This window comes from Poecile atricapillus, chromosome Z (genome assembly GCF_030490865.1).
Source record: "Poecile atricapillus isolate bPoeAtr1 chromosome Z, bPoeAtr1.hap1, whole genome shotgun sequence".
Lineage (NCBI taxonomy): Eukaryota > Metazoa > Chordata > Aves > Passeriformes > Paridae > Poecile > Poecile atricapillus.
The window spans coordinates 45,761,684-45,905,862 of NC_081289.1; the positions used below are offsets into that span (position 1 = coordinate 45,761,684).

General features: G+C 40.0%; 1 protein-coding gene and 2 long non-coding RNA genes across 5 annotated transcripts; 1 reads left to right on the forward strand and 2 right to left on the reverse strand.

The window, feature by feature from the left end:
* Nucleotides 1-12,664: 12,664 nt before the first annotated feature.
* LOC131593005 (uncharacterized) lies at nt 12,665-21,640 on the reverse strand. Of its 3 annotated transcripts, XR_009280745.1 has the most exons (6): nt 21,388-21,640; nt 20,675-20,775; nt 18,067-18,213; nt 16,921-17,034; nt 16,058-16,145; nt 12,665-14,008 (listed from the first exon to the last, which is right to left on the reverse strand). It is a non-coding gene; the product is annotated as an uncharacterized LOC131593005 (long non-coding RNA). The 3 variants fall into 3 exon arrangements; XR_009280743.1 differs by having other exon boundaries at nt 12,665-16,145; XR_009280744.1 differs by having other exon boundaries at nt 12,665-16,145; nt 18,016-18,213.
* Nucleotides 21,641-33,392: 11,752 nt separating this feature from the next.
* LOC131593004 (sodium-coupled neutral amino acid transporter 4-like) lies at nt 33,393-53,814 on the forward strand. Its single transcript, XM_058865123.1, has 16 exons — nt 33,393-33,529; nt 37,262-37,492; nt 38,251-38,341; nt 39,695-39,810; nt 42,801-42,874; nt 43,021-43,113; nt 44,627-44,708; nt 44,800-44,882; nt 44,992-45,050; nt 45,417-45,695; nt 45,806-45,885; nt 46,972-47,072; nt 48,054-48,178; nt 50,800-50,944; nt 51,908-52,005; nt 53,433-53,814. Exons 2-16 carry the CDS (start codon nt 37,374-37,376, stop codon nt 53,532-53,534), a joined length of 1,647 nt encoding a protein of 548 aa, XP_058721106.1. The 5' UTR covers nt 33,393-33,529; nt 37,262-37,373; the 3' UTR covers nt 53,535-53,814.
* A 3,517-nt stretch (nt 53,815-57,331) lies between these two features.
* On the reverse strand, nt 57,332-107,040 carry LOC131593006 (uncharacterized). Its single transcript, XR_009280746.1, has 4 exons — nt 106,999-107,040; nt 100,110-100,214; nt 60,620-60,772; nt 57,332-57,528 (listed from the first exon to the last, which is right to left on the reverse strand). It is a non-coding gene; the product is annotated as an uncharacterized LOC131593006 (long non-coding RNA).
* Nucleotides 107,041-144,179: the final 37,139 nt, after the last annotated feature.

Below are 144,179 nucleotides of genomic sequence, written 5' to 3' on the forward strand. Positions count from 1 at the left end.
GCCATTTTCTTATTCTTCTACAGAGTGCATAGCCTCAGAAATGCTGTAAGAAAACTCAGCTGTTGTGTTACTCCTGATGTTACTTCTCATTGTTCTATCACAATCTGCTGAATTAGGCAAAACTATCCCACAGTAACAGATGCAACTGAAATCTAGTTCTTGGAAATAATATTAGTACTTTGGTGCTTAGTCATAGAGGAAACCAAACATTATGAAAAAAAAAATTAGATACCCAGATAAAGAAGACAAGAATGTTCAACATATCTACTTCTTCAGAAAAAAAGCAACATGTTTTTATAAATATAATCACCACATAAGCAAGAGGGGACTGTAACCAGCTATGCTCATACTTTGCATGATTGATAATTTCAATATTTTGATGCCTGATTGATGTTTTTAATATTTTCATGCTTCTAATTTTTACATCCCTTTTTATTTGATTGAGGATATTTGGGGCAGAGTGGGGGTTGTATGCTTTTAAAAACTATTTGAAAACAAGAATACTGGCCTAGAAATTCTTGGAAAGAAGGCAGCTGTGCCATGAAAGGAACAGCTTTGATGTATTCGAGGAAGAGTTCCTGCTGAGCTGGCATTTTATAGTTTGTTTCTGTCCAAACCGAACTGCTTGTGCTGATTCATTAGCAAAGGATCTGCTCTTTGCCAGATCACACTTCTCTATGCCAATCTGCTTTTGCCAGGCACCAGCAGTTCCTCTACATGGCATGTGCATAGCCTCTCCAACAGGGCCATGTATTAAAGTCAGGGGCAAAGGAATACCAGGATTGCTTTTTCCTTTAAAGCAGACTGCTTAAATGTAGGGAAATATTTGTTAGAGTTACACCAAATTCCAAAGATTTTCAAGACCTGCAGTTTGCATGACTAACGTGCCAAAACCTTTTTTTAATTAAGCAATGTAAACATGTCTATTTCTGCATCAAACCTGCAGAGTGTGTTTTGGTCAGATGCAAAACCATCTTTGTGCTAAATGAACGCTTTTTCTAATGTGAAACTCCTAACTCCTTTCCCATTGTTTTAAAACAATTCTGACTATCACCATCTTCATTTTGTTCACCAGCAGCACCTGCCCACCTTTACTAAAGCTTGTATTTCACTCTGGAGCGTCTACCTCTTATCCCATCTTTGGGGCCATCTTAACACAGATGAGATCTTTGTATTTTGTAAAATGTTATCCTTCTATTTTAGCTGAACCCTAAAAGGGAGAAACTGAAACTCCACCTAGCAACTTCAAAATTTACATCAGGGTCCAAGTTTCCTGCCATTTGCCCTGCTGGCTGAATGTAATATTTCCTTTATCTAAAATAACAGGTTATTTTCTAATTTTCTTAGCAATCCAATATACATAATATTTATATAAAATTATTATTAAATAATAATTTTTAAAAATATTATTTTGTAAATGTGTCCAAAAAGAAAAGGGAATCTATTATCTCTGATAATGTCACTGGTGTTACAGAAGTGTTTCAAAATGCCTTGGTCTTTAAAAGATGCATCTCACAGGAGTTAAAAGCACTAGTAGGATCACCAATTGCAGTGATGGAAACCTGCAGAGGTCCAAGACATGCCCTCCCAGAGAGGAGAGCCCAGAGTTGTGATGGCCAGCGCCGACTGGGAGCTGCCATCTGCAGCAAGGAGCTGCCTCCCCAGGCAGTAGCTGTGCCTGAATATGAGCCTGTCCCCTTTCTGCCTGCCTTTGAGCTTTTCAAACTAACACACTTTGCTTCACCATTGGAGTAGTATAACAGCATTCTGGAGGAAAAATAGGGAGTGCTGAATATTATTTGATACTATGAACTAGGAGGTGTTAGAATGGTTTCGGTATAGAAATGTGGTAGGAGCACCTGACACCCAGGCTGACTTACACTGTTTGCACCAAACTCACTGCATTATTAACATGGATTACCCAGAAAAGGCTTTCATTAAACAAACTGATTTCACTGGATGTCTATTTTGCATCTCTGGAAGTATAACTGTTCCTGTGTAAGCAAGCTGGATGAGACTGCATATGAGAAGGCACAGAAATCCACGTTCAGTGTCTTCCTAGATCAAGGAAACAAGCCATTGTGGAACAAACCAGGCACATCCGAAATTAATTTTCTACATGACCTCCCAAGATTAAAGAGCTTTTCTTGGTCTAGTGTTTGTTTGCAAAATTATGTTAAATTATCCTCTTAAATGTGTGCATAAGATAGATGCATGTTTCAGTATCTGGGTGATACAGGACTGCTTGACGTAGGGGCACGGTGATATTTAGCTAAGCATTAGAGACATGTGAGGAGCTGATGCCTGTCTCTAAAGCTGTGATTTACCATAGCAAACAAGGGGCCAAAGGACACATGTGTAGTTTAGCAGTTGATTATGATGGGAAAAGATTTTGAATTACTCTTCAAACTTCCAGCACCATTTCTGCATCCTGCATTAATCCATCATCAGTTAAAGTAAAAAAACAAGTCATGGGAAGGGAAGCTTGAGTCAAGGCAGGTTCTCGGTCCCCAACAGCACTGAAGTTCTCCTGTGCATCCTTTCTCTCCACCCTGCATTTTGGGAAGCCTATGAGTCTAACCAGCAATATGGGCTCCACTCAAGAAGATGAGTGAGACGCCAGGAAAAGCTCTAATGTTCAGCCCATGGTACTTTAAAGCCAAGTATGATGACACAGAGATCCTCTGAACTTGATTTCTTCTGCAAACTTATGGATAGCTGAGGTTTTCCAAAAATTGTCATTGAGTTTAGACATTTCTAAGTCAACTTCAAGGCAAAAGCAGATATCTTCCAGGGTGATCTAAACCTAACTCCTTCTCCTTCAACATCTAGGTAGAGAGACTGAAGTATTTCAAAACTGTTTGCAAATGGCAACACAAGACTGTACCATTTGTTCAATTAGTACTTAACACACAGGTAGACTCAAGATTATATGCTTGGCTATATTCCCAAGGTCTTCTGGAGGCAGGCCTCAGCTTACTCTTCATATGTTTCGAACAAAATGAAAGATGTGTGGGTGCAATTCATGGTCAATCTTGAATCTTGACAGTTTATTAGCTTGGGCCACACAGCCCCTGCTGGACTCACAGCATGAGCAAGGGGACAACAGCCTGAAAAATATAATTTAGACATCCACTTATATATTTCTCTGACAACAAAGAGCTACTGATTTCATAACATACAAATTCGAAAAATGTATCCTTTAAATAAAGAAAGGAGGACAAAACATACTTACTGATATATTATCTTCTCCACAGCAAATTCTGCAAATTTAAGAATATGTCTGAGCCACCGAAGATTTAAGTAGCTAAAGAATGAGACACAGTAAGTAAGTGTCTTTCTGAGGAATACAAATAGAAAATTTGAAATAGCTGTTATAATTTAAAACAAGATAGAACCTGGATCTTTAGAAATGTGTTTTATACTTTCTACTTCATGACTCCAAGGTGTTGCCAAATTGCATGAGTAGATGGCAGTCAAAGTAATAATGGGCATTTTCACTTGCTCTCTCCTCTGATACACATATTACACATACTTACAGATCAAGAGAGAGAGAAAGAGAGAGGGAGATGATTCATGGAGGTGGAATTTGAATGAAATAATTTCTCAGCATTTGCTTTGCTGTTTGGTTCTCTAAGGTCCTCCATTCTTCTAAGAAAGAGGACAGACCTTTTTTGTTCCTTGACACATTAAGAAACTTAGATTAACCTTGAATTGAATAGAAATTAAGGATGAATAATGGCATTTAAAAGATGACTAAAATAATATTTGTCTTTTAAATCCTAACTGATTGCAAAGCAGGATCAAGATGTTAAATAATTTCAAGCACTTAAATGCAAAAGAATGCCTAACCCCTCCGTGGCAATACATATCTCCATTTGCTAAACCTCCTTCTTCCTCTTCCACTTCATGTGGTCATCCTGATACCTACATACCTTACATCAAGGCACAGGGAGTCTAAGGGATGAAAGAAAACTAATGCTTGTCCATGTATATGCCAATTAACGTATGGGGAAATTTTAAAAGAACCGCTTTACATTTCTGCAGAAGAAAAGGTTTCAAACACTCAAACCTGGCACTTTGACACCTGAAAGTATTCATCAATTATTCAGGTACCAATATATGTAAATTTCTCTTTTATATAATTTTAAATAAATAGGTTTATAACGCGCACCAGCAATTTGCAGCAATTAAGTCAGTTATTCATTGAGGAAATGGGTTGCCAGCTCTCCGTCTTGATTTTCATGAGGCATTCATATTTGTATTTTTCTGGCACTTAAAAATATGCTGTCTTGGTTACCTTATCTACTGTGCAATTGATAGTTTTCATTTACTCACCCAGTTTTCTCTCCTTCTGCAACAAGATGATTTGGCTAAAAATTTAGGCTCCTCCAAAGGTCCCTTACAACCCAAACCACTTTCTGGGTCTGCAATTCTGTGATTCTGTGGTTCTATGATTTATTCAAAGCAACAGCTATATGCAGAAATTTTTGGACATATTTTCTGTTAAAGCCATTTTATTTTTAATTTAACAAAATTGAATTGCTTTATCTGAAAATATTTCCCAAGTTTCAATGCTTTAATCAACATTAGAAATGTGCTTATACATAGTTGAAATGTCTTGGAAGTTATTTCAATTGATCCACTTTTCTGTAATTTTGAGTTTCATCAAAATGCAGTTTTTCAAGTAATCACTGAAAAAATCAGAAATCAGTGATGGCAAAAATCAATATACAGTGGGTAAAATTTTGCATATGTAGACTCAGGTTTTAGATCATTTCCTTTTCTTATGCAGCTTCTAATGTAATGTTTTACTATAATGGAAATTGCAGCTTCCTTAGTCCCTTTGATGTCAGATTGTAATTAGTTTTAGTATATGTACTTAATGCTACTTCACTATATTTTCCAAGTTGATATTATTTGTACTCTTCCATGCCCATGATCCAAGAAAGTGTTAATAATTCATATGTTTACATGCTTTCCCAGATATTTTTGAACTGCAAACTAGAATCTGAACTCCACATATATATTGAATGTTTAATTTTTCTTTTCAAACTCAGTGTCTGAATCATCTCTTTCAACTTCAAAATCCAAAAGGTTTCTTTTTTTCAATAATTAGTAATAATTATGATTTAACTATGTTTTAAGTATTTTGTTTACTTCCCACCTAGGACATAAATGTTTCCACAGTGATGAGTAAAATATGTCATCTCATATTTCACAATAAATAAAACCCGAATAAACATGGGCAAGGTAACAGTTGCTGATTCATTTAACACATATGTCTCTGGTTTTGAAAATTCACTATCAGTCATTAATGGCAACAAAAGTTTTACGATCCCTTTGGTCAACAACTCTGAGTTAATGATAGCCACAAGGTAGGGCAGGTATTCAAGTTCATGAGGTCATCTCCTTTTCTTCTGAATCTGGTTGCATTTTGTTCTCTAGCAAGCCAAGGCAGATTGATTGCAATGAAGTATTGTACTAGTCTCAACTCAGAGAAATCATAACTAGGAACAGTTTTAAATTATCACTAGTTAAATTCCCTTTTTCCCTACATTGTAGATGGAGACTCCAGCATTTTAGTCCTTTCTGCATAATCACATGGTACAGTCTGTGGCAATTTAGCCAGACAGGATGTTTGACTTGTGTCAAATCATTTCATTCCAAGCTTATTTAACCCTTCCTTGACATTGCTGTAGCATTGTGATCAATTTTGAAACTATGTAATTGTTGAAAATAAAAAGTTGTATTTTTTTTTAATTTTTCTAAATAAATATTGAAATTTTCAAGGTACTTCTAGGCTCGAACTGGACCTCAACCCATGATTAGCTTCAGCCCATCTCATACAGGGTATTCTAACTATGCTGGATTTAAACAGTTTTGTCTGTGGGCTCAGAAAGGGTTATAACCTCCTTAAGAGCAATGGGCTACTTCAAAGAAGTGAAAACTAAAATGCCACTCAAGTGTCTGTATCCAATCTTTTCTTCTCCTGTGTTTTATCCTTTGTGTAGGTTTTCCAGAGCTGTCCCTGACAAGAGAGACTGTGGACCTTCCAGGCTATTGAAAATTGTGGTTTGAAAAAATAAATAAATAAAAGCCTACCAAACTAATGATGAATTTATGTTCCTTATACCCTTACATTCATCATGGACTGAAGCTCAAGCAGAACTCATTGGTCCCAGCCTGCACTAATATTAGACTGTCCAATACTCCCCATTACCAGCCTGTCACCTGTGATTTAAGTTCCTTATAACTTTCCAGCTTCATTTGGGTTTGATTTTTCTCATAGCAGATAACAAGCTAAGACTAACACTTTATATGCCTATGCATAATTTCCATGCTTCAACTGTGAATTAGTGATCAATATTAAGAAAAAACAATGACCCAGTCAATCTCCTCAATTTTTTAAACAAAATCTAGAACTTTAGCCGTGGGCTTGTTGACCTGGAGGAGCTACCTTCCATTGCCAGCCAAACAAAAACTTGTGGAAAAATTCTTTGTGGGAACAGCAACAGAGAACAGGGGAACATCGTTAAATATTATGCATATTTATAAAAGAGACATGACCTAGGAATTCACTGGCATTCGTGATTCTTACATTTCTAAATCCTTTGAGTTCTTGAACTCACAGCCATAGAATTCTGTTAAGAGAACGTTTGTGTGTATGTCAATGTGTCTATTTCAGGTTTAGTTATAAAATAATCTTTAAAGAGAGATCAGGAATATAAGGCTACATAAACACAAGAAATATCAGCCATAAATGGATTGTATAAAAGTTATATCAGCAAAACAAGCAAGACTGTTCTAGGCATTTAAACATCTTAGTTTCAGATGCTGGTGAAACAGGTTAGGTAAAATAAGATTCTCTCTTCATCTTGCAAATTTTTTCCCAATAATTTTATATAAAACATACATCAGATAATAGAGTTCATGTAAAATATGGTACACTGATTCCTTTCCTAGGAAACAGAACAATTATTCTGAGTCCAGCCACTAATTAGTCCAGTTAAATGCAAAGGAAGACAAATAATTTCACTTCTAACCATGAAATCCTGAGTAGACTCCATTTTACTTTACAAATAAATGCTTCTAACTTGAAATATTTAAAACTGCATTATTCTTAAATATATCCAAATTCAAATCTAGTTCTTACTGAGATTTTGCAGTACCCTGTTTAAATTAGAGCTAATATAATTTGCTTAATAAAAGGTAAAACATTAACTATGGCAATACTTCTATTGACATTGCAGTGTTTAGAATAACATTTGTGTGTGTATACATTTTTTATATTTTCTATTTTTATATTATATATTTATATATATATATAAATAAATAAAGTATTGTAGATGGCTAGATAAGTACCTGAGGCAGATAAGAAAAGTAGACAGTTCTTGTTTCTGTTTTTGGTACTAAATTTTTGCCAGAGCCTTTGCAATTTATTTGCAAAGTCTGCATAGATCTTTGGATGTTGGGGCAGTGTCTTGATGGCTGAGTTTGGGGTTCTGGACATATTATAATACTAGCCATCAGACATTTCTTTAGATAAAATAACCTAATTTTCCTCTTATATATTTTCCATGCTCAAACAGAAAGTAAGAACTTCTTCATTCTCTTCATATTGGTATTTTTTGGAATGTCACTATAGTTTTCTTCCCTTGACTTTGTAACACCAATAACCTTGTTATTATGGTTTTCCATCTTCTAAATCAGGCAGACATTAGTAGTTATGGCAGAGATTTTAACTTAGCTGCAGTGAAGCCTGCTCCCTGTACCTGGATCCACCCAGCAGCACTTGCTCACTGGCAAGCACATCTCCCACAAACGCACCAGTGCATTGCAAGCACCAAAAATCTGCCTTTAAATGGTAAGAAAACACCTCGGGCTGCAGCCCAGACCACATTGGGTGCTTGAGCCAGGCTTCTGGTAGCGTGTGAAGGAGATTTTGCTGGCTATGGACCTCTGGCTAGGGCTGCCTGAGACAATCAGGAGTCTGAGTGTTGACACAAGTGTGGAAGATAGATAGAATTTTTTTTTTATCCCATTAGCGTGTTTAATAACATTTTATATTACTTCTCAAGGAATCTCAAGTTCAGGACAGGTCACATTTTATTTAATATGCACTGAAACTTGAATAAATTAACACAGATACTTCTTATTCTATTCTAGACTAACATTAAGATCTCCTGCTTTTAAAATACAGTCATCAGTCTTTTGATATGACAGTGTTTAAGAACATTTAATATATGTAGTTCCTCTAGAAAACAATATTTCTCCATGCTTAACAAAACATTCCTGGAGGAAGAAGTCAGTCTGCATTTCATCCTTCCAGCCTAAGAAATCAACTGTGCTTGCTGCATGTGTGTTTTATTTTGTTTGGCTCCATCTTTCCCTTGGTTTCGAGATCAAAAAAGTGAAGACATTCTGTAAAAATAAGGCCTGTGTGAGTTGAAAGGCAAAAAAAAGGGGAGAGAATGGAGAACATTTCAGTCTGTATGAGCTGTACCTAACAGTTTTATTAACAATGTGCTTCAGATGTTTTGCATTAAAACTTAATATAGAGAACGCTGAATGAGTGCCAAAATCAAGGGCATTGTTGGATAAATGCTATCACTGTGCCCCAATTCTGATTTATCCCTACATAAAATTGCTTGCCTGCAATTAAAGGTTCATTATTCTACCCTAAGACATAAGTAAACACTGATAATAAGGATTTAAATTATCATAATGGTTTGTATGAATTGTATCAATTTTTATTTTCTTAGTTTTATGCTTTTAGCAGCCATTATATAGTGATATTAATATTGATAATTACTACAGGAATACATTAAATATTCTTTTTTAGTCTCATCCCAGTATCCGACTGTACTTAGAAGCAGCCTGACTGTCTTCCACAATCTGATCCAGCATTTTCTTATTGCACATTTTTATTTTTTGCCCTAGATATCCATCTCTCTTCCTGCCAAACCATGCTATCCTCTCACTTGTCCTGTGGCTAACATATATTTTTACACGGTAAAACACAAGAGGGCAGAAAGGAAGGACTGAGGAAGGAAAGGAGGGACCTAAGAGACTCCTGGAAAAAAAAGCATGCTGATTTGCCAAGTGGAGGGATATGACACAGCTGCTGGAACACACTGGCTTAGAACACTGTGACAGTTTCTTATCTATTTTTTGCTGTATTACCACATATCAGTAGCCTCGTAAGCTTTTCCTCTTTCAAAACATCTCCATTTCGGCTCTGAAGGTGAAATGTCCTGGAAGGTTTGAGCTAAAAGAGTGGTAGGTTTTTATGTAGACTCAGATTAATGAAGCCATGCTTTTTTAAAAAATAAACTAACTTGAAAGTGCCAAAAGACTTAAACTCTTGTTATTGACTTATTTTCCTTTGATTTTTTATTTCAAAAGAGAGGAATAACCACAACAGTAAACCTGTAAATACTATTTAATCAAATGAGCAAAGTCTAATAGCTATTTATCAATTAAGAAATCAAGAGGTAGAAAATACCAAAAGTTGCATGACCTTAATTCATTTTTTTAGACATGGCTATTGGTGATTTGTTGAAAATAAATGATGCTGTCCCTACCCCATGTTTACTGAGCTGCCTGCACAGCTCAAGCAGAAGCCACATGGAACAGCTCTTCCCCTCCCACTGCACTGCCTGGAGCAATAGCCCAGCTTTGTCCTTGGGACAGGCTAACATTTTGTGTCCTGACATGCCAATCTCCTACTGAGGCAACATTATATAGGATTTTATAGATTTTAATATATATAAAATTTGAAGCAGATTGTGTACTATAGGACTTTACCTGTTCTTTGTGAACTATTAATCATCACTGTGTGATTGTTTGTAGGGATTTGTGAAGCATTGATGCTCACAGGTACAATCCGTACTAAAAATGTTCTTCAGTGTGGAGACATCAACATTTGCTTGATGCAGTTTTCTTTATGCAATATGTGTTCCTACTGATTAAAAACACTTATCTCCTCTCAATTTTATATCTATAAAATAAAGAGCAGTAATTGAGTGTGTATTGCCTGTATTCCCTAAGTGCATTTCACCCATGTGATGGGCATAGTGTTTAATGGCCAGTTCTAGAGCTAAGAAGACAAGTGCCATGATCAGGGTGCCCATGTGCCCTTTCATCCACTGTTCTGCATATTTTCTGGTATGTCATAGCATGCATTATTTAATTAAATGAGAAACACATTTGTCCTCAGGAAAAGTGTACATTTGCAAGTAAAATGCAAAATATTTTTATGCAGAATCCAATTAATTTCTAAAGGCAATTTGTCTGCATATTTGGGTTTGGGGTTTTTTGAAAGTTGGCCTAGTTAATTATGGTAATCCAGAAGTATTACTCTGCCTTCACTTTCATATTAAGAGCATACTTCTGCTTAAAGAAACTTCCTTTTATTTTTCTCCTTGGGAATGTATGTGGTTTGCACTGGATCATAGCTGGATATTTGTGAGTCTTGGTTAATTTTTCTTGTCAGTAGGCTTGAGAGCAAAAAAGGGATTTAAATTATTTAACATTATCTAGGCAAGAATTAAGTAACTATGTTCATATTATTCTTATGAGAACTTCATTAACCCCAGTGAGAATACTCATCTGAATGGAATGAACAAGATTAAGCTTTCTGATTGCTAACTAATTTGTGTGATGTCAAAATGGATGTCCATGTAGTCTGCATATTAAAAATTGAGCTAAGGATAGAATTTTGATTCAAAGGATCATTCTTCTAATTTAAGTGACTGATAACTCATAAAATGCAAATGTTGTTTCTGATAATGCGATCCAGCAGCTCATCTAATTCAAAAATAAATTTGTCGGTTAATGTGTGAATTTTAGCACTTTTTCCCAAGGAATGTTCTTTGATTACATTTGTACATGCAGGGTTGCAGCCTCAAGGAGTGCAGTGACAGGAGTTTCTCCATTAACCAGAGAGAGACGTGATTTGCAGTTGAACCACCTGGAGCAGTGAGACCTAGGACAGGGTTACAGAAGAATTCACTAAACCCCAAAAATTCAAAACTAAACTGAGACTTTGTCCTGTATTCATCAGATGTCACAAGTTCTTGCAACAGGTCTTACATAACCTGCAGCAGATGCTGTAATACATAAACAAATTGTATTGAGCTAAGAGAAAAAAGAGTCAATGTCTTAACTTTGAATGTCTTTGGTTTCGTGAATTTGGGTTTACTCCTAAAAAGAGCTACTTTTTCAACAGTGGGAAAGATTTACAGAGGCTCAGAGTTAACAGATGCATTTTCTGCATTTAGATTTTTACCCCTTGGGCAGAAAAAAGTGAACATTCAGATTGTTGCAACTGTTAAAATTAGAACTCAACTACATATTTGCAGAAGTAACCTAAAAAAATTACATCAAAAATAGAACTTAAGTTTTATTAAGCCAAACCAAGCACAAAAAAATTTCTTCTAGAGGAAATTCTGTGTATGTAAATCTCTGGTTTGTGTGGAAGCTATTTTAATTAGCTTTTGTAATTATCTTCCTTTTCTCTTAGTCCACAGGTCAGTGCATATCCAGTGAGCCAAATTACATTTAAGATAAAAGATAAAGTTCCACTAAATATCTCTTTCATCAAACCCAAGGAGACAATGAAGACATTAACATTTCACACAGGATGTATCTGCAGAAGGAACTCTAAATTCCAGTGCACATTCCCCATGGCTCAGTGTTTCTTCTCCTGTTAAAGTTGTCCTGTTTTAAAGTAGAAATCATTTTTCAGCTTTGCTTCTCAGTGCTCATCAGGCTCTCTGGGAGGATTGCGGCATCACTGTGTGATGAGCTCAGTGCTCTCAGCACAGCTGGTGGCATGGGGTGGCAGGGGACAGCCAGTGGAAGAGGCAGGCAGTACTGGACAGCTGACAATCTAGACGTCAGCAGGTCACCATGAACTTTACTTGTCCCTAAGAACCAACAGTACTGTAGCTGATTATTTCTCAGAGAATTTTGGGATTTTGTGGTCCCCAGCCTGAAAGAGCTCCAGGGGCAGCAGTCTGTTATGCATTACCTTCTCTCTATTCTTTAATAAATGAGAAATAAAACACAGTGAATTATGGGATTGAGCAGCTGAACCTGTGTTCTGCCAACTGAAGACCCACTGCAGACAGGGCAGGGGGCTTTGTGTGTGCCTTTGGATACAATCTCTCTTTGCCTGACCTCACCTGTTATCATTTTCCTGGGAGTATTTCTCACCTATCATGTGCCTCTGTACTTCTGACTGGCAACAGGAGTAATTGCAGCTTCTGAGAAACCACTGGGGCACCTTTTATGACTGCTGTCAGGCCTTGTGCCCTCTCTGCTTTGCCCACATTTCTCTGCCCTGTGTAACTCCTGTCCTTGCAAGGAGTGAGTTGTTCTCCCATGACAGGCTTCATGGCAGCGGAGGGTGTTTGTGTTTGAGTGAAGTGGGTTCCTGACCTCTGCAGAGACACTCTCTTCCCAGTGGAGGCTGAACATCTCAAAGTTTTTGTGCTCTGTCCAAAAGGATTTTACACCTATCAGACTACTGCTGAGAACGTGTATTTGCTGACTATGATATGGAAGATTGACTTCAAAAGAATTTTAGAAGGTTTTGTAACTAATTGCAAAAAAACTGGCTGAGACTTCCTAGATTTCATCTGCTACCCCACAAATACAGAAGCAGAAGGGTGAGCATATATCCAAGACAGCCCAACTGTTTGCAGAGCTGTGTTGGGACCTGGCTTGAAAGAGATAAGCTTGGGACCTCCACAGGACACCCCTCCACCCAATGCACGCAAAAGTCTCAACATCAATACAAGCATCAGGGCACAAACAGCTCCAAGAGGGCAGAAACACAAGAGTCCAGCACTGCTGACAGGGAAAAAGGCTATGCAGCCACAGCCACAAACACCTCAGCTGGATTGATCTACAGGCTGAACTGGAAAGACCGAATGGGAAAAGGTTGTGCAGGAACAGCAAGCAATGAGATGTCCCACCCCAACCCTCCTATGAGCATTTGTTTCAAAGAACAGCTGTTTTCTATAAAGCTGACTTGAAAATTGGTATCTTCCTACTTTTGAGAGAATTCATTCACTTTATCTTTTTACTGGCAAAACTACTGTTGTTTCTTTACATTCTTCCCAGCCCTGCAGAGCCACCTCAGCACTCAGGAGGTGAACCAGAGTCTATTTTGGCATAAAGCAGAAACGACACAGCGTGATCTCAGATCCCAGGGTGGATTTTTCAGTGCTGGCAGTCAAGAAAGTCAAGGTTTTATTTGTAAATTAAAAGAGGGGTCAACAGGAAAGTCATTGGAGAAAAAAAAAAAGAAAAACCGATATGAAACCCTACCATGCCATTTATAGTCTCTTTATAGATGAGAACATAGTTTGTGGAATGTAATTTGAGTTATAAATAATATTATTGTTTGTTTCAGCCAAAAAGCTGTAGGTTGTTCAATTAAGAGAATGGATGTGTTTGTGTTGTGTTACTCATTTCTTCATTGTAAAATATATCTGTAATGATAATCTATGGAAATTTTCCTGCAGTGACAAGGAAAAGGATAGTAAAAGAACTTACACAGACTTCTTCCAGTAAGAAAAATACCTGAGGATTATTTGATCTCTTTGTTCCCTTAAATCAAATAGCTGCAAACAAACAAACAAGAAGCCAACCCTATAGCCAAAAAAAAGCCAAAAAACCCAAACCTGAAAAAATAAACAAAACAAAACAACAAAAGCCAAGCAAATTTTAAAGAAACATAAATAAGGGAAGAAATGTGAATTGGTAAATTTGATTATGGAGTTCAGTGTTAAAAAGGGACCATTTGTACAAATCTGGGAAAGAAGTTTAGTTATTTTTAGTTGTTTTCTAAATCTGTTCATCTCTCAGGGTATCCCATTCCCTTGGGTGGTGTGAGGAGCAGCAGTGAGCCACATATTATATCAATCCTTAATGCTCGCTTGTTTCAAGCACCATGGATGAGGAATTACTGTATGATGTCAAACAGAAATGTTCACTGCAAAAGAGAAAGAAACATTCTTTTTGAAATATTTCAGTTGAAAACACTATGCAAAAACACAGTTACAGCAAGTAATAAGTCATGCTGTCCAGAAATCTGAGATGGAAATAGCAATAGCAAAAGATTTATGGTACTTCTCTGAGCCATGTAATGCTGACTTTTCATTTTTACAAAGCTGATGATTTTTCTTCCCATTAAAAAGATTAAGAAATTCAGTTTTAAGAAAAATTAAACATGAAGCACTATAAAACAATAGTTTTAACACCAGGTTGTAATATGTGGAATAGATTACTTCCATCAGGAATGAGGCAGGTGGGAGAAAAGTCAAGATGAAATGCATTTTTGTGAGGGAAGGATAATGAGGGAAGGGGATGTGATTTTACTTTTAATGAATGAGTTCACCCAGTGAATATCTACAGGAAGTCATGAACCATTTCCACAGCTCCATAAGTGGCTGTTGTTTTGTACAGGGTAAAGGTAGAGTGTGGGAGACAGACAGGGCTCTCCCTAGTGGATCCAGAGACCAAAGACCAAGCTCTGGTTTGTCCTGGTGCCAAAGGCCATTTTCAATAAATAGGAATAGTTATAAATAGAAACTCTGTTGAATGCAGGGTCTCAAAGACAGCTGAATGTGATGCTGGCCACATCACATGGGTGACTGTCACTAGTTTCAGAAAATGGTACACATTGGTCATGTTGGTTTGGAGAGCCATGTAGGCAGACATTTCTCATTTTGATGCAGTTTGTGAGGGGTTTTAGTGATCTGGATTTACAATAGCAAGTGCAAGTGTGGTTATATCCTTGTGATAGTTAATCACAAGGGTCTCAATCTAATATTAGAAACTCAATGCCATGGTCACTAGGTTTTTCCATCAGTTAAACTGAAGTAAGAGTGTAAACCTGGATCATGAGAAGTAATCTAGAATGTGATTGTTTCATAATAAATATGTTTTGGCTGCATTATTATTAGCATTTCAGTCATCTGAGGACCACAACCAGCAACTCCCCATTTCAGGAGCTCATAAACTTGTGGTGGTGTATCTTGAATCAATCAGCCAGGCAAAAAAACAAACAAAAATCCAACCGCAAACAAGCCAAAAAACCTAGGAGGACTACAGACATAAAGAAGCCAAGGAAGAGCACAAATACCCTGTGGCAATCTCTGCCAGCACAGAGTCACAATTAACATTATCCCTAAGGTGAGCAAAGGGACAGTCAAAACTAAGCACAGTGATCAGCTTAAAGGGAGTTTTGAATGATAGCAAAGGTGGAAATTGTCAGGCAGCTTCTCAGGCAGGCATTTTGTGTCACCCATGCTGGCTGAACCACCCCTTCTCACCTCAGCAGCTGCACGTTTTGCACCACTAGGTAGCCATGGCGAGGGAATAAAAACCAGAGATTAAATACAACTCCTTGCACAGCTGGGAGGAGGCCAGCAGTCCTGGTGAGTGTATAAGCCAAACAGTTCTCCCAGGCTCTGGGGCAGTCAGCCTCAGCTCCCACCAAAATCAAGGCACCATCCCAGGAAACACAGCCAGGGCAGGAGCTCCACCAAGAAAGACTTGGAACCCAACTCATGGGAAAGGTGAACCCTTGAACCCCATCATAACCAGGGTTACCTGGGACCAGAGCATGTCCCCAGTGCACAGAAACACCAGGGACCAGCCATTCAGTCACTGTACATCAACCCTTACCCCAAGTATAAATAACCCTCTGAAAAAATACAGCAAACCAATGGAGAAGTGGTGTTGTAGTGAAAATAAGTTGCATGTAACGGGATGTGTTTTATCAGTAGATTTCTTAAACAGATTTTTTAACATCTTCAATGAACAAACTTGTTGGCTTGAAAGAATAAAAAACCTTTTCTTTCTGATAAAATGTAGATATGCAGATTGGCAATGAGGTTTTTGGGCCTAAAAAAACCTTTGAGGTTTTAATTAAACCTCTGCTACCAAAAATATTCAAAATTTATTTAGGGTTCCTGCATTTCTGTACCACAGAGACAAAACCTTGAACACTGATGAAAGAAAGTATGGAGACAACTACATGTGTCAGTCCAGAATACTTGCTGTCTTCTTCATCGGTCATCTCAGGCAGTGTGAGAAAATGGGTGCTCCTCCTCTACAAGTGAAATCTGGGAAGAGACAATAGGGTTGCTTAATATCAAGCAAAAATCCAAAGCAATATGATCACTTAGTTCTCCTTGCAGGAGTAAATTCTGCCATGATTTGTGAGGTAAAGTATAATAAAGATACAGGAGGTATAGCAACCCACTGGATATCATCAAGTTCTCACCTTAGGCATGGCCTAAGTGGTTTGAAGGTGAAAGTGAAAACACTTAAGGGAAAAAAAAAACCCAAAAAACAACAAGCAGTAAGTTTGTAAAATACAATGACAGATTTTTTTATGCAAAACAAGAAAAGCCAACCTGAATAAAGATAAATTGAAGGGACATACATTCACTGATAAAATTCAAGATGCAGAGGGATAATGAAGAGGAAACAACAAAGTGTCTAAAAGTGGGAAAAAATACTGTTTAGAAGAAAACCCACTTTCAACTTTAACTATATTCACAAAATTCTGCTGAATACCTTACGGTGAACATTAGTATTATTGCAAGATCTCAGAACATCAGCAGGAGGTGACTTGAATCAGACAGGTGAGTTTCCTGGATTCCTAAGGAGTGTAAGGATTCACAGCAATATTTACAAGGAGCTCAATAGTGTGTTTGTCACTATTTTTGCTATAGTGAATTGGGGAGTTATCTATATTCTGAGCCAAAAGTTGTAACACAATGAAAATACCATCCAGTAATACATTAACTTAGAGAGCATCAAGTTGTGCTGTTTTTTGTTATACTGTATAGCAAAGTGTTTTTGAAACACAATTTGGAATTGATAGATGTTTACCTCATATTCATGTGTATTTCTTCAGATACATTTGCCGTATCTTAGAAGCAGCATATCTGCAATGTGATGCAGGGGTTGCTATGGTGAGTTCACATCTCTTATTTAATCCTGTACCTGAGTAAATACACATTGTAACAACCTCTGTTAAAGGTGCTATTAGTAAAGTTATGTCAGCATTTCCACGAAAAATACTTGTTTTCCTGTTATGACTTGGCCAAAAAACAAAGAAGCTATTCCTAAATGAAATCACAGAAGCCCTTTGTACTCTTCCAGTGTATTTTTAGCACAGCATCAATACCTTTCTGAAGTCTTCAGTCATAAAAATCAAATATAAAAAATCAATGCAATTTTTCTATTCTTTAGTAGTTAGCAATTTTGATAACAGTTATGGGATTTCTCATTTAGAAAAATCTTTAGGAAAATTTGTGAGTTAGTTTCATTTCACTGTTCCAGTCAGTACCAGTGATCATTCAGTCAGGCATTAATTGCAGCGCTTGTTTTACAGCCCATCGGTACTGCCAGAGTCACATAAAGACACTTCTGTACAAAGGAGAACCAGGTCCTTACTTCTTGTATTTAATTATTCAATTTAACTAATCTGTAGACTCCAGTGCATTATTTTTGAGCCATTATTTGAGTGACTTTCCAGCCTAACACTTAAGAAATTACTGCTTAGTTGGAAGTAATTGAATACTTTTATTTTTGGCACTTATTTACTGTCCTAATCATTTGCTTTGAAAAAGAGTAAGTTTCTTAGACTATTTCTCTCCATGAGCTACCCTGTGTATGACAGGAGAATTCTTGTATACATTTTTAGGTTTACCTGATTAAATGTTTTCCTTTAGTGGGCATGTCTAACAAACTTTTACGGGTAATATCTATATTTTGAAAAAATCTCTTACAACAGATAATAGTATTTTTGAAGCAAAATTGTTTCAAAAATATTTCTAAATACATATGTGTTTAAGCTATCAAGCTTAGTTTATCAAGCTATAGGTCTTAAGGACCTGGGTGGAAAAGTCAAAATTTACCATAAAAAAGCAAATAAGTTTATCCAAATTGTCCATAAGGTCTGATTATTATCCTGGGACTTACATGTGTGTTTTCATGTTGACCTTGTAAAAGCTGTACTTTTAAATGAAATACCTTCTTCTGTGCTTCATGTCAGGCAGTAAGAGTGGATGGTCATTTCTGAAGTGGATAAACAGTGTGGCTGAACAGACACATCTTCCTCAAAAGTCAGGAAGAGCATGGTTGGATGGAGAAACTCAGATCATAAATGTGAATCATTAGCTGGTAATGAGAAGGGAAGGTTATTTTCTGAGAATTTAGTCCAACAGTCAGAAAGAGAGATGTGTGATAGATTTAAGATATTGCCCTGGCATAAACCATAGAAGCTGGGTCTTTTGCACAGCTTAAATTAGGGCCCTTCATCTTAAATGAAGTCATAGATATCATTGAAATAATGTTGATGGTGTTTTGGGGAGTGTCTCCAAGTTTTAAATGTTACGGTATTTGGATGTTACTGCCCAACTTGTTGCTCAGTTCCTGCATAGGATAGACCTCAAGCTCTATAAAAATCAAGTATTACAACACTAGAAGATGAGAAATGTCCTTTCAATCTTCTGCTGTAAGGCCTTCATTCCAAAGACAGGCCTATATCTGACACTGCAGTATTTGGATCAAAAGCAGCAACACCAAAAATTTTAGAAAATACTCTCCAATAACATAAACAAAGGAATAGTAGAACATAGTGAATTTTACTTTTCTTGTGGTATGTGCCTATGAGTTGAACAAAGGTACTAGCCTACCCACATTTCAAAATAATTATTACTAAGAAGACTAGTAATTAAGCTTTTTTTCTTTTATTGGGATGCTTTATTCATATTTTCCATACCATTTATCTCCATTTGTATTAATTAATGTACAAAGAAATCCTTCTAAGACAATAAGTCAGTGTTGTTTCTTTCTATTTCTCTTTCCTTCACTTGTGCATAAAAGAATTGTGGCAAAGGAGGACTGGAATGAATGAAATAAGTTCTACATTTAAGGATCTTCATCGGAAAATTTTCACACCCCAAAGAGTGAATACTCATGTAATAGCAAAGTCTGGTAGCTCTGTCCATCTCATGTATGATAAGACAAAAATGAGTTTTTCAAATAAATAGATCCCAGAAAACAGCATCTGAGCTCTCTGGAGAAAAGCAAGAGAAAACAACATGTTTCACCAGAGCCACCTCCCACCATCCCTCAGGTCATCAGCATGTGTACATGTTGAAAGAGTTGACACCTCTGGCTTCCTGATGTCCATTACCTTTAGAATACATTCAAGAATACATGGAAGAGATTAAAAAAAAATCTTGGTCCATGGTTAAAAATTTTTACCATCATGATAGCATTTGTTGTACGTATCACTTTGCTGAGTCACAATAAATTGTTTTGAAGTTATCAATACATATTCATTGCTTTTGCTTAGTGGTAAGTCCAGAACTTCTTTGTGGCAGCCATTGGTGGCTAAAATTTCTGGATGCTACCTTCTTTATTCTTATGACAGAAAATTTCAAGTATCCAATTAAAAGGTTCATGTTCATGCAGCATATTAGCTAATAAAAAAATTCTACAAACAGTAACTGATTTTCATAAAATCATTGTGAAAAGGAGAAAAAATTATTGTCACACTTTCCTTCTCATCAGAACTGAAAATTACATCTTAAAACATCTCTCACATCACTACAACTGATTGGTCTTATAAATAGTAGTAGTAATAGTCAAGATTACCATCTGGTCTTGATGATTCAATTTAGATTTCATAACCACCATGGACAGCTTCTCTATGCACTATCCACACTAAACTATCATTTCTCTTCAAGACGAAGTTTTCTTCAAAGTAAATAGAAAATTTAAAAACATTGCAACAACAGGTATAACACCTTGCTTCCTAGAAATCTAAAAATCATGTTCATTTACAAAGTACCTGTGATTCCTAATACGGATAATTTTCTGTTTTTTAATTTATACAGAAATTGGATCTGAAAATTTAAAAGCAATTTTTCAGGAATTCCTGTTAAAGTCATTGCAGGGGATGAGAAAAGATGGGGTAAGTTAGCCAGAACCAGAAAACTCCACCATGAAACCAAAGATTGACATCTAAGGAGTAAACCTGTGTTCCTCAAGCTCACCACAAGTCCTGTTAGAAAGCATGGTTTTACCCTTCTTCTTTCAAAGCAGATTAGCGGGTGATGTTCTGATTATTGAAACTGAGAGAAGCAAAATTGCTGGATGCTGCAGGAATATGATTTTTTAGTATATTTCTTTTTTATTTAATTTTTTTACAGTGAAAAAATTAGGGGATGACAAAGCTACTCAGACAGACCTTTGCCAGTAACAAGACTTCAGTCTGAATAGATATCTCAGGATTCAGCCCATGTTTCTACTTTATGATTTATTGCCTACAAACTCCAAAGCAAGTGAAACACAGAGCAAACAAAAAAGTGGCTGATAGACATTTTTGGTTCTGTTTGAAACAGGTGTCACAGGACTTCACACACCTTAAAAGCACAACTCATCTTGTACCTTTTCGTTTCTATTTTACTATGGAAAATATCATTCCTACTCTGAGAAAGTTTATTTTTGTATCACTTAGTGTACCCTCAGATCAGATCTTTCTCCATGCAAGAATGAAGTTTGTCACATGCATAAGTGCTGCCCACAGGAGTAGAAAGGATATTGAGTCAAGTCCTTTCCGATAATTTACATCATTGTCCAGTGGTGGAGGAGAAGATGAGTGACACCACCTCAGCTATGGTCATTCCCAATTCCTTTGGCTTTGGAGGTAGAATGATTGCAGAAACAGTTCTAAGAGAGAAGGAGCACTTTAGAAATTTCTTCTGCCAATTAAAGTTGTTCACTGGGTGAAGGGAATCCCATCCAGAAAATGACAGAGGAAAGGCGAAAACAGAGTCCAGAAAGAAAGTGTAAAATATAACTGGTTCAGGAGGCACAAATTTTCCCCTCTAGGTGAAAGCATCAAACTTAGCACAGAACTGGGGCATTTGAAAAATCTCTGTTATCACTCTTCCTATTCAGGATGCTGCATGAAACTTCAGTGATAACTAGTCCAGCTGCACACATCATAAAACCCATATTATAAATCTCAATTGTTTACAGCTTAACATAAATCAGAACCAGACTGAAACACATTGTATAGCTTGGAATTACAGTCTCGACACAAGGAATACTTGTTTCCTCTTGCCAGAGTGGTGAAGCTAGAGTAGCAGATCTTTAACATCAAGCCAAATATGGACAAGAAGAAGCTCTATATACAAACCCTTCTAGAAATAGAAGTATATTCATTTTCAAATAGAAATATCACTGAGCAGTACTCACAGACATTGCATCTGTACAGGAAATGGACATTTCCCACCCTCATAATTACATAGGACTATAGAAAGTAAATTTCTCACTTACCACATAGCACTACTTGCAATAGCAAAACAAATTTTATCTTCTGAGTCTCCTTATTTTACTGGAATGGAGGTGGGGGAAAATCCAGCTCAGTTCATCAGCATGTTTAAATAGTGTCTTTGAGAAAGGATTCAGAAGCAAATATGTACCGTTGCACTGGGCAGCTGCTCTTGTGGATTTCCAGTTAAACAAACATCTATTGCAAGGTATGTCTCGTAAAGAGGTTGTTTTCTCTAGGCTTTTTCTAGGGTCATGGTCATCACCTGGGAATTGTGGTTTTCAGATTTATGAAATTACTAGTCGATATTTGTGCACATTTGCCAAATAGTATAATGAACAATAGAGGTGTATGAGTATGCAGCACCTATAAGCAGAACATTAATTTCCTGTGAGAATTGTTGTTTTCCAGATTTTACTTCAAACCCTACTTAAGAGAGTCAAGCAGAGTAAGCAACAAAACTTCTACCATGTTAAACAAATTTTAACATTTGATGGGAAAAATCTAAATGGAAACTAATGGTGACAAAATAAATACATAATGCATCTCTGTTTTATCAATACCAGTATATTTAATTTCTGATTATTTTCAACAGACAAGAGCAGAGTAAAGAATGATGAGTCTTTGCAGGAATGGTGCCTGCTCATTACACTGGGCTCACAATCTTCCCTGCCATGTTCATTTAATCTGTTGAGCCAGGAAAAATTCTACTTACTAATAGAATTTGATTTTAAAAAATATTAATTCTGTACTGGAAGTCAAGAGCCACCTTTAGTACTTTGGGGATTTTCATTTTTTTAAAAAAAAAGCTAATATATGAAGAGATTTTTCTCATTAAGTACCATTTTGACCAGCAAGGTAAATACATTTGTTTTCAACTTCAGAAGGACAAAACTCTCCAATTTAGAGATTTTTTTTTTTTTAGTTCTTCTACAACTGTTCAGAAATACAAGGTCTCAGCTACTGCCAAGCCTCTGTACTCACTTCTGAGTGAGTGCTCAAAGTGGAGTGAAGTGTCTGGCTTCTTATCTCTGATTTTCAGCAGCTGTGTTTGAATTGCAAGTTTGATTGACAATTATCTCACTTTGACAGAAGCTTGATTACTTGGGCTATGAAAAGATTCTTTATGCTGTTTTGTAATAAACAGTTATTTTTTTTTATCACAGGTTTTTAGCATTAACTCTTACTTGCTCTTGAACAGCCACAACTAGTATTTTTTTAATTAAACCAAAAACATTAGGGAGCCTGTGCCTTAGTGTCTAGTTACTACTTGTTTTTTCCTTATTTTGATGAAGTTTTAGCACAGGTAAAATACAAAATCAAATATTCTCCAAGAGTTCTAGTGAGCAAGGACTTTGATAAACTCTGCTAATTTAGGATTAAAGAGAACTAAAAGCCTGAAGTTAAGGCCCTTTGATAGCAGTGGGGGATGAGTAATGGAAAATATCTTGCTGTGGACTAATCAGAGTGTAATTGCTAAAGGAACCAATCTTTCATTAATTGCAAAGGCAGTAAACTCAATCAGTCATAGTGTCAAAATATTGCAATTCAGTTGAAGAATTTTATTGAACAAATTGATTTAATTGTTTTAAGTAATGCCATTATAAGTGTCATTATTAAGAAACATTATTCTCAATATAATTTTCTGAAACATAAAAACTTTTTATGAGGCAACTGATTTTCATTTTAAAAAAAAAGATGAGGCAATGGTTTTGATTTAAAAGAGCATCTTGACTAGGCTATGTTTTATTAGAATCTAGCAGTACTTGATTTTGGATGTCACCACAGATAGTGTGAAGCTCTTTGCAATTAAGGGCTTCTTTAGGTACATTTAGACTAGCTTGAACAGGTCTGATGGCATTTTCTGAGTCAGAAAATTTGTTTCATCTAATCTTCCTAATCCAGATATAATGGACCAGGGATGTCTGCCTTGTGCTTTTGCACACCTTCCTTCCACTCTTGTTTAGCCATGAGGGGACATTGTACAAGTGCTGTAATTTTCTTGCTAGTTCCAGAATTCATTTAAACTGTAATAACCAGTCCTGGCTTACCTTCCACTCCTCTGCCTGCTTATTGCCATTTGCATGTCTCTCCTTCCCATCTGCCAGATGTTCATGCAGCCACACAGTGAGTGGGACCAGGACAGTGCTCTGGGTTAAAACCAACCCTTCTTTTTCCCCCCCTCCCATATGTATATATGACTATTTGCAGTCACTGGGGAAGCAAAGAGAGTGAAAACATTGATTGGGTCAGTAGGAAGTTGGCACTGCCTCTTTTAGCATCAGCATTTGCTTATGTTGACCTAAGGGAGTTATGGCACTACACAATTAGCATCACTCCTATGAGGTTCAAATCCAGCTGGGATCTGTGGAGCAAGAAACAGGAACACAGATACATCAGCCACTGGTTCCCTTCCTCTCACAACAGTGCCTGGGCTGAATGAAAAATTCATCTCACTGACACCATTTCTGATGCAATATCTCTTAAATTCAAAGCCAGAGGGAGAGTGCTGCATGAAACCCTATAAAAACTGCAAGTGCAGTATCCTGGCTGTATCTGTGTAATCTTTCTGTGTCTGTGACAGTGACAATAAATATTGACATCATTGCAAAGCCAAGAAAAGTGTTTGGGAGGTTCTCATGCAACCATGAACCTTTTGCATGTTTCTAGCAATATCCCTTTGGTTATTGAGTCACAGACAAACCTGATTATGTAAGTTTTTGAGGGGGAGGTAATGTAACTTATTAGATCCAATGGTAGAAATCAGGAGGAAACAATCACATTTCTAGATGTCCAAAGATAGAGCTTGCTAGTCTTTCAGAAGTGGTACAAATTCAAGGAGTGAACAGTGAGTGAGTTCTCATAAGATGACTTTCTTTGACTGTTATTTGTGTTCAGAATGTGATTTGACAGATTTCTTGCCATCAAGCTGTGGAGTCAGCATAGCTCAGGGGTTCAAAAGGCTTCAGTCAAAATGCCTTAAAAGCCTCTTGGTCCAAGATATGCAGAAACTCACTACAGCTGCAACATGAAAATAGGGTTGTCATTACTGTTACTTTACCACTGTTATTTTTAGCTATTGTATATATGTCTCCCGTGGCTTTTCCTCTCAATCAAATGCTATTATGCCATAACAACCATACAGGCAGGTAGTACATGACTCTTTCTAATTCACATTTTTTGAGTAATGAATAGAGCTTAAAACTCAGGAAATTTTAGGATTGGAAGTCACAAAGGCTCTTCCCCATGAAAGTCCTCTCAGGATTAGGTGTGGTACTGAGGGGGAGGACACTTCTGGGTCAGATACAGGCTACCACCACATGAGGCAGCTAAACTCGGCGGATCAGTGGCTTGATCAGAGAGAGCAGAGCCTTGCAGAATTTTCACAATTTGGTCAGTGCAAAAGTATGTTTTGCACAAGGTAGCAGGAGGGATATAAAAACATGACAGTGTAATAAACATGTTTCAGCTAGTATAATAAACAGAATTTGGAGCCTTCAGAGCTGAGCCAGATTTCTCTTTCAAAAGAGGAAAAGTGCATAGCCAGGCATTGTCTCATATGACAAATGATAATAATGAGCAATAACAATAACATGAATCATAGTTATAAATCATCTGATGATTTAAAAAAAAATTTTACAAACTATAAAGCATTATAGAAAGTCACTACCATGGGGTGTGGTATAATATCAATAGAAGTATGTGGAACTGATAGAAGTAAAGTTTTTCTAGCTATGAAGTTTCAAAAGAAAAAATTGTAGGAACAAGAATGTGTCACATAGCATATATTTTTAACCTTTTTGCATTGCCTTTTGTTTCCTGTGCCTTTTTTACATCATTAAATAGCTGATAAATGGCAGACAGCTTTTCCTGAGGACTTTGCATGCTCCTCTGCTGCTTAGCCTTGAACGTACTTATCCTTACGAAGTCCAAATGAAACAGAGACATACTACATTCCCAGTTCTGCAGACTGAGAACTGTGGAGCAGAGAGTGAATTAAACTCACCATGGACATTGCAACACTTGATTCTGAGCTGTTGTGAGTTTATGTGAAAGGTATGTTTTGGACAGACATGTACCGGCACTGCCCATGCTCAAAGTCAGTCCAGCGCATGGAACCCTTAGGAGTGCAACAGAGGAGAACTGAAGCTTTGTTAGGCTGTCACATCCCACACCAGTAGGTGTATGCTTGGCATCCTTTTAACAGATTGGGCAGATTGAACAGTGAAGAAACATTGACTTTAGGGAGCCTGAGTTACCCAGGAGCAAAGCTGCTTAGCCCTGCCCAGGCAGTGGCCATGCCAGACAAGACACTCTCTCCCCAGGGAAAATGTCAGTGCCTAGCACACTGGGGTGTGAGTGCTGGCTGCTGCTCTGGTGCCTAAGCTCTCTGTGAATGTTGCCTTAGAAGTGTGTTCAATAAGAAGGAAAAGTCTGCAGCAGAACCAGGAATTAAGTTTTTTTTTTTCCCTGCATAAACTGCAGGACCCCGGGGAGTACTCTGGGAGTACACCATATCCCTCTCACTGCCAGAAGAGTGTAATGGGCTCAGACTTTGCTGGGCCAGAAATGTGTTGGTTTCACCTCTCTTTCATAGATTTTAATAAATGGGAAATTGTTGTAAGGTGACAACACCCATGTGTCTCCAAAGGCTTGCTTTTGCCCTTGTATGAAGATCAACCTTTTTAATATCTCATTGTGACTGCTTCTAAAGATCTGACTCTGCTTTCAGGGTCTGACAAATGCTGTTAAGTGGTGCAAAGAATTATATACTGTTCAGACACCACAAAGAGCAATACTGGTCTCCAACAAAGTCTGCTAATGAAAGAGGAATCTGATTGCTGTTTCAGGCCGGTTTTAATTGCACCTAGTTTACCTTAACATCTTGTTACTCTTATAAAGAGAACTGTAGTATTACTAGTGAAACTTAGTTATCAGTAGCTTTCTTTGCAAGTTTTATAAAACTTATGCCTCTCTGCTTCCAAGGAGAACCTGTCTCTCTTCTCATATTTCCATTAGGTTGCTGTAGACAGCAGTCATATATATACTTATGCTTTTTTCTGCAGGCTAACTCCTTCAACCTTACCTTGTATGCCTTGCACTCCACCAGCATCTTGTACTCCTCCTTGGGGGAGAAAAACTCAGAGTTGCCTGATGGAGGAGTATAATCTCTTCCACACTTTTGACCTGCTGGCTGTACTCCAGCTAATAAAATCCAGATGGTTTTATGAGAAGTCTTCCAGGCCTTCACTCTGTGACCATGGGGTTAGGAGTCATGATGGCCAGGCCTTCCATCCCAGCACATCATGTTGGCACATACAGAGGCATTTGAGAACTGTACACTACTAAACAAATACAGGCTCCTCTAGCTCACTAAATGTGAACAAAAATGAATGTATATCTTCCATGTGTTTCCTATTAAATGATAAACAGTGAGTTCTTCCCAGTCTGTGTGACTGGGAGTGTGTTTATCTCACAGTAGCTAACTGCAGATACAGGCTATATTGGACACATCTGGTCATGCAATGGGACAGGCACTGGGCCCCAGCAAAGAGGGAGCTGTAAGCAGGCTAGCCTAGATTGTAATCCTGCTGGAAACCTTTCCTTACTCACTGGAGCTGAAGGGCCTCCATGAGAGGTGGCAGCGGAGGTGGTAACCACTCACATGAAATGTTCTGGCAGGTTGGATCTGAGCTGGGCCAGTTCTGATGAATTGTTTAGGATTTAGCAAGTCATTGCAGCTGCTGCAAAAATTAGCCTCCTAAAATAAGGCTGGAAATCAAAATATTAAACTGAGTTTAACTCCCTTTCTTTCTGGACATGCATGTTTTCCAAATCTTAAAAGAAGCAGATGTTCCAAAACCATGTCTAATATGATGCTCCTAGAGCTCCTGAGTCACACCAGCTCTTGCTGCCCCAGTCACAGCTATCAAACCAGTGGTGCATCTGAGAGCCTGAATCACTTGCTCTCATTTGGGCAGAACATGGCAGCAGCTGTGAGAAGCCCCAGGTGCTCTGGGGCATTTCAGCTGAAAATGCAGTTGTCTACCTTTAGTAAAAGGCGGAGTGAAAAGAGACTGAATAAATTGCAATAAGTCTTCTCATAGACATCAGTACAGAAAGGGATGTAATAGCTCAATATTACTCAGCTGTTATATTTAAAACCACATAAAATCATAGTTTTATACTCTGTAATATGCAGCAGCGCCAATCTACTACTTAGTGAATTCATCATTCTTTTGCCGTGCAGCTTTGTTTGCTCAGCTTCATTCCATGCAGAGCATGGACAATATGTTCTTTCTAGCATACATGGACACTTTCAGAGCAAACAATAGACACAGGCTTGTGGTGAAAATATTCAGGTAGCCCCTGCCTTTGCTCAGGCAATGCATGAAGCCAGGAATAATTGCCCTGACAGTGCAAGATGTTCCCAAATGTATTCTGAAAATAATGGAGGGGGGAAATGGCACGACTGAAGTAAACTTTTATAGGTGAAGACATAGAACAAGAGAAAGCATGGGGTAAAAATCTAGAGGATTTTTTTCCTCTGTTCCTGACATCATTAAAATAGAAAGAAGACAAAAAGAAAATTTTGTGGCAAGTTCTTCTTCAAAACAGTATGAGTAATACCTTATACCCTTCCCAAAGCCTAGACTCATAGTGCAAACCTTTAAGCAGCAGTTTGAAGTGCATTAAAGAATCTAGCTAGTGGCCATAAGCCCCTTCTAGGGGGTTTAAGTAATTTTCAGAGATATTCCTCTCTCCCTCTATTGAGATTATACAGACAGTGAGGTAAATTGCTACCATTCTTAGTCATTGCAGCGAATTGCCTTTTGTAAGGTGTTATGAACCTCCAGTATTCCTTTTTACTTAAAAATATTGGTCAGCAATAAATACACTTTGCAGTGGCAGGAACCATTGCAACAGGAAGAGGTAGTAATGTCACAAAGGAAATATCCTTTGCTGTCTGTAGTCATACTTAATATTATAAGCACACTAAGTCAAGAAGTACAGTAGAAAAGCAGTTAATATATAGTAAATTGTAGTCATGACTGAAACTTGTGTTTGTTATTAGGAATTCTATTTCATAAAATTAATCACATGAGCTTTATTTAATATTCTTCTTCTCCTCTTAGTTCACTGAAGCCAATTGCAAATGCAGCTTTTCATGCTTGCCCTGCAAAGATCATTATTGCAGAGAGACTGAAATAAACTTGGGGATAAGAAGAAATTCTGGTTTTGGAAAGGAAACATGGGATGTTGCAACCTTTTTCAGAACATGCCAGCTATTTTGCTACACATAACTTAATACATTTACCACCTATCCTCAGTTTTGTTTTGCAAAATTTGTGAATATTAATATTTTAAAAGAGCACTTTGAGTTCTTTTGTGGGTAGATATGTATTTGCAGTGTATGTGTGAAGACAAAAAACTACTTAAGCCAAAACCTGCCCACTTTCTTCAGCAAATCTCTTCAAGTCAATGGACTATTGAATTCCTCAGTAAGACCTTTTTATAACTTGTTTCTGGCACATGGAGTGTTGTTTGCCTAACGTCTGGCCATGTCTCACCTAATTGCATTCCTGCCATCAGTATTTTTGAGAGCATCTTTAATACCTTTGTGTCTATGGCACTAAGCAGCTTCACAGACCCATCCATACACTGGTTGTAAGAGACTTGTGGAGAGCAGCTGGTCCAGCTTCCTCCACAAGGAGCGACCGACATGAACCCCAGGTCATCTCACACATGACTTTGCCTTGAAAAGCCTCAAAAACATTCAAGGACAGTGACTCTGCAACCTCTGTTCCCTCAGTAACATGTTCCAAATTTTCACTACCATTCTCCTCGTGTCCAATCTGAACTTCCCACACTCTGGTGGCTTCTGCCCCACATCTGGGCTTCCTGGCCCAACTGAGAAGCATCTGCCTCTGTAATCTTTGTAATTACCCTTCAAATAGCTGTAGCTTGCTCTTGTGCCTCCCTTTATTTTCTCCCAGCTTAAACAAAAATCCCTTTCCCAAACTTTTCTCTTTTGAAAAATTCAAATGTTCCTGTCCAGGTGAAATCATGCAGCACCTTGAATCTGCAAGATCTAAGAGAGAAGTCAGGTGCTTGAGATGCAGAAGATATTATTGCTCCTCTTAGGCTTAAACTTTAGAAAACTGAGAAAAAAACACTAATCCTTAATGGGTGCTTCTAAGGGTAAAACATAGCAAGAGTCAAATAATACTGAATCCCGCAAAAAGATTCGTAACCTTTTTAAGGCGGGGTTTGTACCTGTGTATACATGGATATGTAGGGTCAGGTGATTTGAATGCAGCTGTTTTATCACCACTGGGATTACTTTTACTTGTAGTGTATTAGCATAGAGCAGACAGCCACAACAATATTGCAAAATACACTTCAGTTTGCCCTGCACACTGTCTCAGTGCCAATGACAATGAAAACAGAGTGAAAACTAAACACAGAGCTACAACAAAATCTTCAACTTCAGAAGACAGTATTTGAGCAAGAAGCAAACACAGACAGATAAAGGCTCTTGTGTCAAGAGGAATGTAGCATGAGTCAGAGAGAGGCAATTACTACAAAATAGGAAAATGTTAATGAAACATTTAACATGACCTCAAGCTCCATAAAAACAAGGCCAAAATACAGGGGGAAAAATGTCCTTAGTATTTTGGTAATAACATCTACATCATGTTCAATGTATTATTTTATGCTGTAAAGTCATTTTGTCAGCCTAGGCCCCAGACACAGCCACGTAAACAGCCACAAGGGCAGCAGCACAGCCCTGACTTGTGTTGCCCATGTCCAGATCCTGGACGCTGACCACCAGCTGCATAGGGGACAAAAGCTGGGGCAGAAGAACATGCTGGACTTCCCCCAGCAGTGATCCCCATGTTTGGGGGATCAATCTCAAGTACCAAGCTCTAGGCCAGCACCTCCAGTTTACACAAGCAGACCAACTGTGATTACTCTGGCTCAGACAAGGGCTCTGAGCAATGGTTGAGAGGTTTTGCTCCCTAAAAAGCATTATAGTGTTCAGAAAATGGAACCAGAAAATGGAACATGATTGTGTGGCGAATGTGGGAGGTTGTGCCTGGGGTGCAAAGGACCTCTGAGCCATTTTTAATGGCACTGCCACCACTGCCACCACTGCCAGCTCTAGGTTCTGCCAAAAATCTCTGCTCTGGAAACACCCTTCTAACTCTTGAAGACCCTGGAAATACACACTTATGGCTACAGAATATTGTTCCTGCTTTCTCTGTTCAGGAAATGTGGTCTCAGGCCTGCTGTGCCTGGAAATTTCTCCTGTCAGCCAATGACAGGTATTACTGCAACAAGACTATTTTGTATGAGCCATAAGGTAGCCAAAAGGCACCAGAAGAGTAAAATATAACATCTACCAACTATCATAATTTTAACTGTAGTTAATCTGGTTTCCTCAGAGAAAGGGTAAACAGAGGTCTGGGTTGGGCAAACACTCCCTGGTGAGCTTCAGGGTGCTCCATAGGCACTTAGGTAACTAACAGAGCTTGTAGTCTGATCCCACAAATTAAAAAAAGAAGAAGAGCTTTTCTTAAAGCTTCTCTTAAAGAAGAGCTTTATTTAGTAGCTTTTGGTGGAAAAGCCAAGAGTATGCTTGGCCCTTTTTTTGAATGTAAGTGGAGGTACTCTGACTGCATGACTGTGGCAGAGACGTGTCACACAGAAAGCTAGATCCAGCTACAAGAGGCAAGGGTGGATATCACAAGGTTGTGCTTTCTTTCCCAACATTCTAATCAAGAATTTAATCCTGTTCTTTGTCAGAAAACAAAAAGAAAGTGTATTTTTTTTTCTTTGAACTCTTGCATGACCTCAAGCAATACTAGAAAATACGAAGTTTTCTTTACAAATAGTGAAATCAAACACAGCCAAGCTGAAGACAAAACAGAAAGGGTTTTGAATTAACATGTGCCTCCCTTCAGTGTCAAGATTGGACACTGACATTTGTGCTCTGCTGAATGAAGTCTTTTCTGATGAAAATTAAGCAGTGATTTCTAGTTAGGGATAGGCAGAAAGAACTGGCAGAGTCAAAAAAACTGTGTTAAAAAACTGTGTTAGCTGGCTCTTCTCTGCAGAAAAAATTACATGCAGAAGAATTGTAATTACAATGCATTACAATTCACTTGCAGAAGGCATGTGAACGGCTTCTTCCAGCTCCACCTGCCTGCACACCTTGCCTGGCATCTTTGAGGCATCAGGGACAGGGGCACTGCTGAGCATCATCAACCCTGATGACTCCATTCCCCATGCACTGAGGAAAGATCCACACAGCTACCATGATGTGGCTACAGATAGAATTGTGCCACACTGCTTATACTCAGTGGGAATCAGAGATAGACATGGATATTTGTGGTATTTGAAAGGAAATTACCTCTAATCTTGATTATTATTTATTTAATCAGGTTCAAAAAATGCATCATAAGTAATTTTCACAGCTGTTGCTGATTTGTTAGTACATCTGTCCCCAAATCTCCCTGCTGTTTTCTTTATGGTTTGCAGTCTTATTTTCCTTTGTTTAAAGAAATGTTTTTCTCTCCCCTATTGTTACATGAAACAGCCACATGAGCAACAGTGCAACAAGGAGGCTGCCCATACCCACAGCCCTGTCAAGTGTGTGAAAGCAAACAGCAGAGCTCAGCTGCCTCCCCCAGCTCCCCCAGCAGCTCTGCTCCCTTACCCTAGCAATCGCATAGGACAACTTGCTGCCAAACTTCTGCTGAGAGCAGCCTTAATGCATTGAGGACACCTATTCTTGGTCATATGCCTTAGAGGGAAAGCCTGTTACCCTCATTAGATCAACTGATGAAATGGAAAACACAGGGAGCTTTCAGACTCAAAGTCCATTCAACCAGTCTAGGACCAAAAATTTGTTCATTTTTCCAGCTATGTACTAGGTTTAAATCAAGATAGGGCCTCTGGCTCCAAACCTTGCACCTCTTAATCTTTGGATTGCACTACTTTTGGCATTGTATGGCATGACTGGCCTTACAATCAGTTGTCTTCTCATGGGAATGTAGAACTGAGGGAGACAGAGCTTATTTTGTTAAACTATTTGTCTGAGTCTATATTGGAACTCAGATTTCTTTTTTTTTAGATGGGGGAGTAACTCTGAAACCAGCACATCACAGCCGGTGCTGGCAGCAAGCAAGCAGAAGGCTTGGTCACATTGGAGCAGGGTTGAGTTCCCACAGGTTGTCACCCAGCCTGAGCTAAAGCAGTCTGAGTGCTCCACAGGAAACTCTAAGAATTTGAAATTACATCCCCTCACTTGCCCTCCTGCCTTCACAGTCAGGCCAGTCTGAGGGCTTTAATCACAAAGCCTACATGGGTGGGAGGGTCGAGAGTTAGCTGTGGGTTTTAATTGTGGTCGTTATGTAATTGGATAAAATTCTACTATAAATTTTGCAGTATAACAGGCACTTCATAGACAATAAAATACTTCTGCAAAGGCCTTTATTGTCATTCATTGAATAACATTTGTCACTGGACATATATCTCCTCAGCTGAAATTACATTAAATATTTCAACTGGGAAACTAAGGCACAGGTCAAACAGCCCCTTTGAAAGCACATAGTTCGGACCATGTCCAGAGAGCCATTGCAAGATGTAGCTCTGTTGTCGCAGAGATAAGAGCAATGTGGGAGCAAATAGGTATTTCTCCCAGAACTTATTTTCCAGGTTCATTGTTACTGTGCTACTGCAAGTTTAATGCATGTGCATTATTCAAAAATCCAGACTGTCAAATGAAAGTGTGATCAAGCCTGGGTGAAGCACTCTGAGGATAAGCGTTTTGAAATAGGGCTAAGCTCAGAGAGCAAATAGCTCTGGTAACTGAGATGTTTGCCCTCAGTGTGCTCCAATAAACTGATTTACCTTTCTACTTTTTTCCCTTTTTTTTTTAAAAGAGCTGACGCAAGTTTGTCAAAGGGAGTTGTTGGGTGTAGCAGCTGTTGATTGGTTCATCCCATACACTCCCATTTGTCTTTAAATCACTGTTCAACTGCTCTAGGTTGCATATGAGTAAACTTTTTCTTACAGGTGGAATTCCTCAAAGATATAACCTGCCAAACAAGTGAGGAAAGGAACCTGCTCAGCTCAGAGGTAGACTTCTTTTCTTTATAAAATTTTATCAATGTATTTCAGACACTAGCCACATCTTCAGAAATTGGGAATTACAAATTTAATTAATCTGTAAATGTAAGTGCAATATGAAGGATGGGCTCCTTAAGATTTACTGACATGGTAATTTGTGCTGGCAAATGTCTCTGATATTTCTTCAGGAATGAAAAGTAGTCTTCTCTTTTGTACAGAAAATCAAAACCTAAGCAACCATGGAAGCAGCAAAAGTATTCAAAATTGCCCAGTCAATTAAGAAATGAATGATTGCTTTCTTTTACAGCCCTTGGCTATCTTCTGAGAATTTTTTTTCCAGAGTCTTGAGTTACTTGGCTAATACCTCTTTAAACAAATTAATGTAGGAAAGTGGGCTTTGCATTTTATTTGTTTTTTTCACAGCTGAAACATTTATTTTATTTTGAAATTGCCACATAGATAATAATTTTATAAAGTCACTGTCATGAAGACAAAGAATCTGGGAAAATCTGCTAAATTGGATACCATGGCAGAGATTACAAATATTGATATTGCAAAACCCATGAAAGTGTTAGTCATATCTATGACCTGGCATTATTTGCCCAGTGGTTGTCCATTCGCCTAATGTTCTGACTGCAGACTGGACAGAAATCAATAACATTGTGAAATCAGATGCCAAAAATTTCATCATTTTCTGAATCATTGCTGAAAACCATTACTTAATAAATGATGCAGAGCAGTAGCCTATACTTGAAGAGGAAAAATAGCTTTATAGAGATAAATAACTGTCCTCTAATAATGAGTGAATTTTTTTTGCAATGGATATTTCCATTTTAATACCACACTTCAGGAAAAATCTTTTCTGTTCAGCCAAATGCTACAAGAGGCAGCAAAACCATCACTTTATTGAAGGCAAGTTTGAGGAACGATGGAAATCTAAGAGGTTTCTCTTCTATGTTTAGGCATCAAAATCATAACTCTGAAGCAGAAAGCATTAAATCCCAGGGAAGCTGAAGCAGATGAACTTTGGTGTTTCTCCTCCAATATTACAGGCAAAGCTTCTGGCAGGACCCAGACCTGCCCAACCCTGGTAGCTGTGCTTTCATGCCATCCCTGCCCTAGTTCCTGGCCATCCCCTCAGGAGCAGCACAAACCCCTGAAGGGTGCAACTGAGCGCCCATTGCCCGTGCATTCCCCTTTATTGAAATACCTTGCAGGCCGAGTAATGACTCCAGAAGTACAGGCTCACACCCTGTCCCCCTCAGGTGAAGAAGTGACAGCTCTGCCTCTTCTATGTTATTTGTGGGGAGAACATGCTACCAGTGCCTGTACATCTCCCAGACACCTCAGTATCTGCAGCATTAGGAACCTGAAGATATGGATTGCCACCAGCTGAAGACTAGATCTGCCAAGTTCTACCAAAGTTCAAAGGCACCATTGGTCATAATCACAGTTTATTAGTGTTTGCAGGATTCAAATCTAATAGCAAGCCTCATTTATGGGTCTCATTCTCCCCACATTTATGCCAATGGCTCTCTGCTTATGGTTTGCAAACCTCTGGAGTTCTACCAACTTCTCCCTAAAAAGTTACAACTGCAAGAAAGCAGCTTCTCAACAGACTTAATTATGCCACCTAAGGTTTTGTACTGTTGCCAGAAGACTTTTAGGAATTCACAGATTAAAAACAATAAAATAAAACAGAAAATCACTGTTTTATGCAGTAATTCCACAGCCTCTTGAGGTGACATCCATGAATCAGATTACTTCTGTAAATGTTTGACAGGGCAATGTCCAGATAATTCTTATGCTGTAACATGTATTTTCAGTCAATTTTTCCAAATTGTTTGCTGTGCTGCACAAGCTTTCATCCTCAGCTTAATCTTTGTGCGGCTTAACTCCTGGCAACTTTTTTGTTTACTTTTCCTCCATTTCCCATCTCTTTGAAGATCTGTATTTTTTGGACTGCCACTCCTGGAAAATATATTTCTCCAACAACAGTAAGGCAGTGCACACAGGGGAGGTTTTACCCTTTACCAGAACAGGGATAAGCACAGATAGAATTGTTTGCCTGACTTTGACACCACATTAAAAATAAGCATCAAGAATTGGAAAACTCTCTTTCTCAGACAGGGCAGTGTCTGTGTTTGAAGACGGTTCTGTGAATGAAACCACAGTTGTTAGGGCCCTGTTGGGGGTGGAGGGGTGAGGAAGGAGTGTTATTGGTTTTTTATCTCATGGAGTTATTCATATCCTGAGTGGACAGGGTCCCCCAGGCGCTGGAATGTGAGTGCCAGCAGCTCTGCCCTGAGTCACTCATCCCTTCACACACACCAACACTCCGTGAGGCAGTAGAAAGAATTAAAGCCAGCCACTCTCTCTGGTCGGAAACTTCTTAATGCACTATGATGTTGCTTCTCCTTTTCAGTTATCTGGTCTGGGTGAATGCTTTTAGTAAGAAGCAAGGAATTTTACATTAATCTCTGGCCTAGAGTCAATTTTAACCTCCAGGGCTAGTATTTAAAGTTTATATTAGCATTTTAAACACATGCACTCCAACATCTTGCCACTACAGATATGCTTGTAGATGTTCTTAAGGGTAGCATATGATCAGTACCAGAGGATAACGAAGGTCTGGTCATTGAGCTGGACCTGTACACCCACAAAAGCAAACCCAGGAGAAAGGCTATTAAATAATTACAGATTTAGTGTTGCAAGACTTAGAAATTATTTGTTGCAGTGTTTTCTGATATTTTTATTATGGAGCACCGAGCTGCATTTGGCATGTCATATTTATGAAAATTGGTCTTGAATCTGTCCAGTGTGCCTGATTTCAAGACAGTAGGTAAATGGTCAGGAAACTGTAACTCTGGCCCCAGAGTGGGGAATGGAAATATAGAATACATCAAGGAATATCTTTGGGAAAAGAGAAGAATTGTAGAACTGCAACATTTCTTGCATAGTGTTTTCCTCTTGAAACTGATAATAAATGAATTCACATGTGTATTTACATACGAGTCTCTGGCACACAGCTGCTGAAATCCCAGAGGTGAAGCTCTCTTTGTAAATTTGGGTCATACAGTTTCATTTGGCCCATACATGAAATAAAGAGTTGAGCATTTATTCATATGATTTTTAAGAGTCAAGAATTTTTCTCATGAGGTAAAGATAATCAGTCTAATATTTATGTAATAATCATGTGTGAGACAGAGCTTCCAGTGATGGGTCAAGTAAGAATTGAACACTTCAAAACCGCAACTGGCCTTCTAGAATTGCACCTCCTAGTTGTCAAAAAATGATCATACAGACATGCTCATCTCTGTCAGATCCCAGTGAAAGGGACAAATCTACAAAACATTTAAACATGTGATAACATTAATATTGCAATAAATGGGAAAGCCAGCTATACTCCTGGTTTTATCAGAAAGCATTTCTGCATCACCCTCTCTTAGAACTCAAAAGCAGCAGTTCAGGAAATTATTTTCTGCTGGCTTTGTATTTTTTCCAGATGCTGGATATCCACTGTGCATCTGTTGGCCTCTGCACCCTTTACCATTTGAAGGGAGACAGGAGAACCAAGTGCTGGCATATAAAAAGACTTTTATGCTTGCCCAGAATTTTCCCAGTCCACAACAGTTTCCCCTCTTAATGCTACTACAAAGATCAAACACAAGCCAAACAATTCACACTGGTTTATCTAATTTGAAGAAAACTCTAATGAGTTCTGTTGTGTTTTGTTTGCAGAACAGAGTGTTCTGGCAGTCCCTGCATGATAGAGAGGACCTGCAAGCAGACGGCACAGTGCTGTTTACCCTGAAGAAGCGAGTGTGTGTGCTGGAAAGCGCTGACCGTCCTAATGGACCGCATGGAGCTGCAAAAAGTCAACATCGAACCTGATGACCAGAGCAACAGTGGGGAAAGCCTCGAAGACAACTACACAGAGCCGGCTGATTCAGAAAAGGCTGCAATTAGCAGGTAAGCATTTAGCTCTTCTCTAAGGCTAGAAAGCAGGAATCAATAAACTATCTTCACTAACGGCATCTGGGAAGTTTCCCCAGAGCCTGACTGTCCCTGCTCTGTGCTCTGGAGGACAGTGTGCCTGGAACAGCAAGGCAGCTCAGTCCCCCCTTGCCTGCCATCACCTGGACAGGCACCTGCAGGCTCCCAGCACAGAGCACCCCTTGGCAATTTCCAGCTACTCCAGTGAGATAGTGCATGTGTAAATTAATGCACTCTCAGAGCAGTTCAGCCTGAGCACAATGAGGGGGAATGCTCCCCGGGGCAAGGTATGGAGGGCAGCAGAACCCACTGTAACACTAGCACCTGTGTAGCTGGAAAAAGATGTCTCAAAACCAGCCATTAGTCTCTAGCTCTCAGCTTGCTGCACCTTGCAGCACGTATCTCCAACACAGCAAGGCCCTTTGCTCCCCAGACATGAAGTATGTACTCAGCTTTAGCACGTTACTGGCAGTACGGATCTGCTTTCCAACAGCTGCAAATAAACGTAATTTGAAGATTACTGGGCCTAAAACTAAATTCCAAATCAAAGCAAAGATCTACTAAACATGCCATTGGAGATGAGAACTTTACAGGAGAACAGGGCTTTTTCTGAAGGATTTTTAAATATTCACAGCAATGTCAAAGGAAAATTTCCACTGATGACAAAAAACACTAATCAAATAAAATGCATCATGAGCTTTATCTAATATTTTCTTATTTTTCTTTGTGTTCAGTCCCTTTGCTAGTGATGATGTAGAAAGTCAGAAGTTCCTTACAAATGGCTATCTGGATAAAAAGAAATTGGAAGACTATAATGAAGAATATGTAAGTTTTATTTGTTATGAATGAATGAATGAATGAATGAATGAATGAATGAATGAATGAAGAATGAATGATTACAAAGTAGATCTGATTGACCTGAATTTTTTCTAAAAGTGTCAGTAAGCAAAATTACTCTGGAGCCTGCCCAGCGTAATCTTGGCTTTCAAAGAATAAACACATTTTCTAACATTTTCACAGTTAGTGCAGCAAACCCCTTCTGTTGTCTTACAAGTAAAACTGAGTCTTTCCTTCACAAGTGATCAGAAAAATTTCTCAGGTCACACTTTAACTTTAGTAACACCTCCATGTAATCTCAGCTGAGATGGGCAGACAGAGTGGGATTGCACCCATATTTCTGACAGGACATTGGGCTCAGAAGGACCTTGCTGTTCCTACAGCCAGGTAGATCTGTGCCTTTGTGCATACAAGCTTGAATTTCTAGTTTCCAGCATCAGTGATGATGTTCCAGCATCAGAAATGAATCTACAGGCAGCTGCATTTCTTTAAAGAAAGGGCATTATTGTTTTTGCTTTATGATGCAGAGCATTACATGGTCAGCACACCTCCAACTCTCTAGACAGCTCCACATGCAAATGAAAGCACAGCACCAGTTCCTGGGGTATGCACGTGGATCCCTTTCTGCTGAGGATTTAACGTTACTCAATTTTTAGTGAATTTGATGAAATGAAAGGCATTATTTTATCAGTTGTGTTGCAGATTTTATCGAGGAATGATCACATAAAATCAAAAATATTATTTGTGATTGTAAACTAAAACTAAGAGCCATGTTTCATTTTCTTTTCCACTTGGTGTCAGTTGTAACTCACACACCATCCCCTCTCTCCTAGGTTTTGTTCTCTTCCATTCTTCTGCTTCCTGCCCTGGGCACACAGCGCTCTTTTCTTTCCTCCCCCAGACACATTTTTAGTTCCCCAAAGAAAAAAGCACAATCTACTTGGAGACAAATTCAATAATCTGTTGTATCCAATTTTTTTTTTTTTTTTTTTTTTTTTAAAAATCAATAACTGAGAAGTCTATTTGATAACAGCATGAATTTCCATAAAGGTTGGCCAGCGCAGCCAGTGTAACTGTGTCACCTCAGTCACCTGTCGGGAATGTAAGCCTCCTCCTCACTGAGGCAATGAAGGAGTGGGAAGAGGAAAACACTACCAGCACAACTCTCTTTGGGGGTAGAGAGACTCTGGTGGCCAGTGCCTTTGGGCTTGGGAACCTTGAAAAAGCTGCACCTCTAGGGATCAGGGGAGCAGTACAGGGAATACAGAAATGAGGATAATTAGCCAGCCATGCTCAGTGAAACACAAATGAATTGCCATTTTCTGTTCTTGTGCCCAACAGCACAGTGGTAGAACTTCCTTCGGAATGTCCTCGTTCAACCTCAGCAATGCCATTATGGGCAGCGGCATTTTAGGTCTCTCCTATGCCATGGCCAACACAGGAATTATCCTTTTCATGTAAGTACATAAAAAATGAAGCAAACAGAATATAAACAAGGGGCTGGAGCTGAAGTTTTTATGGTTAGAGAGATATGTTAAGCTTGGTTTGTTAGCTGAAGATTCTTGTAAGATCCTCTCTAATGAAAGCACTTCAGCTTCACCACAAGGAACCATCCACTGCTGTAAATCCTTTTATTTTTTAATATTTTAGACTTCCTTTGTGTTAGGAATGCAACTGTGAATTGATACTGTGCAATGAAAAAACAGAAGAACAGCATGCTGGTCCTAAAATAACAAGGCTGATCTTGCCAGTTGATTATGGAAATCCAACAAGAGAATTAAATCACCCATAAATATGTTTGCATCACCCCAATTATCTAACCACTATGTAGAAATGGAAGAAGAGGATTCTATATAATCTGAAATGGCAACATGCAGTGAGTGCAAAAGCATTCACAGATTAAATGCTGTTGCTTCAAGTCTGTCTGTACCCAATGTGCACAAAGGACAGCATTGGTCTGTGACTGACAAAAAGTACCCACACAGAATAGGTTTCAAAAGACAGTAACATAGAGCCATGGGAAGTTTTTCAATCGATGGCTAACATCCAGCTCCTCTTAATGAGACAAACTGTATCAAAAATAAATTTTGGGTGTGTTTTTATTAACTGATTTTAATTTTAACTGAAGCCTTCATTTTAGCCTCCCACGAGACTGGAATAAACCATGATATTTCTGTGTGACAATAAGCTGTGTTTTGACATTACTCAAATCTAGCATGTTTTTATAGAGTTTCTTCCGTGTGGGGACTGTGTAAATATGACAGCAACAGCATTTGAAATGTTACATGTGGCTTCTAGTTGCTAAGAAACATCTCCTGTTTTGCCAATGTAATTTTTAACTGAAAGTTAATTGTAGATTCAAATGCTGTTCTGTGTAAGAGCTTCATAACACCTGCACTCAACTGGTTTAGATATAGTATTTGCAAAGCAAAAAATGGAAGCCAGTTCTTAAATTGACATTGTTTCAGGGTCAGAAAAATGTAGGATTTTTTTCTCCTCCAACTTTCTCTGAGCACTTGTACTAACTGCTATGTTCATAAATAATCACTGGAAAGAAAACTGTGGTATGTTAAGCTTCACTAACAGGAAAAAATATTACCTTTATAATATCTTTATTTTGAAACTCTGCTCATACAGACTGGCAGTTAAAAATTCTCATACAAGTCTAATAACATTAGCTCTGTTGGCAGTGCTAAAGTAGGGAGTAATGCTAAAGCAAAAAAAAACAAAGGTAGCTCACTTTCTTTACTATGGTATTTCCATACTTCCTGCATGAGAATATTCTCTCTTCTGGAAGAGAGTTTTATTTAAAAGTATAGACTTGTGTGTAGATATTGTTACCCGCACAGCAGTTATCTACTTGCTTGAAGTTCCTCTGTTTTCACATATCATGGTGTTAGTGTTAGTCGGACAGAAACATCCCCTCTACTAAATGGAAACTAGTGGACATGAATTCTAATTTAGATTATGCTGACATCATCACCTAATTTTTTGTAATTTACTGTTCTCATGTTGCCCAAGTACTTTCATGCTGGAAGGTGTTCAACAGGGTAAAGGCAAATAGAAGGCTCATAAAACTCAGAAGCTCCCCAAAAGTTCCCATTACATCCTTCCCACAAGGGAGGTTTACAGTGGCACGGAACCTGCACCACAGGAACACTTATGCTGCCCAGCATGATTTAGCAAGTGCAACCAGGAGGACTTTGCTTTATCCCACCTCGTGTGCCAGGACACGTAGGTCATGTCTCTGACCAGCAGCTGTATGGGCACCCCGATCAAGGAGGGTGCCACCTCAGCAGGATGCACTGTCACCTCAGACATGATCCCCCCTCACCGCATTGCACGAGCCCACAGCAGGAGACAACCCTGCCCATATGAAGGTGGTAACACTGTCTGTCTCTCTTGAAGAGGGAAACTTCAGAGGAAATTGATGGTCTGGTGGTAATCTCCCAGCCCCTCTGCTCCTAGACTGTAATTCATTTACAAACTTGGCTGTCAGTGTCTCCTATATCTAGCAAACCAAGTGCTCAGTGGAGTGGACAGTGCAGGCACAACCTTCTGCTCAGTCATGGGATAAAGTGCATCCATATTTTCTATCTCTGTCATGTTATCATGGCATTCTCTTCCTCACCAGCACCTGGGCAGGCTGATGACAAGATGGTTATGGTAATAAGACATGCTGTCCACATTGCTGTGCCCTGAAAATGTCATACAAAGATACATTTTTCACAAGCAGTTTACAAGAGGCAGATAGCTGAAATCACAAGGGAGGCACCTGTTGTGTGGAAGGAACATGGCAGTAATCAGAATTACTGAATTCAGGTACTGGTACTTTCAAGAAGACTAGGACTATGAGCTACCAGTGCTCCAAGAGCAGGTTTTTCAGTGTTGTGCTTTAACATTATGCAAGATTTTTAATGTACTTACACAGCAGGCAACTAACCTCCACTGCACAGTGATATGGCAGAAGTCAAAAGCAGTGGCCAGCCAAGAGGTAGCATGGAAGTTGTCCCAATCACAATTTGGTTTTGGGCTTCATTTTTGTGGGGTTTTTTTGACAGTTCTGATTAAGAAGAGATTTGAAAATGAGAGGTCAGTGGGCAGGTGAGAGTCCAAATACCAGATTCTTGCACAGAAATCTGCTTGCTTTAGTGGGATCTTGTCTTGTTAAGATATAAGATTCTGTCCTTGTGGACTAGCACAGAACTGGCACTTACTGGACTTAAAAAAGCCTTCAGGGACTTTTAGAGTGTATAAAGTGCAACTGTACTCACAAGTAAGCTACAGCTGGCACTTAGCTGTGCATTTAGCACTGGGAGACCAAAGAATAAACCTGCTAAAAACTATTTACTACTTGAACTTCATGAGAACGAACAAGTGTATGTTCAAATCAATCAAGTGTCTCTAATGTCCTGCTTAGGATTCTGATTTCTGCTTTGCCTTGCAGAGTTTTGCTGCTCAGCGTAGCAATATTGTCACTCTACTCGGTCCACCTTTTACTGAAGATATCTAAAGAAGGAGGTAGGATGCTGTGATTGAAAGAGAGTCTGTATTGCATGCATGTATTTTACCTTGGAATACAATCGATACAATTTATCAAATATGTCCAATGTAGTGGCCCACGTTTCTTTTTTGGTTTTGATTTTGTTTGGGTTTTTTTTTTTCAGGATCATTAATATATGAAAAACTGGGAGCAAAAGCATTTGGCTGGCCTGGGAAGTGTGGTGTTTTCATTTCAGTCACAATGCAGAATATTGGAGGTAAGAGATGAGTGTTTTCTAGATTCCAATGCTCTTCCTACAGAACACAAGTGATTTCTTTCTCTCCTCTGTCTGGCTAAATGGCATCAAAGATGAGCCAGACACAGTATACATTGTATTGTAAAGATGAAGGATATGAGGAATTCATCTCACTTTTTTCAGCTACCTGACACTTCTGTGTATGATGAAAGACAGCTGCCTGGGATCTCTCCATGGCCAGTGAAGAGGCTTCAATGATGGCTAAAGTGGACTGACTGACTGTCCTCAAGCAACTGGCCATTCTCTTAATTGAGTATGGCTCAGACTGTTCCTAGCATCTAGTTAAAGCATCTGCTTCAACTTAGAAAAGATTAGTTTGACCTAAAAGGAGCAGCACAGGGTTCTGACTTCTCCATAAAAGGCTCTTCAGTAGTTCATTTTTCAGCTGAATTCTCTCCTTCAAATAACAGTTGGGTTGTGTTATTCCTATAATGTGTGCTTAAAGTAATTTTTGAATGTACTCATCCACAAAGAAACTTCCTGTGAAATATCTGTCAAGTAACCTACATCCTCACAGAACAGGATACTTACCAATATAAACAATAGAGATAGACTGTACATTCATTCAACAAAGCTTTTTTCCTTTACTATCCTGGAAGAAGCCTTTTAGGAAGCTGAAGAACACCAGGTCAGAAAGCAAAAGGGAGTTTGTAATTTTTTTACAGATTCCTTAAGGTATTTGGTACCTAAGAGACAACTGAAATTTAAATTAAATATGCCAATCTCCATCAATAGATCAATTCTGTCCTATTATAGCAACTTTGCTACACAAACAGAGGTAGTTCACATCTCTGTACTACAAAAGACTTTTTGATTTTGTTCATAAAAGGTGTTATTCTATGGCATTCCTTTCCTTCCTCAAGCCTGGATATAAAATTTGTTGAATTCAGAAATGAAGTATGCTTCGCTATTAAAGAGGAATAGCTGTTCCTCTAGCTCTTGTCTGGATTGATCCATAGGTCTCCAGAGACCTCTCTGTAACAAAGGTAAAACAAATGAAAAAAGCATTACTTCTGGCAGCACATTTTAAATGAGAAGTCGACTCTTACATCAGGGATCTTGGCAGCTAGTTGATTTCTTTATATATCAAAAAGATACTGGAAGAAGGAAGTTGAAAGTAGGAAGGATAAGGTAGCTAAGGAGATCTAGAGGAAGCAACAAGTAAAGTTACTACAGAATGGATATGGATAGCAGCCACTGGAAAAAAAAAACATATATATAACAAAAAAGCAAAAGGAAAATTAAAGAGTGATCTAAGTATGCTATAAATTCAGTGGTAACTGTATTGTATTCTAATGCAGAATGCTAGATGTCATGCTCATAGCAATATAAAGGATTTAGTTAGTTAGTTAGTTAGTTACACTGCTATTTAAAAAAAAAAAACCTCATTTGTCTACTTTAGCAAAAACTTTTCTCTTTTTTGGAACTCCGGTTGTCTCTGAAGGTGTTTGTTTTCTTTGGGTTTTTTTTCCAGCAATGTCAAGCTACCTCTTTATTATTAAATATGAACTTCCTGAAGTCATCAGAGCATTTATGAAGCTTGAGGAGAATTCTGGGTAGGTGCCTTTTCCCAGCCTGAACCTGAGATGATAAATTTTCACTTTGATGTCAATGATGATTGTTTTTATTTTTATTCTTCCTCTTTAGAGAATGGTACCTTAATGGGAACTACCTCGTCATACTTGTAACGGTCGTGATTATTCTTCCCCTCTCCCTCCTCAAAAGCTTAGGTAAGCTTGATGCCCTGCTTAAGCTCATTTCTTACTCCTGTTAGGATTGTGAATTTCTATGTAACTGAACCATTTTGTTCTGTTTTGTTCTGTTTTTCTTGCTGCACAGGTTATCTTGGTTATACGAGTGGGTTTTCGCTGACGTGTATGGTTTTCTTTGTCAGTGTGGTAGGTGACTGTTTGGGTATTGTCTCCAGCCAAATACAGACTCTGTAAACCTTAAACACTTTTATACTTCATACTATGACAATTTAATGTGGATGTTAGAATAGCCCCTGCAAGTGAATCAAATCAACATCCTATTGCTGAATGAAGTCAGAATAAAAAAAAAAAAAATCAGTTTAAAACACACTTGAGAATAAAAAATAAACCAGGAAAACAGCAGAGGCAGAGTAAAAACAAATATTTGCAGAAGAAGCAGAATTGGTAGCTTCCTCTCTTTCTCAGTGTCTTTTTATGCTTCTGTTGGAATATCACAGGTGTGTAATCTCCTATAGTGGCACTCTTCTGATAACATTATCTACTTTTTTGTAGGTGATCTTCAAGAAATCCCAAATACCCTGTCCTCTTCCCATCATGGACCACGGGGTTGAAAACTGGACCGCCACCAATAGCACAGTGCCAATGCACCTGGTCATGTTATCAAATGGGTCACTCAGCTCTGGTGTGAATTTCATGATGGATAACACAGCTGGGCACTTCCCAAGCCTTGAGGAGCCAAAAGATACCTCCCTGAAAAGCGGTGTAGAGTATGAAGCGCACAGCGACAATAGTGACAAGTGCCAGCCAAAATACTTTGTGTTCAACTCACGGGTAAGGGAGATTCTGTAGAATTTGTCTTCTTACCACAGCTAAACTGCTGCCTGCCAAAAGTCAGAGGTGCAGCTGTGACCATTCTTACTAATGGGAGCTTTATTTTACAGACTGCCTATGCAATACCCATCCTGGCATTTGCATTCGTATGCCACCCTGAGGTGCTACCAATATACAGTGAACTCAAAGAGTAAGGTTCTTAAATTTTGTCCAATACTTCCAGTTAACCATTGATAAAGATCACTTTCTACATGTTGTCCCTTGATTGCTGGCGTGTAAACACGCACATGATAATGATTTATTGCTTTTCATAGTAAGCAGATTTTAGCTGTGCTTTGATCTTCTAGTCAGATATCGGTGACAGAGAACCACTGTTCTCTGATCAATATTACTTAGTAAAGGAGGAATCTGGACAGCCCTTCAAATGATCTGAAGTACACTGGGGAACTTGGTTGCACTAAAAACAGCTAATTGTGGTTTCTAATAATACCTGAATGTGTTCTGTGTCAGTTGCTGCTTACACTTAAAGTTTCTTGGGATGCCACTGGTTTGGGTGTCTTAATCTCCTCACTCAGCCAGTTTTGCTTTACAAACATCAAAAATCAAATACACTTGCTTAAAACAGCACAGAGTTGATAGCTGGGAAGGGCTAATAGGAGGCATTTATTGAACAGCGAAAGTTGCATTACAGGAGGGTGTGTTGAAAAACTCAATGAAGCTAAGAACCATTACCTTCAATTTCAGTAGCTTTAACCTCAGAAGCAATAAAAATTCTCATATGCCTTGGGAAAATGCTTGCAGGTCCTATAAGATGAAGATTTTCTTTAACCAAAGGACTTATGAAGAAAGAATGTGATCTGCAAGGGGTTCTTGAGCCTGCAGAACAGCCCTATGTAGATATAAGGGTATGTTCATAAAGAGATGGCTGAAAACTCTTGTCTATCATTATTAACAGACCTGTAATTCTAGTCCCTTCATTTTCTTTAATCTAAAATATACGATTTGAGATTGATATTTAATGAATTATGATATTCAAAATAATGTGGCACATTTTTATGTTGCCACGGAGAAAGCACTAGAAATACAGTTTCAACACATTTTATAAATCTGTGCTACTCTGCACAGAGATGTAAAGCATCAAGAGCTCTATGTAACCAATAGTTGCTACAAACTTACTATCCAGTGAGGGTATGTCAGAGAGCTAAGACACATCAGAGGACTTCTTGTACAAATAGAGGCTTTATAGGACTGTCATTCTCTTTCTTTTGTACTTCAGTCGCTCCCGAAAGCGGATGCAGAATGTCTCAAATATCTCCATCACTGGCATGCTTATCATGTATCTTCTGGCTGCCCTCTTCGGATACCTCACCTTCTATGGTAGGTCAAAACCCTGTTCACAGCAGACTTTTACCTCACTTTTTACTGAAGGCAATCGGGTTCTATCACAAAGACTCAAGTATTAATGCATTTTCTGGGGACCCGAATCCAAGTTTAAGCAACATTCAATTATAATACAGTGTGTAACCTCCTGAATGAACTGTGGGACTTATCCAACTGTCAGGCCACGAGTTCCTCACCTCGTGAGACTCAGAGGCACCTACTAGGGGAACTAGTTTTGTTTCCTTGACTTTGTGAACTCAGACAAGAAACTGCTGAAAACTTGACTCTTGGCAAAGGCCAAGGGTACTAAAAATACCCTAGCACTAAACAATTTTACATGACACTATTAAGTGCTATCCAATCTGTCTCTGACGCCACTAGTTCAGTTTCGTGTATGCTGAAAAACAGGTGCAAATCATCCTAGTGTAAAAAAATCCAGATGAGCTAAACTAACTGATAGGCAAACAGAGTAGTCCCTCTATTAGCACACCATTTTGTGCAAACGCCACCTCTTTTTACCTTGTTAGTTCCTCCATACAGCAGAGAAATGAATGATACAGCACAATCTGCTCCCTATCACTGGGGCAAGAGGGCTCTGTTTGAGAGCTGGGACATCTGGGGGGAGGTAAAAAGGAGCTGTTATCAGTACAGTGAGTTGTTTCATATCTCAGAAATTATTTTTACTTCAGGTTCTGCATCCACTTAATGACTTTCTCAAAGTCATCTCAAAGATACTAGAGTACAAAGCATCACCTTAGCGCTGTATTACCCTCATCATCTCTGAATGATGGACTTGTATCAGTCACAGTGGGAAAATTCCTCTTCCACGTCTAGCCCATAACTTGTATCTAATGTATCTTATGACCGCAGCTGGGATAAAGTTAATCTTATCTCTTTTCTGGCTACAGTATAAAGATCCTTCTAAATGTGCAAGGTAGCGCTCAAGTGATTTATCTCCTTTCTGTTACCTTTTCTTAGGGGAAGTTGAAGATGAGCTACTTCATACATACACTAAAGTGTACACCTTCGACACCCTTTTGCTGTCAGTGCGCCTGGCAGTGCTGGTGGCTGTAACCTTGACCGTGCCCCTTGTCCTTTTCCCTGTAAGTAACAGAGCTGAAATCAGGGCTAACCCATATACAGTGACTGAATGGGATCAGCACAGACAGATTTTAACACTGAAGAAAAGTAAGCTCAAGCTTTTCATTTAGAGAGGTCTTTTTTTTTTTTTTCTCATATGCAGTTTCACCAGAGCATGGACCTAAGGCAGTTAGGGTTGCAAAATTTGAAAGACTGAAATAAATCAGTCTTTATAAATAAATCGGGAATGACTTCTCTGTCTCTCTCTGGCTTTTTCCGTACTATATTTATCAGAGCAGTGCTAAGTATTCCAAAGTCTTGGAGATATACTGGAACCACTTATGAGATTTCCTAATACAGACAAGGCACCTACTATAGCATCCAAACTTAGGACAAGCACACGGAGCTCAGGCACCGCATAGTGCAGGACTCCCACACTGGGCTGCCAAAGTACAGGGACAGAGTGCTCACCTTACAGGCTTGAGTCTATGGACAGCTGAGGAAAACTAAATGCCAGAAAAAAAGACATGAAAGAGCTGCATAGTCAGTTGTCTGAGCAAAGCTTGAAGCTTCTGTGTGCTCTTCACTGGGAAAAACGTAAGAACCACAGTAGCAGAGACAGAAAGATACAGCTAAAGAAATTGTTCTGCAGAGGGACCGATCCGCCTCAGGGATCAGTCTCCCCTAGTGAGCAGAACTCCAGGCTCCTGACTACATAAGACTGTGCCCCATGCCTTCCCTGAGCTGCCATGCAGCAGAGGAGAAAATAGATGATCCTCATCACTTGGTTTTGGGACACTGGTGTGTCACTGGTACAGCATGTACAAGCCCAGCATCATGCTGCTGGAGGGCTCCCAGCAAGCTGCATCACACCACAGTGCTCCCATCTGAGTAACCCAGGGGTCCTGTTGCTCCCTTTCCCTGGATGCAACACACCCTCTGCGTAGATTCTGTTTCCAGGCTAGCTGACAAATGCCTAAGAACAGTGATCACTGTTCAATGTTGTCTACTAAATAAAAAATTAGAAAGTTCAGCTATAAAGCACCCAGAGTAGTCAGTCCCTCAAGTTTGAGAGCTCCAGTGCCCTGCCTTAAACGTCAAGTTTAAACACCAAGTAAACATCAAGTTAAACAACATGTTCAAACCAGTGGCTAAATGTTTAAATTAATCTTAACAAATTGATCAGTCTTCATGGGAAAACAAGCTAATGGCATTGCAAAAGCCTGTCTGTCAGGTGTAGCGTTTTGTATTTTTAGATTTCTGCATAATCACTTTTATATTTGAATAGTTAGGAGTTACATACCACAGCACTGACTGTTCCATCAGAAGAACTCCTGAGAAAATATGATTCGCTTGGAAACCGGAATATCAAAGAGCTTTACACATTCTATCAGGACAGCCAGCTCAGCAAATCTTATTACTTCAAATAAGCAGCATAATAGTATCAACTATTTTTATTTTTTTTTTATGAATCATCCCATTTGTATTTTCTTAAAGTAGTCAGAGTCTTTTATTTAAAAAAAAAAAGTTATTGCATTGCCAAAAAAATAAATTAAATATAGATCTATATACCATTAGTCATTGTAAAACTTCAGTTTGATACCTTCTTTTTAAGGACCGTGTCATGAAAAGGGATAATGCACAATATGCTGACAGTAAGTTCACAGGAATGCAGGCAGAAGTTTTTTTTCTGTAATAAACCTGTTTTACACCAACTCAAAAACTGGACAAAATATTTTCAATCTGCCTACTTCTTCCTAATATTGGTTTATGTCAACCTGAGAAACATGAAATACAAAACTCATGGTGTTTACTACACTGAGAGAACCCCATATATTTATTCAATTGCCAAACTCACACAGAGGCAGTTTTATATTATCTTAAAATAACCAAACAGAAGTGCATTTGGAGCTTTTTTGAGTGTAAAAATATTTTTGTTCAATTTCTAAATATCAACTTTTAAGTTAATTGTGGTACTTGAGAATAACATTATCTCCAGTCACCAAATGGATTTGCTTTTGACCTCTTTTCTACTTACCATCTTTTATGCTGTAAAAGCAAAAAAAATCCATGATGTGTGAGAAAGTGAGTGAAGCAAAAAAGGATCTTCTGCAAAAGGTTTTAGGATTATAATTTCCAAGTTGCATTGAAAAATATGCTTTTCTTTTCAGATATGTATATGTATATATTTAATGATTAATTAAAACAGCTTCCTCTATGTCTCAGAAAAGTAGATGACAGAATTCTTGTGGGATTTTCGTCAGGTTCAGGAATACAGCAATTCGTATTTCACACATACTCTTCTTTTTGCCTGCTGATTAGTACTTATAGTGGGGGGTTCTTTGAGGACTTTTTTTGCTGATATAAGCATCTTTCAGTTGAACAGATTTCATGTCCCTGATTTTACACCCTATTTACTTGACTTTCTCCTACACTGCAAATATTTGTGTTTCTGCATTAAACTGTGAACCTAGTTCTCAAAAACCTACATCAGAGTGAGATTACATTATGGGAATCAAAGACTGAAAACACATTTTTTCAGTCAGAACTTCTCACAGCAGAAGTAACTAATATAGATCATTTTTTTAAGTGCAAGCAAAGATAAATTGTTGTTTTACTTTGCCTGCTGTTTTTCATCTTGCAGATCCGTTCATCTATCAGTGCGTTGCTGTTTCCCAAAAGGCCGTTCAGCTGGATAAGACATTTCCTGATTGCAGCAGTAATTTTGGCTTTTAATAATCTGCTTGTAATTTTTGTCCCAACTATTAAAGACATTTTTGGATTTATCGGTAGGTTTCATAAATACTTTTTGTTGGCTTGTTATCGCTCTTTTATCCTTTCTACAACATATTTACATTTATGGACTGAAGGTCAATCTCTGCTTGGGTCTTACAGTAGAGTAATATGAACAGAAATTGAAGTTATAGGGGATTCCCAAACAGCTGACAGACAAAGCTACAGGCTACTTAGCTTTGTTGTTATTTTGCACAAGAGGCACAAGAAATTCAATAACCGGATATAAAAACTGGTAAGGAATTCCCATTTTGACCAAAAGGGAATTAAATATATGTGGAGGAGAGGAAAGTCACCTTTGGTTTTCAAGTACCTATAGCATGAAAAAATGTGTTGATTTCCAAACTGTTGTGCGATAAAAAGAAGAAAAGTGACACATTTCTTCTGACATTAACAGTTCTCTCCCTACTACTTTCTTTTGGTCAGTTTTGGCCACTGAACAAAGAGGTCCATGAAGAGCCTCCATGCTCGGAAGTGCTTGAGGACTCAGGGATGCAGATGCCCTTGAGAAAGGCATGGGGGTTCTGCAGCTGGTGTGCTCCTCCCTTCCTTTTATACCCAGTCTCCATGCTAGATTCTGCTGAGCAGAGAGGAGTAGGCACTTCTTAGGCACAGATCATCCACTCTCTTTTTCAATACCTGCTTTCCAGGGTCATCCCACCCTGGGAATGTCTATTTGTCCTTGCTTCACCAAGCATGGTGAAGACATGCAGACATCTCCACCACAGGCAGCCACACCACTTTCTAAAAACCCTCCCAGGAACAAGTGTCTTTTCAGGCTCCAAGCACCCAAATAAGTGTTTGGACATCTACAGCTCTCCATGAATGCTGTCTTCGCAGAGAGCCCTTTGTACAGTTGGTCTCAGAATGGCAACTGCCTCCCCACAGGCTCTCTTGCAGGTGCACCACTCTGCTTTTCTGTCAAATGGTGCAGCACTCAGCTCTGCTCTCTTTTCCAGGAGCCTCTTCCGCTACAATGTTGATTTTCATCCTTCCTGGTGCCTTCTACCTGCGAATTGTTAAGAAGGAACCCCTGAGGTCTCCCCAGAAGATTGGGGTAAGAGGACTGGGGGCAGTTGCAAAAGGAAGGGTGGGAGGGTGTGGAGAGTGACTTCACTCTTCACTATTACTCAGACCTTTGACTTGCAACATTTGGCACTTGTTCCTAAGTGGTAGTGTCTCACTCAAAATACCATTTGGGCAGTAGGATTCATCTGAGGCTTCTCAAGACAAAGCCTTTAGTGCCCTACTGCCCCTGACAATATCCTATGTATTTAGGATAAAGAGTGTCTTAAACCTCTAGAAAAAGGGACTTACTTAATCTGATCTAAACTCCAGTTAATGCCTGCATTTGCATAAATAGCGCCAAGACAGTCTATAAGAAGCTGTTGGTTCATGCTAGAAGACCAGCTGTGGATAAACAGAAAGATTTGCGGTCAAGGTTAAGAAGGAAGTTGTACTGCAGAGAGAAATAAGTGATAGTGAGCTCTTCTCTGAGATAGATCCACACACCTATAGGATACATATATGACAGTCTATCATTTATGCACAGCATGTGTCCGTATGTCATGCTGGACTGCCACTGCAATACCTTTCATCCCAAACATCAATAACTGTGTACACATTTAACTATCATGGAGGAGCTCTTCTTTGAAAATGTAATTAGTAAAGTTATTGATGAAATATATATATATATTTCACATAATGTAAGCAGATGGGCATATATACATATACATATATATATATACACTCACAAAAGTTATGTGAGTTAACTGATACATACTTCAAGTATAAAAGAAATGTATTATGATGAAATTATTTCTATAGTGTCTTTTGTAGCTGTTATTGTAGAGAGACTATGAATATTTTTTCATGTGTCTTTGTTGACTCTTCATGTTGATGTTTTAGGCACATCTAGAAATTCACACTCTGCACTGAAATCACATACAATATTTATCTTTGTTTCACAAGACAGAGGATTTTTAAGTATGGGCAGATTATGGCAAACTAAAGCTCCACTAAAGCAAAGGGTGACTACAAGCATCTGAATCACTTGAATATATACAGAAATACTGTCAGATAAGACATATGGGCTTACCTGTTTGTCCAATAAGGATTAGGCATATTAACTCTGAAGTTGTTCTTAATGTCAGAGACTATGATCATGGACTGAAAATTTGTCATTTTTTAAAGATGAAAAAACAAAGTTGTTTTTTTGTTATATTTTTTATTATTGTTCACAGTACCAAAGTAGGTTGTTTTCAGGTCTAGCTGTGTAAGGTCCATCTCTCTTGAACTGAAATTCACACAGAATGAACTTTGATTCATTTATCCCTGTACACCATTACATGGGCTTTAGTCACACAGAATAAACCAAACTCAGGCCACAAGTATTACACTAATGCAAATCCAGTGGGACAATCTGTGAGCTACCGCCTGCTCAGTCACTTGCTTTATTAATTAAATTTCATTTTCCAATTTCAGGCTCTTATTTTCCTCATAGCTGGCATAATCTTCATGATTGTGAGTATGACTCTTATTGTAATGGACTGGATTTACAATCCCCCAAGTTCAAGACATCATTAACCTGTGAAGACAACCCACTGCCTTTTATAATATAAATATTTGTATTGTGTGCTCTGAAGAACATCTAAATGGGATTGTTATTCCTAGCTAGTAACTGCAGTACTTTGAAGACAGTTTCTGGTAAGGCCACAAGAACCCAATGGAGTCTACAACATCCTTGTCAATAAGGATAGTTATTTATGCATTAGGAATCTGAGCTTAGCATTTCTGGCCAGGTGAAATGAAAAGTGTGGTGTGAATCCTTTCTATTTTCAAAACCAAAATAACTTTGTACATAGTCCTCAAAAATAGCTTGGTGTCACCCCTTTCAAAATCTCCCATGACGTAACCACAGTTCCTAGGGCCTTGGAAAGGTAATGGCCAGAAACCAGCCAGTGCCTTGTTTTCGATCTGAAGATCATGGGAGTGGCTTCCCAGGTCCGAGAGAAATGGTACCGTTTCTGGAGGGGATCTGGAAGGTGATTCCTCCCTGCCTGATTGACTGACCTGCCTATCAGAAAAACAGTGGCTTTGGCAAGCCAGTGGACAAAGCTGAGTGTTAGATTTGTTGCCCAGATTCATCACCCAGCTGTTGTACAGAATAAAGCTCTCTGACACAGATTCTCTGTTGGGGCACATGCTTGAAGAACAGTAGAGTACTCTTGTTTTGTTTTTAAAGATGCCTGTGCTGGAAATATCAGTCATTTCTGCTGTAGGGTTTTTTTTGTTCTTTAATTTTTAATTATTGTGAGACCTTGCATCACTGAACAAGTTGTATCCTCCATAAAACTTGTCTTCCACTTTCACAGGAATTTAAGGAGACCACAAGGTGTGACAAAGCACCCTATCCAGTATTGTTCAGTACTTGTGTATTTGATAAAAGTTCAGTGCAGGAAACTGTAATTTGCTATATATAAAAATATATGTATTTATGTACATAATTTTTTGTTTTCCTCTCGTCATAAAAATGTTACCCTGTGGTACATGATTTTTGTTTTTTTTTTTTAATGTGTCACACTGTTTTCGTAGCCACACACTTAATACTGTTTTGAAGGAAACATATTGAATTGGTGGGTTTGTAAAAGGTGGGTTTGTAAAAGGTTCATTTGTATTCACCAGTGGTTGAAATAAACCTGTAGCAAGCCCTAACATCTACCTGTGTAAAAACACATTCATATGTTTACTACTTACATTATAATAAATCTCAAGATGTTTTCCTCTTGAGAATTTTTAATGCATGTCTTAAAGTTTTGTTTTATTATACACCACAAATTTGAATTAGATGCTCGATTGCTGTATGCATTCATCAGCATACAACAACATCCTGTCTAGTTAAGTTATGCAAGGCTAACAGCATTACTGGCTATCTCAAGTGTATCATGCTACACAGCTGTGCAAGACAGGAAAAAAAGGGCTTCATTCCATGTTATATTCATGCTTAATTAACAGTCAAATCATGAATTGGGCTGTGTTGTGGAGTACTCACTACATATGTTCTCTGCATACACCAAGGAAAATCAGTCAGAGAGGTCTTGCTGACTCCTCAGCAGAGAGAATGAGTGGGAAGGTGGAACTGTTGGGTTTACTACACTAACACAAATCCAAGCTCATGTAATTGGAGTTTTCATTTTCTGACTTAGAAATCTGTTGAGTACACACCTGTGAATTCAGAAGGCTGTGAAGCACTCTAAAGTTGTCTCTGCTCTCCCCTTGCCTTCACACAAATTCTGTTTGTGTGTCTATGTGAGTATATATTTTGTACACTTACAGATTAGCTGGAAAGAAACATCAAATATATATTCCATGTCAAATGCTACCTTGCTGAGCAGTATTATCTGCCCACTTGAGTACTGTGTCCTTAACATATGGGATAACACTTCCTCATGAACGTTGTCTGGCTTTGTAATTTTTAAAGAAAACAGTGTCGATAATATTTTTCTCTATTTTAAGCAGACTAATACAAAAAAAAATGTTGTTTTATTACTGAAGAAACCTTTAACATGGACTAGAATTAATAGTAAAACACCACCATACCTCTCTTCCTGTTATCACTACTGAGAGTTATATGAAATTGTAACTGCATCTTTACTTCAGTGTAAAAACACATATTGTGATTACAGCTGAGTGTAGACACTTAGGAATACCTGTAGTCCACCAAAAATATATAGATGACCTTAAGAAAAGTAACAGAACTATGGAACAATGGCATAAGTCACTGCCTTTTTATGGCAAAAGTAGACAGAGGTAGAGGGGCTGTAAAATGTCAAGTTTTTGAGTTAAAATATATTGCTCACAGTGATATGCAGCTGCTGCAAACTCTGGGAGTAAAGGCAGTATTGCTCACTAACTATTAGCACTGCTGGGAATGCTAGATGTTGGAGTTTTTTATTCATTTTTAACGTTGGCAATAGTCTTGGTGGGGATTTTTATTATTCGACCATCCATGAATGTATAATAAATGATTTTTCGAAGACTGCAGATTATTCTTCATCTGCTTTAGTTCTAGCAGGAGAAGAATTTTAGTTTGAAAACCAAGCAGAGTCAGGATGGTAGCCTAAACACAGGTATTGCTAAAATTACATTCCCTTTCAAGAGAGAAATTTGTGTATCCATGTATTCGCAGATGAGCAAGATGGCAGCTCCTTCATATAATAGCCTTTGGCATTCCCTGTTTTCTGTCTATTCATGGCTCTGCATTGATGTCATCGGGTATGGTGAATGGCTGGTGTTAAAAGTGGGGTTATCTGTGAGATATTGAATAATATCTGTGAGATATTGAATGTCCTCATTCTTTGGATTAGCTGGGACACAGGGTACACCAACTAAATATAGTATGGGAGTATATATATCACTGACTATAGAATAGAGGAGCACACCACATGGTGCCACTGTGTATAAATACTTCCTATCATTGCAGCTGCAGGTTTTCCCGCTGTTACATACTTGTCTGATGTATACTCATAGCCCAAAATATACTAGGCTACACACAGCTCCAACATCAATGAGCTCATGTGAAAACCATGCCCACAGCCAGCCAGCATTTGCAACCTGCCCACTAATGAGGGAGGCACTGCAGCCCCAGACATATACACCGCACCTATTCTGCAAACATCTCCCCTGATTTCTGCTTCCCTTCTAGTTAGGCAGCCTTCATTCCCTAGAGCATCAGCTCTGCTGTGTCTTAATGATGCTTGAGGTATAATTTTCTTGTGTCAGGAGGCTGTTTTAATTAAACAATTACAGCTGTAGTAAATGAATGAGGGGAGTTAAAGAAAAGTAAAAGGTTATGTCTTCAAGGACAGAAATAAATCAATGAAAATGTTAGAAATTTTAGTGGCCATAGATGTGTGTCATTAAATGTATGTGTCAAGAGTGTCAGAAGTGATACAGGAAAAAAACAAAAACAGAAGTAATTAATAGTTCAGCTCTGGATTTAGTAAGGGGCAGAAAATGGAACATTCATTGGAGGGCAAAATCATCTCTAGTCCATAAATAATCAAAAACTCCATTCAATAACATCTATCTTAAAGAAGGGCAGCAGGCCTAGGTAAGTCAGAGTAGCTGGGTCTGACGTTCATTTTCATTAAACCCTGCTGGTTCTCAATGGCTGACATAATAGTAAATGAAACTAATCAGCAATTACTCACTAAGAGGTCTAAGTGGTGCTATAGATGGAATATTTCCATTCATTTGACTTCCAATTTCAATGGAAGTTTTACTGAAATTGTGCTATTGCAACAAAATTCTGGCAGAGCCTCATCTGTTTTCCACTAACCTGCCTGGTAAAGCACCACAAGGAGGTGGGCTCCAGAGGAGCTTAAAGTTCTTGGCCCCCACCTCTCCTGGCAAAGGGCAAGTGCAAACCCACTCACACCCAGCAGGGACAGCCCCAGTGCTTTGGCTGAGGGTCCAGGGTAAGCTCAGGGCAGAGCTTCCTTCTGTGGAGCTCAACCTTGGTGCTGTAGTGGCAAGACTCTCAATATTTCCATGGCGTATTGTGTTTTCTAGTACCACCCTGGGGGAGAAAAAAAAGGCATAGTTTTCGTTAACTTAATCTTAAAATCTTGTACTGAATCTGGGTAATAAAAACTGTTTTCTTGAGAGTATGAGATATATGAAGCTGAAAGGGGTCTCAGGTAGACTCCTATCCCACCCCTGGATTAGATAGTGTTAAACTAGTGTTTGAAGCCAACAACATTGGCTCCAACTGTTCATTTCTAACATTTAATTAAGTCAAAGAAAAAAAACTGGATGTGCTAACTGGCTCACAACCTTTACAGTGTGTAATGGATGTTGTTTCCAGCTATGCAGGACACATCACAGATACCTCACTACCCTCTGGACAAAGAAGTGCTGGGAGCATTCACAGTGCTGCAGAGCTGCTGCCTTCATTGGCAAAGCACTAGCACTAACAGGAGTTATGTCCTGTGGAGCCCAATCCCCTTGCCCACCACTTGAACCAAGTTCCAAACCCAATGCATCACATAAAGATAAATAACTTTAGAAATCAAGTTGATGTCCTAATTTTGCTACATAAAATGGGAAGACGATCTTATGCTGTTACTAACAGTGAAACAGAAGGTGTTTATCTCCCAGCAGAAGCAAAACTAAACATGAAAGGATGCTTCCTTGGCTGCAGCTCTCCAGGACACTTTGAAGTGGATGTTTCACAGTTCCACACACTCAAATGGAAAGTGTCCACAGCATTCATTCAGCTTTACATGTAGCACGCACCTTTTCTGGCTCATTTATTTTGAGGCTTGGGAAAGTTATCCTATCCTCAGTACCAGATTGCCTACACATAAATTATTACCTGTTTATTCCCAAAAGGAGGATCTGTACCTCCTCTCAGGGGGAAGCTTGCACATAGCAGGAAGCAAAGACTGTGTGCCATCAGCACCACCCTCCTTTTCACTCTCTGACCTATGTGGAACTTCTGTCTCTTCTACCTCAGACAATCCAACTCTTCCCACCCTTGCTTTCCGAGATGGCTGAGTTTAGCTTTTTCACTAGCAGCTCAAGCAATTGAGCCCGTTTTCACACAGTCAGACTAACCCACCAAACTCCACATGCATGATTTAATACAAGTGCTCATATTAGGATTGACATTTCTCCTTTGAATCCCCACCTTTGACTTGGTCTATCCTACGCAAAGTTAAATGGTTTGGCACAAAACATTCCTGAACTTCCCCAGGAAGAAGCAGCTGCTGAGGCAGGCACCTTTACATATACCTCATCTTATTTACTGTTTCCTATGGGTCACTTGATTGTCTCCCCTTGGCTTGTAACACCTCCTCACCATTCAGAGGCACTTCAGCCTACTATATCACTAGTGGACAGAAATAGGTGCCCTACTTACATTCTCAAAGCCCTGGTTCAGGAGTTAGGAGCCACCTGTTTCCCTCCTTCAGCTACAGAGTGATATAACTTACATCTATCTAGAATTTGCAATGAACTGATATAAATCTTCTGATGGTGCCTGAGCTGTCTTTATTTACCCCTTTTGCTCTTAATAATTCTTTTGCACTCTAAAGTTCTTCTTATAAACTTTCTGCAAAATGGCAAATTAGCCCTTTTTACAACCCAGCCTCAAAGAAAACAAACATATGAATTACCTCTGCTTTTACACCTGTAAGTAACTGGGCAGATACAAGCTGAACAGAAAATTATTTCTTCATTATTTTCTCCAGAAAATTGGATGCCAAACCCCAGGCTGTTGCAGGAAATGTGGCTGTTCCTGGTATTGCCAATCAGGAGTCTGCAATACATTGAATACTCTTCCTAACCTCCCTATAGCAAGCTGGGCAAACTTTCACACAATTTGTGGCTGAAAGAGTTGTCAATTAAAGCAGCTGTGCTCTTAGAAGCTATTGGGAAATCAAAGATAAGATTACTCAGAAGACAAGTTTCCCTGAAATTGTCTCCAATGCCCAAGACCTCATAGTGCTATGTGAAGTACATAGAATTGCATTCAGACTAGCACACTCCCAGTGGGCTGACTCAGGCAATCTTGTCTGGGATGACTCATTTTCCTACATACAGTCATATACATGGCCAAAGACATGAACATGTATTTTGCTTAAATGGGAATATTCTATCTGGCTTCAGGTACAAAAGAAAGACAAGGACAAGTTCAGTATTTCAGTAAAATAAAAATGTATGTATATCACCATTATTCTCTGGATGGAACTGAAACCATTTCCCTCCTATGGACACTGTGCCACCAGCAGCAAAAGGGAACAGCCCTTAACTTCAGAAATTGGGAGCATGCAGTTAACACCACCTCACTCTGAAGCACAGCCACCACCAGGGGTAGGTTATTTATGCAGCAGGGGGAAGTCTGATATCCTTTGACTTAACTGGAGTCCAATATCTTCCAGATTCAATGCCAAATCAGAAAAAGATTTCACAGCTGTGTGAGCATGTGAAAAAGCTTTTTGCAATGCTTAGTATAACCTGATAGAATATTTTGATTTGTTTTCACTGCAAATACCATGAAGCAAATCACTAGAATGAGAATAAGAAAAGGCTCCTACAGTCAAGCTGGACTACTTCCCTGACAAAGGAAATTTTTTTTCAGTTCCATGTTTGGTTTTTCTATTAACCATATGCCTCACCATCACTGAATAATATGAGCTAAGCCAGTGTATGGGTACTAGCAATAAACTGTAAATCCCAGGAGCAGAGGACCTGCAAGGCCTTCTGAGCATTGCTTTCTGGCACCATGGGGCCAGGCACAGCATTTTCTGTTCTTTAATCAGCAGCCAGTAATAAAGGCAACTCTTTTGCCCTGTTGGACTCAAAAAATAACCCCACTTCGGAACAGAGTTATAAAACCTCTCTCCTTCAGTTAGAGTGCAGAAGGTGAGGAAGCATGGAAATATTAACTTTTCTACAACATCTGATTAAGTATCACCCCTGTGTTTCACTTTTCTCATTCCTGAACACAGAAATGCTTTGTTCATGACAATTCTCATGCAAGGAGATGACCTGAAAAGCACCGATGTGCAAATGAATTCATCAGGATGATTGCTGCCGCTTTGGGGAGACTTGCAAGCTGTGACAGATAATAATAGACAAACACACATTGCTATAGCAACACTTACACAAATATATATTTGCAGAAAGGTCCAACCCCCAAGGGATTTATTAAAGTCTTCATGAAAAGTTTCAGCTTGCCAGTGAGAGAGCAGACACAATCCCATGAGATGGAGGCGGCCAACACACCATATATTGTAGGAATTACTGGTCACTTGGGGCTGAAACAAGTGATGGAAAATAGTTTGTGAGAAATCCAACATCTGACTGAAACCCTCCAGAACTAAGGAAAACAAAAGTATTCATAAAAATATATCATCTTCCTATTACAATGCACATCAGTTAGGAAATATGGGGTTAAATGTTTGCCTTGAAGAGTTAGATAATCTCTGCTAAAGTATGCAGACTTGATGCAACATATATCTGTCAATGGCTGGCATGAAGTTGCTCCAATAAAAGAAGTAGAAAAATTCACATACACCCAAAGACAAGTGGCAACCAAAATAGGAAGGAATATATTCTGCATATTCCTGAAATAATTTTCCTGCTTCTGTTTTAAGGATCCCCATGTATTAATTTATAATGAAAAACAATTATGAACACACTAAGCATGTGGTTTATTCATAGAGTCTGTCACCTCTATTAAAGCAAAATCCTCTGGCTTTCTTCTGGGGTGTCACTGTTTTCTGATTTTCATTGAAACCATGAACACAAGACGTGATATGCCAAGCATGTGACTTACTGAAACAAATGTGCAATATTTCTAACCTGTGGGTTGAAATCACCTTATATTTACATTTACCCTGCACACAGATACTTGAGTTGAATATGAAATTGTACTTTTGGATTTATTTTCCATTGATCTACTGATAATATTAACATACTTGTCCTTTGAAAGCATTCTGCTAAATTACATCCAAAATTCTTATAGATTTTAAGCTCGATGAGCTAAATCCCAGTCAGAAACAAAATGTGTAAAGCTGTGGTGGTAGTAGTAGTAGTAGGAAAAATGAAATTTTGTCCCATCTTTAAGAAAACATTTAGCAGTTGCCCTCTGTCATATCTGTCTACGGTTACATCCTTACATTTGATAGGCAGAAAGAAGGAAGGCAGGGGTGAAACCCAACAGCAAAAAAATCAAGAATCCAATCCTGAAATTTATGCAATAGAAGGAATTGTATTTTGCCTTTTCTTTTACAGTGTCTGTCATCACACTGATGAGTCTCAGCCTAAAACAATGCCATTTTTCAGACCAGCTTATGTGGGTGGCTATTCTAAACATTATTGGACAAAGTTGCATATGATGGAGGTCACACAATTGGAGGAAGCTGTAGCCATGTGCCCAACACATTGCTGACACAAGGCAAGATGTCTTTGTTTACTAGACACTGATTAGATCTCTTTCTTTGTGTTAAATGCCCTTTCCTAATTGGCATTGCTCACTGGCATGTTTCCATGCTAGACCCAGCAACAGCCTTTAGTCAAAGGAATCAGAAACAGCCAGACACTTGCCCTGACTGGTGCCTGTGGATAATTCTGCCGACACTTCTGCCTGGAGAAAGCATGCAGCCACATATCTCTGACAAGAGTTTTCAGCATTAGCAAAAACTTATAAACTTCTAATAGTCAGACTTTCCAGAAGAAGGGAGAGAAGTGAACCTAGTGACAACAGACACAGATGCTGGTTGACCATCGGGATCACCTGCCCCAGTGCTGCACCCAGCAGTGACCAGGCATCCTCTCCAGAGCTTGCCAGAGCAACTTGAACCTAGCAGGCAGATCATGTTCTGAAACCCTGGATGAGCACTCACACATCCCTTCCAGTGGCTCTGCCATGGGACAGCATTTCCAGCGAAGGAAATAGCAGTAATATGGCAGAAGACAAGTGCTGAAGTCCTGTCTCCAGTGAACACATGCTCATCTGTCATCATATGTAGGATCACTGAAGGCAGCCATCTGATATCCTTTGAATTCCAGGTTATGAGTAAAATTGATGCTCAAACAAATCAACTGATACCTGTTATTTGAGTTAATCTGTCTATTGTAACCAACAAAACTGCTTCTGCTTGCATTTGATGTTCTGTATGAGGAAAGAAAATTTCTCTGACATTTCTGGCAATGTTAAATAGCTCTGCACTCAGTAACCCACAATTTGCACAAGAAAAATGTGTATTTTATCTATAATGCTGTTTCCCTACGGCTCATCCCTGTGTAAAGAGTATAACAGTTTCTTGAGTTCCTGCAAAGAATGACATATTAATCCTCACAACTACCACTAACGAGCTGATGAGGATTTTCTGCCATACCCACTCCTGTCTCTTAAAACATCACCCTCAAAAGTATTGAATAAGAGCTGAGTATGAAGACAGATCATACACAGTCACTATTGCTCTATGCCACCATGCAGAGAGTAGTGGTGTGCTGTCTCTCCAACTCTTTGACTCATGTTTTGAGGAAGCCACCATGAGCTGCTACATGCAGAATAATTTCACATGACTGTTGAGGTATTAGGCAGTCAGCAGAAGTGGGGAAGTGGGGAATCTGACTTCAAAATGACAAATTTTCCACAATAGATTCTAGATGGGGAAAAAAAGCGTTTTCCCAATTATAGCTGATGAAAATGCCAGGCCAGTCCCTAGGCTAAAGTACTTTTGAACTGGGAGAGAGACAGTGCATCTATCTTCACTCTATAGGGGGAAGACATATTTTATGTTGTTGATCTCAAGAAAAAGGAAAGAAGGAAGAACAACTTTAGATGGTATTTATAGGTAGGAAAAAAACATAATTTAACATATTGGGATCCATAAGTACAAAGCCACTAAAATTTTAATTACTGCTGCCACAAGTAGTAAGAAAGGTAGCAGAACTTGAAGCCATCATATTCAAGTGCACAAAAATTCTGTCCTTGCCTTGACTGGGAAAATGGCAGCACTGTGTTGGCCAGGAAAAGAAGTTTTGCAAATAGCATTGAACTGGTAAGGAACTGAGGCTAAGTACATCACAGAACCTAAAATGTAGGGAGAAATTATTCAAAACCATAGCAGGATCATCTCATTTGTTCCACAGGAAAAAGGATTCACTCCATCACCTCTGAGACTTTCCATGAGGTGCATCTAGGGTAAGTTTGGAGGGGATCCTGAGAGCATGCAGACGTAGCAGCAGAAGAAGGGATCCCTGAGCAGTTCAGCCCTTGATGATTACCCAGGGCACCAGGCCAGTGCTGCAGCTCATGGTGCTGGAGCTCACACTGATACCTGAAAAGGGGAAGCCATGTAAGGTACGGTCATGCTGAGGAGCAGAAAGGCTCTGCAACGTGATCTGTTCTGTCTGCTCTCCCTCACCAGCCAGCAATTTAATCCCTCTGCAGATAACACCTCACAGGACAGAAAGAACAAAGCTGTCTCTACTCAGGCAGTGTGGCTCCATGCAATACCACATAGATCATGTCCATATGGGCAAATTTACTTTCAACCCAGACTAAGATGACTATGTCAATTCTGCCTCGAGCACATGCACTCAGAATTGTCCCTGTCTATCTTGGTCTGCAGGAGAGTTAATTAGCACAGGGGAAAATCAGCTGAGAAGTGTGTGAATAATTAAGGATGCCCGTCAGAGTTCATAATATCCTAATATTTCTAGTATGGTTGAGGCACCCAAATCAGTTTCATTTTGTTTGGGCACAGCTCTGTTCCCACTGAGCCAGCTGAAAGCATCACTTCCACAGCCCCAGAGCACAGCACCAGGAGCTGGTACATTGGGCAGGCTCCATGCCTGACTCCCCTCCTGCTTCCTGCTCCAGGAGCAATGGCCATGATCCCACCTCAGCTAGTTTCCAGTACCCACAGGACAGCACACAATAATTGGGAAGCCCTCCCTGAATGATTTCACCTGGCAGCATCATGCAGAAATTCAAGCTGGCTTTTTGTGGAGCTGCTTTGGGAAGCCATGGTATCTGTATGACTCAGATATTTCATCCCCATTTTCCCCTGGATAATTAGAGCTGACAGACATAACAGCAGTAATGAAACATGCAAAAGCTGTGGCTACAGACTATCATCCAGGAAAGGACTGATTATATCAGGAAAAAAAATTAATTTGCATTTTTAGCTTCTATTGCAGGACTTTTGTTTGGTACAGTTTCTGCGTCCTTCACATGCATATTAAATGATGTAGAGCTCGATCCTGCAGCTTTTATGCATTCATTTATTTTGAGTTCCTGCTTATGCAAGAGGGTGTGTACCTGCAAGACTAAGGTCTAAGTGATCATTCCCATCTCCTTCTTTGTATTTTATTGATATCTCTGTACTTTTGCCTTATTTCCCCTGGCAAAGCCTTTCAAAGCCAAAGGAAATGAAACAATACTTCCCTCTGCTGGGAGACCCCAGAATTCTGGAAATTAGTGTGAAGTGTTAAATTTTTCTGAGCTACTTTTGCTACGTTGAAGGACAGGCCATAGCAGCAGAGGGCAAAGAAGACAAAACAGAGGTAGAAATTTTTTTTGTTTTGTTCTTATCTCTGGATTAAAGCTTTGGGGAGTTCTTATATAACTCACCCTTTTTCCTTCAAATTTTAGTCAATGTGCCAGGTTTATTTTAATTGTCAATGCAACTCTGAAAATCCTTGTGCCACTCAGGCAATATGTTAAGACTTTTTAAATTTTGCTGTGTAATTTTCTGGATCTGTTTCATAGTTGTTAGATTTTCTCAGGCTGCAATTACGTGGTCTATTCTAGGTGACAGTTTTGGAAAAAAAATCAATCACGGCAAATGAACATCTTTGAAACCCCCTTTGGGGGTATGATTCAACGGCTAGCTGGGGGAAGTCTCCAGGGGACATGGAAAATTTCACTTGTGGCTTATAGATCTTCTTGAGAAGACTGTTCCACAGGGCTGCAAAGGGTGATTCCCACTGGAGTCATGGGAGCCCTGAGATTTCCAGCTTTTTTTACAAATCAGGATCAAGTAAAGCAAGGTCAAGCACCAGCTGTCTCATTCCTGATTTCCAGGCATCATCTACTGGCAGCTGTCCATAAGCTTTTCTATAGATAGAGAGATTTCTACTGGTTGTGGAGGCCACAGGGAAATTTGATAATAGGGGAGATTTATACCAAGTAATTCCCAGATACCTCTGTTACTAGTTTTGTCTCTGTCAGGCTGCCTCCCAGCCTCTCTCAGGGTTCAGCACAATGCTTATGTTACCTTCCATACTTTCTGATTGTTCTTAACTTCTGTAATCAAATTAGGGCAATGAATGTAAGTTTGTTCAACAGGCTTAATGTCTACAATTCTATCTTCATATGAAATCCAAAGTGTCCTGGATTGCTCTTTAAGTGACTGAGTATCATTATCTAACACCTCTTTAACCAATGAGGTAACAGATGAGGTATTTCAGCCGCTAGTAAAAGTTACCATTTCTGGGCTGAAACACAGAACTACGCTACAGCAGAACTGCAGGCAGGAAAACGGCCACAAAAACAAATTTTTCAAATGAGAACAGGAAGAATTATAGGTAAGACCTCTGTGGTCAGACCCTGAGACCATCTTTGGTTTGTATCCAGCTCTTATTGAAGCAAAGCTTTTACCAGTTCAATAGGTAGTTGCTCGAGGATGGAAGCTCTAATCCGGGATTTGCGTTTTGCCAGTCCTCTGGAATAAACACCTGCTGCTTTGGAAAAATCACAGTGGTGTCCCTCAGGGGCTACAAGAGGTCAGACTGCCCTTTCCTGCCTCCTAAGACCCACTCAAATCATGGGATTAGCACGCTGACTAAAAAAACCACCAAAAGGCAATAACACAATTTGATTCATGGGTTTGACATGCTCAGCTGAGGACTCTTCCCCCACTTTTTGTTGTTAGTCAGTTCCTCTCTTTCACATGGGACCTAGGATACTGTGTTTCTTTCCTGTGTCCAGGAACATAGTTGCCCTAAATCTGAAAAGGAAGGAAAATGTACTGTTGCTAAAAATGACCATATGGTCATTGCAGGCAGGTCATGAGCTCTTTACGCCAGCAGCTAAGCAGTCATGCTCAGCTAGCTCCATTTGATGAAATCAGGTTGCATGTATGAGTAACTACTTATTCAGCCTCATATTGAATTCAAAATCTGGTCATTTAAAGTCAGAATCAGAAATCAGAACATCATAGCAGATCACAAGGCCTAAGTCACATTGTAGGAAAGGACTTTCTGTTCTTAATTATTCAGAGCAGTGGGACCTCAAGACTTGGCATCTCACATTGAGGAGAAAAAAGGGCCCTTTTTTTTCAGGAAAACAGCACAGCAACCTCCCAGAAACAACATAACTGGAAAGAATAGAGCTGGGAGATTTCCTTTTAGGGCAAATCCCTCAACCATTCACTGATTTATTATTAACATTTGTACTGCTGCTGTGCTAAAAGGTCCCGGCTGGCTTGGGCTCTACTAGGCTAAGTACCATGCTGATGGCTTTATCTGCAACTTCAGGCTGCAGTTCAGCCTGTAGCCCAAAAACCAAGATCAGTGATACTTCACACAGCTGAAGGGTGACCTGCTTGTCCTTTAAGACAGAAAATTGTGGCAGAGGAGATGTTCCCAGGTGAAGGCTGTCCTTTCAGCTAGAGTGGTCACTACTGTCTTAATGCTTTTCATTCTGAAATTGAGACCAAATTTGAGCAAAATAAATGAACACTCCAGCCTCTTCAGACTTTCACATCTGATTTTTCAGACCTGTATGTCTTGCTACTGAACACAGAGATCCATCATTCCTCATTATAAATAGACATTTGCCAAATGGGGGGAAATTTCAACCGGGTTTATGAGATAAACCTAAATGTGGCAGCAACTGCTTTTAAAAGGCCTGATAATACCTCACTGCATTTGTGGCACTGGTCTCACATGGCTTTGTTCACAGTGGGTAATAAAGTTGTAAATTCAACCACTGCAACATGTTTGACTCAATGACCTAAGAGATCTTTTCCAATCTTAACGATTTTGTAATGCTTTCGGGTTTTTTGGTGACTCTTGCCCACATGTGGAACTTGTTCAGTCACGTTCCTCAGATGGCACATCCCCAGTGTGACTGGAAAAATATTGTGCATCCTCTTCATGGTACCACCTATGACTAACCTGCCTGGTTTGACCATTTTTTAACTCTCAAAAGGCATAATCTGAGGCAATAACACCCTTCAGCCTTGCACAAAAGTACCTGAGCTGTTCCCTGCTGAACTTATATTTGGCTGGACAGATGGAGATAATTCTTTCAGGCTGGAGAGCACTGGAAACCATGGCTTAAAGTAGTTGGGAACTGCTAAAATAAGTTTCATTATTTCATGTTTGTTTACTTGAAAGTAAAGATGTAGAGTCCCAGGACTTGAGGTGAGGCTGCAGCACCTGGGGGTTGGTTAGCAGTGTGTGTTCATGAAGCCAAGCTTCAGCCTTATGGGTGCTGCAGGGTACCATGGAACAGTCATGGGGAGGCTAATCCTAGATGGCTTTTCTGTAGTTCTGCCCCTGGGTAACTATAGCCAGTAAGATTGCTGTAAGTGCAGGACTTTGCAGATTTTTGCCCTTTATTACCACTTTTTTCTGGTTTCTGGCTCCCAGACAATGAAAGATTGGCTGCTTCAGATTGGCTATTGTTGAACAGTCTTCAAACAGAATGTAGTTAACATTTTACATGTCCTTCCTGTGAATTATTAAACTTCACTGCACAAAGGAGCCTAAGAAGAGCTTTCGAAGATTAAGAAGTTAGAAGTTAGCCCACTTGGCCTCTGTTTGCCAAAACAGCCTTGGAAGGAATCCCTTGTCAAAGGGTCTCCATTTTCTGATGCAATAATATGGCACAACACTATGAAATCCCCTTTTTTATTTTCTTGTCACAGGTACTAGATACCACACTCTGCCAAGGACCACAGGATGTGCCCTGATCATCCTCCATCCAAAGTCTGAAACCCAGAACCCCATTGTGGTTCTCTGGGAGCAAACCCAGTGGTCACACCAACAACATCAGAGTTGTCCTACTTCCAAAGTCTTATTTCAAGGTGGTAGGCCATTCTGGAACATGTGTCCTAGGCAGCCACATGACATCAAATATGAAGCAGGTTTTGCAGCAAGAAATCCTGAGGCATGTGCAAGCCAAGCTAAATATTCAGCATAGTTCACCAAAATAGCCACTCTCCATGTTTGATTTTTTTTTTTTTTCCTCAGCTGCCTTAAACAGAACATTCAACCCAAATAAATGCATATTGTCCTCAGCCTTTTTTATAGGGCCTGTTTTCTAAACCCTTCGAGTTTCTCTTTTGCCCACCTTTGGTCTCCACCTATTTTGTCTGCATTTGCTATTCCAGATACTGTTTCTATGCTCCAGAATCACTTTAAAATAGCAGAATAAGTTTAATAGAGCAAGTCCAGAGGATGGGAGGATAAGTAAGAAGCTTACCTCAATGCTCACTGGTGCTGCTCAGTAAGCACAGCGGAAGGGCAGTGTGTCCCCATGCTCTCTATGCTCTCTGCTCTGGCTCTGCATGTGGCTGGCTGCTGTTTGCTTTGCACTCCACTACAGCCCCCAGTTCCCCACGGACTTGCTTTGTTGCAACATAAATTCCTGCATCTTGTAATTCTACATCTGATTTCACTTCACTAGACACAGAACTTCTTCCCTGATGGTCTTAGAGATCTTTTACAACCTTAACAACTCTATGATTCTGTAAATCAGCTGAAGTTTAATAATGACATTTCCCCAATGGATTTAACTTGGAATTCTCCTGCTCTCCTCAGTAAATCCCATCCATCTCAGATTGATTATGCCTTGCATTTCTCCACTAGATCATGATAAAATTCATCAGTCCCTGTTAAGACAACTAATTTATCAAAATGTTTGCTGTTCTAGTGCATATACAGATTCCCTCATGGATAAAACTATGTTGAAACCAGAAATCTGGAGGAAAAAAAAACCTAATGTGGATTATTTCAGACCCATCTTATTCTTTGTAGACTGGTCAAAGGAAAGAAAACAGATATTGTTTTGACACATGAGACATATTTCTTTCTAGGACAACAAAAAGTTTTCAGACATGGACAAAATATTTCATATCTGGTGATTTTAAACCTGGATAAACCTGGATAAATGTGGATGAATTAGGAACACAGCTTTTTTGCTGGGTCTATTACAGTTCATTAATCTTCCTCAGTGAGAAATTAATTGGCATGCTTCTTCCTCTATTTCAGATGTGTTTCCAGATTTTTTTTTCATCTCTAAACTGTCACTCATGTTCTTCTTATTTAATCCTGATACATTTTAAGGCTAAGGATTGCTATGTACCCTCTCCTCATGTCAGCACAGGCTAGCGGGCTCCCTGAATTCTTGTGGTGATAAAAGATCAAGCCTTGGGGTAAGGATTTCTGGTGCTGGAGTCTCTACTACTGCCATAACTAAGCAGTTCCAACTGCCTGCCTCCTGGCAAATAAGAAAATGGTATCTTGATTTAAGTGTCCTACAATCCAACAACAGTACCAGGAGGAGAGCCCAGCCACCTTGTTGGCCAAGAATCTACCTGTCTCTTCAGCACCACCACCTCTGAAAATCTAGGTCTTTCCAATGTGCTTCTTTGGCTGTACCTCTACATTTGAAACTGAACACAACCTACCAAATACTATTGATTTAAACATTATGTTATCATATTACTTTCAGTAGCACTCTACTCCAAACCAAAATAGCATTTGCCTTTGATCCCCTGTACCAGATGTTTTCACTGAGCTATCCACAATGACATCTGATTTTCTGAGTGACTAAAAATCATTACTCAAATTACTCTTTCCACATGCATATGCAGTATTTAATATGATGTAAAATTGTGTTGGGTAGCTAAGTTTGGTCCATCGGACTAGTGAGTTACACAGTATTTTTATTAAACTAGAAAAACCATTATGTGCAAGATTAATGTCTGTTTTTCTTCACTCTCTCTTCCACCAGCTTACAAAGACAAATAGTTTAAAACCATCAGTCAAGACAGATCTATGTGTTATCAAGTCAGATCCTTCTGGTTTTTAACTGGTTATATCATGAGGTCTGACATTTATCCCCTGGTTTACTGAATAGCTAACTGGGGGAACTTTTGTCAAATCCCTATTCAAAAGAAAGCATATGCACTACCACTACATCACCTTGCCTCTCTAAGAAGAAAGGTGGCACCACACTAGTAGAACTGCATGAAAACTTTCCATTTCTTCTGAGATTTCAAATTCTGATTCATCTCCTCTAGGATACAGGTTTTAAAAAAAGAGGTGCTTGGAAAGATAAAACCATACAGGACTATTAAGTTGTCATACATAATAAATCTTCAGAACAGAAATGCAAATTTTTTAGGTAGTCTGAGGCAAAAGGTCAAATTAAAACCATGGTTTATCAGTGCTATTCATGTGAGGGTGGCTCAATTCATTGAGAATCTTTTACAATGGATCCATTGGGAAAGCTCCTTGACAGCTTTTGAACTCTGCTCCAACAACAAAAGAATTCGGGCACATAAAAGTAGGATCTATACAGTCCAGTCACAAAACACATTTCTTCACATCCCTGTTGAGCTTCTATCTACTCCGCCATGCACAAAGTGAGTGGGAGTGAGAGCTGGCCAGAGAACTGCTACACTGCTGGTCTCTGCAAGATCGTGGGGACATTGCTGGCACAAGGAAGAGTGTAAGCTTGAGTGGTAACAAGGAGTAGATGGTGGAGATGCATGAGGGCATAAAGGCATAGCCTGCAGTTCCACAAATCACATTATCTGTTATATATTTTCACTACTCAGATTGGACTGATAGGATAAAAATCTTCCTGCTAGCCCAGGTTCCCATGGAAATGAAGATTATGTAATTTCTCTTTCTCTCTCCAGCAGCTCTCCCTGCAGTTTTCTGGACCAATTTTTGGCTTGTTTTAATGCAATCTGGCAGGACCTTACAGTCCTCAAAAAATAAATGTTTTTAAGAGTTGCATGAAAATCAGCATCTAGAGAGAGAAGAGTTCAAATCTTCACTAGAGGGAAGATTTCAAATCAAGCCTTCTTCCTCTGGCCTATTTGGCTATTTGGCCATGTCTCCAGCCAGACACAAAAAGTCTTGCCTCTTGCCCAGACAGTAGTTAGGTTAAAGAGCAGGAAGCTATAGAGAGGTCTAAAGAACATGTTGGGAAAAAGCAAAAAAGATTGACAAGAGTTACAGGGATCATTATTTCCACAGACACAGAGGAGCAGCCCGGTTCAGTTAGCACAGAGGCAGCTGCTCCCAGCTCTCCTGGGCTTCTGTGTACAGCAGCAACTAGGAGCATCTGAGGCAAAATACCTCCAGTGGGGCCCTAAAACAACCTCACTGCCTTCTTCTAGTGTGAGCTCTACCTCACCAAGGTAAAGAGTCAGGTTCTGGGTTTCTCACAGTGGACAGCAGCTGCCGATTCCCTTCTAGATTGATCCCAAGAGCAGCCTTCAATTTTGAAGTCCTTAAGTCTGTTTTCCAAAGTGGTTCTACCTTGCAAGGGAATCTCACTGAGAGCAGAGAGTGAGGATGTCCTGGGTGACTCAGTAGGTTCTCAACACTTAGTAAGGCTGGGAGAAGGTCTGGGCTCCCATACAACCTCCAAAAACTGCCTCTGCATTTTATCCAAACAATGTGGATTATTAAAGAAAAAGTATGTTGGACATGTTCAAACCAGCTTGTCTGATGCAAAGCATTGTGCAAACAGAAGTAGAAATAAGGTCATTTTGCAATCTTGATTTGTCCCAACACAGTGAACAAGACCAGCCAACCAGTGCCATCTGAAAAGCCTCAGACATTTTATAGAGTCATCTTTGCCCTTCAGGGACAGAAAAAAAGAAAGGAGGAGGGGAGAGGAGGAGGTAGGGGAAGAGAACAATCTTTTCTACATCTGTTTAAGGAAAACACTAGATAGTGCTCCATTTCGCATTTGTGGGAGAATTATTATGGCCAAAGGATTGATACATGGTTTTACAGCACAGAAAGATATTCTGGGGCATTTTACAGCCACTAAAAATGTTGTGTTCTGGTATGGATAAACACTCCATTATCTGAGAAGCTGATTCATTATTCCTCAGTGGTAGTGTCATGACATATTTTTAATTGTGAGCTTGTGGTGATAACAACTAAAAGTGCATCATCTTTTCCAGGAAGCTTGTCTAATGCAGAGATCCATTTGATCTGATTTCTCTATCGACTTGTGCTGCATGCCAAAATAACAAGTCATGCCTTCATGTCACCACTAGAAATGAGCTTAGCCAGAGTCCATCTCCAGACAGAAAACATACCCAGAGTCTGGAGGGATTTGAAATCACTAAATCATAGATCAGGAAATAGCTTCCAACAACAGAGATCAGAAGAATTTGGTAGGATGGGAATAGATGTTGGGGAAAAACAAAGAGCAGGAAATTGAGATAAAATTTTGGAGATCAATGAAAGCACTTTAAATGCAGTTTTGTTATGATACTTTAAGTAATTAAAGGCTAGTGAATGTGACGAGAAGAATTTATGCCAACATGCTAAAAATATGAAGACAGAGTGTGCAGAAATACAGACGAGAGATTTTGGGTTCATTCTGATAGCCCCCTGAGCACTGCTGCTGCTACTGCTGCACCACAAAACTGGCCAGCTGCAGGGAAGCTGGGGGCTCCATCTCACTGTTACAACTTAGACACTCTATCTTTCACCTAAGTGAAGCTGCAAACTCTACCTTAAGAAAGTATCTCAATCATTCATAGTGAAGAACCCGAAAATTTTTGGGTAGTTTGTTCACCTGTAAGAATATCTTGAAGTGTTTTACTGACAGCACTCTCCAGAAGCCTTTTTTGGAGTGTCTAACTCCAAGGACAGGAGCAGATGGCAGTAACATTATGACTTTCTTGGCTAGCACTTTGCCACACATTGCATCCCTGGCTTGCATGACGTGTGCAATAGACCTCTCTTCCCCAAGATATTTACTTCAAGGCCTCATCCTTCTGATTCTGCTGAGGCCAGGCAGAGGGTCCCCACGTCCCACCGCTCTCGTGTGTGTGTCGCAGGTTTGCCACTAGAGGACACTGAATCAACATGAGACCTTGCTGAGGGCTGGAGTGGGGGCTGCTGCTAGGCAGGGGATGGGGGGGCTCTGTGGGCACACACCACTGCCTTCTCCCGCTTATGAAAACTCTGGGAAAGCTGGAAACTGGATGGGGGTGGGTCTCAGCTACATCAGTGGTGGTTTGCCACTCGAGGGTATGACTTTCTTGGATGATTTCCATCCCTTTGGGATTCTTTCATTTTATATTTGGGGTGCATTTTTTATACCGCTGGGGAGGAAAACTGGGAAATCAATGTTATTTTGCATTGTGCAAAGCTCTATGTGTTTGTTTATGATGGGCTTTTTACCAGGGAGCCCATTCAAAAGGAATTGTGAAAGAAACCAAACAGGAAAGGGTGGAACAATAATCTCGATAAGAAGCATCACAGGCAATGCTCAAACACAATAGTCAGATTTACAGCCTGGAAGATGTGAGGGCTCTGCCCCAACCCAATGAAATTGTTGTTTTTCCAGGGCTGTAGATCCGGAGATCAAAGGGTAAAGATCAAGCCTGCAGAAGATGCAGGAGAGAGGGGGGCTGCCAAAGTTCTTTAGCATTCTGAGGCTGACAGATGCATGAAGTTCTGACTTGGCCTCCAAGAGAGCAAAGTCTCACCCACTTACATAATTCTTCACTATGAAGAAGCTCTTTCATGGTAGGCAAAAACCCAGAACTGTCTATGCCTTCTCCCAGGAGGGGCTTCCTACCTCACCACAGCTGTTGCTCTGTGATGGGTATCACACTTCATGAATGAGGAGCTGGATCCAGTGAAATTCTTAGGGATGGCTGCCTGGAAGGGGCTGCACCAAATGCCAGAACACCAACAAAGTGCATCCAGCAGGGCTGGTTTCTGGTGTAGGCAAGAACAGGCAGCAGACTTCTTGAGGAGATCAGAATAGACCAGGGCCTTTGTCCTCGGTCTCTCTCAGGACAGCCAGTGTAGCTGGTGACACCAAGGGAAGATAAGTCAGGCAGGTGAGTCAACAGCTCTCTCAAGGAGCCAGGACTCTGTCACAACACACATTCTTGCTTCCCCCTCTGCACTTCTCACAGATGCCCATGCAAGGAAGATCTGTGCCTTTCTAAGGTACCCCTCATGAAACCACCAAGGTGCTAAACCTTTCCCAGTAGCTCTCCATTCTCAATGCAGGCAACTTAACTCTGCAAGGGATGGGTGCCATCAGGGGTGGCCTAAAGCCAGCTCTAAGCAAAGCCTTGGCAAGGCACCTGAGGAGGAGCCATCACCAAAATTAAATCACCATGGACATGACACCAAGGCACCACCAACAACAACTCTGGGAGAGGAGAATAAATAGCTTCTCCATGAAAAGCATGCACCGACCCTGTGCCAGTGGAAAGGGACAAGCATGCTTGTGTGCAAGAGGGAGCAGCCACTGCACCAGAGTGCAGCTACACTGGCAGTGCTGCCAATGGAAGAGAGGACTAGCACCTGTCACATTCCAGCAGGGAAACCCATGCTAAGTTTGTGGGAGTATTCATAGCACTGTGGTGGGTACACAGTGTCTCAGAGCTGATGATGGAAATACAAGGTCCCTTATGACACTTCTCTTAATTTTTCTTCTTTGGACAAATAACTTAGGGCAGAGTCAATTCCTGTTCATCACCATTAAACACAGTAGAGCAGTTTTTGCACCTAATATTGCTACTGGCAAATATCTTCAGCTGCTAAATCTTGCAGCAGAGAACAGAAGGGCAATAGGAGCATGCAAACAATACTGCTCTTCCCAGGCTGTTCTCAGAAGCTACCCATAGTGTCTCTCATGATGGGTGAGAGCTGAGGTACAATGAGAAGAGAAAAATGGAAGAAAATAATTTTTTCTTTTTAATTGATGGCAAATATTAACCTTTATTGAGTTACTGTATTTTTCATGGCACTAGACAACATGCTGTTACCCCAAAGCTGCTGGAGACATTCCACCCAATTTCCTATTCCCAGTAGGTAGAACAAGCTCAGAGAGGGGAAACAGGTCCAATTCAGAGAAGGCTTGCAAACCACAATCTCAGGAAGAATCCCAGCCAGGTTAGTAGAGGATGTTTGATGGGAAAAGGGGGAAAAGAGGCTGACTTCACCAGTTACCACCTAAGCTTTCGGCTTCTTTTTTTAAGTGTTCTATGTAGCAAATCTGGTTTCTTTCTGAAACATCAAAGCAAACCATTCATAAAATTATGAGACATTCTTCCCTGTTCTTTTCATCTATACTCTTGTCAAGCTTATCTCAATACATAGGCAGCCCATGATAAGCTAAAGATGCATTTGTAGGGCACAGGCTATTTGATGACAGAAAATAAAAATCCAGCTGTTTTAATATCCAAATGGGTTTTAAGCAAGAGGAAATTTATTTATTTTTTCAAACAGAGACAAAGAAGGAAAATTTAAAAATTAATTATCTGGAAAACTTGCCCATGTCAAAATCCGCACAGCCACCAAGAGGCAAGAATACAGCTCTAAATCACAGCATGAGACAGGAGGGGCTGCACATCCTTGTCATGCACAGCCAAAATCAAGAGTCTGAAAGGAATCTAGATAAATCCTATATTGACATAACTCTTACTTTCTTTTACCTCTCTGGCCCCATCCCTTAGGATTGTATCAACTTAGACTGTCACAGAATTATCCAAATTCTGCATTACTCAATTCCATGTGGGTGCAACCCCCACCTCACCTACCCCTCACCTCTGCTCTCTGGCCCTGACCTCCATGGGAGCTCAAGGTGGAGTCTCTCACATACCTCCAGTCTCACTCCAGAGACTCTAATGACAACATCCAATGCTTGTTTAACTTCTGGGATTGCCAGAAAGAGCTATATTTAGGAAAAAATCTGAAAAGTTGCCCCTTTGACTTGTGCTCTAGGGAAGTTCCTGGCTCCCGCGAGTCTCCCTGTACGAAAGCTAACTATTAAGCTCTTGTTATTGTAGCTCATTTCAGTAACAGCAGTTGCCCAGCAAGCACTACATTCAAACTGCAAAAACCTTCTGGAATTCACATTAACATATAAAGCACATTTTGTTGTATCAAAACACTTCCACTTCTTAATTCTCTGCTGTTATTCACATACATGAAATGGGGACAATTAGCAGCCAAAAATGTTTCACAACTTCCAAAAGGTAACAGTTGTATCAACTGTATCAAATGTCTTCCTAGCAGCATGTGTACATATTTTTTAGTATTCATTTCTTGCTTATTTAAAAAAAAATGAATTGAAATTAAGACACCTGCTGGTATTCAACCTCTACCTAATTTCAATTACCACAAGCACATAATAGAAGAGCAAATACAGGCAATTTCAGATAGCTCTATCATTTGCCATCATATTCCATCTCTTGTTTAAAAGAGTACTAGCTATTTTGATGGAAAAAAGTTAATTTTATGTTCTGATTTCCTTTTTTGTTGCAGAAGATAGAGATGTACAAGATTTCAAAGGCACACAAATTGAACAGTTTTACAACGTTGCAGCACAATTACAATCTCCATTCCATGCATATTCAGAAGCAATGAGCAGAAGATTTTGAGAGATATTCAGAAATATAGTTATGGGATGAGCTTTTGTAATCAAAACCATCAGCTTGAAATTTTGAGTATTATTCATTCACTGCTCATTCCAGTATTCATGTTAATGAAAAGGGCTGTGAAAATTCCTGTCCCAGCTGATTAATAATAAAACTTTCAGACAGGAACATCAGCATATGGCACGTGTTAAAGATAGTACAAAATTCTCAAATATTTTTTTAATTAATTTTTGTGGAAGTACATTGTGAAGAATAAGCTTCAACTGTGGTGTTGGCTGAAAATAAGTAATCCAACCTGTTGGATACAAACTCCTTGCAGTGGACAACTTTTTAACTGTGTTGCACCATCTAGAAATACCACTGGGCTGGAGCATAACAGGTTCTTGCCGGTGCTGCTTGTCAAAGAACTGGAGGAGAGCAACTTGGAAGAGGTCAGGTTTAGGTGTTTAATACCTCCTCAAACATTTAAGTTTACAAAATAAACACAGTTTTTGTGATGGCGGTTATTATTATTATTACTACTATTACTATTACTATTACTGCTACTGCTAGAACTCACATATGGAAAGTAAAGCTATGTGCGATTGTACCAGGAATTCAGCTGCCAGACATGTTTTTTTCAAAATTTTCTTCTCAAACCATCTTTCAACTTTTTCCTAACAGATCAATAACTCAAAGATTACAGCTCTTCTGACACCCAAGGCAGCCACTTTCATCAGGAGTCAGGCTCAGTCCTAGTCTTACATGTTCAGGGGGTCCACAACTATATATTAACTTACAGCTGAGTTTGGGGTAGTTCTGAGAATAAAAGACACAAGTTCAGCTTACTATGAAAGAGCAGAGTATGCCTGGTCTGACATCTATCAACATCTGAACAGATTGCACACCTCCTTACCTTGTGCTAAGCAATGAAATACAATGTAAAATGGTACAGGCTGTGCACATCCTACATCCTGCCTTTACAGTCTCTGCCACAAAGCCTCTTTCTTTAGTAAAGTAGGAGTGGAGGCAGAAAGCAGGGCCTCCTGGTGCCGATCTTCTCCAGACAATATCCACAAGGAGACAAGCCCCACATCCAGCACTGTTGTGAGATCAGCAGCTGTCCAGGCATACCCTGGACCAAAAGAGCCAGTCTGGCTGCAGGAGCGCAGCAGCAGTGAGGATCTGAGCTGGACAAGGAAAGGACCGTGGTTCATTAGCTAACAAGCTAACAACAAATGTGCACAGAGGCAGCCCATGCTGGGACTGCTCAGTGTATGGTTTGAACCAAAGGTCTCTGCAGAAAACAGCATCCAGGAGTAGGCGGGTCTGGCTTGGAAATGATCCCAGGTACGTCCAAGCCCAACACTCTGCTTCACTAGCCTCACTTCTTTTAAAAGTCTCTTCACATTGAATGTAAAATTTGATTGGAAGTTTTTCAAATCCATGCATATATTTTCTCATTTAACAGCTATTGTTTCTTCCTTTTTGTGGCATGGCTGTTTAAGAGGGTACACTAAGCAAGTGTAGTTTTAAGGGACTCTAACTTTTCTACTTACAGATATTTCTTATTGTCAAGCTGCTGTGAAATGCTATTTTCTACTATTAAAATATTCTTTATCTTTATGTCAGTTTTGTGGTGTAAGCAGGACTTCCATTCTCATATCAGCACATGACAGCACAGCTACAACACATGAATATACTGAAGCATCTCTCCAAGATTTATTGCAGCCTCAATGGGGTTTTGGGCTTAAAAGGCTTAAGCCCTCTGCAACAAACAGAAATAATAATTCAGGGTCAGGTGAAAACACAACTTTGCAACAATAGACAGTCTATATTTTCCCCAAACTAGCAAAACTATAAGAAGCAGTAGGTGGGGTCAGCTGCAGGTGCACATTGGGAGATTACAGGGTGTAGATATGCAGCACCTCTCCAAACAAAACTGTTTCAAAGTACATCTGCAGTTAGACAGGCAATCTATCAAAAAATACCTGGGCCTTAAGCCTAAAAAGACAAGATGGGCAATGAAATCCCTAAGGCCTTTTAAACTATTTTGAAAAATTACAGATTAAGCAGAGGAAAACATTTTAAGCAGGATTTTAAACCATTTATTAAAGCAGCATAAACCTTCTGGATATAATCATCATCAAAACACAGGTCTGCCTGCAACGCTAAAAAGGTGATGGGGAGGGAACTATTGAGGAATTTTTTACCAGAAAAAATAATAAAATTTCCTTCTTAATGTCAAAAAATTAATGGCAAACATGACAAATTTCTAGTGCAGTTAAAGCTCCTGTTAAGAATGGAGGGAAACAGAAATGGAGTTCTCAGCTCTTGGTTCACAGGGTCTCTGCTAAACAGCAGCAAGGATGAAGATTGCTTTCTTCATCCGTCTGTCTCTGCATCACTTTGCTTCTGCTCTTTGCTGGAAGTTTCCACCTCACAGTTCACAAGCTGATCACAACCTGCTGCATGTAAAGGGAAGGAGACAGGTGTTTTAGTATTTTCTGTCTTGCTTATTAATGTTGTCACAAGCTAGGCATCTGGGAGACCATCCAAAGATGACCTTTGTTTCTCATCATCTTAAAGGCATACCTCCTTTTTTTTTTTACCCAATTCCCATGCTGTTTAGCTTGCACTGTCCTATTTAGTTTCTCCTGGAAAGGGCTCAGCATCCACACAATCTCTCAGATGTCTCATCCCTCTCTCTTGGTAAACAACCAAGAACGTGCTACATTTAATCTCCCCATTTCAAACCACCACAACAGAAACCCTAGTACTACTTGCTCGGATCAAATGGATAATTTAGGAAAGCAAGATGTCTGGCTGTCTGATACAAATGCCACACAAATTCCATGCCTTCTTAAACGGTATATGCAAGTTTTCCATGCGCCAAATGCCATCATTGCACCTCTTCTTGTTGCTACACCAACAGGGTGGTTGTGATTCTCCTTCCTCTTAAAGCACAGAGGAGCTGGCAGAAATCCTTGCTCTCTGAAGAAAACTCTCTCCTTCCACATGTTCATAAGTTAATAGCACTTCCAGAAGCACCACGATGAATTTGAGGATGCCAGAAGCATATTCAGTGGTGCTGGCTACATGCAGTTTTGGAATGAGGAGATGCTCAATTCCTCTGCCTTCAGTTGCTCAGTGAGAGAGTCAGGGGGAGTATTTGATACCCTCACTGAGTCAGCTCTGTTTTGGTGAAAGTCTTGGAGTCTTCATCTGCTTTGTCATGTTTATGACACCACATTGGTCTAATCACGGAATCCTCTTCAGCAATGACCAGATACTTTCCAATGGCCCTGTACATTTCACCTTGCCAAGCTCATGGCAAGAGAGCTCCTCACAGCCAAAAGCTCTGGGTTTATCGACAGCTTTATAATCATTTACAAAATAGCATCACTCCTGAAACCCCCGCCTAAGAGCCTGGAGTACCACTGGCTTTCCTCATCTGCACACCTCCAGAGCCAGTTCTGAGAAAGACTACCAGTTCTGCTCAAGGCTTTGCATCCTCCTCTGAAGTTCATCCCTCACCTGTGGTTTCTGCATCCTCTTCTTCCTTTCTAACACCTGTTGGTGAACAATATTTGCATCATTGCTTTGTGTGCCATGAACTAAAATTTTATACTGGTCTCACAGTCTAAAATACTTTTTGAGCCCTAAACTGTCCACTAGACATGCTACATTTCTCTAGCCATCTTTTATCATCAAGGCTTTTTTACAAAGATAATCCGTTAAACAATAGTTGAGGAAATAATTCCTACCCTGTGTCACCAGGGCTCAGTTACCTGAACACAGCACACATCGCAACATCATCACACACTTGCACAGCCTTGGCTCAAACATGACTGCCACTGAAAATGGCCTCTTTGTCAATGCTCCAGTAGCTACACACAGCAGAATAAAAGGCACACAATTCAGGACTGAGTGGATATTCTCAGTCAGTCAAATAAATTATTCCAAAATATTTAATTTGCTAGAGCTGCACATTCCTCTTATAAGCATATACTCCCCTAAGAGCAGATTCCTAGTCCATGTCACTGAGGCTGCAGTAATACAGCTGATCTTTCCCTGGTCAAGAAGCACTGTCATTTCTTCAAGACATCTTCCATCCTAGGTAGGAAGTCTTCAGGCATTTTTTCACTGGGCTCTGCCAAAGCCAGCTGATTGACCAGCTCTCACCCATACCATTGAATCACTGCATTCGAAAGGCATTTGTCTGTTTTTTATGAATGAAAATTAATAGGTCATTGTCCAGTTTTAGTGGCTATCAGAGATCACTATCTAAATAGCACTAATTTTGCTCACAACAACTTCAGCTTCCCATATTTAACACAACACAGAGTTCTAATTTTTAAATCACTACAGACTTTTGCCACAATTCTTTTACATAGGAGATCTTGCCAGGTTCTGGTGACAGCCCTGTCCAGCTGTGTCAAAGCCTTTGGAAGGACTTCTTCCCCTAAATTATATGCAGACCAGTTCTGACTCAATATCAAACATCACCTAAATTTCACAAAGAGCTGAAGTCACACCAAAACATGATGAGATTTGCTTGTTGGTTTGGCTTTTTTACCAGAAAGAACTTGTGAGTAATGAAGCCTGGCAAGCCAATGATGAACAGTCAAAATGTACTCTAGTTATTATGTAGTAATTGCAGCAATTATTAATTACCTGCCATTCTGCTGTGCCAGAGAATTTCCTTTTCCTGACAGTCTCTTCCTCCTGGATCTTATTAATGACTTCTGACAATGAACCTCTCCTATTTTATCCTTGCTATATGAGATTCCCTTCACATCAAAAATTTTTAATAAATCATATAATTGCTTTGGACAAAAGCTTTAGAACATATAAAACTTCCAAAAAACATGCTACAATTTATAAATCCACAGAGACCAAAATTGCAGTTATAAAATCCCTGATGATCCTAACCCACAGGCATCCTCTTTCTCTCCTCAGCACAGTGGGGAAACTGTGTGCCTGCATCTCTGTATTCCACAGGTACCAAGTTCTACATCCCGCAGGAAAACAGGGCAAGCAGAGCAAGGGGCTCTCTCAGTCCCGGTGTTTTGCTCCCCGCAGGACCCCTGCTCCTCATGCGGGCAGGATCAGGGCCCCCACCACATCAGCAGACAGGTTTGCAGGATGCTTCCCCTCAGCACCTCCCACACCAGGTCCTTTACTCTCAGGTAGACAGATTTGGGTAGTAGGAAAGATGGAGAAATGTCTACAGACATCAGCAAAAGTGTCTTCACCCCCAGAAGCTGTATTTAAAGTTCACACACACACACGTTTTACTAACACTCATCAAATTGACTTCTGAGATTAAGTCAATAATGAAGGTAAAAACCCCAGCATTTTAAGATGCACCAATGTAGTCAACACAAGGAAAGACACGATTTCCAAGTATGACTTTTAAAAAAAATCTCTGTCATGTGATGAAGACATGCTAGAATGTGACTTGTTCTTATTTTCACCCACTCATACTCAAAAGTTTTGGCTTAACTAACAATAATAATAGCAGTAATGAGCATTATTTCCCTACCACCAAGTGCTATGCTTACCTAAACAAAAACGGATACGTTTTAAAATAAAACTCTGTCACTGTATTAAACAAATCAGTGCTTAAAATTAATTTTTTGGCAAGTGCCAATGAGTTTTTCCATACTGGTGGATGTATCACCCATCAACAGAAAAACTGAGCACTTGCTTGAAAACATGCTGAAAGAAAACAAACAAACAAGCAAACAAAAAAAATCCAACCAACCAGAAAACAGCATGGTATACATAGAAATGGAATAATGAAAGAAAAACACATATATTTTGTAGCCCATTACCAGATCTATTCAGCCTGTTGTCTGACGTAAATGCAAAGGGCACCTTTAATGTCAGTAGCTGTTTCAGAAGGAAGTATCCTCCATTCAGCCACTGCTTCAGTCAAGCCTCACTGTCTGTTGTGGGCACATTTTGAACATCCCTGATTTACCTGACACACTACTGATAGGAGAAAATGATGCACTCAGTCCTTTCCATACACAATTTCTCATTTATGAATTAAAGTTCTTATTTTAGAAAGAGTGGGCTTTTCATTTTTAGTATTTTGATGGAAGAGAGCATTCAAAAGAGTTCTTACAGAGTCATATGATGGGCCTTCCCATGCCTCCAGCTGGCCCCCCTTCCCAGGGTATCAGGCCCTGGACCACACAGACTCACTTCAGTGTCTGAATTCCAGACATGAAAATATTTCTTCTGTTGTTAAAATACACTAAAATGGACAGACACAGCCTATATCACCATAGCAATCACAACTTTAAAAACACCAAGACATTTAACACAATGGAGTTTGTGTATTTTCCCTGGCACATTTTTACTGATTTTTAAGATTTGATTGGCACTATACTCTCCAAAATTTGCCAACTTAGAGACAGGTATTCTTTATGCAAGTTGTTTTTTCCTACTGTAGTGTAAGCAAGAGCTGCATTTGTCATTGGGGGCATATTTACAGCCTCCTTGAAGTAAGGAGAGGCTCTTCAGCGCTGCCCAGTCATGGCAGATAAATTAGTGCCTGCCAGGTCAGGTTCAAGGAGTCCAGAGGCAGCACATTATTCCCAGCCACGTGGCAGAGAGAAGCTTTTATCTAGTTTTTGTTTAAAGTGTAAGAAGAGACTGCTTGGCTTTAGCCAGCCTACTTAGCTGAGCCATGTAGTTTCTTTATATAAAGCTGAAAGGCTTTGAATTGTATTAGACACTTTGGCAGACACTTCAGCTCCTTTGCTCCATAACAACCATCTTTTCTCTCATACACAATAGTAGATCTCCCTCAAACTTGATTTATTTAACAGATACATAAAAGACACCTCTCTCCATTCAACCACCCGCTTTCTTTAGGCTCATGAAACCTTGAAACAGTGCCACTGCTTGTCACAAGCAACCAGCCCTGGCTGAAGTGTTATTTGCCACCACAGGGACAGACTGTCCCCTTGCCTTCCATGGGGACCAACCTCACTGCAGCACAGCAAAGCTGTTGCTGGTGAGCCCATGCAGGGACCACAGTATGTCCAGTCCCTCCTTCTAAATCCTGCAGGAACCATGATGTATGTTCCCATGGTCTTCCTGGGTTCTCATACCAGCACTCTGCTTACAGAAAATGTCCAGATAAGTAAGGGACAAACTCACCTAATTAATGTATTTATCATGTTTCCAACTCCCTTTTTAATTCCTGTAATGAAGCAGCAGCCAGCTCCACCATGGGTGGAAGCAGGGGATTTGGACATCTTTTTCCCAGCTGCACAGCAAAATGCTCTGCAGCACCAGGAAAAAGCAGTACCTATGGCAGAAAAAATTCTCTCTCTGATGAGAGCATCATCATTCATGAGGAATACTAATTTTAGCCAGCTCCTAAACATTACAGTTTGTTTCAGTTCTGTTTTCCCTGAACACTAATGGTGGGGCAAGGGGGGAGAAGGGGAAATTTGAGACTGCTCTTGATTTTCTTTTTGGGGTCTTGCCCTTCATGTGAGAGAAGTGGCCCAAAAAAATGCCAGGACTCTTGGGGAGAGTTGAAGGTTAGGGTGGTATGCTCAGCAGCTTCCTGCAGGGAGGATGTATCCTCCAGGGTACCCCACATGCTGGCAATCCCTGTGATGGCAGATCTGCCACAGCCAGGGAGAGAGCTTGAAGGAACACAGCTGTTTTCAGTTAGGTCCCTGTATTTGTTACTGTTAAGGGCAAATTTGGGAGGACATTTCCAAAGGGATCCTTCTAGAAAGCAGATTCAAGTGGCCCTTCTGTTAACTGGTTTGGGAAAAGATTTCTCTGGAGAAAAGTGGAAAAAAAAATGTTTATTTAACCAGTAAAGTATTTACAAGCATAAAAAATGTATAATATTAAACAATAAAACTTCTCGCTGTTTTGAAGAGATGGTAAATTCAGAAAGTCCTTGTCATGGGATGTAGCTTGGCTCACTCAAGTTCTTATTAATCCCTTCTGCACTGGAAAATGCCACATCCCAGGCCCCAGTGGGTTACAGGTGTGAGCTCCCAGTGGGTTTTTTTGGGGTTTCAGTCTAGAGCAGGGCCAATTAGTTTTAAGAAAAGCCCCAGTCTGGGGAACTTCTCTGCATCAGCTAAAATTAAAAAACTAATTAAAAGCAAAGGAGAGTTTTTCTCACTGTCTCTGCTGCAGACAACACAGTCCATGAGAGAGAATGTGGGGGAGAAAGTGCAGTTTCTGCAAACAAACTGTGTGCTTCTTTTCCCTCTCTTCCCCCTTGGAACCAGTCTTAAAGGTGCAGAACTTAATATCCAGAATCAACAGAACAGATAAGTGGGGATACAAGCATCATAAAGTCACCTTAGGACAGTCCCTGAAACGCATAAGCTGCAATTTGGCATCTCACTGCAGGTTTTAAGAGCATCCTGGGGTAACAAGAGGAGAAGGGGGGGCTGTGATGAAAAACAGCATTGTGTTTATTAAAATATATCCCTAGTCATCCAGGTTGTTTCTGCTTTTCTTCATCTCCAAGTTGGATTTTCATGTCAGTGCACAAGCTGAAGGAACAGGCTTTGTCCTTGGAAGCAAGAAGCTGACTCCTAAAAACCATACCATGATCTGGGAGGCTCCTAGCTGCCCAACCCTACTGCTGGCTGATGGAGGTAGACTGCAGCCACCTCCATCTGGGGAGCTCACTCTCTGGGCTTTACCAGACCATGCCTCACATTTGAGGCAAACTCTGCAACCTACTAAGGAAAAGCATAATAAAGAAAACTTAAGGGTGAATATTATCTTGGTAAAATGGCACCACATGTTACCTCTCAGATGTGCCTGGGAAGGCTGGTCCCTGAGCCAAGCAGGTAAGACCTGCAGTAGCACCACACCACACCTCGGCACAGCCCCATCAACAGCATGGCTAGGTGTGACCAGCCACAAATAATTCACACAGGGATAAGAAATGGGGGAGCCCAACTACTATCAACTCATTTTTCAGTGCTAGTTACAGCCAGGATGATCTTTTCGTAAGAGTTAGTACTTGAAAGGTGGAGTCCACATGTGGCTCTGGGCAGCAGCTATAGGAGTGGACACACGGGGCTGAGCATGGTCTCAGGGGCCTCCACCACACTCCAGGGTGCCCAGCCCCATTGGAGATGTGCCCCATGGATGCAGTACAGGCATTCAGGAGGCACAGAGCCCAAAAGCTGGCCTAGGGAATATATGTCTAAACCTGAAGCCTTTTTAAAAAGCCTATGCCCGTTGCAAGGCAAGAAAACATTGTTGTGAAACGTCTCATGCAGCCAAAACTTCCTCCTTCAAAAGAGAGGGAAGCAGGCCCCCATGCCTATCAATCCTTGGCAGATTAAAATATTCAGTTGGTACTGGGTAGATCACTTCTCTGTTGCAGTGGAGGCAGAGCAGTGCTACAGCCCCTGTGGTGGTCCCCAGGCTTGCAGTGCCAAAAGGCCCTAGGCCCTGCAGATGCTGCCTGTGCTTCTGGGGACATGTTCAGCTGCCCATCATGAGCTGCCAGTCAAGGCACTGCCTTGATGGCCAGGGGATGTTCCAACCACTCCTGCACCTGCATCCAAAATTCAGTTTTGTATTTGTCCCTGCCTGTCCCAGCTCTCAGAAGCTCGGCTGTGCTGTGCGCTGCTCTGCTATGCTGTGCTCACCACAGATGATCTCTTCCAGCTGCCTCTCCTGGCACATGAAAGAGCCATAGAGCCTGGGCTCAGCTACTCAGGCACTTGTCTCTCAATTAAAATACAGGTGGAGAACAGAGCTGTGCTCCAGCCTCTCACAAAATAGCCCAGTACAGCGCTGCTCCTCTCAAATGGTGGGAAACCACTGCCTCAGGCCACTCCTTTCAGCTATAACCACTTTTTCTGAGAGGTATGCACTGGCAGGAGCTGCACACCACTCCTCCCTTTGCTGCTCTTCAGTTTTGCACAAGTTTTGTAAAGGCAGTGTCATTCTCATCCACCAAGGCTCTTGGGCACAGGAAAAGACGATGTTTCTCCCTTGAATCCTGCCCCCACAGAATGGTTTATAGCCCAGTGCTTTGGGACTAGCAGAAAGGAGTTGGCTTGAGAACCCTCTCAGACAGAGACCCAAATCCTGCCTCATTCCCGACATGAAGGTGTCTAGGCATGGAGCTACAGTATACTGATGGCAATCATCCACTTTATTATAAGACAAACCTCTTTCCACAAATACTCAATTCTCCTCCTGGAATAGGAAGACAGCCCAGGATGACTAGCCAACACACTGGCGCCACAACTGTGGAGCTAAGTCTCCAGATTTGATGCTGAGCCACATGTACATAGTCTTGGCTGGGAGAAGCACTTTGCAGCCCATCACTTAGCCAGCTTTGCAGTTCTGGCATGTGCTGTGCCACCAAACTGAGAGCACCTCTAGGAAATTGCTAGTAAAAACTAAAGCACCTCTAGGCCAATGGATATTCAATTAAATGCATTTTCAGGTAGGGTTTAGTTGTCTTTGTGGCTGTGGTCATTGTCTAGGATTATAGTGCAGAAAGGACTGATACCTGCATCACTATGATGCTCTGCCTGGGCTTATGAGCCTTTCTATGCACTAGAACACACCTGCCCCAGCACAGTACCACACTAAAGCAGCCCCAGCATGAAGCTGACTCACAGCCAGGCATCCCTGGAAGCAGAAACTGTCCCCACTCCCTGGCTGCTTGCCCCTCCACCAGCACAGCAGCAACCCCTTACATTCTTTCTTTTCACCAAGCAGCTCCATGCAATGCTCAGGAGATTTACCAGTCTCCAGTAATTTTCACACAACACAGAAATATGATTCTGAAAGAGGAACAGAGCAAATGGGTGGACAGAGTAATTGATGTTTTCTCCTTTTTATTTCAGATAATTCCCAAAAATATGTCTAAGTCCAATGTTTGTAAAATGGTTGTGCCATGACCAATGCCAGCTGGACATACATGAGGTGAAACAGTGTTTTAATCTAGGGAGGCTGAGCCTTACTGCGACCCCAGCTGCTCTAAGCAGCCACCAGCTCACAGCAGTGAGTCCCATCCAAGCATGGGCAATTTCATTTCATGACAACACAAGCTCCAAACACTAAACACTCTCACTATAATTGGTCATTCTTTCTCCCATAACTGTGTCAGCGTGGCTCTGTCTATTCTGTCATTGACAGAGGCAACCAGATTAGTACAGGAGGACCTACAGCAGTGAAAACAAGACAAAACTTCAAGGAGCAGATGAATGGCTACCACCTACTGTTGGTCATGTTCCCATTTTTATTGGCTTGGCATGCTCTTTAATGTAATGTAAAGCTGGGTTAACCAAGGCATGAGGCTGGCTATATTATTCTGGCTGCTGTTGCAAGGGTACGAGCCAAGAAAGCAACCTTCCTGAGGAAGAGCAACAGTGTTGTCATGCTAGGAAATAAAATTACATTTCTGAACCCCAAAACTGCTTAGTTCCTATTTCATTCCTCCAGAAGATCAATCAGCTAACCCAGCAGGCGGTGCAATCAACCCCTCAGCTGCTGAAACCAGTGTGACCTAGCCACTGGGCAGCAGCCCTTGAGCCTGTGGGATTAGACACCCTAGGTGTCTGTGGTCTGTAAACATGAAGGGTTTTGCTTTAGCTGGGAAGTCTGCTGAAGCACACACCCAGCAGTTCCATCCTTCCGCTGGCAGGTCAAACGCAGTTCCTCAGCCTCAGTCCCTCAGCACCACTCACACTCATTGCCCTGCTCCTGATAGACCCAAACAGCCAACACGTGCTCCCAGCCCGCAGAGCCGAGAGAAGGCAGCAAAGCTTTGGCAGGTGGCTCCATAAAAAAAAGGAAACGTGACTGTGTAAATGCTCCATCATAAACAGAGCTGTAGCCATATGAGCAAGGCAGACCAGCTGCCACAGCAAACAAATACACTGGGAGCAGCTACTCTGCTCTCATTATGCTGACACAGTCAGAGGAACTCCTCCGTGAACCGAGGACTTATCTAGAAAAGGTGCTTACAGGGATTAGGACTTCATTCCTGTTTCACAGTCACACAAGCTCTGCCCTTGACTTCAGAGGCTTGGGAGGTTGCACTGGGCCAAGGATAGGCAGGGAGGGTTTGGACTGTGACCTTCATGACAAAATCAATAGTGCGCACGTGGCTGATGCCGCTGTGTAAATTAGAGGCTTGTGAATCGCAGGGAGTGGTCTTCTAAAATGAAAAAACATCACAACAAGACATATGCCCTCCTCCAGCATGTCTTAAATAATTCTGAAAAGTTAATGTATTCTAAAAGTGATACAGAATTTGTAGATTTGTAAGTACCTTTTAAAAGAGGACAAAGAATCATACATAAATACATTTAAAACATTAGCGAAATATGACTGAGTCAAATGTATCAAGGGGATGCAAAGATTTTAACTCCTCCTCCTGCTGCTATATTTGTAATTTGGGACTCTTTTGGTTTTAAAAGCAGATAACTCTTACAGAGAAACCAGTTCAGGGAGGCTGCTTCACTAAACACTTATTGGGGAGAATTTGTGCAAAGAGCTGACTACAAGTGCAAGCAGACAATGTAGTCTGTGACAGACACAGGTGGATTACCTGGCAGTCTTTTTCACTCTGACGTGTGGAAATCAGATCTGTCAGCAGTTATTTTTAGTAAACGTGGGGCCATGAAGTGCTCACTACAAAATTTTTGTATGATTTCACTTGCCAATACTTAATAATACCTGCATCAAACTTGGAGGCAATGTAAACTTCTGCAATTTGTGAAAACAAGGATCATAGGTATACAATTCCTACAGGTAGGAGTTGGTTGATACAACAAAGCCAGAGGTCCCAATTAATATGTTTTGTGTAAAACTAGGAAGCAGCTGGCTTGGGTTTCATAAAAGTTACCACAACAAAGTTTCAATGGAAGGGGCAAGCAGAGACACATCCAGACTGAGCACCCTTTATCCAAATCATAGCACACACTGTTCCCAAGACAGGCCTGTCCAGAAACCAGCTTTGGCAGCTGCTGTGTCAAGTGTCAAGAAAGGGATTGTGCACAAAACATAACCTAATCAGAGGCTGAAATAAACTACATAATATGCAAGATCTGTTGCTGTTAATCTACCTGAAGCACAAAAATCAACTTGGAAAATTGCTGGTTAGACTAATATCAGAATTTCCTGTCCCTCTGGCTTAGTAAGGGGCTCACATTCCCTAGGAGTCATTCAGGTGTGACTGCAGTGAGGTGATGGCCCTCAGTGGGTGGAAATTCATCAGCCTTTGAGTGTCTTCCTCGTTGTCATGGCAGAGAAACTGTGCAGAACTGAGATGCCTGGACCAAATACTGCCTTTCTCCCTTTTCACCTGGTCACCAGTGCCCCTGGAGAGGAGCTCCTTTTCCAGACCAACTGGAGAATTTCATGATTGCCCTATAGGTGACCAGTGTGCCTTAGTGCCTTTTGCACCACCCTTTCCTTTGAGCTTGGGTACAAGGAGCTGGACAGAAGCCAAAAGGATGGAGGAAGATGTGGTCACATCACAGCAGGTTTTAATTGGTCTTCCCAATATCCAAATTCTGCAAGTAGTAGTAGTAGTACACAGAATACTGTGTTATACTGGGTTATAACCAGCTCTCCAAGCATCGGTCACCCAACAGACCTTGCTTACAGGGAAGAACTTGACCCACTAGGACTTGACCCATTAGAATGTGTGTGGACTTGCAGAAGATGAGATTAGGTTACAACTTTAACTAATATAAATATTAGTCAAGGAGTCCTTAAGAGATTAAAAAAAAAAAATAAAAATGCCCGAGAGGTTGCTACATCTAGTTATGCTTATTGTCAGAAGTCGAGTACATCCAGAACAGACTTGGGCACAAGGGCCACTAAAGAACCACTAGTGCAAACACTACTGCTTTCTCATCTCTGCAACTTGTGTAATTGCTCTTTTTGTCCCACTTAACTTTAGAAAGTCTCACTCTTATTGCCTAGAATTTTAAGTGGTTCCCTGGGAACATAGATAGAGGAGTCGCCTTCATGGTATTAGCTCATAGGTAATCTTTTTGTCTAGAAAACTCACCAGAAGGGATAATTACACTAATCCTACAGTGGAACCTATGAATTGTTCTATGTGGAGAAGAAAATGTGTATCTGTACTCTGTGGAGTAGACAACAGACATGCACCCTTGAAAAGCAGAAGTCTTGATACCTTAGCAAATTGTAAGGTAAGATTGAACCCCCAATTATCTGTAGAGGTGTCTGGGCCTCCCTGGTTAGGGGAGAACCAAGGAGCATACCATTGGCTCTCCCATCCACTCAGCTTACAATAGATAAAAAAGTATTTCACTGGACTGGAGTGCAGCTCTTTGGTCCCTGGAGGATTTCACAATCATTCCCAGCCATGCACAGAGACACAGCTATGGAAAGATCCTTCCTGGAAGAGTACAGCTGAGGTTCAAAGGGTCACCCAAAAAAATCCTGAATGTATTGACTGTTAGCAGTGAGGACCTGATTCAAATCAACCCATTAAAAAAAAAAAATAAATTCAATTCTATCTAAACAGAGAGGCAGTGTCTGAGGAGCTGGCCAGGTAGTCGTCTGCAGGCAGCAAAGACACAGCAGGAAATGGTGCCTTAGAGAGCTTGTGAACAACATCCAGATTCCAGAGATCCATGAGCCTGTGCTTCCCTGGGCTCTCTCCCTGGGGTGGCAGTGGGAGGATACAGAGAGGTCAAACAGCTTTATACTGAAGCATTAGTGTGGTAATGGCTTTTGAAAACATAGATTGGGAAAAATAATGTATTTTTTTTCCTTTTTCACAGAAACCAGGATATTGGTCTTACAGCTTTCATGTTTGTTTGTTGTTGGTTTTTTTTTTTTCCTTCAACAGCAGTTTGTCCTTTAAAAAAATCAAAGAAAAAAAATATTCCATAGTTTTGACCACAGGAAAAAATTTTCAGCTGACAGGAAAGAGACATAAATTTCAAAGCTTTTCTTTAACACAAACTTCGCCCCTCCCTCTTTGCCACCACCTCTCCCACCAACAATGGACACTAGGAGCTGTGATTTGAACAACTTGTGAAAATCACACAGGCTGAGGCAGCAAACACACCCTGAGGTTTGCAACATTGCCTGCACAAGGCTGATGTGGCTGAATCAGGTTTTCAGGAGACAGGATCACAGCTAGTCATGCAGCCTTTGAGGAAGCGTAGTCGCAAGCCTGCTCTTGCCACTTCCCCAGGCAGGTTTGGTGGCAGTCTTCATGGTGGCTCCCAGCTTCCTCCAGGGCATCCAGAGGCCCCTGGAATGGTCATGTCAAGCACAAGAGCCAGAGCATGACATAATTCAGTTATATGTTGGGTGAATTAATTCCAGACCTGGTCCCTGCACTGCAGTGATGCTCCAGAGGCTTTTTTCTGGCAAAGGGGCAGGTTCTCCATGCCACTTTACTTTGTTCACTTACAAAATAAGAGGAAAGCCAGAGTTTTTCAGAGCAGAGAAATGTGACTTGCCAAAAAGAAAGAAAATGAAGGCCTATCAAACTCCAGAGTGAAATAACATTAAAAAATTACATTAATTGCTTGCTTAAGTATTTTTCATGTCATAGTTTTTTTTTTTCTCTAACCTAGTTAGCAAAATGAGACAGCTCATGATTAATATAAGCCTTTGGCTTGTACATTTGTCATTTACCCATGTGATGGTTTACTTCAGACTTTGGGATATAGGAAATAATCTAGCTTTTAAATAAATATTGATATTACACTGCAGTGATATACATTAAGATGCCTTCCCCTCACTCAACAGTAATCAGTCAGTGAAATAATATCTGATACACAGATTCCATTTGAAAACTGTTATCATGCACCTCTACATTTATCCTCGTGTGTGAACATCCCTGTGCTCCTCTCTGGGACCACTCCACCTGCACTTGTTATTACCCAGCATCTCCAAGGATTCCTTAAAATGCACGTGGCTGGCAGAGCACCCAAGTGTTGGCAGTACTGAGGAAGAGCAAAGGACGAGGTGAAAGGACACAATAGGTATTACTTCTTCCTGCTGCAGTGTACCTTTCTAATCTGTGGTTTCAACACATGGAGACTGAGCAAATTATCTTTTGCTCTAAGGCAGGGCACTAAGATTTGAATCAGCTGCTAAGGGAACTTAGACCAGGGGGACCCAGCCTTGTGAAAGCTGGAGAAGAGAGAGGATTGTGAAGGAATGAAACCACATCACCTGTCACAACAGGATATATTGTTCCTGTCAGACCTAGAGGGAGAGCAAATTCTCCAATGAATCGGCACTTGTTCATAATATCCTTCCACAAAGGCCCCATCATGGCAGGAACCCCAGCCTCCAAAAGCCCTGGCCCAAGGCTGGAGCACAAACTGAGTGCCAAAGGCAACACAGTTCCTGATTTCTCACAGACACCTTCTGCAAAGCATTTTCTTGAGTGTCCCATTACAAAGAAAGTTGGTGGCAGTCGTGTCTGTCTTCCCTGAATCTGCACAGTCACCTGGCCCTGTTCCTCCTTGCACCACACACCAGAGGCCAGAGGCAGCCATGGCCACACTCTGGTTGGGATTGTGAATGACTTTTGCAGGGGAGTTTGGCATAATTATAAACACACGGCTAAGTCAAGCAGTTCCCCACATGTCATAGATACATACAGCAATGGTTTGGGACAGGTAGTTTCTTTGCAACAGAATATTTAATTGTATCACATTAACATTCCTGCGCCGCAGTAAAATGTGCTAGTGCAGCAAGTTTTGACATGAGCTCTAGGTTTTAGCTAAGAACCACTCTACACTATTAGTGCCATGGTGTGGCTGTTTGCAGTAACTACATTTCCTATCTATATATCTTGCACTGAAAAAGGAATTCAAACGCTTTTGTTTCAAAACAAAAACTTCCGAAATGCAGGCTGCAGCCTGGGACCTAGGAAGTTCATGTTCCTAGTGGAACAAGGGAGCTCATCTTTTTCCCTGCCTGCCCCTACTCTGCATGAGGTTAAAGTGTTGATATCGAAGCTAGCAGAGATGGCAGTGGCAGAAGAAAGGAAGGGGCAGGTGCCAGACCTGGAAATCCTGATGACCTACACAGCTGTTGTGTTGATGCTGAGTTTTCTTTTATTGTTTTTTCTGCTGAGCAAACATTTCTTAAGAAAAATCATTTGTATAAAAAACAAGAGCCTTAAGTGAAAACACCAAGGCAGTGCTGCAGATGAGTCTTCCTGTACAGACACAAAGCTCCACAGGGCAGATCTGAAGCTCAGGGAATTCTGGCTGCTCTTGCAGAGGAATATCAGCATCAACAAGAGTAACTCATCCCTTCAGCACATGATTGAAGAGGCATCCACTGGTGCAGAGAATGTTCTGCTTTTTTCTCCTTGGCTTTAGGGACATCTCGCTGTTCCTTGCTGGTGACTGTCATAACCTCATTTCTCTTCCTCAAACTGTGCAATGCAGCAAGCTGCCAGCCCTAGCCTGGTCAACCACTCTAGAAGAGGCCACATCTGGAAGTGGTCTCCTTCAGGTATTCCTGACAAGGCATCACTCTGAAATGCAGTAGGAATGATGAAAGCATGACCAGACTCTGCTCTACCAGCACTGCAGCAGCAGTTTCTGCTGCACTCCCACTTGCGCCTTGTCCCTGAAGGCTGGCAAAGCCTGGGGAGCTCAGTCCACAGCAGCTGATGGAGGAAGGAAGCCTTGTCCCACCACAATGAAGCAGGGACCTAGACACAAGAGTGAGCTCCCCTCTGCCCGCCCGCGCCTCATCCATGGTCAGACATTTGCTGGCATGCCATTCACCAGAATGTGAGGTGGAAGTAGAAGAGCTCCCTCCTAAAATCTGGGCAGCATCCAGTTTGAGGCAAAGACAAATGTCACTGACCTTCACAGAATTCCAAGAGCTAAACTCCCTTGCACTCACCAGGGAAATGGCTTAAAACCTGTTCTCTTTCCAGTCTCTCCCAAGGAGGGAAAAAAAATTAGTCTCTATGCAAGTGTATTTGTTCTGTGTGTTCCTTATTTTATATTTCACAAATCAATGCCAACTTTCAGTCATTGAATCCAGACACTCATGTTAACAATGGATGATTATATTTTCCATCCAAATGTTTTCCCACAAGCACAAGCATTAATTCAAAGTATTCTTTTTGCAAGTAGTAGTGTTGCAATGTATATTAAGATGAAATATTTAACTTGTGCAGATGAAACTGCTTTGCTGGAACCAGCAGAGCCACACCAGCTTACACCACCAGAGACCTTGGTCCACAGCTGTTTCTCCACTCCTGGGCAGCCAGGATGCTGTATTTGAGCCAATAGGATTTATGAGCATTTTAAATAGAAGCGACTTTCTCATGCGCATCGGTAAACTGCTGTGCTATTGGACTGCAAGGAGCTGAGTACTTTTCCACTCTTTTTAGCTATTGCTATCAGAAATCATGGGTTAGTCGATAACCACATTCCTCTGAGATGAGTTTGCCAGTGCACTGAAGGAGATCTGTTCACACTGGGAGGCATTGTTTCCCAGGCTATTCCAAACAATACAGAAAACACTGTGTTCTCATTTGAGTACTATGAAGAAAGCGCTCAGTGGAAGGGCTTTTAAAGCACTAGCATATGCAACTCTATAAACTATATTCTTTAAATAAAGAAAAACCCTTTATGTCATGCAGAACTGAATCATGATTTGCTCATGGATTGAATCCAGTGACAGAAATATGGATGAGTTTTGGCTGGGCTTTCTAAGCAACAGAAATAAATACTTCACTCCTGGCAGAAGAGGAAAAAAGAATAATAACTTTAAAAATCAAACAGGCTTTACACAAACACTTGAGTCCCCTTCATTCTCAATAGCAAAACATAATGACAAATCCATTTAAATTGAGTAGGATCAAAATATTTGGGGTAAGACCTTGCCCTGACTTAACTCTTGCCTCAGAAACCTTAATGCTAAGTCAATGCAGAGCAAGGAGATGTTAATCTGTCTATAGTGAACTGAATCAGTTTTGCCAACCAGGTCAGAGGTAGTATTTCAGGCTCTAACTTGGTGCTGATGCTTTAAATAGCAGCAGAGTGTATATGCCCCTACATAGCACTTGCTTTGAGGAGCTACTCAAATACACATTGATTTTCAGGTGGCCCTGAAAACCAGCAATGTCCTGGTGGAAAATGAAGCAGGGCAGGCTCACCTGTTTGTCATCCCAAGCCCGAGAGTAAGTGGGCAGAGTCTTCATTGTCCAAATTAGAAATGAGTGGGCTACATTTACATGTTCAGTTATACCATTGCTCCAACAAGGGATCTCAGTCTTCAGATCTCTTTCCTATCATTCAGCATCACTCAGAACATGTACTTGGTTTTGCAGTGCTTGTTCTAACTTCACAATTTACCTACTAAATCTAACAAATCTCTTTTAGCTTAAAAGTCAGCTGAATCAGGCCAGAAAATGAAGAGCAAGAATTTTTCCAGTAAGAGTTCAACACGGTCCAACAATGAAACAAGCTTTTAATGAAGCACAGCATAAAGAACATGTGAAAGATAGTAATTTTCCTTAGTGGAAGCTTGAACTATTTCACATACATGACTTGAATCCTTCAGAAACAGAAGGATTTAAAACCCCAACTACATTTCTGTTCTCTTGTCTCCTTCTCTCCCCCTCCCCGTTACATGCAGGCAGCCCCGGAAAAGTCCATAAGAGGTGAATGGACAAATTGTCTTCACTGGACTGCAGTGGGCTGTGCTGCCTAGCATAACTTGGCCTATCATGTCCCTGTTATTCTTGCAGGAATCTGTGTCCGAAAGAGCAATTCCAAACTGAGATGTCTGCATCACAGTCTCTGCCAAGAAAAGTCTCCAGAATGGATCATGGCCAAACTTAATGCTGCAGCTTTAAAGAAGCAGTTTTGGTTCAGGGCGTTTCATTCTGTTTTGCTTTTAGATGTAGTATATTCTGCAGTGAACTACTATATGCACCCACATATATGCCACACTAAGAGGATGAAGGCCAGAGAAACAGTACAGAAGAAAAAGAAATCTAGCAGTAAAAGAGCACATCTATTTTAACAGAGCTAAATGTCCCTTTCATATTTCTCCTTGTATGTGTTTTGCAGCAGAACCAGGTCCAGAACCCACTGGAGAATTAATAACAACCAGCATGATGGCTGCTTCTGTCCAAATCACATGTGGACACAGGCAGTCAGTAGCAGATACTGATCGGCAGTCACAACACCATTAATTTTCTTTCCAGACCCACAGTGCTGCTCTAGAGCTCAGGTAGGCAAAATAGTCACACTGTGTCATTTACAAGTGACAAAAGAAGCAGTGAGGGAGAGTGTGTCAGCAGTTATCCAGAGTAAAGAGCATTATAAATTTTCAAACAGAGATTGTTGCTCTAAACCCAACAGAAACTTCAGTGGGGATTTGGTTGGGTCCTGTGCCAGAAATAAACAGAAATACTCAATAAATTCCTACAACATGTCAGTCTAGTTTTTATGTAAAATGCTGTCAGTATTCTTAAAAGAAAGAAAAAAAAAATTAAAGAAAGAGAAGAAAACCACAGAAGAGCTGAAGAACAAGAAATAATCTGTTGAAAGTAAAAAATGGTTTACATTTTTCTGTGAGGCTCATTCAAGGTGGAAAGACTAGAAACATGTTGGAAAATGTTTAGAGAGATACTAGGTTGATCAAAGCACTTGGCTAGGATAAGGAACTAAAGGATCTGAGTTATTACTTCTAGGAGAAGTGGCTGCTGGGGAAGAGCTAGGAAGATAGAAGAGACAACCAAGGAAAAAAGACCACTTGAATTGTGAGCCTGAAAGGGACCCAGTGCACTGCTTACAATCCATTCACATTACATTGAAGGGCAAAATGAAAGACAGAAGTTAACCATCCCTCCTCAAAGGCAGTGCAGGGTCCTTGCAGTGCTGTTGGAGCTGCCATGAGGCAGCTACTGATAGCAAGCCTGGTGCTTACAGACTGGGCCACTTGCCCCACATCAGCATCCCATTTGGTGAGATGCCAAGTCCCTGACCCCACAGTGTGGGTTTTGGGAGACAAACTTTTGCAAATCTGCCTGTGACACCTGGAGGTGTTTCCCCTCCAGGCCTTCACTCCTCCCCACTGCCACAGATTTTTGCCCAGGAGTAGATCATACTGTGCCCTGCAGCATGTCAGGCAAAAACGTGGTGTCCTGACCCCAGCTGCAAAAGAGCTGATGTGTGCCTGAGGGAGAAACATATTTTAACCCATTTTAGCTGCTTGTCAAGCAAACATGAGTCAGATCCCTAACACACTAACAGATATTAAATGGCAGCCAGAGCCTACTAGCAAAGGGACTTCTGCGTCTCATCAGGGTTGAGCCAAGTAGAGTTGAGCAGCTGCCAAAAGTGCAAGTCCCTGCCCTGCCTCTTATACTGGCTCAATTATTCATGCAGATTGCAAATATGGGAAAGCTAGACCCCAAGAAAATTTAAATCACTTTGGTTTTGTTGTTGTAGTTCTGATAGTTTTCTGAGCACTCAGTTCCTTGAAGACATCCAGTGGGAGCACATAGCCAAGAGAAAAGCCCTCCTCTCAGTGCAGTTTCATGATCGGTTTTCTGTTGGTTACCTAACTCAGCACAAAGAAGGGTTACAAATACAACTGGCTACACAAACACATGCCAACATAGACACCAAGAAAATTGCAGCTGGGATTAGGGAATACAACCACAGCCTTTGGGGAAAAGTATCACTACACTAGACCATTAGACATATAGGGATCCCTAAGGTGACCTCAGTCAGTAGCTCAGAAGATGAGGATATTCAGGCATCTCCAGAAAGGAGAAAAACAAAACAAATGAATGTGTTTACTCCTGCTTACACTGGGCAACTGTTCTCTACAATACTTCCCTTAGGAACCCAAGGGCAGCCAGTACTGCCAACAGTGCAGTACTTCACGTGTCAGTGGCCACTGAAATGGCAGGGGTGAACCAAGGCGAGAAAACACAGGCTGAGCTGGAACTCAAGCTGCTGAATTCAAGGTAGGGCCAAGAGAGCACAAACCCTTGCAATGTACAGAAGCAGTGTAAAATCACTGCAGATCATTTTCACACAATCTCCTGATAGCCTTGGTAGAGCAATACTGCAGTAGATAAGAAGCTAACAAATTTTTCATATTGAAAGTCATAGCAAATATTAATCAGAATCAACTTCTTTAGGTGATAAAGGACGCTATTCAGAGGATCAAAGTCTCTTCATTTCCTTTTTGCAACACTGACAGATTCAGCTGGCACTTTACAGTCACACAGGTGGCTTGACAATGATGGAGTGTTCATCCCAAGCTGACAAAGATATGGAATAAGAAAAATATACTGGCAGTCAATGCACAATCTAGACTTATTTATAATGCAAACCAAGATCCTGTTTTCCTTCTTAATCTATACTAAAACTGTTGCTCAGACTAAGGAAGTCTAGCAACTAATGAATCTAAACCACAGGGGAGGGAAAAAGACTTTAAACAGAATTGGTATTTTGAAGTCTGAATGATACGGTATCTCTAAAACACAAACAGCTTTTTATGTTTTTTTATTATTATTTTTAACTCTGCTTTGATTTATGTCCAGGAAAACATATTAGGCCCAAGGTTTGGGCCTGAAGAACTTAGAGAAGTCTGAACCAAGAAGCTGGAGCACCTCACCAATAGAGGAGCCGTTGAATAGCCCAGACAGGCCTTGACAGCGCCAGTCAGAGAGGGAGGGGGGAGGACATCCTTTATTAGCAACCTTGGAGGAGGCTTGCCTTGTTAACCATCAGCATTGCACTGACTAAACCACAAATGTGCATTCCCTGCTCACCCACACGGGCTCTCAGAACTAACCCATGGCTGGGAGCTGGATTGCCATGAAACACAGGGTGAACAGGTATGGCATCAGGAGAGAAACCTCTCACCAAAGACTGCTGCCCTCCCACAGACATGGTTCCCTCTCTAAATAAGAGCAGGCTTTGGGTACTCTTACCTTATCAGAAAAAAGGACAAGGTAGCTAGAGAGCTTCCCCTTAGTCTTGCCTGACTGGGGCATACAGGGCCACAGTGGTGACAGGTACCTGCAGGGAATTTCTTCCTGTGAAGAAGAGAAAAGGTTGTTTTCATGGATTATATCCCACATCCCAGACAGATCTTGCCAGTAATTTGTTCAATGGTTTTAGGGAGTCAGCTAGATTTGGAACCAATTTTTTTAAAGTGCAAATATTTTTCTGTTGCTAAAAGAGAAGAGTTAAATATTTTCAACCACCTGTAATGGTTTGGTAACTCTCCAGGAACTTCCCCCTCATTCCCAGATTGAAAATAAAAAACAGACTCAAAAGATAGCTTTTGCTACAATAGAGAATGTTGAGCACTTTCTTTCTTAGCCCCCATTAACCCCAGCAACCAGGAGGGTGCTTTCTGATGCTCCCCTGTACAAGGAGTCTAAAAAGTCTCATGCATAAGAAAAAGAAAGGCAATGAAAGTTCCCCCAAATGTTGCATTCTAAGAAAAAAATGCATTGTTTATAGAGCTGAAGGCAATATTTTTGTGTTAAATTAGAGTCCTCTCACTCATCAACTTTCTGAAAGCACACTTTGGTTTTCAGTTTCTCCCTGCACCTTGGACCATTATACCTCTGGTTACCTATACTGAATCCACTCTTGCATGCCAGCAGATTTGGGATGATTTCCCTTTTTTTCATGATGGCTTGATATACTGCATCATATGGGGATAGAGCTGCCAAGCCCTGATACCTCAGAGAATATGGATGTGGAAAGGAATCACCAAGCTCCTGCTTTTGGTCCTTTCTGCTTTGCAACTAACCATGGCACATGAATACAGACTGGACCTTGGCAACTATCCATTCATTATTAACAAATTAACAGCTTTGTAATTCCTTCTTTCCTTTTGTTATGTGTGCAGACACGCACATATGAGCCTGGGGACTTAGACTTTTTCATCTTGACAAATCCTTCCTCCTGCTCACCCCAGTTTTCAACAGCACAACAGGGGGCCAATCAGCAAAGCTTCCCAAGGCCTATCAAACAGATCTACTTAACTCATTTCCAGTTCAGTCCAGATCTTCATGAGGAAATACAAAACAGACATGGAAAACAACATCTTTCTTCCGCAAGACCTCTAGGCCACTATTGTCAAGCAAAAATGTGCCCCAAATGTGGGCATTCACAGGCATCTGTGCATAGCCCAGCTTCTACAGAGGGCATGGCTGCATTCTGGAAAGGTGTCCAGGTCAAGGGCCACCTCGGTCCCCAACCTGCCACACTTGCAAGCACTTTTCTTGTCACAGAAGCAGCACCAAGTGACCAGTATGAGACCAAGAGGCAGCCACGCAGCTCCGCGCCATCGCATGGGTCACTGGCCCGGCTCTTCCTGCTGCATCCCGGCCTGGCGGCGCTTCAGAGGCTTTTGTGCACAGCAGACAGGGCTGCTGAGGCTCCCCCTGCGTGGCCATCTGAGGGAAGGGATTGTTTGATTTATGAGATGGGAGGAAAAAATAAAGCTCCCTTGTTGTTTGTCATTTGGGATGAAGAGGAAGAAGAGAGTTTTCTTATTTTTGGTGGCTAAAGGAGTGCTCACTGCACATTGTTTTTAAAGGCAGCAAAGGAAGTGTGGAGGCTGGGTGCCCAAAGCACTGTGCTTCGAGAAGAGCCCTCTCCCGAAGCTGGGGGACCCTCAGCCAAGCAGTCCAGCAGAACACAGCAGCTGGGACAGGGGATCCACATCCCATTGTAACCCGAGGGCCGTCGGGCAGAGGCACCGAGGTGGCAGGGGAGGCCCTGCCTCCTCCATTTGTGGATCAGCCCTTCCTTTCTGTGGTGTCTTGTGCAAGTCAATGAGGTGCCTTGTTTGATGGGAAAAGCGAAATGTTTGCTTGACCCAAAACGAACTTCAAGGTTTTAAATTCACCAATAAGCCATGACAAAAAATGGGGTTGTGAGTTAATGCCTCCAATTTATTTTCACATTTATGTGTTGACAGCCAATCAAAAAAATAATCATACACACAATGAAGTTCTGTCTCCCACTTGTTTTTCTCATGAATGAGATTGCATATTTCTAGTTACTGGTCCTGGGAACTTTTTCAAGATTTTATTTTAAAATTAAATGGAAATGCCTGAGAGAAGAGTTAAGATTATACTAAGCACGGATAAGTTATACTTAACAACTCTCTCCCTTTGAGAAGGCTCAATACTTTTTAATTTATTTATTTATCTGCTACATTTAGCTGGACAGACTCCATATTCCATTAAAGTACAGAAGTAATAGATTTCATCCTCTAATAAAACTTCCCAGATATTTATTCCAATCCAACGTGTTTGTTTAAAGCCAAACATGGAATCACAGATTCATTATTTAGAGCTCGTTTCCTTAAAAATCAATGTCATTTTATTCTGAGTTTCCATAAGAGAAAATACTATTTTAAAATGCAAACTTGTAGATACAATGGAAAATGAATTCCATTCAGATGATGCAATTAACCCCCAGTATAAATAATCTGTGGTGTATATTGTAATATGATAATGTGAAAGTCCAAAAGAACTCATTCCCAGACCACATCAGAAAATCTACTGAGTCAACAACTGCAGCAGACAATAACAGGACGAGTTAAAGGAGCAGAGCATTAAAGCAGGTTAGTTCAAACTGTACAGCATTTAAAATGTCACTGAGAAGATTTAATATGACTATTCACACTCAAGCACTACATGAATTCACTCAGAAAAGATTTGGTAAATAACATTTGAGTGTGAAGAGACAACTAGTTCAACTTGCTATGTCAAATTACTGCATGTGGAAGACTGTTCCTGTCTGCTTTGCATTATCACCATCAGTTTTTGAATAATTTAAAAGGAAAATTATTTGCTCAACCTATTTGCTTAGGAATTTGCTTACTTTATTATAAGCAATCACATCTGAAGCTCACTTTCTTGACTAAAGATCCTCTGCACACATAGGATGTGGCTAAGCAACAGATGTAAGGAGCTGAAATTATTGTGGCAATATACATGTTATTTCAACTGTTCTCTCTGATTAAAAAAAATAATAACACAGCATTTCAGTAGGATATAAGTGACTTCATTATATATGTAGAAAGAGTGCAAGAATCATATGGAAATAATTACTAGAAGTGCATAGTTCCCTTTTTCTTGACAAGAGCCACATGGCTTTTTTTTTTTTTTTTAATCTATTGTATCACATATATGATGTAACAATATATCAATGCAAATCAAACAAACGCAAAGCAGCTTTCCAGCTGAGATTCCAGACACGCTGAAGTCAGGCAGCTCCAACTTCAGGGTCCTATTCCCAGCTCAGCCCTCAACACTCACATATTCTCTTTCTAGCTGTGATGTTAAAAATGTGTGGTTTAAATCACTAGTGAAAGTAGAGAAACCACCATGACATTTATCACAAATTCCAACACAACAGCAAAACCGAATATAGGAAAAATTGATCTCCCTCCAAAAGCCTCCCTGAGCGATCAACTCAGGAAGGAGTTACTTATTGGTCCTTAGCAAATACAGGGGCTCCCCTCTTCCAAAGCAACACCTTCACCATGCAGCTTGGTTTAATATCAACCTGCCACTTGATCCACAGCTCAAGGCTACAGCATAGAAACAAAATTAAATTCAGCAGAAGACCCAGATAGTAAGCAAGGGTACGGAGGCACTACATGAAAAAAGCAGCCCAGATGAAATGGCTACAGTTCAGACCTGCTAATTTCCCAGGTGCTGTTCAATCAAAATTCAGTATGGTAGTGTTTTAGAAGCTCGTTACTTCAATATTCTTGGTTTCTTTTTGAGACATGCATTATCTAAATGCTGTAAGTATCATGGTCCCATGACACAACACATTCTTCTGGTGTGAGTTCATGAGGCTGGATCAAAACCACTCCAGAGAGGATGCTGGTGGGTTAACTATGTGTCACAAGTCAGGCTGGACATCTGGATGATTCAAAACTTTATACATCTCAAAGGGGAACATGGTGTCTAGGATTCCCAGGTGTAGATTCCCTTTTGCCCAAGATCAGGCACCCTACTCCACTCCTTCTTGCTCACACAGCAATCCAGCATCAGTTAATTAAAGAAAATGTCTGCCTGTTTTGCAGACCACTTGCTTCTCCTGGCATACTCTTGCTTTACCTTTTGGGATCTTCTGGACACGCAGCTGAACTCTGGGATGTTGCCCAACTCAACCACTCCCTGCTCTGCTGTCACCCTACAGACCAGGGTCTAACAGAAGAGAACTAGAAAAAAACAGTTCCATAGTGCAATACTGCTCATTTCCCATGGGGAATCAAGCACCTGCCATCAGCCTATGCAAGCCAGGACATTTAGTAGCTTATGCCAACCAGTGATGGTTGTCATATTAGCTTCCTGTCTTGGCAGTGGCCATTCAAAATGCAATTGCAGGCTGTATCTGTCTGACTCAAGCCTGTACCACCAGTTCTATTACATTGCACAGAACCAATTTTAATAATCCTAATTAATCCTAATTAATAGGGGAAGCTGTGGCAGCAATATAAAAAGTGAAAGGTATTCTTTACATTTGAGATTTGGATTTTGCAGGACACACAGATCTTGATTTCATAACTGTACATTAAAGTCAAACCAGCAAAGGGATTAAATTAATCTAGCTTCTACTTCAATGAACAGAAAAAAGGTTCCCATCATTGTCCCATCAAATCATATGATTTCATAAATCACGTATAAGTAACACGAACTTTTATAAATCCAGAAAAAATAATCAAGTCTTTCTCATTCTGTTAAGTCTACAAAGTTTAGATGTAGCAGGAAAGTGATCTAATTTAAAACTATGGTTTGGGTCAGCGTATCTATTTACAGTGTTCAATTACATGATCATATCATTTTGCACAGCCTTCTTTATATTGGCAAGCTATAAAAGAGCTTCTTCAAATGGAACCATTGTTCTGCTGCATGCTCTAAGAATAGCAAAGACTATATATGAGGCCTCAGCACCAGGACTGTGCAGAGGACCTTCCTTGATAAATTCAGAAGTTTCCTATTGCATCAAAGTTCCTTCCTCCTTTCTCTTCCCGCTCTCTCTTGCTCAAATATACCAGACTGTATTTGGGCCAAAAAGCTCCCCCCTCCCTGTTCCCCCATAGGAGCTGCTGTGAGGTATGGATCTCCTGCCTTTTCTTTCCTAGGACAGAAAACTGCATTTTATTATTTACAAATTTGAAAGACTGCTCCTTTTTTGTCCATTTTTAGCCTAGTCTGTCACACAATAACAGTACTAGGTGTTATTTGCAGGTCAGTATTTTTACCTACTAGCTAAGAGACACAGACAGAAAGCTTCTTGGGGACTCTATCGAGCTCTGGACCTCTTTTCTCTTTGCAGTGGTTGATGGTTTATCCACAGCAAAACAGAGGCACCTCAGTCCCAACCTATCATCATAAAATCACTGGGAAGTCTACCAGAAAACTCAGTTTAGGAATTTTTTTATTTTCTCACAGTAGTAAAAATATTTTGGGTGATAGAATAAAGATCTTTAAAGAAGCTACACAGTTTTGTTTTGCTTTTAGCTAGTGAGAGGATAGAAGAAAGAAAGAAAACAGCTCTTTATTTTCTGGCTGGCTAAAGAAAATAAGAACATCAGGGTTGGTGATATTTGATAAGGCATATATGGAGGATGGTAACAAAAATTAAAACATGAACTGACAAAAAAAAAGAAGAGTTTTAAACCAAGGAGATAACAGAATAACAGAAGAAAGAAGTTATGAAAAGAGCAGCAACTCCTTTTTACTCCAGGGATTTTCAATACCTCCCAAATCAGGGCAGAAAAAAAGAATAAAAAAAAAAGCATAGCTTATCCAGTTCAGACAGACTTCAGGGAGTCCCAAGGGCGTTTTGACCTTCACACAGGAGGTGCTTTAGCAAGTCTGCTTTGCTCTCTGCCTGCAAAGGCCTGTGCTTAAACTGTGAGCAAAGCAACTGTGGGATAAAAACCACCTGTGTGAAGTTTGGTATCTGTAAGTGCTTACTGGTGCTTCTCAAAAGCCTCCTAAAGAAACAAAATGTAAGAGGGAGGGCAGTTCAATTCCCAGATGTCACTGGAGGCAACATAAGATGAACACTTCTTGCCAAGATCCAAAATGCCTGACAGGCACCTAGAAATCAGCTCAGGGAGTCACCAAGAGGTTAAATTTCATCACAGCAAATGACCAGAAGTTATGTAAGAATGTTTTTTCAGATTTGAAGATGCATTCAAAACTATGCACGCTGCCTCCATGCAATTTCTTCTAATCTAACTCACTCTGCATCCTAAACATACAGAGCAAGAACACAGCAATCTGGCACAAGCTGCTCATGAGAGGAAAGAGGACCCAGCTGCTCATCATATTATACACTGCTATCCCATTCTCTCTTGGCATATCCTTCAGATTGTGGCAAATGCCATGGGCAAATGTTTGAGGGACTGACACTTATTTTATTTTTGTTTTAAAAATTCTATCCACATGCTCACTGAAGAAATCCTCCTAGAAAAGTTTCATGTAAGCTTACAGAGATATTTTTTTAAACCATGTTAGTTTTGGCTTGTCTCAGTCCCTCTGGAATTAGTTTGGCCAGGACTCTCAGTTTCTGAGAATCTCACAGATAGTATTACAAGGGGGAGATTTCTTCAAGCACACTCTGATGCACTGTGGGGACATTTTATTACATCTTTAAAGAATCTGAACTCTCTGGAACATTAAACATATAGAAATAGATTCCCCCTTCAAGCACCATCAACTTGTGTGAAATCTTTACACTGGATCAAAGAGGATCTTCTGAATAAATAAACGGAGCAAACTTGTCTGATAGAGCAAATAATAGCTAGAGCACTTATCACTTTACCTGGGCATTCCCCTTTCACATGCTTGAAAATTCTTCATTGATCAATTACATTAGATCATTTTTTAAAGAAAGCTGTCTCTGTCCTCAAACAGTGCTCGGCTTCTGTGTAGCAGACAGTGCAAAGAAACAAGGTCCAAGGATATCTAAGAAAATGGAAAGAAAAAGGTAAAAGAAAAGATACTGTTTCAACTGAGGTCTCAGAAGCAAGTGATGAAATGCCTCACAAATGTGAAGAAGTAAAAACTGGTCTTTGGAAAGGAGGTCACCCTGGTTTTCGAGTGCACTGAGGACTCCAGTTACTTTTCTGAGAAGTCTATTTTGGCTTTACTATTAGCAGCACCCTGGATCATTTAACCTTTCCATTGACTTCTGCCAGGTTTTAATTACAGTTGCTGTACTAGGCTGTATGCAAAATATAACATGCAAACATATTATCTGCAAAAACTGAAATATAGGTGAGTAACATATGTTTGAGCAGAACGAAGACTCAATTTGCTGAGAGCTGCAAGTCAAATCTGTGACAGAGACAAGCTTAGAAGACAGGCATTCATCATGTCTAAGGGAAAAGGTTTGGGATGTAGCTACTTGCTGAATTAGGAGAAAGAAGAGATGGACAACAAAATCTTTCCATTAAAGCTAAGTGTAATATCTGATTTGATTAGCCAACTACAAAATCATCACCAATGCAAAATGCATCAAGCATTGGCACACTGAAAGATAATGAGCAATGAACAGTGATGTGAGACATGATTACTCTAAGTCATCTGGATAATACGCTAGATATCATAATTCGTTATCATCCCACAAATAAACTGCAAAGCTGACTTCATTTATTACACCTGTAATGTCATCAGTCTCTTAAGTAGTCACTGCTGGTAAAAGGAAGTTTCCACTCACTTTGAGCACATGCTATCCTCCAGATACCTGTACACCGAAATGGCCCCACTCTGCTGCCACAAGCACCCTAAATAAATCCAGGAAGGGTCCATTTGTAATCTTAATGTCTCTGGCCTGTTTACTGTAGCTTAAGTAATTCTTTAACATGGGCGGATGGACAATATAGCACCTGCATTTTCATCACAAAAAAATCAATTTTATATGCTCAAACAGCAGAGATAATTTTGTTTGATAGAGTACTTTATGAAAATGGCCTATCATTTTATAAACAAGAAATCAAATGTCATTAAGGAAAAAAAATCCTAATACTAAGACAAGGCTGATTTTTAAACAAAGATAGATGAAGAGAAAAAAATCAATTAGATGGATAATGCCTTTATAGGAAAGGCTAAAAAATACTCAGCATTTATTTCACAAAAAAAAACAAAAGGGTTCAGAGGAGGCCTGAGAACTCTTTGTGCTATAAGAACTGACTACACAGCATTTATGACAGATATTTCTCAGACTTGTTTTTAAAATCTTTACCATCTTCAGGAAATCACTTTCCACATTTTTCTAACCTTTGCTGAGAATATATTTTCCAATATATTTTTCCACTGAATCTTCCTGCCTAAACATCTTTTTTCAATGTAACCCTGTTGCTCTTGTCCTAGCAACAGTGGATGTCTAACAATACCACATTGCCTTTTGTTCTGAAGTAACTTTTTACTTGTTTGAAGATTATAACCACGTTTTCCTTCCTCAGAGAAAAGTGAACAGCTTTACTTTCTCTGTCCTTCCTTGTATTTTAAGTATATCTCTAGTCATTTCCACGGCAGAGGAAACTGTGATCTCCATCTGAACTCTGTATTTGTTAAAGTGTTTAACAATGTGCACACTGCTCCAGAAGAGGGTTCAAAGGAAGGATCATCTCACCTCTGATGTATGGCCTCCTTGGCCCAGCTCCCATCACAATGCTGCTTTTCCCCCAGCAGCTGGGCACAGATTCTTACTAGGCATCTTACCTTTTAATTCACACAACAAGAGCACCTTACCCCTGGAAAATGCCACCTTTCCCTGCTGCTAATCACTGCTTCCAAGAAGGGACTAATCGTTGTGGCCATACTGCGCTACAACAGTAGCAGAGAGATTTGAAGACTTTACTAGTGCAGTAGCTCATTCACAAAACCACTTACTCTTCACGTACTATCAGTGTAGGAGACAGATTTCAGGCTTTGATCAGGAAATTTTCATGTGCTGGAATTAGTGGGGTTATAAACACATCTTCTCTAGGTTTTGTCCATGAAGCTCTCCCTTTTCTGCATTCATTTTGGCTGCCTAGTTAAAAAGAAAAAGTATCACTAATATGCATGCACAGAATAAGAAGCAATAATGTCACTGAAATTGTGACCATACACACATACACACAAAAAAATAAAATAAAAAAATTTAAAAAGTGAAGAAAAAAGGAAAAAAGGCTTTTCATATACAAGTCTTATTGAGAAACCCTCCCCGTAGTTGTGAAGGAACAGCATATCAGCACTTAGTGTATCACCTGGGTGCAGAGATTCAATTCTTTTATGGACATTGAAGATTTTACATTTAAAAAGTAGTTAATGGTGATTTACTACATCTCTCTACAAGTAGTTGAATGGCATTTCTGCTTTTGTTGCAAGCAAAGGGAAGAGTTCAGAAATATTTTCCATATTATATCTCTAGTGAAACCAGAAGAACTGCTCCTACAATTGTGCAAATCAGTAAACCTTTTCAGTCTGCAGGCAGGCAAAGGCTCCAAGGAAGCCTTCTCAAAGAGACAGTGAGGTCTGGGACTCTGCTACACCTGTTCTCTAGGCCGTAACAAAAAGGTAGTGTCATCACATAACATCTGAGAACAAAAAGCCAATACATGTCACTGGCAGCATTCATCCATTCTTCCAAATTCATCCATTCTATCATCTGTTAAAATGCTTAGCTGCTGTCACAGAGTTCTTCTCAGTTCTTTGCAGATATTAACAGTGGTGGTTGAGATTGCGGTAAGAAAGGAACAGAAAGCAGACGTGAGGAGAGCCGAGCCTCTCAGAAGACTTTCATTATGATATGACACTTTCTGGTGAAGTGATCACCTCTGATTTGTTGAATCAGTGTCTTAATCATGTACTTGGCACCAAGAAAAGAAAATACCAGCAATATTAACAGGGTTATCCAGGATTGGGGGCGGAAGTCCCTATTGTTTAAACCAAGAGTTAGACAGTGTTAACATATGATCCCCTCACTCAGACTCTTTGAAGCGTTATGAAAACATTTTTAAAGCAATATTTGCCACAGGGTAGTCACTCATGTTATATCTATCTGTCTTACCCCTCCTCTTTCCATCTGTGAGCACCTCATTACCAGGGGATAATAGTGATGCTGTAATACCACTTTCCCTTGGGAATAAAATAATAATCATCTGTGTCATTTGAGAATGATCTGACTTGGGCCTCTATGTGCAGGAATGCACAATTATAAAGCATGCCTGACAAAAACATTTGATTTTGTTCTGTTCTTAGTTCAAGAAATACAGGTACAGTGTGTGATCATTTGTTTCCAGTTAGAAGTTTTGAATAGTCTTTTGTTTGCAAAGAAAGCAAATGCATCTGCCCATTAAGACTGGAAATAAACTAAAGATTGCAGCAAATGCAACAACAATACTGTTGTTACCAATGTATCTCTATTTGTCCATAGACTGTGGTAAGTGTTACTTTGATTAGTTTCATGATTCAGCTCTGTATTTTCTTCTTAGAATGTTACAAGGACTCATGCTGTAATAGGTTTTATCAGAAAACGGCCTGTTCAAATCAGAGAAGACAAGGGTAGGGTGAAAAGAGCAAAGAAGGAAAGACTGAAAATGCCAGCAAACGGAATGAAATCTCTGTACGCATTGTACTCATCAGTATTTTAAGATAATTTCTCAAAGAATTCTTTCAGTTTTGGTCTTGGCAGATGATACCATTAGTGTAAAGGAGAAGGTAAAATATGGCTGAGATCTGCAGAGGCAAATTAAGGAGTCCCAATCCTGTTTAGGGAACTTTTGTTCTGTTTCCTTTTCCTGGAACACAACAGTACGTCAAATCACCTAAAAGTAAACCCTTGTGTATAGCACTTTACAGTCATGGAAGACTTAAGTTAAATTCTCCCCACTCTCCCAAGTTATTATTGAAGCCTCCATCAAGGCTATTTGGACAAAAGAATGAAGCCTTTGCAGAAGCCCAGCCGCAGGGCATCTTGCTGTTACAGGCTCTGTAGCCATGCTGCAAGCTACCCATCAGCAAGACAAAACATTACCCAACCCCAGCCACAACAGAGCACCTTCATTACTCCACATCTGCTCCTTTAGGAAGGCATTCTCTGCTCCAAAATCTTACAATTGCTCTGGCTTTGTTTCGCTTTGCTTTTGAGATCAATGAACTTCAGAGAAATGTAAAGGTAAACTCCAAGTACTAACACAACCTAGGCTTATATTCAAAATGGTAGTCTTCTTGTGCAAGAAAAGGGGATGTTTCATGCAGCTCCCTGTCCCAGCTTCATTTCCCAAAACGTGGGCAAAACAGCCTCCAAAAGGCAGTGCCCAGTATGTCCAAGCCCTGCCTCCAGAGAAGAGAATGAAGGTCACCCCCCATGAGCCAAGTGATGGAGGATAATGGAACAAGCTGAACCAAAGCTATTTTTAAAGTTTATCATCAGGGGAGTTAAATCACTGCACTTAATTCTAGCTGTTGTCAAGATTAACTATAGTATCGTGGGAAAAAAAAGAGCTAAAGTCACATAATAATTACATGCACTTTGATGTTTATTAAGAGCAGCTACTCTTGTAAAATTATAATTCTGTGTTCATAGATTAGAGCTCAAGTTTCATCAGCACTGTTGCAACATTTACTGAGATTAGTCATTTTGTTAATGAAACATACAGTTGGAATATGCTTTTCTAAAACACTTTACATACAGACCTTTTAACTTACAAGTATATGACTGAGCTGATCTCAGCATTGGTGTTAAATCAATCCAAGACAATGACCCTCCCTTTTTGTGCTAGGGTACATGTACATACACATTTTAATTTTTGACAGATAGGTGTTCTTCTAAATTTATGTAAGACTCTGTTTAGAGGAAGTGAAAATCCCACTTTATTTGGAAATGGCAGCAAGTATCAAGAAATAGATTTGTCCACTACATCTGGACTGGGTAAATTTGCAGTGAATGTGCACACAAGACACAAAGAGTGAGATGCATGAAGAAAAAGTATCCTTCCACTTAAATTCTCATCAACATAAAGAAGCATCTGGAGAAGGTGGCAAAAATAACTATGCCCTCAGTTTGCTTCTACTGGACCAGAACCTGCAGTGACCAGGTAAATTAGTTGTGCTCATTATATACTAATCCCTGCTGTCCTCATAGGTGGGTGTCTCCCGAGCCTTTGAATACTCATTACACAACACCCTGGAGAGGCAGCAATTGCTTTTATTATTCTCTTCTGGATGAAGACTGAAGCAGAGCAAAAGAAAGAGCCTAATCTGAATGAATAAATAAATAGTTACTTAGAGCAATTTAGGAGAAATTTTGTATGCAAGTTCAAGCAAGTGATCCATAAGATCTCCACCCTGCTGCTTAAACTGTGGGGTGTCCAAGTTCTCATCAGTCAAATGAGGCTCAGGCTCTCATGTGCTTTTTGAACACTTTTAAACTCTGCCTGTGAACTGGGTTAAGCTTAGTCCAAAACACAGCGGTTGTGAGCACAGGATGGGATAGCAAGTTCAACCACTTTTACCATTCTTGCTAAGTACAGAAACAGCACTCTCACCTACCACCTCCTGCCTTAAAAATTGTACTACTGGGAAGAGAGAGGCAGAGATGAATTCTTACTCTGGAGCTGGGTGGGTGTATAGAAAGAATACAATATTCAGAGTAAGCATAAGGCCAAAGAGGCGGACAGCTGTCCAGTACTGAGCCCTGAGTTCACGTTTGCATGCCTTGTTCTGGTTAATACAAGATGTATAAAGGACAAATTTTAAAAGCTGCATCTGAGATGAACAGTTAGATACACTGTTCTGGACTGTTTTCCAGAAACAGCTTTAAACTAAATCAGGTATCTCCACCAACTTCTGCTTGTGTCAGAATCATAACATTCAGAGAAGGAATGAATAGGAGTGCATGGCTAAGGATGGTTCTGGTGAAGCAGAAGTAAGAAAACAGAAGGGTGACTAATAGCTATGCAATTCCCAGTCCAAAGCACCCAGCTGCTGAGAAAATCATATTCTGCAAGGTAGCCAGAGATGAAGGGTAGTGCTTTGTAGATAATGCTGATGAGGAAAAGCAAATGTTTTGTAATCATTACAAGCAAAACTTTTCAGTCTTCTAAGAAATAATACTATAGAAAGACAAAAAGGCGATTTTATTTTTGACTTTCATACTTGTTCACTTCTAATTAATAGCATCTTAATTGGTCAGTTTAGGAGAGCAGGAAGTCAGGCGTCAAATCTGATTACATATCCAGCCTGGGATTAATTCCTCAGCAAGTCACAATAGACAGAGCAATGGGGCAACACAAAGCAAATTATCTGTCATACCTCACCAATCACAGTGGAAATTTTATTGTTTAGAGCTGCCAGTTTGTAAGCATCACATTAAGGATACAACTTCATTTTTTAAAAAAATCCCAGCCCTAAAGGCCATCCAGCTGCAACAGCTATACTGACAGATGAGCACTGTTTACATTCCTCAAGCAGAATGAGATAATACAAGAATGTAAAAAATTCAGCCAAATCTTTTGAAGAAAATTCCCTCCTTTACAAAACATCTGAATTCTGAGCAATGGGATTTTCCATAACTGGAGAGTGCCGTTTTCTAATTTCCACACTTTCAGGCAATCTATTGGCTGGTCCTGCACTACTATAAATGCAGTGGTACATTTTTTTAAATGACATCGTTTTAGCCAGACACTTTGTAAGTCTCCTATTCTGTTTCCTGGGTAGCAACTCTGAAGAATAACAGATGACTTGAAAAACCCCTTCAGTTTTGACATGAAAGACTTGTGATTTTTTTCCAACTGAAGAGAGCGAGTACTGTCCCACAATACAGTACTTTGTTTTATAAAAAATACAATTTTTCCCTTCACCCTCATCTCTTCAGCTTCAACTCATCTCTTCATCTCTTCAACTTCAAAATAATGTTCATATTATTATATATTGTGTTGATATTCTGGTTGAAATCATAAATGTTTGGGAACAGAGGCACAGCAAGAATAATATTCCAAAGGAAAATACTTCGTTTGAGTTTGTAATACATACTCAATTCAAACATTTATATATGAGACATTTCTCTTACTTTCATTGTTATTATTTTTTATTTTATTTTAATGTGGTAATATTAAAAGCTGGCAAAACAGAATGAGGATGAGAAATTGTTTCTTTAGATTAATACATTGTGACATAAGAGTCAAATTCTTCCCTTGCTGCTTTCACTTCAATGGAAGTGAGATCCAGCATTCAATGGACACCCTATACTCTGGGCAGAAGGGTGCAAAAACTGAAATGCACAATCCAAAACATTTTAAGCACTGCCTATCCTACATATATTAATCTCAGAGATTAATATCTACCAGCCTACACAAGAACAATTAAATCTAAATGTCAAAATGAAGATCATACAGCAGAGGAGATTACAAACATCATATGGGTAATTTCATCCCTAGTTTGCTGTTTCACATAGAGTTCAAGCAAATACAGAACAAGAAGAAATCATTAGCAGCAGATGTCTGCTGGTAGACAAATGAGTTGATATCAACACAACTTTTTCTGGACACAGGCAAATTGGGACAGAGGAGAGGTGAGGAAAGAAGTGTTACAGGTGAAGCAGCAGAAGATACATATAGCTACAAAACTTCTGCCTCTCAGAGAAAAGTCTAGACTAGTCCCATCTCTTCTTCCCTAGTGTCCTCACCAGAAGCTGACAGGCAAAACACCACAGGAACGACTGCAGCACTTTAATGGGGATTTCAGTTTCTAATGCTTTATGCATTTTTTTACAAGCAAGTCTTTCTTTAAAAAAGTAATCGAAAGTCACATAATAAATAGGTTTTCTATATTATAAAGGAAGGCAAATTATTCTGTTTAAGTGCACATGTTGTTTTACAAGAAGCCAGTCTTCCAGACACTTCATCAAGACTGTTATCACATATCATGGCATTGCTTTACATTTAAAGGAGGAAAGGGAGGTTTTGCTCTTTAAATCTAGGCTCTACCACAAATAGGCATGACTTAGGTAAGAGGCAGTTTCAACTCTCATTGCTATGCCAGTGAGCTACAGCCAAGAACAAAAGAAATGACACACTGGGGGAGACAAATACTCCTTGAGCAAGTCAGAATTAATAAGTACCTCTCAAGAGAGCCCCTTTCCTGGGAATATGGATGAACATTTTCAGGTTTCACTGACGGCAAAATAATCCGTCACACATGCATGAGGTTATGGAAATACACTATTAAAAGCAACAGATCTCAATAAGAGCTAAAATCCTTAAAGTGAGAGAAGTCTTCAGTGGAATGAGACACTATATTGTGAGCTTCTTTTCCTTTCTTCCGCTTAGATTTTTTTAAATGTTCATTCAGGTTTCTTGGTTGCTACATTGTCTTTAAATGTCAGAGATCAGGAAAAGAACACAATCTTTCAAGTTCAAGTATTCATTTTTCCTTTTACCCAAATAATAGCATCCAGGTAATCAAAGCCACACAACATGATTGTAAAGTCCAGGCAGAACCAAACTTAAGAACAAGAAGAACAGCAAAGAGTTAACATCAGCCAATAGCAAGCTATTGTTTCCTTTTTAGGAATAATTATTTGAACAAAACTTCAGGGAAGTTCTGTGAAAACATCTGTTCAAGAACCTCAGTACAAATTAAGTCATCTCAGTATATACAAAGAATGAATAAAATTACTCACCAATAAGCCAAGTACTCTTCATCGGTTACAAATATTTAGTCAGTTCCATTTCAATTCTTAAACAAGGAGAACAGATCCAGAACTTGGAAAATTCACAAATATGTTCCTTAAAATATTGCTGTTAAAGAGAGGATGCAGGAACATTATGACTGAAAAGTTAGAGTTTATTGTTCAGTTTTAATTAGAATTTAGGCTGATGAAATGCATATAAATAAGGCACATGTAAACTAAAGGACATAATCATAAGTCATGCATAACAGGTTTTTATGGCTATATTCTTCATCCCTCCAGTTTAACAAACTGCTGGTCATGTTCCACAGCAGTTCAGAGGTTCTTCAAGGACACAGCTCACAAGGTCCTTGTTCACAAGGACAGTGATTTGTTATAAAAATAATATTTTATTACTAACATAAATAGTAAAAAACACCATTATTTTTGTATCTGAATCAAGTTAGAATAATGCATTATTCCTCCATCTCCCCCCAAAGGAAAGCATTAGATAAAAGATATGTTGTGGTGGGCACTGTTACAATTTGTTACAAGCTAAATCAAGTTTAAAACCACTGTGTAGACCTTAGCTCAGTTGTCTTAATATTAATCAGGATTCTTTCTTTTAAAACAGTTCTCATTCTATTTTCTGTTTGTTTGTTCCTTTGCTATGATCATAACCACTCCAACTGCAGTTCAGAACACTCAATTTAATAATGTTATGAACTACAAATGTATAAAAAACTTGTCAGTTAGGAAGACTTGGTTGTCATAAAAGGCATTGCCTACCACACACTTTGCTTGTTTGCATCAAAAGGAATTGATTCTTTTTGGCGCTTTTTGGTGTTTTTTTTCTGAATGGCAACATTCCTTAACAGAGTGCTGCATGATTTGTAGGACTGAAGTAGCACAACACAGATTGATGGAAGACTGACTGCCCAATCCAAGTTTCATTTTCATTTATTTCTCTAATTATCTTCAACTGAAATGACCCAGTCACTATTTTTAGCTGTTTTGGGCTGTTCTATCAACAGCTGATCTAGCAGAGAAAGAGCAGAACCGAGGAGTATAAGGAGACCAGACCCACCACCTGGTCCACAGAAAGTGCTTGCAAAACCATCTCTATATTTTAACTGTTTTCCTACCTTCTGATCAGCATCTTTCTCTGCACAAATTTTCATGTTCTCTTTCTTGAAGACATCTGCAAACTATAACCACAAGGTGGGATAGAGAGGCTTGGAAAACCGCTACCTCTGAATGAGCAGGAGAAGGTTTGGGAACATGCTTCTCTAGAAGGGGGCAATGCCCTTCTGGCCCTCTACCCTCTGCCTGCATGGGCCTGTAAGCTTGCTTTATGCCAAGACCAGTACTTGCGGTGAACCAGACCTAACCTGGCAGAAGGAAAACCCAAGACTCATAACTACGATTGGTATAGAAAAGCTGAAAACAAGAGCCCAAACATAGCGCAAGGAGAGAATGCAGGACCATGTCTCCCAGCAGACGCAGCCTTGATTTAGCCTTAAACCTCATCCTCGGGTGAAATAGGCCAAGAATGTGTCTGGGATGTAACCATGAGTAGGAAAGAGTATAGGCTTGGCTGAGATGCAGAAGTCATTTTGCCATTTGCCTCCACAAAGAGGTCACAGAAGCTATGCAGCCCCAGCTGCCAGGCTCCATCAGCCCGGCCAAGCCCAGAGTGGGGAGAGTGGCCGGGAAACAGCCAGTGAGCCACAGGTGCTGCCCGTGTTCCCCGGTACAAGTGGGCAGTTGATCTGATCAGAGTTTGAGTTATTTATACCAACAAAGAGTTTTTCCTGTCACTGCTGTATTTTATAACCAGTTATGCCTCTTCCGCTGGCCAGCAATGTCTTGCGCAGCATTGGACTGGCACTGCTCCCAAATAACTCGACTCTGGTTTCACATTCCTCACCTCCACGCTCACACTGCCCAGAGGTTTATTTTACAGATTCCCTGGCCTCAAGAGGCTGCTATCATATTCCTCCACCCTGACCACAGCCCTGCCTCCCTGCCCCTTCTCAATAGAGCCTTTGTTGGCTGCCACGTGGGGGTCAGTGGTGGCACCTGAGAGCACCTCTTGCCAGCAGTCCTGGTGCCTGCCTTCCCAGGCCCTCTTCTGAGAGCCACCACTCTGTGGCTGCTCCAGTCACACACTGGACAAGACTGGTGTGTATTCCTGCTCCACAGAGGGCCCTCAGGAATAGGAGAAACAAACTGCAAGACACTGCACACAGCCAGCAAAGCAAAGCACCTACTCTTTTCTTCACCTATGATGTGTTTTCACTGCAGTCCTGCAAATTCCAAGGAGGAAATTATTCCTCCAGAGCAATGTGTTTCATTCCTTACAGATGATATGGCTGGAGGAGAATTCCTTTAGTCCTAGTCCATCTGCCCACTTCTGTAAAAAAAAAATACCATCTCCATTAATCTCACAAAACTACAAATCCAATATTACATTGAATTAATCCTGTAAAATCGTTTACCATGATCAAATTAGATGACAGACCCGATGTGAAAGTGACAGTTATTAAGACCTTTGCAAGTGTCCTGATTACAGGACAGGTAAATGAGAAAGGCAGCTCTGTCAATAAGTGTTTCCAAAAGACAACATTTTCTATCCATCAGGTACTGAAGCCCTAATCCTCCATTAGTGTTACTGCAGGCTCCCAGGATGTGAATCAGTAACAGAAGCCCTGGGCTTATCTGGGCCCAAATTCTGAGCTGCCCCCAGTTCTAGAGACAATACAGAGAACTTTTCCTTTGCAGAACTCACAACTTGCTGTTGCCCCTCATTCAAAATGCCCCTTGATGGTGCAAAGCCACCTGGTTCTCTAATTACTGCTTGCAAATGCAGGTCACACATCAGGGAACAGATATATGGAGGGCTGAAAGCAACAGCTGAGTACAATAGGGTGGAGCCCATCATGAATAGAGACCTAACAGGTAAATATTTGTGTAACTGTACCTTTCTTAAGGGCTGTATTCAGCTTGCTCTTCAAAGAGTGTGTTGAAAGGGTGCCGCCTACCCTCTATTTATTCCCATTAGAGGCTACTATTACCCCTTTGGGCCAGTTCTTAGCTAGTGTTCTGATTGCTTTTCTTGAGGAAACTGAAGATTGAATTGTGTACAAACAGGGTAGCAATCCTGTTTATTTACTGAAAATGGGCATTAAATCGTATTTCTCTTAACACAACCATCAAACAGCAAGAAGGAATTTCTTTGCTCTTTATTCCAAGCCTTTTATTCACTAGCCAGCACTTCACCCAAAAAGCATGACCTTTTTCCTTGTTATTTTTTTCCCCTTCTAGGGCCCCATTACTGAAGCTCATTTGACCATTCTTGGCTTCCTCCAGTGGTCTCTGCCTCCTTTTGTGGTATCCCAGCTGCACTGCCTACACACAATTTTATCCAGCTCACACCCAGACATACCCCATTCCTTTCTTTTATCCTCTTCTGAAGATAGAAGTGATCCATCTTACCTCCCAGATGGCCTTGAATGGACTGTGCCATGGCCATCCCCCTCTATCTTTTCAGGATTTTTACATTTGTTCTAAGACAGAGGTGGCTTTTACGATCATCAGCTTCCAGGAGACCTGTGACAGCTTCCTCCCCAATGATACACTCATTTCCACAAGGACTCTGGAGTGCATCACAGGGAGAAGTTCCTACCTGTGCCTGCACATGCTGTGTGACAGTCACACCATTAGAGTGGTGGCTTTGGCTAGTTGAAGCCAAAGACAGGAAGGCTCCCAGTTTCTGGGCACTGCTTCATCTTCCTCCCTGCTACAAGTGAAAAGGAGAAGCCTGCAGCACTTGCAGAGCACGTTCTTGTCGCTGCAACACCATGGAGGAAGGGAACCCAGGTACTCCAGTCCCTTGGCTTCCCATAACTGGAATAGCTTAACTATGGCATCATCAGTCAGCTATTGACATCAGACAGCACCAATTTCTTACTTTAAAATTGCTCCAAGACTGTAAATGTTGTATTATCAAGAAAATAAGAGATAGGAAACCAAATTCCTTTTAGAACAACTTGACTGTAAGTCAAACTCAAATTGCATTCAGATTAGTCACAGATTTTTACTGTCAGTAGGAAAGTATGAGATGAGAGTTAATGCCGGTTTTCCTGTATCCTGAAGAGAGAGCTTCCCTCAATTTCCTCTGCTTACCAATAAATTACAACTCTTGTGAAGCCTGCATGAAACCCTCCTCCCAGCAGAATCAAAATTACACATTTTTATTGATAGAAGGAAAAGAAAAATTAAAGAAAACACCAGATTGTCAATACAAAACTAGATCTCTATATTAACTTGTTCGTTACCCTCAAGTACTGCCACTAAAAATTATGTTACAGGGGAAAAAAAATATATGGAACAGTGATGTAAGAGTTCTGCTTTCCACTGGTTGTCACAAGCATGGAGAACCATAGATTTCTTCACAACCCAAGGTTTTTCTACACTCATTGCTACAGAGTCTCAAGACACTGCTGCTTGCCAGTTACCTACCTGAAATTTCACATGAATTGCTGAATCTTGCTATCCATTATTTTCTAAAATGCAGAGTGGCAATGAACTGCACTCTTTAATAAAAGAAAAAAACGTTGCTTGATTAACCATCCTGAACTCAACTGCTGGAAAACATATAATTTATAACTTATGATTAAAGGAACTACAAGTATTTCTGTTCACCCTTGCTCAACATAATGCTCCTTTTAGGGCAACATATAGGCAGAGTTCCATTAATTAAAGCTACTCCCCACAGATATATTTCGTTTCTGGTTGTTTTTTTTTTATTTCACACTTTTTTTGAGCTTTCTCAGGCTGTAGTACATCTGTTCAGACCCCAAACCATGCAGTGTGGAAAGTATACATAATGAAGGTAGAATTCCAGGGATATTCTGAGAAGTGGAAAACAAAGCACAGTAGCTTGCTAGCTTCTGTTATTGTTTGGACTTGATTTGAAAATGAAGTTGCAATCTTTTGATCATATATACTTTAAAATATTATTGTACAGCCATAAATACTATTTCCTGCCTTAAGAAAAATTATGGGCTATTTTCCAGATGCATTGTAGCATAACGGGCATGGCATCAAAAGACAAGATCAATGAGTACAGAAAAAACACGTATTCTTTTTTTTTTTATAAGTTAAATAACTTGACAAGTTTGAATGGGAACATGAACACATCTAAGGTAAGAGTTAAATACAGAATTGGCCAACACACTGTACAGGAATTTGTTCCTTTAACAGATGCACTATCAGATATGTGAAATATCCCAATTTTGACAGAAAAGAATGGACTAAATCCTCATCTCAGTTACTGACTGGCTTCAGCTCCCATGGGATGGAATTTGGTGTGGTGAATTTAACAGGAAACAATAGACCAAGCAGTCTCATTGCCTGTAAAAATTAAACACTGTATTTTCATAACTTGGGAGTTATGTAAGGAATATCTCAGAGGCACAGTTGTAAGAGCTCCACACACAAGCACACTTTGAAGGATAAGGCCAAATGATAATTGCCTCCAGAACTTGGGAAGTATACAGATCTCAAATAATTACAATCCCCAGAGCATGATAATCCCCAAATGCATGAGCAGTTTGGAAGTGGTTTAATGCACTTTTGGAGAGGAGATGTGGGGGGAGATGGAGTAGGGAAGGGAGGAGGCCTTTGCACAGCCAAGTTTAATCATTCTTTCTCTATGTGCACATGCTTGTCCTTAAGTAGTCAAGCACCTTGTTCCCCTGAAAGTCCCTAAGAGTAGAAGTAGGCCACATACATCCAGACCACTCACATGCACAGGATTAAATACACCCCAGCATTTCAGAAGCAGAAATTGGGTTGCAACCACCTTCAACCTCACTACATTAGCTGTTTTTCCATCAGCAAAAATATGTACACTTTGGTCATGCAGGACAGTGAGAATTGCATACACACCCTTCTATGTGTACATTGGCTAAAGGAGATCTCAGCCCAGAGTGCTGTATCCTATTTATAACTAGCTCCTTTTAAATTTAATAAAATATACATATTTGAAAAAATTATGAAAACATTCATCCAGCTGGGAGAGGAGCTCTTAAGGCTGGTGAGGACTGGGAACGGGACATAGAGAGAAAAACTCTATATAACCGCCCAGTCTTCATCTTTGTCTTGCTTGGTAATTCTTTCCAGACAATTGAGACACCAGGCCTGTGGCTTTTGAGCCACCTGTGTTCTACTTCGTGTTTCCCTTCAGTTCAGAGCTAACTTGCTCATGAGTGAAAATTGATAATGGAAGAAAACTGTAAAGTGAGATTTTGAAGAAGGATTTGAAGAATGCAAGCAGAAGTCAGAACAGACTGGAAGGGAGCTATCAGAATTGGAAAAAAACATAATAGCAAAGAGAAGATTTCTGTCTGCAAGCCCTGAGTCCCAAGAGAAGCAGATTTGTAGCACCAGAGAGTCACTGCTCAAGGTTCCAGCAGGCACACCTTGTGCAACTGTAGATTTCCTTCAGAAGAGCTCTGTCCTGATCCCGTGTTCCATTAGGTGTGCTCTGGGAGAACACTGACAGGATTAGGTTCATGCTGAAGAAATTCAGTCAAGCTGTGTAGTCCAAGACTTGGAACTCAATTGGAGGACTGCCAGCGGTGATGATGGGAATGTTTACTGCAAAAAGCATTTCTGATCCAAGCTGGCTGGACATGCCCTGGGAAACATGACATTGCAAAGGCAGCGTAACCGGACAAAAAGAGCTTTGCTGGAATTTTGAGCAGGGAAGAGGTCTTTGAACTCCATGCAGGTATAAATTAGGAACTCATGCAGACCATGAAATCAACTCATGGCCCTGCTAGTCCATGTCCCACAAGTAGGTATGCAGCCTGTGCTCTCAGTATTCCTATATCCCCATACTCTTTGGATGTGAAGGAACTTTTGAAGTTGGCCTCATATGTATGCTTTTGCTTCTGTCTCACAAATCTATATCAGAGCTCTTTAGATGCACTTAAAACCCTAATAAAGGTGCAAGTCTGCAGTGTAGGGACTACATAAGCCCTCTAGGATTGACTGTTAGCACTGGACAGCATTTCCATACATGCTTATACAGAAATAACCTTTCAGCCTAATATAAAATCACTGAGCTGATTATGTGTGTCGTCATTTAGGTAATGCAAGAAGTCACTTGAGCTATTTCCCAGAGAAGTAGTTCCATCTCCTTAGGTTGCTCTCTGCAGGACTGGCATCAGAGCAAAATCAAGTTTTGGTGAAATGTTTCACCCATCTTTGTACACACATACTTTCTGAGCTCTAATCTCAGAGAGAGAAGCCTACTATTTCCAAGGCCTACTCTACTGTGAGCATTCAACACATGCTGAGGAGATGGAGTCAGGGTCCATCACAGCAACAGAGCACCATTCCTGGATTCCTGTAAGACCAAGTGTAACTGGGACTATCAAACATTAAGGAGGGAGGTGCAAAATGGAAGATAAGTCTTCTACTTCCCCCTGTGTTCATGCTGTGATTAATGTGGGAAATATGACTGGTGAATATAGGCTGTCTTTTCAGGCCATTATCAATGCCACACTCATGGCCTGTGGAAGAGTAAAGCCCCAGCTCAGGAGCAGCCAGAGTGCCTGCTGGGGCATGCAGGACCCTAAGCCTCTGCCAGGCTCAAATGAAAATGGCAACAACTTTAGTCCTCCAGGCCACTTTTAAAGAGCAAGGGAGATATATATGTAATATCTAATTAAAATAATTAAGCTTTAAGGGTAAATTACTACATAATAATTCATTTCCTGCAAGAGATGCAGCCTCTGTTCCTCTTTCCCACTTAATTCGTCTATCTGCTTTTTTGCCTGTGCTTAGCAACAGAGGTGAATCCTTCATTTCACTTTATCAATGGGCATTTCTCATTGGCTTTCAGAGAACTTGTGGTCTTCCTGTCTTTATCAAAGGAAAGAAAGCATAAAGACTCAAGTAACAGATAAAGATATTAACTAGTCATAAAGCTAGGCTATTTACTAATGCAAATAAGCTGTTGTTCTGGAGACACAAATCCATCCAGAGATGGCTCCTGAGAAAATCCAGTCCATCAATACCAATGGGCAGAGGTGCAGAAATTTGGTTCCTATTTGTCATCACAAGTTTGAAACATAACACAAGCTGCAACATGCAAACAGGCAAGTGCAGCCAAGAGTATTATATCAGAGTGCTTGTTCCACATGCAAAGTGGCAGTCAGTTATCATCCTGCAGCATCAAGCTGTGAAGTGTCTAAGGTGTGGCTCTTCCTGAATTTCAGAACATGAACAAAATAGTGACCATATACAGTGGCAGGATCCTCCTCCTTGCCTACCAAACACCATCCTGTTCCAAAGCACGTGATTTTGTTTCCCCCAACCTGCAGGCTCATTCATCACCGTATCATTCGAGTTTCATGCTGTTATAACTCTGTTAGCACCAGGTCCATAGAAACTCCAATTGCCTGCTGATACAGAAAGAAAGCACACATCTTTCCAGTAACATAAAACCAAGCTTTGTTCTGTAGTTTTTCCAAACAAGCTGTTCCACTGAATTCAAGTGTAAATTAAGGGCCCCTTTGCAGCAGAGTCCTAGAAAAGTTACATAAAATACAGTATTAAAAGTCAAAAGTTGTTTACATATAACAGCTTTTTTTTCATCCCTTCCTTTACATTATTTAACTTGATTTTTTTACATATTTGTATTTGTTTGTATATTTCTTTTGCAAACACCATAACAGGGAAAAAAGAAAAAACAGAGAAAGAAAGTCCATTTCTTCATTAGACTATTTGTTTAACATTCTAATCCAGGATATTCTACTGCCATGCTCAAGAGGAATACCCATTAATTTTAAAATCAATAAAGAAGAGTTGTCTTGTGGGGTTGCATTTAGCCATTTCAGCTGAAAGCAACAAATGAACAGCTAAAAACAGCTGAATCCAGTAGAATGTAAATAAGAGATCCTTGCCAAATCTTTCCTGGTTACAAAATGCTCTACCAATTTTAAAGATTCCATTGCGATACCTTTGTACTTTATTTATAAGGCTTTCAGTAAGCCACTCCCTTTCCATATTTGTTTGAGCTTATGCCCATATTCCCATGATTAGTGCAGAACAAATCTAGGTGAAAGGTTGATCCTCTTTCACACCAACATTCATCTGAATTTTTCTCCTTTTCCTGAAGATATATTTTTAAATCAGCAACTGAAATCTTAGAATTCAAGCAAAATATTTGAAATTCTGGTGAAGTTTTTATTTCTTCAGAAAAAAAGTCATTTTTCACAGAACACTTTAACTGCATGATGTATCTCAAAGACCTTATTCTAATGAACTTCTGTGAAGTTTCCAAATGAGGAAAAACTTTTCTTGCTTTTCTCATTTCTCCAGTGGACTGAGAATTCTTTGAATTGGAGTAAAGAGACCAATACTTGGCTATCTTTTCTCTTCATCAGTGATATCTGTGCAGCACTGGATGCACTCCCAAAGTCCTGCCTGAACATATTCCAGGCTGAGCTGTGCAGGACTTAGGAGGGGTGCTCTGAATGCAGTCTCTCCTCTGCACCTTCGCTGGGAAAGCATAAATGCGTTCCCAGGGTGTTACACAACTTTGCCGGAGGTAAAGCATGAGATACCGAGTGGGAAGGGTAATTAGAAAAAATTCAAAACTGAGTGACCTTCCCTCAGCACCAACATGCCACATAGTACTAGTTTTGTCCTGACATGTGAGGCACTTCTCTTCTGTATCTAATCCAGGAATCACTTTACATTTCATGAATCTACATGCAATGTGAGTCAGATATAAACAGAGTTGCCCAACCCTTAAAAAAATTCCATTACACTTACTCTTCCTGCCAATTCAAGTGAAAGTTTTAGGCAGAGCAGGTGGCCTACAACTCACTAACCTTTTTCCTCTGGCAGGAGAGCTCGGATGAGACAGTGGGGATCACCATCCACGTGCAGACATCACCAGCCACATTGGCTCAGCCCAGTCCTGCTGAGGGCCCATTTCAGGTCTCCGACACACTCCAGTCTTTAGCTGGCATGGTCCTTTTTAGGTGCCACTGAGACTCACCAAGGATGTGCTTCAGGTATCTCTTTGTTCCTTGCTCTCATGGCACAGGGCTGGCCACACTGCTACAGAGTTGAGGAGCTTCCCTTTCTGGATTACACTGCTCCAACACATACGTATCTAGAGCTGTGTGCCTTTAAAAATGAGCAAATCCCTATGAAGTATACTTTCTTTTTTCTTTTTTTTTCCAAATCTCATATTTCTTGCCCACCCTAGACCTCCACTGAAATGGAATGAAGTTATTTGATAGGCTTCTCCTCTTTTACTACAAAAAAAAAAGAAGCTGTGGGGGGATTTACAGATACAGCCTTGCAGGTACCTCAGAGGTTCACAGACAAGCTGAAAGAAAACAGGAATTTTTTGTTTGTGAAAACACAGGATAAAATACATTGTTTTCAAGTCCTTGATACTGTGCAAGAAGCATATATTCACTTGCCCTGTACTGCACAAGCTGCTGGGTTTCTAACCAGAAAACAAGAGAAGGCTGGCTGATATATACCAGGGAGCTGAACTCAAAATGAAGAAAAATCAGAAAAATTAAACTAAAGAGAAAATTAAATTAAAAATTATATCCGTTCAGAAAAAATAGGCTCATATGTTTAAAAAAATATAGATTTGCCCTCCACCTAGTTCCTTCCTGAAGTACTTGCTTGCTTGCTGGTTACTGCCCTCCTCCCCCACTATAAAACAAAACAAAAAAATCTTTATCTCCAGCCTCATTTCAGTGACTCACACCAAAAACATACCCTTTTACTTCCCTGAACTTCTGAGGAATTTAGAAGTGCAATCCTCAAAGCCCCAAGGGAAGTTTGGCATTTCATAATAGCCCAGGAGCCCCACCTGAGGTATGAAGAATGCTTTGAAAACATGCCTGTGATTAATTAATTAACATATTGGCATGTAACTAGCTTTATAACCCTCCACCTAATGTTTCGGCTTAGAGCTGCCTGTGCCTGTCACAGACACTGTGTGGACTGATGCCATTATCTTGTAAAGAATAATACATTTTACGTCTAAGTAAACACAACAATGTAACATAGATACAGCAGCTTGAATTAAGGATTAATTACAGTGATTCGTAGTGCTTAAAGAGTAGGCAGTTTACAAAGCAAGGAAGCAATTACTTTTAAAGACAGGGGGTTTTTGCTTCAACATTTCTGAGCGGTTGCATCATTCTTACTTCTGACAACAAAGGCAAGATCAGCACAATCGAAAACAGCCTCACCTGTGAGAGACTCAGCTCGGCCTTTAACAGCTAGCTGCTCTCCCAAGAGCAGTGAAGGCTTGCTCCCCCCACATAAGGCTAGAGCCCTCCAGTTCGCTGGGTAGGTGGGTTATGGTTGGTGTCCTAACCTGTACCCAGGTGAAGTGCCCAGTGGGCCCTAATGGCAGGGAGCAGAGAGGTGATGGATAGTAATCCCAGCAGCCTCATGCACCATGCAGCTTTGTGGATGACACGATTCAGGCAGTCCTGAGATTTAGGCCCCGTGCTCTCTTTTCTGTCAGCTGAGGAGCTCAGCTGCATTGTTTAATTTGTAGAAAAAGATGGTCGCCCAAAAAGCCAGAGTTATATTAAACCTTCCTTGAAATGTTAACTAAATTACTTGGTTAACCAGGGTATTTTTTAATGTTTCTGGTTGTTTAGGTAAGCATAAAACCCACATAACCATAGCAAAATATAATCAAAATACTTAAACACAAATCCTCTTTCCACCCTTTCAGCTACTAGAAGAACTTGCTTGTTGCATATGAGAAGGTCTTAGACAAGTAAAAAAATCAAAGGAAAGGATTTTGTATTTAGGCCTGAGAGTAAGAAGGTTCATGGCCATCTGTACATCCCTGGGAACACGTTACACCATGCAGTTATACCTGTCTCCATTGCTTGTGGCTTCCCCGTGCCGGCTGACAGCTTTATTACTGCAGGGGGACTGAGAGCAAAGGAGCACTTCACCAAAGTCAGTGCTGGCTCAACTGCTACTAGGTATCCAGGTGGGATTTTGGGGATATTTTCTATCAGCTTGGAAGTTCAGGGTCAGTCATTAACAGCTGGCTTTGACTGCTAGTAGGACCTGTCACCTCCAAGTCCTTGAAGAGGAATTCATACAAAGTTGAGAGCAGTTGCTCCTTTTCTTTATTTTCTAATTTGTGTACTGGACTTTGCTTTGGATTGACTGTAGACAGCAAACCTCCCAAAAGACTAGGAAGCTCTAAAAAGTTGGAGGTGGTTTGTCAATGTCCCATGAATCAGTGGAAAGCTCATTTGTATTTAGTCTTCTAGGTTAAATCATGGAGGAAAGTAGTAAGCAGCACAGGATTCCCTTCTGGAAATGGTGTGAAATCCAGATCTTGCAGTCACGTTCATCAAAGGTGGTTGCTCTTCTAGTGATGAGTGAGATGCAAGATGAACATCAAAACTGGATTAGTGTTCACAAATAAAACCATGAGATAAAAAATTCTGTTGGAAAACCACCAAGTGGGATTCAGTTTAAGAAAAAAATAACTGCAGGAAATAACTACTAAATCTTTTGAGAAAGAGCAGCCTTACTAGAAAAGACTGAGTTGATACTGAATGTCAAAATGTTTATAAACCTGAAAACTTGTAATTCTGCACTGTTGGTACAGAACTAGGATGTGCTGGTATCTCTCGGATATCTGGAGATATCTGAGATCTGGATACCTCAATACCAGAATGACAGCTACAAATTGGAAGGAATTCAGCAAAGTGCAACAATGAAGATAAAAAAGATACAGAGTCTAATGTAAGTTGAAAGAGGAAAGCTGGAGGGTAAAAGAAAAAAAAAGGTAACTCTTACTAGATATTTGAAAAGTGTGACCAGGAATGAATTAAAGTGTTTAGATTGCTATGTTTAGAAGTAAGAAAAGTGGATGTATGAATATTAATCTATCCTACTCATTGTATTGCTAAAGAAATACATTGAATGCTAAAGAGAGCATTGTGTACTCAGTAGTCTCATCTGGAGGTGGAAATTAGGAACCTGATTTGTTTCAAATCCATTGTTGCTGTGTTCATTCTCCACTTTTTTTTACATACTAGTGTAATTTTTTTCTCTAGAATAACATGCTGAATTGATTCCCCAAAAGATTTTTCTCTCTCTCAACGTATACATATAAAGTAGCCAAGAAACAAGAGTTTCTTGAATATTTTTTCTGCTGATTAAGCATCTGTCATTTCCACTTTTCTCACTTCTCCACAATATTTCAAACTGTGTATTCTGGGACTTACAGTGCTTTCTCTCAGTAACAAAAGCATTACAAGCACAGCCAGTGTCATGGACGTTGAAGACTCAAGCATGTTCTACACAAGTGAGTCTTGACCCAACGATTCATTGTGGGCCATGAGAATAACCCACACCACTGCAGGTGGTCAAGTTTAGCTCATGATTATGTGACTCTTGCTAGACTTGAAGACTTGCTGCATTTGTAACTAGAGCCCTATTACCTTGACAGGATCATAATTCATAGGCTAATCAAAAATAGCTGATGACAGCATTTGTTGTTCAAGGAAAGAAATAGCCTTTGAAGGCCATTTCCACCCATTGGATTTCATTACATAACTCTGAAATACATTTTTCAGAGCACCTGGAGATTTCACATCCTGCACCTTTCTAATGCATAAACTTCATTATTTCACAAAGGGATGATGGGTGAGAAAAAAATATCTGACAGAAATTACAGAATCTGCTTTTCTCATCCTCCCTTACTAGAGTCAACAAGACACAGCTGACTCAATATCTAGGATGATTGTATATTTATTACACTTTTCATAACTTTTATTCTCACTTCATGGTACAAACCACTGAGATTTCAGTAAGAATCACCTGCAAAAATGGCACATTTACCATTTAAAAGTCTCAGATAGTTCTGAAAAGATTAAAGGAAAAAATTGAAGATAAACAATAAACATGGTTATGCTATATCTATAATACTCACACCATGCTAACAAATTGTATAAACTGTTATATATTTGAATGGAAATCTAGATATAAGAGGTCATTGAAACAAACCCAGTAGCACTCTATGCTACCAAACTCCTTCTTGGGAAAAATTACTTATTTTTATAAAGATCAGTTTTTATTTTTTTCAAATATTTGGATAACAAAGGCAGTGAGAAATTCCAGTCTCAATTAGTCCTCTTCCACTTGGCTTCCTCTGACAAAAGTTAACTTAATACTGTTATACTACCTGTTAATCATAGTTTAAATCCTGCATAAACCTGCTTTATGAAATTTTGTGGTTCTTAGTGGAGAAAAAAATACTTTTGAAACAAAGAGGAGTGCTGACATATCAGATTTGCAAACTGCAGTCCTACAGTTACGTGTAATAGAGTTGGTTGGATGTATATGAAACCAGAAACTCTTGATTTTGAAAGAAGACGTGTCCCAAAATAGGCCCAAAAGTGTCCCAAAATTCAAGGACTTGCTTATTATTTTCACCCACACAGATTCTTGTACGATCTCAGCTGTGGGTGCCAACACATTTTCTCAGTTGTTTGGTGGCTGAAGCGGGTATGGGTTTGGTGGTCTCTGCTGGACAGATGGCCACAGCCAGAAACTGCCCCTGCAGTTGGCCATGATTTGTGCATTTGTTCAGGAGCAGCGAGGCCGTCGACAAAGTCACTCCATTCTCTCCTGAGTGCATGTTAGTGACCCTTTCACTGGCTCTGCCCAGGCTCAATTTCTCCCATGGCAAAATTCACTGGAGGCTGTGGCAAGGCTTCATGGGTACTTCATGGGTATGGTACACCCCAGCTTCAGAGACTAAAATTATCTACCTTATGCTTTCCATCACATCACCAGCAATTAAAAAGGAAATTAAGGGCCACATGAACAAAACTGCAGCTGGGGTATGATCCTGTGCAGGCATCTTCTTCAGCATCCCATCCTTCTAAGTGTTACAGGGACACTCAGGACTTTGAGGTCGAGAATACTTTGACAGCATAAAAAGCCTGATTTATACACAGCCAGCATTAATAGGATTGACCTGAGCTGTCCATGTCTTACCAGCTGAAGTATTAATCGCTCACTGCGGGGTGTTAACCCCATAGCAAGGAAACCCAGCTATGCCATTACTCCACACACACCAAGGCAGGTAAATGCATTGCTGAGATGGGATTCTGTTCTGTCCAATGATCTGACCTTTGTAAAAGAGAAAGAGCCCATTAGGAATTAATGTACTGCACATAGAAATGTCTGCTCACATTCCTCTTTCACAGACATGTGTTTGGCGCCTGGGGTATTAACTCTCAGACTTTGTTTCTTTTTACTGTATATTCGTCTGCATACTGTTGCCTACAAATGGGGTGCAGTAGAAAAACAAACTGTGTTGCCTTTGCCCTTTCCCATTTCTCTTGGATGCACAGGTCATTCGTTCATAAGATCTAAGTGACCTTAATAATTTCACATATGAGGTGCCATAATCTAATGAGAGTTTACATTCAATTTTGCTCAGAACCATAACCCATATTAGGTTTCTATTTATAAGTAACAGGAGATTTTTTTTTAATATTGCAGTAGCAATAAAACAAACAGCATTGTAATGAAGTGTCTCTGGAAAATGAGATGAAAATAATAAATGCTTACACAAAAAATAAAGGCAAATTATTTTTGTTTAATAAATATGCAATTGCTTCCAAAAATATTACATCCTTATCTCATTCAGAGGTATATTATACACTATTTTGATTAGGCATCTGCATAAATTAAAAACAACTCTCATTTTGCAGACACAAAAATGTAAAATATTTTCAGAAGTATCTTAGTCACAAACCATCCAAAAGATAGTTTTAATCATAATGCAAGGAAATCAATCTGACCATGAACCATACAATTTATGCTCTATGAAAACTATTCATAAAACAGAAACTACTAAATTTCTTCAGAACTCATGTACCTCTCACTTCATATATGAACAGACCCCTTAGTTCAATCCAGTAATTTTTTTAACATAGCTGAGAATATGTTTTTATTATACACCTTTCTCTGTGTTCCAGGGTATTTTTGGTAGTTATACTCCTTTATTACTATTTTGCAAGAATAAACATGTAGTTTTCTATTTTGACACTAGCAGGTTATGATGCTCAAGGCAGATTAACAATTATGTAACTTGAAATATATTTATATATAAAATTTTTTTTGAAAAACAGGAACTAACAAACCACTATAACCTATGCATAACGCATATGATACATAGTCTTTCAATATGAAGTAAAAATAATTTCGATAGCATGATGTAAGTACTTACACATTATAAAATAAAGGAAGTTGGAAGGAACATTTGTGTGAGTACACTGCAGAAAAGAGTAAATGGCAGGAGAATACTTGGAGTAAAAGTAATTTTCTCATTTTTTAACATGACAGTAACTGTGTCCACATATGCATAGCCATTCAGTGCAGAAAAGCTGAGATTAAAAGCTCCTGTGCATGAATACGTGTGGACAATGATGTTAACACTAGTCACTCAAAAGGGGATAAAGAGGCCATGGGTGAAAAAAGGATGAGAATTTTGTTAGCACCATTATTCTCATGCATTCACTAGCACCAGACCTTGTAAGGCTTTGAGAGCAAAATTCCTTATTCTGTATGCATGATCAAAAAAGAATCACACAGACCATAATAAACATGTACTTTCACACATTGAAAGGGTTAAATTACTCACCTGAGATGGGTATTACTGGAGACGATGTATTTTGGGAAATACAAACAGATAAACTGATTTTCATCTACATGAACCAGAAATAGTTTATTTTTATTATTTTTTGCTCATTTTTTAAAGTTACTTCTAGGTACATCTGCATTTCTAGCTTAAGCTCCCCAACTGGGAATTTCACTATGAGATTTCAAACAAAACAAAACAAAACAAAACTTTCCTTGGCATTTCCACAGGTCTTTAGTACTATAATGTACCAGTAGGCATTGATAACTGATTGCCATGAGCCACAGTAGCACCTGTTATGTTGCTCACAGAAAGGCATATCAATCTGCAGCTAAATTAGTGATGTTTTTATTTCATTATTCAACAACAGTTCTACTAATTTCCAACAACTTTACAAAACAGGGTGGTGGTGTTGTATAGGTAATAGTGCATTTGTAAAAAAAAACCTCATCTGAACACTCGGAGTCACAACTCATTATATTTTCAAACTCAGATATAAACACTCGCATCCTTACCTTTTTATTTTACTCCAATGAGAAATTAATTTTATCCCCTGTTCCTTAGCATACACAGAAGAAGGAACTCCCACGTGGAGTTATACTTCTCACATTGTCTCGCTGCCATCACTATTGCCACTCTCACTCTGACCTCAGGTACTTGCAGAGAAGTGACGCACCAGTAAAGGAACACAGTATCCTTCCAAATGTACCAGAGCCTCCCAGGAGAAATTAATTCCATTACCATGTGTCATGGGGTGGCTTTACCTTTAAGGTGGTTTTGGGAGCTAAGGAAGTTGAAGCTGCTGGTGGCTGATGGGAGTCTTTCCTTCTGACCAATTATCAGTCATTTCTAAGAATTGACAGCAGTTTTGACCATTAAAAAGTGAAGTCAACTTGTGAACACCCCCTTAAGATGTACAGTCAAAGCTCTCTTGTGTTCTTTGTGTTTTCGGCTTCTGGAAAGGTAATGAGGCTCTGTCTTGGCCTCCTCCCCCCATTCCAGGCCGGGCAAAGCCGCAGAGGGGTGGGACGGGGGGGAGAAGCAGAGCCAGCCAGCTGGGCTTAGTTTTCAGTTTCTGCTGCTGGACTGAAACCTGACACCATGAACTTTTGCAGCTTTTCTAAGGCTTTAATTCTTTTACTACCTGGATGAACATGCAGATTACTCCTTTTTCCCAGAAAGACAGAGAGAGAGAGACAATCAACATGAAGAAGACATCATAAAACCACCAACAACAGTGAAGAAAAGAGTTAAGTTTTAGATGGGGAGAGAATAAGGAGATGCTTTATAAGCTGAAATATCTTTCTGTTAAAGCTATGGAGATGGACAATAGTGTTTTGAAAAGACTCCTTTAATTCATGACAGAGTATATTGGGAGGAATGGAGTGTTCAAAGTGTGGATTTTAAGCAAAAGAGAGAGTAATTGTGATACAGTGAGGTGCTGGAACAGAGTGAAGCAAAGATTTGAAGCCTTGGGGGCAATGAGAAAACTGTTTCCAGGGAAGCTCACAGAAACAGATGAAGAGGACTTTTGCCTTTGAATAACTCATCCTTAAAATGACATCCCTAGACTCATGGCCCATACACACCTCAGAGTGATGTGAAATGGGAGGAGTGAACTCTGATGACAGCATTTCTGGGCAGCTGACATCAGGGCAATAGAAAACTATAGCAGAAATAGTTTTCTCGTGAGAAACTCCATAGATTAGCAGAAAAAGACTTTTGTTTCTCTACAAAGGCTAATGAAAAGACTGTAGCAAGAATTGGGACTGTTTTAACCACCAAAGTTCTAAAGTTTTTCTGTCTCTGTGTTGTCACGTGTACAAAGGAATGGTCAGGTTGGGGGATAAAAGAGTATTCTGGAAGTTTATTCTGGTGTTTTTATTCTTGTAGTTTTGTTAATAAACTTTCTTTATTCCTTTTAAGTTTTAAGCCTGTTTTGCTCTTGTTCTAATCCATATCTCACAGCAAGAAATAAGTAATTTTTTTAGTTACTGCTTTAAAACCACGACACCATTTAACATTAGCGCACTTCATTATGCAGATCTAAAGATGAGTTCCATCTGAAAACTTTCCTTTAATAACCACCACATAGACCTCAGTAGACAAAGGGACCAGCACCAATGCAGCTCCAGCTGCAATCTTGACACCCCTGAGGTGAAGTCAGAGTGATTTGCTCTGTCTGGGACAGCTGTAGATCATGAAACCATTAAATCATTAACCACATGAAACCATTACCTCTCCTCTTCTGGAAAAGATGACGGTGAATTTCCTTCTCTCCATCTCAACCTTGCTTTTACCACAACAACAGGTGAGCAAAGTCCCAAAAGAAAATCTGACACATCCTTTTACTAAAATCACTTCAGTATGCTATTTTACCCTAATTAGTTCATAGTTACATTACAGATACTGGACCAGAAAGTTGCCTTGCTTGTACTTGATAACAGTGAGTAGGAATGTTACAACAAACAGATAGATGAAAGTTCTCTTAGCTATGGTTATAAATCCCAACCTTAGTGTTCTATTAATACATTTCTAAACTGAGTAGCTCTATTCCAGTTAATTTCCAATTTTAATCACCTAGATTTTAAATCAGCTGTCCCCAAGAAAGGTTGTGACAGCTCATTTACTTCCTCTTCAAATAAAAACCAGACAGACCTTTCTGTTCACAGACAAATAATATGACTCATCCATTATTTTGTAAAACTGTTCTGTGAAAGCAGTAAGATTTGGACATGCTTAGCGGGAAAGAAAAATCACTGAAAGATAGACTCTAGCCAACTCCATAAACCATCAGCATGTTCCTCTGTGTTCCCTACAAGTGATTTGTTTTCTTCTCAGAAGAACAGTAGAAAGCATAAGAGAGGAAGGGCTGGAAGAAAGTTAGTTTGGTGGCCGGTTAATATACTGGGACTCTTGGTAGCAGGTGTCAGGCGTCACTTCTGGGCTCTGTCAGACACTTTCTGAATGATTTAGGCAAGTCTAAATCCCTCTGCTTCCCAGGTCTATGAATTACACAGGAATAACAGTAATACCACCTCTGTGAACCCCTAGAGATAGTTTCTAGAGAAAAAATCCACTAATAAATCCACATCTAGCACCTAGGATAACGCTGACCTCTTAGACAGGTTGACAGTGCTGCATGACGTTGATGATGACAGTGCAATTGTTGCTCAACAACTCTCTGTGCAATATCATCAACACCTTATGGAGATCAAGTTAACCTTGTGCGCTTATTCAGACTGAAATAAATCCTAGGATTCTGTCTTTTAATCCTGCATGCACCTATGCTTTTGTCAGCAGAGTCCTTCAGTACACTATCACCTGCACGTGAACCAAAGTCACCAGCAGCTGCTCTATGACCTATGGCCTCTGATACCTGCAGTGCCACTGTGCACACTTCCTAGTGCTGTGTGGCACATGCACACACTCCCTGCTGCAGGGGTAAGAAATGGAGAAGTATTGCAGCAGATGTTTCACTTGGAGAAGTCGTTATGCAATAGCTCAGCAATTGCAGATGATAAGGAAAACCTGTTCCCAGATCTCAAGAAAACACAAACCCACCTCTGCCATCTCTCAGAGATGGAGCAGGAGGCAAAGCCATGCTGCAGTAAGGGTGTCCCTGAAGCAGTCACACTGCATATGGCTGAAGTGACCACCCTGTAATTTGAGTGTGAGAAGGAGCCTGTGTGAGTCTCCAGTCATGGGGTCATATACTGGCCAGGAAAGCAGGATACCTGAGTTTCCAAACCTGCTCCAAGCACAGTAATGTGTAAACAGCTTTCTGTTATCCATGGTAGAAGAGCAGGTGAAGCAAATCTCAAGTACTCATATATACTCACACTGATGTGTGTCTTAAGAAAAATTAGTCACTGCATATCATTTTTGTCTAATCAGGCTAATAACACTAAGGAAGACTTCTGACTGGAGGAAGGCTCCACCTACAATCTGGAGATACCTCCAAAGCTGAATAAAGAAATGGGGCTCTAAAAAAAATAAGAAATAAAATAATAATAATAATTAATAAATAAATAAATAATGGTAAAGAGCAAGGACAGATGATCGGAAGTCTGAAATGGCTCCAAACAAAGAAATGATCAAATGACTCAGGACTCTAGTCACAGAAACAGATGACTGAGGAATGTGCCAGAAATGTGTGAATTCACAAGTGTCACGGAGAGGGTGGTCTGGCACCAATTTTGTACCGCATCTACCATTTCAAAAGTGAGCACTATCAAATGAAGCTCCAAATAAGAATTCAAACTGAACTAAAAGTTGTAGTTCTCATTAAATAGATGGAATTCCTTGCAAGAAACATCAAAGATGCTAAAAGTTTATATGGATTTAAGCAGCAACCAGACTACTTCTTCCTAAGTGTTTCCTAAATGAAGGCATTCACTTCAGCTTACTGGTAGTTTGGAGGTAGGAATATTGTTTCATTCAGGATAAAGAAAAAAACAGTCTCCCACATCACAAATTTTAAAGTCACATTCCCTGGATCTGGGGAAGATGCAGATGTCAGACTACTTGAAGTGCTAGTAATGAGGCTCCCTCTCAAAAACCACCTTCAAGACCAGAACGCCTCCCCACCAGACAAGTATCACAGACACCATATTGGCTTGTGTGAATCCTTGCTCTGACCTAGCACAGCCATATTTGCCCAGCCCCGTGGTATCTCTGTTGATTATCAGAGTCTACTGATCCTGACTGTTCACATCAGCTTGTTTCACTGACTCCTCACACTTGCCCTGCTTTGGCACCCACTTGTTGGGCATTACTTACCCAGAAGACATGTGACAGCCGCAGGTTTGAGTGCCGCAAGCCTTTTGAGACTAACGCTCAGAGACAGCTCCACAGCACTCAGCAGCAGTCCAAGGTCTGAAAAATGGACACAGCCTGCTAAGGTACTAAGCTGGGAGCCTGGACATCATGTTGGGTGGAGACTGGCATTCCTGAGGAACAGGCTGAAAAGCCCCTTTGAGTGGGGAATTGCTTACAGGCAGCCAAGAGGAGATCATTTTATTATAAGGAATACACTAAAGACCACCCTCCCTGGAGCTTAGACACAGTAAATGTTTCCAATGGATAAAAATGCAGATCCTAAAAGGCAAATGAGCCTACCTGGAACAAGACACAGCTGTTCCAGAAATAAACATTCATCATAATACTCAACTGCCCATGGTCTCGCACCTTTGAAAGTTAGCCAGGTTTTATAATCTCTCTCCTTAGCTAACTTCTATCTAAATTGCACAGGAACTGTCAATGAATGGGGTATTTTGGATCTTGTCCTTAACACAAACATGTCTTGAAAAGAGAATCTGTTAGCTAAATAGAAAAAGTCTGATGAAAACTTAATTAAAGCTCATGGAAATAACTTCATTGGGTGTCCTACTCTGGGAATACATGAACCTTATGGAGTTTGAGGTTTTGTGAACTTAAGGGATTTTTAAACTCTCTGAGGGCTTACAAAATGAATTTAATTTCTTTTTACTCTGTCATTTAAACTCATAGTTTATGTTATTTCGTATAAGGATAATTCAATATTTTAAAACCACAAAAAATGTTTTTGTAGCTACAGACAATCATGTGCAATGTATTAAGGACAGAACAGCCTCCAAGTCCAAGGTTTGGCACAGTCTCAGTCCTAAACAGACATAACTACAAAAACTGGGATTTTTTTCTCTACTGCTTTCCCAGTGTGTCTCTTTCACACTGTCAGCTCTCTGACTCTTTTCTCACTTTGTTTTTCATCATATATACTTGTCTTCTTCCTTTTTGATAGTCATCCTTAAAGATATAAGAAAAATGTACTCCCAGTAATGCTGAAATCAACATCAAAATTGTAATGAACAATATTTCAGCAGGTTTGAAATCTGTCAGAATGATTTAGCCCATGTCTAATATGAACAAGATGTCCATGGATTATTTCCAGGACTCTCTCTTGTAAGTTTATCGCTTCTGATTCAGAAGCACTGCATTTTGAACAACACCAGGCCAAACCTTCAAACAGGATTCACGCAAATTAAAATATAAATTTGTTTGGGTGTTGTCATGCTCCCATTTGCATTCACTTACCATTAATACATACAAATACATGCAATGATAACAGAACTGATCAAGCTAAGAAGCTAATTTTACCTAAATACATAAACAATTCAGTAGTTGTGAAGAACCTAGAGATCAGGACATTTTTTTACAAATTTGAGATAGCTGTAAGCAGTTTATGGAGATTTCCTTAAGAAAAAAAATCAAAAAACAACACAGGTATGTATTGGTGAAATACTCGGCACAAATATTGAGCATTCTCCTCACCAGAAAATCTGTTGAAATACTGACTTATTCAAGCTACTCTGAGGCAACAGCCCATCCTCCAGGGCAAACCAATCACCAGCAGCAGGAAGAACTTTAAAACCCAGCTTCTGTCATGTGGCACATCATCAGTAATGGCACACACCTCAAATCTTACTCATCCTCATGCAAAAACACCTTAAAATCTAAGAGGTTTATTTGATGTTATTCATCCCAAGACATATCATAATGTTTATGTGAAAGATGGATCAAGAGTCTCTGGTTTTTATCTGGCTTCCTTCCTTCGAGACAGGGAACTCAAAGTCCAACAGCATCTTCCAAGCTGAAGAAAAAAAACTTGGACACTTATAAAGCAAGGTAACTTTCAAAGAATAGTAAATAATGTGCTATTAAAGGCATAAATTTCACAAAATGTATTTTTTACAGAAAGGGTAAACAAAAGGTGCATTCTCATACCAGCAAAAGCAGTTGTACCTGGGCCTGGTATGCACCAGAGGATGCAGTTTATTCACTCTTTCTTGTGTCACAAAACATAGAGTAGTTCACAAGCTGCAGTGATTCAAATTTCCATATTTTGAAAGACTGCAACTGCTTCTCCAGATCATAAAATAAAATCCTTTTCTTGTGCCAATGCAGAGCATCCCAATGCAGACCAGCAATGATCAGAAGTGTCTCTGTGGCTACTCTGCACTGGTTTAAACATTGAGGGGGAAAAAAAAAAAAACCAACAAAAAAAAAGTAAGATTTGTATTGATTTTTAGCACACTTTATTTTAGACTTGTGTATGTCTAGAAGCATTTGCTGCATCAAAATGACATGCAGAAACCAAGCAAGTAGATTTTGAATCTGAATTTACTTTTTGTTGCATTTTTAAGGAAAAGTCCAAAATTACAGGTCAATCAGCTTGCAGTCTTTTAAATTATAGTGACAATCTCTCTGTTACTGACAGCAGTGTTAGCATTTGTCTCTTGCTGTGTTGCCTGGAAGTCCTTGGCAGAAATCAGGATTCTGCCTGTCGAGATACTGCAAACAGGATGCCATGAAGAAAATCAGTATTAACTGTGACTATTAAAGTCAGATGTAACCAGAACCACTTCTTAAAGGAAAATTTTGGAAAATCTTAGACCCACAGTCCAACTAGCTGCTCTGGCCACTTCTGTGGTAAATGCTTAGGCTGTATTTTTGAATCCCTTAGTTGCTAACTCTGGCTTCAAATTGAAGCCTCTCTTCCTGTTAAAATCCCAAGACACAGAATCAACAGAAACAATGAAGGAGAAGGGGACGTTATTCTCCTCCATAAAGTATTAACTGAACCAGAATATGGGCAGAGACTGCTCTAAAATATAAGCAAGCCATAGTTTTATATATTGCAGGCAGTAAACTGTCTACTTCTAAAAACTAATTTCTTTTTCTCTAGAAGCAGAAGGCTGTAAGTGCAAACAAATGCTAAAACTACTGTGAACAGAACAGGAAGAACTAGGGGGAAAAATATTGGAGTAGTCTATCTCTTAAATAGCTAAACACCATCTTGCATTGGTGTGCTTGCATAACCTCAAGCCCCTTTATTATTAAGAAACGAGTGTAGATTATTTCCTTTGCAAATATGGCAGCCATAGTATTTCTGTATTACTACATGAAAGGTCCTTATCCTTTACAAAATGCCATGACTCCAGTTAGCAAACAATAGAGTTTTATTAAATCATTGCCCAACCTCACATGCAAAGCAATAAAACTTTTGATAAATTGCTCTTGCTCCATAAAGTCTCCCACAAATAAATGTCTCTTGACAATAAAGAAGCATTATCCCCCATCCCCTCCACTGATTTTCTGTTAGTTTTGCAGTATTTCTGTGCTACAATGAATCTACAGCAAAGACTTGAGGTGAGGACACCTAGTTCATAAAATATGAAACAAAATGCTTATATTGTAAATTCCTCTGTACCCACAGTTACAAGAGACATGTAACAGCTTGCTGCTTCGCAGGAGGAGAACCTACAACACACACACAAGATAATGAAAAAAACCCAAACATGAAACATTTTAACAACTTGATATTGCAAGTTATCGAAGCACCACCAATGATCTCCACTGGAACATGTGAGCTTAAAAGTAAGAACGTGCTTGATAGCTTTCCTCAGTGAAAGCCAGAGAATTCAACTTCTCACATTTGTATTTCTCCTCATTTGAAAGCACAGAGATGATCATGACACTTTCTTCACCTTCTTTAATTAGTTGATGCATTCTAGATCTAAGCAAGTTAGAACAACACACTTTTCTTTTTGCTTAAAAGTCTGCAATATTTTACCTGTGTGCCTAAATACTTTAAAGAAAACCCCCTCTCTACCTAACATGAAAAGAATTAATTGACACATTATAATATTTTTTTTTAATTAAAGGGGGTACTTTGAGTATGTGATTTTACTATGTGCTTTATCCGATTGCATTTGCCCTCCCTTGACTTTTTAATCAAAAGGGGGAATAGATTTATCTATGGTGAAAACATGATACAATTACCAACTCTGACTTACTTTCTAGAATCTATAATGAACTTTTTGTACCTAACTTTTACAACTATTGTGACTCATCTTCCTGGCACAGAGATGTCATCATATTTATGACCCCATGTTTTCTTTTTCTTGCCTCAGCTTCCGTTCTGGCTTTAGCTGAACAGTTTAATCTTAGACTTTCCCCATTACTTCCTGTGTTAAATTGGTGTTGCTGAGAACTCTTTGCTGATCTCTTAACCTCTAGCATTCATGTTTCCTACATACTGCATAGTCATTATTAAAATCAGATATTTTCTTGGAAACATTTTAAGATGGTTGAAGTATTTTGGACTCTTGCCTGTTCGTAATCTTCCTACACAGAATGCTGTAAATCAGTGTTTGGCCAGTTGAACTATGATTATTGCTCATGTTATAGGTGATCTCAAATGTTCTCATTCTCAAGTTACTGGGATTCTGTTGCAGCAGGAGCTTCACAAATACAGGAGGAAACAGCACAAAAGAACTCGCTGCTGTCCAGATTATACAGGTTTTAAAACTTTACCTGAAATGACATGACTTTCACCAGTGAACAAAGCTGCAGCAGTTCTCACGCTCTCTGCCAGGTCAAAACAGCTGCTTTATAAGAGCAATTTTTTTACAAATGCTAAAATGTTAATTCAATGCTTTAGTTCTTATGCTTCTAAGCAGCAAATTTCAAATACAAGTGACCACAATAATTAGATTTAATGCATCATACACAGTGTTCTATGGATCTGAAAGTCAAAGACAAAATTTGGATGCTCTTGTTTTGTCATGTTGGAAAGCATAATAAATGTGCATATTTTCCGATCATTTTTCTTTGAAAAGTTGAAAAAAAAATAAAGTCTCACCTGTACCCAGTCATCTTCAGTCTTCCAAATAATTTCTAGAACATTTTAACATATTTATTCTATAATAATTTTAGATATTATTGTCTCAATGGTTGCTTCACTTGTCACTGGCTTCCACAAAACCAGATTAGAAAACCTGTGTTTCTCCTCTTTCACCACACCAGTTTGTTGCCCCCATAGCAATCTTCATGGAGCTCTTAGTGAGGCTCTTTGAGAAGCTGAATTGCAGAAAGGGTGTAGGTCATGAGAAAGCCTGGAGAGGGTAATTCATGGTGGTGCAGAGGCAGGAATGAGAGATGAGCAGAAGAGGCTTGTGCAAGGAGACAGGATTCTTGGAACTGCCATTATCTTCTTAACACAGACTGACATCCTGAGAAATACCCTCCAGAGCCTGGGGAGCAGCTGTGCAGAGGTGTGAAAAACTGCTCCAAGTTCCTATAAAACCTTCAGTGAAGGTGAGAAGTCACCATGCTTTTAGCACTAGTTGTGACTTCCAGAGGCAAGTTAATCACAGGCATCAAAATAGGTTACAAACTTATCCCCCCCACCCCAAAGCCTAAAAATTACAGCTTAAAAATACCTCCTTTTCCTGGGAATGTCTGTTCCTTTAGATGTTTTGATGCTGTTTTACTGATGCTGCTGTCGCCTCACGCTTTCTTCTTTAGTGAAAAATGTACTGAAGGTGAGGCTACATTTAAAGACAAACCTGTCAGATAAACTTCTCTGGCTGTGGCACATTCAGAGTCAGTGGTTACCTGTACAGACCTCCCCAGGTTGCTCTTTCAGGCCTCCATCCCAGGTGAGGTGCCACTGCATGCATAGTCTTCTCTAACCCAGTTCAGTCAAATTTGACTCAGGGGTTATTGTTTGCTTGTTTGTTTTTTAATCTCCCAATAGAAAGTATTTAAAGTCACTCACATCATTTTGACAGAATAATGTTAGTGAGTAACCAGACATTAAGTTCTGATGTAGACTGGTGTTAGGTAGGGGGATAAATATTTACAGCTGGAAGAAAGTTGTAGGCAGGTGGCAAAAGCCTATGTAAGTCAGCCCTTTCATGCCATTAGCAGATGCCATAAATAGGTGGGCTAACCTCATATGGCCTAACAAAGTCAGGCCTAACCCTTCAGTTACTACTAACTCATGCTTTTCAGTCAGTCAACAGCACCTGGTACTCAGGAAAAAGTAGAAAAGAATGTTCCAGTCCAAACAGTATCTGGGTTTTAGGGTAGATGAAAGAGTAACAACAAAAAGAAGTCTGAACTTTCATTTACACATCACAAAGTGAAAAAAAAATTAAAATATTAATTTAAGTTTCAACTTTTCATTTCAAGCAACAATACACTGCTTGAAATGCAAAATACCAGCTCTGAATGAGAGTTGCAAAAATATGGTGCAAGTTAGTCTCTTAGGTTACACATTTTCTAACTTTAATAAACCATGAAGAGACCACTGCCTTATCTTATTGTCTTGTATTTCTCAATTTCCTTTTTCCATCAAATATGCTTCTGTTGTGGTCATATGTCATTGATTTGGTAACTACATTTGCTCTCTTTCAGACTAGTCTTGTATTGAGCAAACCTTGAGTTAAATCCAGGTCAATCCATTCAAACTGCGGCTGTGCCAGAACTCAGTATTTTTTGTACCCACAATCACTTACTAATTATTCTAATGTTTGAGATACTATTGAATTATTCTGATTTTATTATGCTGATACAATGCAGTGTCACTCAGTTAAGAAGAATATCAACAAAAACACTGCTTTATATCAGGCTGTATTGTTGTTCACTGAGTAACACAGCAAGAATCAGCCTCTATGAATCAATTATATCTTAAGGGAAAATTACCTGGTTGACACATCATTTTTTAAGGTAATTTTTCCATGCCTTACTTCTTTCAAAGGAAATA

What these genes read in the sequence shown, in the direction of transcription:
- LOC131593004 (XM_058865123.1), top strand. Translation starts at nt 37,374, where the DNA reads ATGGACCGCATGGAGCTGCAAAAAGTCAACATCGAACCTGATGACCAG. An exon ending in CACAATGCAGAATATTGGAG is followed by an intron (nt 43,114 to 44,626) that starts GTAAGAGATGAG and finishes TTTTTTTTCCAG; the next exon opens with CAATGTCAAGCTACCTCTTT. An exon ending in ACTTTGTGTTCAACTCACGG is followed by an intron (nt 45,696 to 45,805) that starts GTAAGGGAGATT and finishes TTTATTTTACAG; the next exon opens with ACTGCCTATGCAATACCCAT.